At 45.4% G+C, this 109,595-nt stretch overlaps 3 protein-coding genes and 2 long non-coding RNA genes across 24 annotated transcripts; 2 read left to right on the top strand and 3 right to left on the bottom strand.

Moving 5' to 3' along the window:
* The first annotated feature begins 9,670 nt into the window (after positions 1 to 9,670).
* On the top strand, positions 9,671 to 55,584 carry STEAP3 (STEAP3 metalloreductase). 11 transcript variants are annotated; one of them, XM_065561574.1, is made up of 6 exons: positions 12,313 to 13,578; positions 31,170 to 31,654; positions 32,445 to 32,972; positions 34,650 to 34,814; positions 43,943 to 44,163; positions 55,064 to 55,584. In XM_065561574.1, exons 2-6 carry the CDS (start codon positions 31,172 to 31,174, stop codon positions 55,113 to 55,115), a joined length of 1,449 nt encoding a protein of 482 aa, XP_065417646.1. In that variant the 5' UTR covers positions 12,313 to 13,578; positions 31,170 to 31,171; the 3' UTR covers positions 55,116 to 55,584. The 11 variants fall into 11 exon arrangements, 8 of the variants coding, with proteins under 8 accessions (XP_065417643.1, XP_065417648.1, XP_065417646.1 ...); XM_065561575.1 differs by lacking the exon at positions 55,064 to 55,584 and adding an exon at positions 41,155 to 41,291 and having other exon boundaries at positions 43,943 to 48,378; XR_010591534.1 differs by lacking the exon at positions 55,064 to 55,584 and adding an exon at positions 40,121 to 40,331 and having other exon boundaries at positions 12,314 to 13,578; positions 43,943 to 44,081.
* LOC135974311 (uncharacterized) lies at positions 17,751 to 31,171 on the bottom strand. The gene is made up of 2 exons (XR_010591538.1): positions 30,774 to 31,171; positions 17,751 to 22,184 (listed from the first exon to the last, which is right to left on the bottom strand). It is a non-coding gene; the product is annotated as an uncharacterized LOC135974311 (long non-coding RNA).
* LOC135974310 (uncharacterized) lies at positions 33,620 to 46,806 on the bottom strand. Its single transcript, XR_010591537.1, has 2 exons — positions 46,716 to 46,806; positions 33,620 to 36,919 (listed from the first exon to the last, which is right to left on the bottom strand). It is a non-coding gene; the product is annotated as an uncharacterized LOC135974310 (long non-coding RNA).
* A 6,368-nt stretch (positions 55,585 to 61,952) lies between the features above and the next one.
* On the bottom strand, positions 61,953 to 79,571 carry C11H2orf76 (chromosome 11 C2orf76 homolog). Of its 10 annotated transcripts, none has more exons than XR_010591535.1 (8): positions 79,339 to 79,571; positions 72,658 to 72,844; positions 72,346 to 72,498; positions 71,215 to 71,265; positions 66,734 to 66,771; positions 66,518 to 66,599; positions 62,757 to 62,854; positions 61,953 to 62,141 (listed from the first exon to the last, which is right to left on the bottom strand). XR_010591535.1 is itself a non-coding variant. In XM_005279856.5 (7 exons), exons 3-7 carry the CDS (start codon positions 72,476 to 72,478, stop codon positions 62,065 to 62,067), a joined length of 381 nt encoding a protein of 126 aa, XP_005279913.2. In that variant the 5' UTR covers positions 72,479 to 72,498; positions 72,617 to 72,844; positions 79,339 to 79,571; the 3' UTR covers positions 61,953 to 62,064. The 10 variants fall into 10 exon arrangements, 8 of the variants coding, with proteins under 8 accessions (XP_005279913.2, XP_023960598.2, XP_005279915.1 ...); XR_010591536.1 differs by having other exon boundaries at positions 61,953 to 62,138; XM_005279856.5 differs by lacking the exon at positions 62,757 to 62,854 and having other exon boundaries at positions 72,617 to 72,844.
* A 115-nt stretch (positions 79,572 to 79,686) lies between these two features.
* DBI (diazepam binding inhibitor, acyl-CoA binding protein) lies at positions 79,687 to 87,704 on the top strand. Its single transcript, XM_005279851.4, has 4 exons — positions 79,687 to 79,903; positions 81,586 to 81,703; positions 84,377 to 84,439; positions 87,429 to 87,704. The coding sequence occupies exons 1-4, from the start codon at positions 79,895 to 79,897 to the stop codon at positions 87,500 to 87,502; spliced, it is 264 nt and encodes an 87-aa protein (XP_005279908.2). The 5' UTR covers positions 79,687 to 79,894; the 3' UTR covers positions 87,503 to 87,704.
* Positions 87,705 to 109,595: the final 21,891 nt, after the last annotated feature.

Raw genomic sequence — 109,595 nt, 5'->3', positions numbered from 1 at the left:
ATATATATATATATATACACACACACTTGATGCTTTAATAGGGTCAGTTTCACAAAGATGAAAACAGTTATGAGCCAAATCAGCTGGGAAGAAAAATTTAATCAGAAAAATATGAATGAGAATTGAGAATCATTTCAGATCACCTTACTAGATGTCCCAAAAGCCAAAATATCCCAATTGACAAAAAGACTGCATTCATTAAAAATAAACAAACAAACAAACAAACAACCTGGCTTAGAGGGGAAGTGAAGGCAGCTGTAAAATTAAATATGTATCTAACAAATGAAAACAAAGGGGAAGTTGATAGTAGTGAATATAAATCACAAGTTAGTACTGTAGACAATTGATAAGGGAAGTCAAGGTTCACAAGGATAAATCCCCTAATCCTAACAAATCAAAGCAGATCCCTACTCCCTGCAGTTTGTAACACTCTTCCAAACATTACAATTTCAAATGTAAAAAGAACACGGGGGGGGGGGAGAGGTTATTTCACCACCATAGTGATCTACACAATACTAATACCCAGATGCAAAATAAAATCATTTTCATCCTCTAATTTCTTTCTTCAGGCAAGTGGCTTGTTTCTTTAATTCAAATTAGCTCTTCACATTCAATTCTCATTTTATTTAATCTTCTTTTTCAATTAAATTCAATTGTCTGTGATCTTCTTAACTTCCTTTGCTTCTCTGCATTGCATATTCAGAGCGGAGACCAATTTTGTATTTCTCCCTTTACTTTAAAAAAAAATTGGAAGATGTATTGCTTAAAAAAGACCATCTTCTGGAAGAGACAAAAGTGTCGTTCTAGCATCCCGATGTTACCAAAGGTTCTGTGGCACTTTTCAGACGTGCAATGGTGATGACTCAACTTTATCTGGATATAATTTGCATCATGTACATGTAAATAATAAGACTAAGGATGTTCAGAGGTGGAATCTATTTTCTATTGGATGAATGCATATAATTAGCATATGGCAGTTATGGCTACCCAAGTGCAATGAGAGTTGCTTAAATAAACCCCGAAACTCAAATATAGCTATAAATCTAGAAGCCTTCTGCCTTGATCTGTCATCATGGAATTAAAGAAAAGCAAACTTCCCTCTGTTTTGCAAAGTGTCCCAAATGAGTCCCTCTGTCTCTGATTTATTGTGCTGTGACACAATTGTCAAGGGCTTGTAAGCTACTATATGATCTTAAACTGTTTATAAAAAGATGGAGTGTTTGTTATTCATCCTCTCTATATTCATAAACTAGAGCTCTGTGTATGATAGACACTTGCTACCTGATCACCCTAGCTCAGTGTTTCAAGTACCATGTCCTGGGTAACAACATGGAAGGACCTCACATTTCTAAAACTAAACTGGATCTTTATGAAGAAAACTATTTGCAGAGATGCTACAGCTGCAGCTAGCATTCCAGTCACGTGCACACAGAGTGACTTTCTAATGCCCCCTCCAAACTCTTCCTTCCTGCAACCTGTGTTCCTCTCTCCAAATTCCCTTAATCATTTTTGCTGCCTTCCTCTGTACCTTTTCCAATTCTAATATATCTTTTTTGAGATGGGGTAACCAGACCTGCACACAGTATTCGAGGTGTACGCGTACTATGAATTTATATCATGGCATTATGATATTTTCTGTCTTATTGTTTATCCCTTTCCTAATGGTTCCCAACAGTCTGTTAGCTTTTTTTGACTGCAGCTACACATCTGATTCAGGGGCCATTGTTCCTCTGCATTTACACAGGTGGAGGGGAACTGCAAAGAGGAGTGAGACAGGAGAGCCACCAGTTCCAGGATGTGCATATCTCACCCCCATCTATGCAGTTAGCTAGGCAGCCCCATCCACACACAAGATTCTGTAGATCAGGGCGGTCAGCGTATAATTGGAGAACAGACACTGTCTGCAGTCTGCTGCCCTTAGGACCCTGTAGAGTTCTAACAAGAAATCCATGTGAGAGGTGGTGATGAAGCTGCTTCAGTGGCATTGCCCCTAATTTACAAAGCGAGTTCAGAATCTGGACCCTTGTCTACCACACAGTTTATTGCTCATTTATAAATTCCAACAAAAACCAGGTTTACAATAGAAATGCTGATAGCTGCTTAGTTACAGTGGAACTTGTGGGAGCTGTTATAATTAGGAGTTTTGGCTGTGCAGGAAATCAAAGTGATTCCCATTCCCTCCTTTAATTAATACAGGCTTTTTTATCTGTGAAAGTGGAGCTGAATTAACATTGTGCTCTGGGCAAAGTGCCACCGCTCCGAAGCAGTCCCTGGCACAGCGAGATTTTCTGTTTCCAAGGCACTCCAGAACATCCCTGTAACTACAAACACACATTTGCAGTTTTTGCCTTCTGACATAAAACAAACAAAGAAAAATATTTATCAAACACCAGAGTATTCTGTACTGAGCATCATAACCGAGCATGGGCCTGTGCAAACATAGAAGATGTCATAAGGAGCATAAGACTGATAAGTATTTAGGAGAGATGAATGTCTGTTAGGTATCTGAGTAAAGTAAGGTGGCAATGCAAGGCCTACAGGCTGAGGCCTGTAAGGTTTAAGCTTAGCCATGCCAGGTCTCAGGTTTATGAAGGCTTGACATAACTAGGTGACCCAGGAAATAGCCTGTGGTAGCAAAGTTATAAGATTACTGTGTCAACAGGTGATGTTCAGGAAAATATGCCTCAGTGTACCTGTCTAGACCACAGTACATCTGATTGTAACATCATGGAAAGTTTTGCTCTCACCGCAGGTTACCCTGGGAACATGTTTACATAAATACGAATGAGATGCTAATGAGAATAAGGGGAACTAAGAGGACAACCTATGAAAAGCAGGGCACCCCAAAATGTCTGGGGTGTGGAAGTATAGATAAAGAACAGGGGGTTGGAACCCTCATCCACATGCATAAGGTGGTCGTAACACAGGATAAAAGGGTTCCCTAGTATGGAATGGGTGAGACGGCCCCAAGGGAAGACTCCAGCAGGAATCAGCCCTCTATCGACAACCACTTGTTGAGAGATCCACCAGACTCTGTGATAACTTGGGGTATGTGAGTATGAATATGGCATTGGCTGCTGCATGGACTCGCTCCGGTTCTGTATATGTTCATGTGAGTATAACTTAGAATACAAACAAGATTTCTTACTTTTAACTTTGTTTGTGGTCACTGTCCTCGTTTTTCGTGTGTTCCTAGAGCCTCCCAATCTAAGAGAATCACTGAAGGTAACTTTCACCCTGTTGATCTTAAAACTGTAGCAACACAGGAGCCAGACTCACTCATTAGGGACACTGGTTTAACACAGAACTATCAATTCAATTTTAAATAGAGGCTACAATGGGATTCTAGCAACAGCAGCAACAACTACAGCTCCAGAGTCCAGCTCATCTCAGCTAACTTCCTCTCTTTCCCCTGAAAGGCCAGTCATATCATCTTTAATAACATCTAAGAGACTGTCAGACAAGGGGTATTTCCTTCTAAAACTCTCTCCAGCTAAAGGGAAAGGGAACGAGGGATGTTGTTAACATGAAAGCCTTACGTAATACTTCACATTTCAAATGCTGTAACTGTTTTTCTTTCTTTTAAGTATCTTTAATACAAGGTTAAGAGGATTGTTAATGGTGTGTTTGCCATGGTACTAAGCGCACTGAGGTCTCCGTTTACCAAACCCCAAACCGTGGCCGACACTGTTTCATGTTGGAAAGTGATGGGGTTGTAGTAACACCTTTGGCCCATTTATTCCAGTGGATTAATACAACAGTTATCAACTGTGTTAAAATCACACATTCCCCAGCCTGGGAAGCAAGGACTGGAACCCTGGACATTCAGCTTGAAAAGCACAAGCCTGGAGCTAAAGGCCAGCTCTTTTAGATGCTAGCAGAGGCCAGGCCCATCATCCCTTCGTGCTCACCCACATTTTCACTCAGCCAAAGCCAGGGTGATACAATTATCCCCACAGGGCTTTCCAATCTAATCCAACACTGATAACAGTTATAGGCCCGGCTGGACAGTATTGCGATTTTCACAGTTTGTTTATCCTGATCAGCTCTGATTACATATATAGTGCCCAAAATAGGCTAGGCCAATGTCCCTGCCCCATTTATGTATGTAATGCAACATCCATCAGTTTCGAATAGGGCCACAGGAAGATTTCACTTTCCATAAGCTAAAAGGTGCTACCTGGTCGCTGTGTAGTGTCTTTGACGTAATGTTTCTGTGGCGTTCTAGTTTTTAATGTTTGGGCTGGAAGCTGTTGTACTTGATCAACTCTAACTCTTACATATTAGAGTGGCTTTACGTTTGGATAAGCCGTCTTTGGGTCACCAGCAGAACGAAACATACAATTGCTTAAGTGCTCCTAAAAGAAACCCATTGTTTCCACTTTACCCACTAGGTGGTGCTCAACATAACAGCACTACACAAAGCAGTCACTATCAAACTTCATAGTCTCATAGAAAGGTAGAGCAGGAAGGGCCCTTGAGAAGTCATCTGATCCAGCCTCCTGCACTGAGGAAGGAGCTGGTAAACCTAGAGCCTCTCTGACAGGTGTTTGTCTGACCAGCTCTTAAAAACCTCCAGTGATGAAGATTCCACAGTCTCCTTTGGAAGTCTATTCCAGCGCTTAACTAGATGTATAGTATGAAAGTTTTTCCTAATATTTAACCTAAATCTCCATTGCTGCAGGTGAAGCCCATCACTTCTTGTCCTACCTGCATTGGAGATGAAGAATAATTGATCACCGGTTCCTTTTTATAACAGCCCTTAACATATTTGAAGACTGTTATCAGGTGCTCCTACACTCTCCTAACCATGCCTAGTTTTTTAACTTTTCCTCATAAGTCTTATTTTCTAAACCTTTTATCATTTCTGTTGCTCTCCTCTGGGCTCTCTCCAATTTGTTCACATCTTTCCTAAAGTGTAGTGCCCAGAATGGATGCTGTACTCCAGCTGAGGCCTCACCAGTGCTGAGCGGAGCAGAACAATTACCTCCCATATCTTATATACAACACTCCTGTTAAAACACCTGAAAATGGTATTAGCCTTTTTTGCAATTGCATCACATTATTGACTCATGTTTAGTTTCCTTGCAGAGGAGCTCAGAGTAATCATGGCTAGCAAGGAATTAGCTGAAGAAGGCAGCCAATTAGTCTAAGAGGCCCAATTTCTGATAGGTTGACATTATACCCCTTTTAAAGTCTGTTTCCTGGAAGACATTGTCAGAGATGGTGTCAGACACCCACAACCCTTGCCTGAAACTATATGGAGTGTGATCCATTGGTGGATCTCAGAGCACTTTGCCCACCTAACAGCCCTGTGTGGTAGGGAAGTAATATAATCCCCACCATACAGAAAAGAAGTTGAGGCGCAGACAGTAACTCTGTGGCAAAGCTAGGAAAAGAACCCAGATCGCTTAACCCTGATTTGTTCTTCAGCCAATAGGTCATGCTACCTCCCTTAAAGCAGGGGACTGTAGTCAAGAATCCCATTTTTTCATATGCTTTATATATATACTGCTTACTGTATTTTTCACTCCATGCATCTGATGAAGTGGGTTTTAGCCCACGAAAGCTTATGCCCAAATAAATTTGTTAGTCTCCAAGGTGCCACAAGGACTCCTCATTGTTCTTACAAAATTCTCTGTTGCTCACACACTCTAGGGCACCCACCCTTACCCAGTTCCTAGGGCTCAAGGCAAAAGGCACCTAACTTTACCTTTCTGTGGGCTCCGGGCACTACTCCTCCCTGGGCTCCGGGCAAACACCCTTTCCCTGTGGACTCAGAGCAAACACCCTTTCCCTGTGGACTCAGAGCTTAATATTTTGTGGGTGTACAGGGTCTTTTACCAGTGAAAGAGCCTTATACAATAATATCCTACGTAACCTCTATTTATTAACAATCAGCAAAAACCAGAATGCTCACGCTACACATACAATGCTCACCACTCCCAATAAGACAGATGAACTTTTCTTGATGGCCAGTCAGGATCGGGTCCATCTGGGGGACTCCAGTTTCTGCACGGTGTCATTGGCAGAGTGTTGAGGTCTGGCAGCTCTGAGCTTGGGACTCTGTCCTGGAGTTGGTTTCCCAAAGAACTTCCTTTGGGATCCCAGTTTATGTAGTGAAACTTGAGCCCTGCTTAGCTATAACTTAACCAATCATTATACTAAAATTTTACTAACCAATCGGACATAGTGTAACAAAATTCCCTAACCAATCCTACCCCACCACCTTAATTAATTTTGCTAGGTGTAAATTAATTGTGTAACGGACAGAAACAATCAAAGTGGGGACCATAATGACAAAACAATAAAGAAATGAGGATTTCACAACCACAACTATTGATAAGTGATTTCTTGCCAGACAGAATGCTATTAAACTAAGTTTTCTTTAACCATCTTAAGATCTGTTTCGTTATCTGGTGCTAGTGGGTGCTATTAGGACGGGGTCTCCTTCTTACCAGCCTGATATGACATTGTTTTAATGTAATTTAGATGGAATGTGAGGATGTGACTTCCTGCTTCTCAACTAGTGGCTGCTGCCTTCTAATCTGGCTGCAGACAAAGGCCTTAGGCTTTAGGCCTTACAATATGGATGGCTACAGGAAAAGGCCTTATCCTTACACTACTACATTCAACGCTATGGGCCGAAGTGAAAGTCCATTGATTTCAGTGGGGTTGGAGAAGACCCTAAATGAGGCACGCGTCTCAAAATGAAAAGCACCTGAGACGTCTCCCCTCCTCTCGTCCCCACCCACTGACAATAAATCATCCACCACTATCCAGCACTGGGCCCGTTAGCTCAGAAGCCAGCCTGAAAAGAGGAGTCTTGTACTGAATCCTAAAGGATGCCAAGCATGAGTTCTGGCAGACCCTGAAGGGAACACGCTCCAGAGCCAAGACCCACATACTGAGAACACACCAGGTTCAGCCTAGTGGACTGACACCGGGAGACTTGCAGCTGAGTAGAGTAACTGCCTCTTCAGCTTGTAGGGGGGGGAGCTGTGATTTGTGTGAGTGGAGACATTTAATCTGTACTAAGTACTGTGCAAACATAATTAATCCTCCTAGCTCCCGTCTGAGGTAGGTGTGGAAGTATTATCCCCATTTTACAGATGGGGAAATGGAAGCAGGCAGGTCATACCATAGCAGATGTGGCGTGCAGAGTTCAGCTGAACTTCAGGGCTTCTCTCCTCTAGCTTGTTCCTGGTTTAGTTTTCTTTCAGATTTGGTCAGGCTCACCATGTCGATCTGGGTTGCCTTCCCTCTGCAGTCAGGTCCCTGATGTCACCAGGGTCAGAGTATATTCTCCAGGGTTTCCAAATATTCCTGCAATCTTCTTTAGAGTTAGTTTGGAAGGAGCTTCCTCTGCCATTCGTGCTCTATTTCTTGCCAGCGTACTGAGCTGCCACTTCCCAGGCTCTGAGCCAGGCTGAGGCATTGCACTTCTTCCCACGTTAGATTTCTAACCTCATGTTCACGCGTTCTGCACATGCTCTTTCTTTCCTGGCTGGAGTTAGATTTATGTCCCGTCTCTCCTCTCTGGCAATAATTAACTCACACTTTAGATCCTACTCTTTGTCTGAATCACAGTCACCCACTTTTAGCTTTTCCGCCTCTTTCTAAACTATTATTACTGAATCCATGCACAAATGCACAGTTCTGGGAGTTAATGCTGCTGTCACCGGCAAACAGCAAATTCTCTTTCAACTTGACTATGTCTCTGGTTCCTGTGAGACAGCAAAAGGAATGAGGCTTTGGCTTTGTCTACACTACGCAGCTCTTAGCCACACGGCTGTGCCGCTACAGCCGTGCCACTAAAAGGCACACAGTGTCGCTGCTGTTTGTTGGCAGGAGAGAGCTCTCCCACCGACAAAAAACTTCCATCCCCAAAGAGCAGTGGTAGCTATTCACACCGGCGCAATTTTTGTCTTTCGTGTGTGTGTGTATGTTTTTCACACCTCTGAACGACAAAAAAGTTTTGTCGTTCAGTTGCCCGTGTAGACAAAGCCTGATGATAAAGCTGCCTGCAGGAGATGAGAAGCCTGGAGCAGGCTTGCTAAACCAGACACCTGGTGTGGGAAGGGAACTTCAAGCAGCTGGTTCCTTAGAAGAGAGCTGAAGCAGTTGTGTGAGATGGCTGACTCTGGGAAGAACTCTCTGGCAGAACCCTTTAAGTCCCCCAGGCTCTGAGGTAAGAGTCTTGCCTCAGGGCAGATTTAGGGGACTCTGAGTTTTACTTTTGTCTGGATGAACCCAGAACCCCCAATAATGGTGGGGATTGGAAGAACAATGCATGGAGTCTCTGAAAAAGGGCCTGGATGAGGGAGAATAAAGGGCAGGGCATTCCCTGGCCACAACAGGGAACCAGGGGGGCAGTCAACTCATTTACATACCAGATACAAGTTAGTCCGAAATGCAGCCTGGCTCTGAAAAGTGATGATTCCGCATGTATTGTGTCTCAATGATTTTCTATATCCGGTTACAAATAGAGAGACATTTGCCAACTACGAGCCTGTAAACGCATCTTGAGACCTGAAAGTCAAGCTGGGTTCTTTCCTTCTAGCATAGGCTCCCCAGTAATGAAGATCTCACCAGTCAAACTAAGCCCTCAGAGACACCTGTGCGACTCCATTGCTATCAAAACATTTGCACAGGTCTGACTGATTGACCCTTTCTTGGGAACTTAGCCAACCATTCTGTTGCTGCTGCACAAGAAGGAAAGAATCCAGCCTACTCTCTTGGTACCGCAGTGGCCCTGCTAGGCAAACGGTTTAATCACAAAAATGGGCATATATACAAATACACCCAGAGCGGAGCTGTTCAGAAAGACGGGGACATCTTTTTCACAGTGACTCTCCAGAGCACAACTGCATTTTGATGTTCCTTTTGAAGTTGCAGTGGAAGGAGGAATAACAAAGAGCCATAGTTGGGGGGAGGCACAGCGGCCTTGCTTCTCCTGCTAGTGAGCATTGTTAGGTCACTTCTAAAAAGCTGAAATCAGCATGAACGTTCTTCCACTGGCTCCAGGAAGATACTTTAAAATGCTCAGATAATTTAATAATGCAAACCCTTTTAAGCCATCTTGCGAGTCAGTTCTCTGAGAATAGAGTGACTTTCCTGTTTCTTGGAGTTCTTTGGCCAAATGCACATGTGTTTTAGGGTACAGCAAAAAAAGGACCCATGGCAGCAAGTCTCAGAGCCCGGGGCTAAAAACAGCAATGTAGACATTTGGGGTCGGGCTGGTGCCTAGGCTCTGAAACCCAGTGTGGGGGGGAGGGTCTCGGAGCCCACACACCAGCCCAAGCCCAAACATCTCCACTGCTGTCTTTAGTCCACAAGCTTGAGTCAGTTGACCCAGGCTCTGAGCCTTGCTGCTGCAGGGTTTTTTGCCGTGTAGATATACCCATAACATCTTTTGTGGCCTGTTCCATGGGCAAGCTTTATTTAGCCCAGTGCTACCAAGAACAGCACTCTTATACGGCGACCTTTGACTCCTGCATGAAAATAATGATGCAAAGCAGGCCGACTGCATAGAGCTAGACAACGTCACTCAGCTGTAGGTGCCTTGGGTAATGTGCTTCCGAGCAGCCCCACTACGCTGCTCTTTCTCTGCACCTACTGCTTCGATCCTACTGGAGGAGAGAGACTCCTCCCCAGCTCCGCTGGGGGAGCAGCGGAGTGAGCCATAGAGACAGAAAGGAACAAAAATTGGGGGAAAATCCTCTCCTCCCTTCCTTATTCTATGGGTCATACCCTGTCACTGGTTTTAAATAGATCTCTTCTCTGCTGGTGCTATTTGGCCTCCTAATCTGCTAGTAGCCTGACTACGCTATATCAGACTCATTTCTCATTAGACTATTTTGCAATCGCTGAGGGTAAGACACTGAGTTTCTGTCTGAACCATGAAGGTTCCCTTCAGTGCCAACTTTTGGGATAATGGAACTGAGCTGTGAGTTGTTAGCGACATGTGGTTGTTTTAATACACCAATTCTCTCCCCATCTAGAGGGAGAACCTATTATCTCCACCCACAGCTGCTTGCAGGGCTTTTAAGAGCCAGTAAGTGCATGGCCATAGATAGCATGTACAGAGGCTCACTAAACCACACCCTCCCATCAAAACAAAACACTTGGCACTGTAAAATGCACTTGCTAACAGAAAACGAAGGCCTGCTTCAGCCTCTCGCTTGTATCGGGTACAGGATCTGTCCGACCCCAGTACGCTGACAGGACAACAATCCGGCCTTCAATATTTAACATCCAGGGGGCACTTTAGACTAGACTCCGTATCATGTAATCTGGTCCTTGGAAACAACCTATTTCCCTTTCCCCGAAGTGACTGGGTAGCTAGGAGCATAACACAGTAGAATCAGAACAAATGCCATATTATGGGCCATGTTGTGCCTTCCAGGCCCAGTCTGTGGTCAGATGCAGTGAAGAGGGGCACACCACCCTGGCACTTGCACGATGCCTCCAGACCCAGAGGGAGGGCATGGCCTTGGTGCCACCCTTTGAAAGGGTGCAGAGTGCTCTGCTTCTCTGTGGGGGAGCGGAGGGGAGGGGCCGTTAGACTGCTGGGAGTGGCTCGAGACTGGTGTATTCCTGGTGCTCCCTGAATGCCTGCCAGGTCTCTGACTGTGCCCTTTGCCTGTGCAGGAGAACAGCACGGCAAGGCCCTCTGTGCTCTCTTCCCATCCTCCCGCTTGCAGACGTGTAAAGGGCCAGACACCGGCAAGAAGCATGGCTTTCCTCTCTCTGCCTCACTGAGCTCCATACTCCCCTCTGCTCTGCCCCATGCTGCAGAGGGGAGCAAAGTGGGATTGGCAGCAAATTGGCGAAATGAGAACAGTGACTCCTACTCACACGCTGTGCATGCCCTTCCACTCCAGCTCAGTGCTGTCAGCCTCTGAGTTTCCCACAGAGATTGGAACCCCCGGGCCCCCCAGGCTGGTCCAATCTCCTCCCCCAGAAATCACTTTAACTTTGCAAGTGCTGTGCCAGAGCGCTGGGGGCATTCTCCTTCTCACCCTCCAGGTTTTCAGTCAGAGGGTAGCGCCTGGCTCAATATTTGGTGGTTTTCTGCATCAGTCATATTACAAGTAGAGAGGGGACTAGTCCCTCCACTATTGCACTCGAGCATCATTCTCAGTAAATAATCAAACTGAAAGAGAACCAGCGAGAACAAAGCACTTGCCAAACTGGACCAAACCTGAGTCCATCTCTTCTCAATTTTCGATCCATAGCAATACTTTCTCACCTCATGACTACTTAGCTTCTTCAGTAGCCTCTTCTGCAGGACCTTGTCCAATACCTTTTGGAAATCTACATAAACTATAGCAACCAGTTCTCCTTTATCCACTACATTATTGACACATTCAAAGTATTCAATAGATTAGTTAGACACCGTTTTCCTTTGCAGAATCCATACCGGTTAGATCCTATCATATCATAATCTTCCAGATGTTTTGTTGTTCCGTTTTTAATTATCTTTCCAACCAATTTGCCAGGTACAGCTGTAAGGCTTGTGGGTCTATTATTCCCCAGATGACCCCTAGAACCAATTTTAAATATAGAGACATCATTGGCTGCTCTCCAATCCACTAGAAGAGTGGCTGCTTTTAATGACAGACTGAATATTTTCATTTGCAGCTCAGCCACTTCATACTTAAGATCCTAAGGACTGCTGGATAGACCACGTGAGGCTGGTGACTTACTGCTTTAAATTATCAGTTTGCTCCAGCACCTCTTTTCCTGACACCTCAGTCTCTGACAGCACTGCATCTTTGTTACCAGACGAGAGCAGGTCCACGGTAGGAATCTCCCCCATCATCCTCAGCGGTGAAAGCTAATGCAAAGAAATCATTGAGCTTCTCAGCAATGTCCTTAATTACTCATCCTTAATTGCCTTAATTACTCCCTTTAAGCCCAAGGGATCAAGAATACCCACCAATTCTTTCACAGGCTTCCTGCTTCTCATACACTTAAAGAATCTCTTGTTACTTGTTTTTATACCTGTGGGTATTTGTTCGAAATCTATCATGGCCCCTTTGAATTCTTACTTATTGCCTCCTGTCAAATAAAAAAAAGTGACGGGCATGCACAGACAGACAGGCAGTCTGGGCTTTTTGCTTATGTGCTCATATAGCCATCCCGGACTTGAGAACATCCCCACATTCCTTGTGTAGAAATCAAGGAAACACGAAGGGACATGGTAAAGTCTAACCTAGGTCAGGGACAAATCATCTATTATCATTTAGTCTGAATTGTTAATAGAGAAACTCTAGTAAAGAATGCAGGGCTTCAATCCTCTTTTTTCAAAAATAAAATTCATTACCCCCATTCCACATGTAATTAACATGTGTGCCACTATCCCCTACTGAATGGAACTGCTCATGTCACATAGATCTCACACTGCTAACAGCAATTCTCCTTTAGTAAGTAGCAAAGGCTTATGCTTGTGGAGCAGGAAGTTCCAGCTCCCATCCTTGCTGCTCACATTAAGTTCTAATCGGTCACTATGTGAAATTCTGCATGGCCATGGATCGGCTACTAGCGTTAGGCATTACACCGTAATACACAGCAGAGTACAGCCCTACTTATCTGAAGGGAGGCTCCGGGAGACATTGGAAGCCCACATTTGGAGAAGGTTTGAGATCAACAGGGCTGTGACCAGCTTTGAACAGTTTGTGCCCAAAATCCAGAGTTCAGGGAAAACATGCTAGCCAGTCATTGCTGTGAAACCTGCAGGCTGGGGACTGAAGGGGAGGCCCACTCAGGCCCCAAACTTTCCCAAGTCACATTCCTTGCAACTGTGCGGGAGAAGAGGAGTTTGGACAGTCCTGAAAAGTTTGAGCTCCAAATGCCCCGTCTTGGATCTCAGGAAAGAAACACCAGGTTTAAAAACCACCTGGGGTCATACACACACTCTGGGTAGCGTCCATGGCTGTGAACAATAGCTTTGTTATCAAGCGAAGACTGGAATGCAGGGGGGAAATACAGGGGCTGTTAAAAGCCTTCCCTGGCCTTTGTGCCTCTAAAATCGCAATCCTACCAGTGTGATGTGTTTGAGAGGTGTTTTGTGTTTCATACTGCAGCAAGTTCAAGGCAGCCTGCACACCTGATCTGGGCCACCTGAAGGAAAGAAGCCTGGGCCATCTCTTGGTGCGGCTTGTACAGTGCCTGGCACACTGAGGTCCTGGCTCCTGCCACAGACAGAGTGGACCACGAGAAGACAGGGAGAAGCTCCATTCACAGCGGGCTGTCTCCGGTCTGCAGCAGAGCAGCCGGGCTTCACAGCCACGAGCTGGCCCCTGCGATGAAACAGGCGGAGACGGTCCCAGGGAAGCCAGCCTCCTTCCCCAGCCCAAGCTCCCAGCTGAGCCGGCCTGGACCCCGGCGAGTCCCCTGGCCCAGTGCCCGCAGCGAGGGGCAGGAGCCCGGGGCGGGCTCGGGAAGCGGGAGCGGCGGCTGGCACATGGGGCCCGGGAGGAGGAGCTCCGCGCCGCGCATCACGGGGCGTTAGTCGCAACTACCCAAAGTAGGCGCCCCGCGCTGCCCGCTCACTGCCCGGCCCCGGCGGAGGTGAGTGCACGGCCCCGGGGCCCGCTCCGGCCCCAGCCGGGTCCCTGTCCCCGCCCTCGCGTGGCGACGCGCCACTTGCCGGCTGGCGGCGGTAAATGGGGAAGGGGCGGGAGCAGCCGGAGTTTTGCTACTGCCCGGGCTGGGAGAGGGGGGCTGGAGCGCGCGGCTCCGTGCAGGGCTCCAGGGAGAGCGGGGCTGGTGATCCCAGCCCCCATCCGATCACCTGACCGCGCGGGGAGGGGGAAGCTATGGCCTGGCTGCGCTCTCCCCCCACAGGCAGGGGGGCTTTGGGGAGTTTCTCAGCCCGGGGTCCGCCGGAGCCCCCGCTGCAGCCTCGCCTGGCTGCTCAGAAGCCCCCGCACACGTATGGAGGGGCCAGACCCTGCGTCCACAATGCGACTGGATCGCACATGGCCACCCCCTGTTCGCGCTCCGGCCCGGGGACGTTGTTCCCTAGGCGCTCGGATGGCCAGCATGATGGCCTGTTGTTACTCCCTCGGGGCCTGGCTTTCTTAAAACAGGTGGGACCGGGCGTCTGGGTCATGCACCGCCCCCGGCAAGACGAGCCACAAGCAACACGCTAGGGAACATCTTGAGTCTGATTTTTCTCTCTCCGGGAGTCTAGTGGGTGTAGTCAAGTAACTTGTTTCAAATCAGGGAGATGGCATTGAACTTTAATTGCTTTGTTATGTGTGCGTTAATCCAGGGGTGTTTGGGACGTCAGCTGGTGTCCGTGGTTTTCGCAATGGAAGTATTTGGTTTTTATTTCAGCTCACAGCAGCCTCTCAAACGACGTTGATTTAGAAAAGAGTTAGAAGTGCTTTCAGGAAGTATCTGCCCTGAATCCTCCTGCTAGCTTCTGTGGTTTTACAGTTACATTTTCCATTTTTTTTTAAGTCTTCACTGTTGGTGTGTAAAACGCCCACACAAATGGGGGCGGGGGAGATTGACAGTCTATACCGGGAAAAAGAGAAACTGACTCTACATTAAGTGCTGTCAAATAGACTCAGAAAACAGACTGAAACCAGCTAAAATACCTTTTCTCCTGCCCACCTATAGCCATCTTAGATGTGTCAACAGTTGGTTTAAAAAATCCACTAGACAGACATGTACATTTTAAATTGACTGTGTCCCTTTAACAATAATTTACCCTTATACTATATATACTTTCATGCAGGGCCCCCAAAGTGCTTTGCAAATTTTACAGTCTTCATGTAATAGATGAGGAAACAAGCCACAGAAGTGAAATGACTTGTCCAAGGTCACGTCGGTGTCAGAGGGAGGAACAGAAATTCCATTTGAACAGAGAGATAATGGCAATAATTATATTATCACCATAGCTGGTCTGTAAAAGGAAGAATGCTTGAAGGCCACAGGGGAGTTTAGTTTATGTTCAGTCTCAGATTAGTTAGAAACAAAGAACAATATATCAGGGTATAAATTAAAGAATCGGCATGGGAGTTGTGGTCTGATTCTGGAATGACTTTTGTTCCTTGCCCAGGCCAGTAGAAACTCAGGAGGTTTCTGAGTGCCATGCTTGTGATCCAGGGAAAGGAGGAAGTTTGCCTACCACTTAGCTATAGAAACATTTCCTTCCAGTATCAGAGGGGTAGCCGTGTTAGTCTGAATCTGTAAAAAGCAACAGAGGGTCCTGTGGCACCTTTAAGACTAACGGAAGTATTGGGAGCATAAGCTTTCATGGGTAAGAACCTCACTTCTTCAGATGCATCTGAAGTGAGGTTCTTACCCACGAAAGCTTATGCTCCCAATACTTCCATTAGTCTTAAAGGTGCCACAGGACCCTCTGTTGCTTTTTCCTTCCAGAACACCCACTGAGTGGATTGGTACTGGCCTTTGAGTAGGCTGCTTGTCCTACCTGTCAGATGATTAACACCTTGTTCGCAGCACACTGAAAGAGAAGGAAGGGAGAAATGGGGGACCAGGTAGGGTTCCTCAGGATCAGTCATTCTCAGCCAATCAGCATAGCACAGAGCTGTGGCCTATGTGACATCCTCAGGGCCATACAGCATGGCATTGGGTGAGCCATGGGCTTCTGGAGGCTAGCCCCCGGCCCAGCCCACCCTTTCCACCTGAGGCCCAGCCCACCCTTCCCCTCCAAGGCCAGAGGCCCTCCCACCGCAGCCGCCAGCCCCCCTACAGCCCCAGGTCACCCGAGCACGTCCAACCGCAGAGCACCCGGCGGGTGGCACACGCATCCCCCCCACCCAGCCCCAGAGTGACAGGTGGGCGGCACGCGGCCCTCCTTCCCCCCCCAAGCACTGGGCGATGTGGCCCCAATGTCAGGAGCCCCCCCAGCGCTGGGCAGCTCCAGCCACCCCAAGTCCCAGCTGCCCGAGCCCCAGCAGGCTTCCCTTCCCAGAATAGGAGCAGCCTGCCTGGGCTGGGGCCAACTAGCGGCAGGAGGGGGCCTCAGGGCAGGGTGTGGCCGGGGCCATGCTGGGCTATTTGGGGAGGCACACCCTTCCCCAGCCTATTATACGCACCACCCATGCATGGGCGGCAGGTATAATAGGCCAGGGAAGACAAAGCCTTCCTGGCGCAGCCACTCCTATGGGACACCTGGGCTGTGGTGGCCCCGCCCCGTCCCCCACCCACTGCCTGCCTACCTGCACTCCACCTCCCCACCCCAGCTCCCTGCTGCATCGCTTCTCCTCAGGGGTAGGGGAGTGAGGAGGGATGCTGCGAGCAAGCGGCAGGAGCAGGGGTCTGGCAGGGGAGTGAGGCAGCTCCGCCGGCAATGGGGCCACCGGCTCGGATGGGGGAGCAGCTCGGCTCGGTGCTCAGGCGGGGGGGGAGTGGCATGGCCTGGCACTGGGAGCGGCACAGTGTGGCGCTCGGCCTGCTGCTGAGGCTGGAGGGGCTGGCTCGGGGTGGGTGAGCTGGGGCTCCTCTGGTCACGTGGGGCCTCAGTGCTCCTTCTGTTATGGGGCGGCGGGTTTCAGGGCTCCGACATGCGGGAGGGTGGAGCCTCAGGCAGAAGGGGTGGGGCCAGCAAGCTAGCCTCCCCAAAGTGGGGGTTCACCCACCACCCATGCCATACAGGTAGTATTGGATGCGACCCACCATGGTAAATAGGTTGAGAACCATTACTCAGGATCCTCAAGGAGAGCAACCTTTGTCTGGAGGTTAGATGTGCTGAAGGAAAAATATTCCAAGAAAAGGGAGGGAAAGGGCACCATATATAATATAAGCCTTGATCCTGCAGTTGGCTCCATGCAGGCAGGCCCCCATGGACTTAAGTGGGACTCTGCACAGGTCAAACTATTTGTAGGATCAGGTACATAGGCTTTAAGATTTTTTCCTATTTACATCTGTGTATACATAAATGTATTGTTAACACAGGGCTGTCCTTGTATAGTAACAACAGAACACTAACTTGTACTCCTCAGTCCTCCAGCAGTACACCCTCTCAGCTCCATGCACCTCTTGCTCCCAGCCCCTCACACTCACACCACAAACTGAAGTGAGCTCCTTTTAAAACCCAGGTGCCCTGATTAGCCTGACTTAATTGATTCTAGCAGCTTCTTAATTGGCTCCAGGTGTCCTAATTAGCCTGCCTGCCTTAACTGGTTCTAGCAGGTTCCTGATTACTCTAGTGCATCCCCAGCTCTGGTCACTTAGGGAACAGAAAACTACTCATCCAGTGACCAGTATATTTGCCCTCTACCAGACTCCTGTACCCCACTGGTCTGGGTCTGTCACAATATATTATTTATATTGCAGTAGTAGCACCTAGAGGCCTGCTCCTGCCAGCTGGGTGTGGCACAAGCATATCACAATGCACCAATGAGCATTTACATGGGTATCTTCCAAATGAGATTTGTGCATTGCAAAGTGCCGTCCTATGGAGAAAAATAAAACCTAAACATGCTGGGGGGGGGGGGGAAGAAAGTAGCTTATAGTATCAAAATTCCTGTGGGTTTAGGATTTTTAAAATAAGATTTAAATACCACCCCAGGCCTTAGTTTCCTCATCTCTTTTAACAAACCACAGTTGGCATAAAAACCAGGTACAGTAAAGCCAGATCTGATATTAAATATACATGTTTGATTTGCTGTGTAATTGTAAAGGAAAGAATTGCAAGTGACGACTTAAAGATACTTATGCAGGAAATCACAGGAAAATGTGCCATTTGAAAAGCTTTTTTAAAAAAAACCACACACGCATCATAAGGAACTGGGCTTTGCAACATTACATAAAAAACCCCATAGAAACACCCTCAGATTCTAGTAAAAGGAGTGAAAATTTTCTTCTCTCAAACCCATTTGGCCAAGGTTACTAATGAAACCAACTTGCTGGAGAAATGGAAAAGATGCTGGTTGCTATGGTGATGAAATCTGACCTTCCAAGAATAAATAAGCACCATCTTTTTTAGGAATCAGTTTATCATCCTTGATTATGACACTCCCCAAACCAAACTTATAATGGAGGCAGATGCTAATTGATTTTCAAACTGAAACACTACTGTTCTTCATGGTGTGGTTTCTCCTCCCTCCTTACACTGACTAGGGCTCTTCTCTTGCTGAACGGGCATTAGCATTGTGGCCTAGTGTAGACAAAGGCAACATATTCAAAAGCACCAAGTCACCTGGGAGCTTCTGAACATTTTAACCAAGGTCTTAGAAAATAATACAGAAAGCACAATTCACCTTTAGTCCCCAGCTTCTCCTAACAGATTTTCAAAATCTCTACCTTAAGCCTTGATCGTGCAAACCTTTTATACATGTTCACCTTTATCCACATGAGCATTTCCACTGAAGTCACTGGAAGTACTCGCATATGTAAAGTTATTCACATGTACTGAGGCACAAGGCATTTCTAATGTGTCCATCACCGAAGTATCTGGGCACCAATTATTTATAATGTAAAGCACCATCACATATCAGTAAGCATCACTTATTATTTAGAATGAATTAACTTTTATTTCAGGAGATTTATCTCCCAGAGGGAGCACTCCAATAGACTTAACTATAAATATGTATTAAAGACTCAAGAAAATAATACCAGATGGATAGAATCTAAAAGCAATAAAGCACCAATTAATGTATTTTGCCAAGGACCCTCTGAAATACAAAATAGAGTTTAAAAGAGGTCTATGACCCGCCTTTTGCCTCACAAAAAAAGGGATCACAGAGCTTACAAAAGTATGGTCCATGTTCTGTCAGTCTCTACAAACCGTAGGCTCCAGCAGCGCCCTGCCCTCTGACCTAAGGACAAGGTGGTATAGAGGGAGCCAAATGATCAGTAAAATGTTTGGACTCACTCCAGCAAGGGCTTTAAAGTTAAAACTCCAAAGATCTCTCTGTCTTGGTAATTGGTTTGCCCGCTCCCTGCTGTAGCAGAGGTGGTGATGGAAGCAGGAGTCTTGTAGGTCAGTCGGCTGATTAAAGAGATGAGAGTAGAGTGGTAGGCAAGTGCTATGTTGTAAAGGACAAGAAGCTGGATTATACACTGAAAAATCCATTGCCCATTTAATGACGGGGCAGTGATCTAGCCAGTAGTTCCACACATCGGTAGTCAGGTAGCACAGTGCCTCTAGAGCTCTTTTATCACAGGTTCATCCCTGCCCCAAAGAACATACAACCTCAGTATTATTTGCTGCTTTTAAACTAAGTTTTCCTCCTTCCCAGCCACGCCTCCTGCCCCCCAACTCAGCAAAGTTAGACTGAGTTTTAACTTTGTCTTCCAACAGATCTGCCTTTGAACTGTTCATTCCTTCGGCGTGCCCCTGCACTGTCCAATCCGCTCTTTGAGAGACAGAAAGGAGACTCTGGCTGCTTCTGATATCCCTTATCTCTCTTCCCTAAGTTCATGCTGTTCAACCCGCCTACCCCACATACCCTTTTTCCTTGTGGGATGTCTTTCTCGCTACACTTTCCCCTCGCTCACCCTTGACTGTAACTTCGGAAAAGTTGGCTGTTTGGACAATACAAAGACAGCCACTAAAAAGCAGGCTAGAGGAGCTCTAATAAGCTTGTACGTATGGATGTGCTGCTGTCACAGAGGATGCTTTGCTTAATAGTCAGAGCTTTAAATTTGAAACACCTGGACTCCCTTGAACCACAGTCCCCATCCCAGCCAGGCTGACTCAGTCTTCCCCCTTCTGGGATCGGTAAATAGAGGGTTGTGCTGAAGTGTTTGGGATGAGACCTTAACATCAAGGCCCTCTGTCTTTTGTGTAGGCATTAAACAGCCTCCGTCCATAGCACTTTTCATAACAACAGGGGGTTGCCATATAAGATCCTTGGCCAAAATGTCCCCTCCCTGTGCCATTGTATTGCTTGGCTCTAGCTGGTAACTGCTCTCCGCCTCAGAGTTGGCTGCATATCAGTAATGGGCTTTGGCATCTCCTGGCTCAAAAGACGATATATATACTCAAGATCTATCATTAGTCAGCGAGATGGATGCCACCAGTAGAAAGCTAGGGAGTACCAGTTTTTCTGGGTTGTTTTTTCCCCTGATTTAAGTCCCATCTGAATGGCAAGTGAAGCTCTTCACCAGGTGAACTTTGAGGAAACTGCTCAGACTAAAGCGCTGTCTGTTCGGCGCTGAGGGTATTTTACTGGGCATGGTGCTGCTTCTGTCTGGTGGGGTTTGGCATGTGTACAGCCTTCGAAGAGTGTACAAAGAGTAGCAAGGCTTCCTTTTTGCATACGTCTGGTGGCTTGGGTTCTGCTATTTGTACCTGTGTCTCACGGCTGAAAAGTCTCAAAGTCCAGAGCCTAAAATGGAAAGCTGTTGTAATGAAATTGCTGGGTCGTAACCACCACCTTGAATGTGCTGTGTTGAAATGTAGCCAGCAGAGGGCGCTATATTGCACAGTCCAACTGCTAGCAGTAGACAGCTCCATCAACACTAGAGAGCAGGTAAAAGTAGTGGACTTTCTGAGGGGGAGTGGACTCTGCAGAGAATCAGGGGCTCTGTGAGAGCAGGAGCCGCAGGCCAGAACCGGAAGGAGATGGCTGCAGAAGGAAGGCTGGGTAGCAGGCAGCCGGAGAGCTGGGACTAAAAAGTTAAGAGCCAGTCAAAGCATCAGCCTGCTGCTGGCAGAAGCCCAGCAGGAGGAGGAGCATATAGGACAGCATTGTGCAAGCAGGAGTGGGGTAAATGCACACGTGGATGCCAGGAGATCACTGGCAAAGCCAGAGGTCAATTCTAGTGGGCTCTGTAGGCCAGGGCTTGACCACTGTCTAGGCAATGGACGGACTGGAGGGAGTATCCTTAACACTAGGCCCGGGGAATCCCATGGGGCAGTTATTTCACAATGGACATCCCCTAGAGTCTGGGTTGATCTTTCGTTATGACTGTTGACGTTGTTGTGCCTAGAGTATTTGCACCTTTTAGTTACCGGCTGTCCCGGTGCTGTTACTTACTCAAAATGCATTGAGTGGGTTAATGGGGAGCACCAAAGACTAGAGTCTGGTGCTTGGACGCAGGTGCTATAGGAACTCCAATCTTGCAGTACACAGAGCATGCTACCAGACACGCAGAAAGGACTGCTGTACCACGGCCGTTGCGGCAACGCCCCACCGTGGCAACCGCTACAGTCATCATTTATTTATGGGTAGCACAGCCTTGCCAAACTCACCGATGGCAGGATATTTTTGGCAGGTGAGTAAAATATTAGAGCTTGGGGTTTTTTAATCATTGTTGGAATGGGTGAACAAGGAGGTTATGTGTCTGGGCTGGTAAATGCCCATAGCAGTATGGCAAAGCAGATTTGGCACTAAAAGCGTGCAGGGCATTTCTTGGACACATACGAAGATAAGATCCTTGCACAGATATGCATACAATCTATATAGAGAAAGACACGGGGAATGGATGGAGTACACAAGCAGACAGAGTGAGTGGTAATATAAGGGTTTTGTTTAGAAGGTAATGTAATCCGAGTAACCTCTCTCCTTCCTTCTGTTTTTTTTTCCAATCCCATCCTCCACTTTCCGTTGCTTCAGTCCAGTTAGATTCCCCTGAATGGTTCCCCATGTCAATAATCTTTCCTCTCCCCATGTCCTTATAGATGTAGTGTTTAGGTGTCACACAGTTGTATCATGCACTTAAGTAGGGGTGGGAGAGGGATAGAGATAAAGAAACAGGTAATCCTGTAGTCATAAGTGTACATAGGATCCCAGCTCCTGAGTGAGGGCCAGACAGTTGGCAGTTTGGTATAAGTGTCCCAATGAAGGTTCTGATGTAATTGAGCAAAGAGGCAGTATTCCTGAACACATTTTGTATAACGGAAGAGCTCCAGATTCTCTCAGCTACCGTTCTTCTGCTAGTCTGACCATGGAGACCTCTCTGGGTGGGTGGCTTACTCAGCAGATATTTTCACTGTAGACTGGCCAAGAAGAAATCCTGCCTTCTTTCCTATTGATGTCTCATATCCTCCACAAGCTCGAGAAAGGGAACAATAAAGTGATTCTCCGAGCCCCAAGATGGCTCAGGAAACACTGGTTTGCCATCCCAAATCAGCCAGCATCAGATTGATTCTTGTGTCTGAGCAGAAGCGACAGCTGCTCCTCCCAAATGAAGGGATCTGGCTGTGTCCTTTTGGAGCATCATAAAGGAACCTGAAAACAGGGCCAAACCTGTATAAGAGACAGTGTCAGGTCAAACATAAGCAAAAGAGGAGGACATTACCCTTCCCCTGCCAGGGTCCTTGTATCAGTTAGACACGCAGGGTAATTCAACATAACTACAGTCTCTTAGAACTTGGTTCTGACCCTCCTTCATGGGTCTGCCCCGTAGCTGTTCCAAATCAAAGAAAAGGTGGGAGTCACATACCCATAGGTTTCAAAGGAGAACCAGCACTTCAACCCGTCTCCTCCACTGGGGGAGAAGACCAGGCTTATTCCTCCCCTCCCCCTGGCTTATTTCCCAGGATGCCATCCCCCAGCCCGGAACTACTTTCCCCAGCAAGCCTGCTCCCTGGGATCCCGGAGAGGGCCAGCGGGAACTGCCCTGGGCCAGCCTTGTCCCTCACCAGGGAGAGCAGATGGGGAGGGAGATCCTACTCATGGAACAACGGTCTCTCTCCTAAAAGCAGAGGCAGCAGCACAGTTTTCTTCCTGCGCAATGCCCCCAAACTGCCCCCCCCCCAAACCACTGCCTTTCTTTCCATGGCATCTACCCCCCGGGGAAGTTTAAGAAACAAAACCTGGCGTGTGGGGTAGTGCTGGTCTAGGAGCATTTCCTCACAAGTCTAAGGGCTGGCATACCCGGTTATGGAAACTTCCGGTCTTAAGAGACCACCAAGAAATAACCACACCAAGAACGCACTGAGTGCAGATTTTCTGCATCTTTACTAGAAACACCTTGAGTGATTGCTGAAGACAAGTTTCACTGTCTCTGAAATCTCTACAGCTAATAATGACAGGACTCCAGGCTTGCATGTAACTTGACTCCAAACACAATCTGCATGCATGAAAGTGGAAAAGATTTGCTCTCTATTGTCTCAGGAAGGAGTGCATCCTTGCATCACACCCATTATCTACAGACTGCGGGGTATTTTTAGATCCCTCTGAGAGGATTCTTCCATTCAGGTAGTCAGCCTGGTACACCATGCTGCCATTTAGCTGCTATTCCTGCTTTTTGCAGAGGAAAAGCTCAGAAAGGGGTGAGTCACCATTAGACAGTAATTAACTTGATAGGAGCAGCAAAGAAACCAAGACCACAGAAGAAAATGATATCAGCCACATGGGACTTAAGTACAGTACTCAAGGCTCTTGCAAAATATCCATCTGAGCCTCTTAAGAACTGTGAGATGAGAATAGTCATGGAAATAACCTTCTTATTAGCCATTACATCAGCCAGATGAGTTAGAGTATTACAGGCATTAACATTAGATCCACCATTCTTCAGTTTGTAGACTCTACTGCACCACAGTCATCATTTACCTCCTTACCAAAACTCATTCTGCTGCATTAACCAGAAAATTAAACTCCAGACACGTGCATCCCAAATCCTCAGATTCCAACTTTATGAAACGTTTATTACAAAAGAGATCCTGGGGAGGCATTTCGTTATTATATCAGTACGCCGGCTGCCCGCAGCAAATCCAGCAGACTGTCGCTTTCATTACAGTGAAGCGGCACAGGAAACTGTGTAAACATCTCCTTTGTCATAAAGGAATAAAAGTGAGACCTTTGCCTTTCCCCTGTCTGTGCAGGCTATCAAGGGAATCAGTTTTCTGAGCAGAATTTGGCAGAGCAGATTCAGGATGTGTGGTATAGCCTGGTGGTAACCCTGCTTAAAAAGAAAAAAAAGCCCTCTAAAATCATAAACTGCCTATTTGTTTTCCATTATTCCAGTTTTGCTTAGTCACCCGCCTTTATTACAGGCAGGGCTAGTAGGCCTGTTTAGTCAGGTTGCCTGTTAATTCCCATTATGAGACCCTGTTTTCTCAACTTGAACTCTTTGGGCTGAAATTTGCTATGCCAGGTGTCTACTTAGGGGTGAATAACTCTGGAAAAATTTAGCCGAAACAGTTCAGCCATTTCCAAGAACAAAGCTAGGGAAAAAAATGTGTTTTGCCCTTGTTAAAAAATTCTGGCAACCTTTCTTTGAGACACTGGACTGAATGAGGCAGGGGTCCTGTGAAAAAAAATGGTATGTGATCTTATCAAAGACTGTATCATAATGCACACGCACAAGGGGTACAATGAAAGTCGCACAGGCAATTCTGACATTTCCTAACTTCACTTCCCTGACTTGCACTGTTTGGCAACTGACGTTTTGTGGTGGGGGGCGGGGGGGAAAGGGCTAAGTTACTTCTTCCCATTATAAGTATTGCTTTCCCCCTATTTGGTGCCTTTTCATGTTTTGAGCTTCTTGCATACCAATCATGTTATTGCCCTGCTACATGAATGGAAGTGAAAGGACTCCTGGAATGTATAGCAGAGTTCAGGATCAAGCAGCTTTGTATAAAAAGCCCTTTTCTTAGCTAAATCTATTCCAGTTTCAACAGGTACATGGCACCTGCTGTGTTCGTCTGAGGGAGCCTCTTTAGGTATGGGAAAGAAACCACCTGGGTTCTTTTCACTTGTAACAAAACAGCTGTAGGTGAGGAGTGAATATTTTCGTTTGGTAATGAAAACAGTGAAAGCTAATTTCATGAGTGTAAACGTTAGGATCCAAATGCCTCTTTCCAGATCTGACTTCTTTATGTATTAACTCGCTAGTAAATACCAGGGAAGCTAATACTGAAAGTTGATGTTTTGCAATCTGAATTAGTAGGGGCATAAAAAGTCCCAATTCTGCAATCAAGTCCATGAAGGTCCAGGGGTCTGTCCACACATATCTGATCACAGGATCGGGGCATTAGATTGGAAGAGATCATGTCTTCCTTTGTGTTTGTTCAGCACCTAGCACTCGGGCTGGCCCTGGATGGGCAGGGAGAGGGGGTCCTTTGGGGGGGGGCCTCAAGCCGGCCATGTGTGGTGTCCCGTTTTCCCTCTGGGAAAATATGGTCACCCTAATAATGGGCCTATGATCCTGACCAGGGCTTCTAGGAATTGATGTAGTGCAAATGATCTGATAGCTGAGAGGGACCATCTTGGTGCACTTTTAGAGTGATTTTGATCTAGATTACAGTGGTTGCTTTTTACTTTTGTTGTTCTGCTTCAAGCAATGTGCTTATTAGCAGATCTGCGTAATGAAGCATTTTATCTAAAATGATCCCTAGAAATAGAGTCTGACTCAGCACGGATGAGGCTCTGTAGCTATGCATATTTGATTCGGTCCAAGGGTAACGGACACCTGTGGTTGGGGCTCTGTGTACTTTTAAATGTCCAGTTGAAAATGCCCTCCCCTTATTTCCTTCAGTAGACTGGGTGGGAGAGACGAATACAGGCATTTTAGCCAAGACATTACACATCACCCTTGAAACAAGAGGCTGAATTGAAGATAATTATGTAAGAGGAATAGTAAGAGACAGGACTTCAAAAAGTAAAGTTGATTTTCTTGGGCCTTCTTGTATCATTGTGTTGAAACAGAACTTACTGAGATCACTGCAAAGTTCTTTGGTGGCACAATTTGGCTCATTGTCATGTAGAATGACACTGAACTTACTATTAAAGTGACATGTTTTAAAACTAAGATCTTTCACTTTATTTTTACAAGCCACTGCACCAAGAGAAGTGTGTGGTGATTCTCTCCCCCCCCCCCCCCCCCAAGTAGATCCTCTTTATAGCCAACATCCAAACACTGCAGGGGATTGTAATCTGAACATTGCATCACACTGCCAGTGCATAGGAACTTCAGTTATACTAATTAAAATCTACAGACAAAAATGAAACTGACTAGCCTATTTTCATTATCCAAGATGAGTGGAAAAAGGCCTGGTCTTTTGGTTAATGAACTCGATTTGGACTCGAGAGACCTGGATCCCTTTCCTGATTCTACCACAGATACCCTGCATGACCTTGGTCAAGTCATTTTATCTCTGTGCTTTTGCCTGTCAGATGGGGATAACAATACTTAGTTTCTCTCACTCTTTGCTGTCTGATCTATTTGGACTGTAAACTCTTTGCATCAGGGAGCGTCACCTACTATGTGTTTGTGAAGTGCCTAGCCCAATGGGGCCCCCAGGCTCTGTGGCTACTGGTACAAATAAAAACTGAAATGCAATAAGTTCACAGCAGAAAGGGACAGACAAATCAGCTTTTCAAGTTATTCATATCTAACGATCTAAAGAGTCATTAATAGCATAGCTAGAGGAGGAGTTGAGTTGGCTTTTGGTAACAAAAGAGTGGGAGCTGCTTCACAGTTTAGCTTGCCACAACAAGCCTGATTTTTAATCCCTCCCCACCTTGTAACTTCCTCAATAAGAAACTGGTCTTCCTGAAATTTCACGTCATATCTCACCCCAAGGTAGCATTGTTTTCTGGCAAGTGTGGTGACAATTGACAAAGGAGTTTTCAAGTTAGTGTTCTGAACATGTATCTATTTCCCTTTTTCAAGCTCATCTTGGCTTTCTCTGGCTCTGGATATCTGCCGGGTGAGGCTAGCCTAGAAACCGCCTGTTGGTTTTGTTTGTGCTGACCTTGGCTACCTATTTGGAGGGCAGAGTTAGTGGAGTGGTTTAAAAAAGGTGCAAGCCGTCCATGCCTCAAAAGCAGCATTGATGCTGTCAGTATAATAAAGGTTTGTGAAACAGAAACAGACTTGCTGCTGACTTGCAGGGCAAGGTGAGGGGCAAGGATTGCTGGGGGTGGTGGTGGTGGAGAAGAGTAAGTGATACCGGGTACTCCCCGTGGGAGTCTGGGAGTGGTGTATGGAGAGGGGGACAGGAGAGGTTGGCCTGGAGCCATGCTCTAGGGGCATAGAACAGGGGGGCTGTGGGCAGGCAGGATGCTAGAGGAAGTGGGGGCAGGATGCTGATAGGACACAGAGGAGTATGCAGGGAATCCCAAGGGCCAACAGGATCATGGAGAGAAGGGAGAGAGCATGGAGTAGATTGGACACAGGTGCAGTGGACCAGAAGAGGAATGAAGGGGGATGGAGGAGAATAGAGAAGACACGGCTAGTGGTGTATAGGGGACAAAGGGGAGTCATTGTGCAGAGGTGGACTGTACCGGGGTTGATGGGGCAATAGAAGAGAGGGCATGGAAGGAGGTGCAGGATACTGGGAAGCACAGGAGTCATGGAAAGCCCAGGAGAACACGCAGAAGGGATGATGGAAGGAGAGCATGGGTGGAGGTATACAGGGGAACGATGGGTGTGTGTTCAGGGGAGATATGGAAGTTACAAAAATCCCAATTGCTATTCAAAGAATCCGTTCCTAGTCATGTCGTTTGTCTGAGATTTAGAACTTCTCAGAGAAATGTGCTTACCAGGAGATCTAAGAGAGATTGCCTCCCGTCCCGCCAGTATTTAAACACAAACTGTTGTTAGATGTGCTATTGAGGTAGGGTGGGATCCACGAAGGGACTTAGATGTGCAATGCTGAGTGTCACGGCACCTAAACTTGTAGGCATGTACAAAATAGAAGGAACAACACTGCAATCCACAAAGCCGAGCTAGGCACCTAGGCTCCTAGACAATGGATTGGGGGCGGGGAGAGAAGTGCCTTAGAATGTGATCCACAAAAGCCAGCGCATTAGGTGCCAAGCTGCCTAAACTAACCAATGGAAGATGCTGACCATTCCAGGTGAGTGCTCTAGCTAGTGGGCTAAGAGTTTATGGTGGGCTCCTCTTCCCTACTCCCTATGTTGAATGGGACTTGATAGGGCCCTGCGCATGACTTAGGTGGCCGAGCATCTGTCTTATCACAGTTCGTGAATTGCTCTAGGGCAGTGGTCTCCAACCTTTTAAAGCACAAAATCACTTTTTGAATTTAAGTGCAACCCAGGATCTACCCCACCCCTTCCCCAAGGCTCTGCCCCTTCCCTGAGGCCCCATCCAGCTCACTCCATCCCTCCACCCTCACCCCCGTCGCTCGCTCTCCCCCACCCTCACTCACTTTCACCGGGCTGGAGCAGGGGGTTGGGGTGCAGGAGGGTGTTCGGGGTGCTGGCTCTGAGAGGGGGCTCAGGGCTGGAGCAGGGGATGAGAGGTGTGGGCTCCCGCTGGGCAGAGCTTACCTCTGTCAGCGGGGCTAAGGCAAGCTCCCTGCCTGCCCCAGCCCCGCGCTGCTCCCAGAAGCGACCAGCAGCACATCCCTGCAGTCCCTGAGGGGGAGGGGGCACGTGGCTCCGCACACTGCCCCTCCTTGAAGGCACTGCCCCCACAGCTTCCATTGGCTGCAGTTCCCCGTTCCCGGCCAGTAGGAGCTGCGGGGGTGGGACTTGCAGGCAGAAGCAGCACACGGAGACCCCCCTCTGTAGGGGCCGCAGGACGTGCTGCTGGCTGCTTCCGGGAGCAGCACGAGGCCAGGGCAGACAGGGAGCCTGCCTTAGCCCTGCTGCACCACCGGAGTTTTGGCGGACGGAGACTGCGATCGACTGGCAGAGGCTCCATGATTGACCAGTCGATCGCGATCTACCCATTGGTGACCACTGCTCTAGGGCTTAGGCAGGAGATAGGTGTCTGGATGCCTAACTGGAGGCAGCAGTGTGCATGCCCATAGGCAGAAATCTAGACTCCTAGGGAATGTTTACTCTGGAAAAACTTAGGCACCAAGTGAGTTCAGGCACCTACAGGGATCAGTGAAAGTTTTGTGGATCACAGTGGAGCCAAAACTGGGAGCTGGGCACCTAAATCTGAGGCTAAGGTGCCTAAGCATCAGATTTAGGTGCCTAAATACCTTCATGGATCCCAACCATAGTGCCTAGCAGCCCCAATCGTGGACATGGGCCAGGACCCCAATGTGTAAGGTGCTGTACAAACACAGAACAAAAAGATGATCCTGGCCCCAAACAGCTTACAATCTAAGACTGAAATAGCGGGGCCCAACTCCACACTTAATTTTAGAAAATATCTTTGTTTTTAAAATATTCTGCTCTGTCTTATTTTCAAACGCTGTTTAATTCTGTGATGCTTTTATTTTTCTCTTCCTTTTGAACCCAAGTAGCGGGAGACAGAGATGCTGTTTATCCCAGAACATTGCAAATGTCCCTGTTTGTTTTGAATGGCAGTTACAGGACAGAAATGTCACTCTACAAAAAGATTATCTTCCAGCACAGTTCACCGTCCCTTTGGGAGCTCTCGGAATGCTTTTGAGGTGCTTTAGACCTATGATGAAATGAGTCCCTAGGTAACAACCATTCTGTCACCCTGAATGTTAATTTCTATTCATTTGCCTAAGAGCCAGAGAAATGTGTCTTTGTTGTAGAGTAACATTTTGTACATATATTTTATTAGGAAAAGGGGATGGTTTGGGGACTAAGGCAGCAGACTTGGCACTGACTTGGGTTCTACTCCTGGCACTGCTGTCCTACTGGGTAGCCTTGGGCAGGTCATTTAGCCTCTTAGGGCTCAGTCTCCCCATTGGTGATAAAACCCAGTGAATGCTGGGAGGCGACAATCATTAGTGTTTGTAAAGCTTAGCGAGTTGCTTGGATGGAAAGGTGCTGTAGATGTGCCAAATAATGAGACCTGGGTGGTGTAAAGCCCTTCCTATGTGTGGATTTTTTTAAATGTGTGTGTTGTGGGCGGGGTACGTTTGTATTGCTTATTCAAGGTCTGGAGCTAAAAGCACTTGACTGAAATTGGAACAGGCCAGGGCTGTGTAAGCTGCATCCCATGCCTCAACCCAGACACTTTCATCGTGACCCAAGATGCCCCGTCTAGAGTCCAGCTCTCAATCTGAATAACCAGGCTGAGTTGTTTGATGCTCTTCCAAAGTACCCAACTGTGGATTCGGAGGACGCCATCGGCCTGGTGTCCACCTCCATGCAACAAGCCTGCTGTCTTTCTTATGTAGATCATAACATCGCATTCCCTGCTGCCAGTAAGGGAAATGCTGAGTCCCCTGCCCTCTGTGGGGTAGGGTGCGCTCCCAGAGCACAGCCCCTCAAGGCACAGCCTTACAGGCACCCACCCTCCGTCCCCTCCTGCACCGCAGTTACATGATCACAGCCCACTATGTAAAGTCAAGCTCCCCTTGGTGGGGTTCAGCTTATTCCGCCTTTAGGAACTGCAGCCTGCTTTTCCAGCTTCACCCTCAATCCTGGCTCCCCCTCCAGATAGCTCTGCCAGTCCTTCTGACTCTCCCTGGGGAGGCTTTGTTTTCTCCCCCTGTCCAGATTCCCAGGCTCAGACCTCCAGCTTCCCTCTGGCTAAAGAATGTCACAGCCCTCCAGCCCAGGCTGCATAGCCAGGCACACTCCAAACCCCCTGCCCTTTTTCTCCCCCCAGTCAGCAAACAGCTGCGTTTTTATCCTGTGCAGTAAGTAGCTCACTGATTACACCTGGCCCCCCCCAAGTCACCAGCTTGTCTACTCCTCCCTTAAACACCAGGTTCTTAAAGGGGCCACGCCATGGACCAGGTCTGGCTGGCCCCAAGCCCCCTTGCTCCAGAGAGGGTCCAGACCACCCTGTTATGGTGTGGAAGGCCCACACGCACCACAGGGGTCAAGGCTGCTGTGGTTTTATAGCCCGGAGAGTAAGTTTGGGGCAAGGGTAGAGGCAGGCAGAGGACAGCGTTGGGGAGTGGTCAGTGGATCTTTGACTGCACGTGTCTAGAGGCCGCCACAATGGAGTCATATAGCTCCTTTGCGCCTTTAACTCATACCTACTTGGTCTGGCGCTCTATCCTCCACTAGCAGTGGCTGGTCCGCGTATAGATAGATGGATGAGCCTGCTACAGCTTTGCCGAGTAGAGGTGGGTCTCTGAGCTCACGCAATAGCAGTTCTGCTTTTACATCCAGAGGTTCTGGGTTCGATCCCTGCTGCCAATGAGCCCTGCAGGGGTGCAGCATTATACAGCCGGTTTGCAGGTTCAGGGGATTCCTTCCTCCTTGAGTCTATGGTGGGTTCTTACACAGACCCCGTTTGCAATGGCTGTGCGTGTGGCATGTAGCATTCGCCACATTACTGCGGGTTTGTTTCTATTGCACGTAGATTGAGACAGGGAGATACGGTTTTGAAAATGCTGTTTCCAATGAACTTGTCCTTTGTGCTTTTGCCTAAAGGGATGCCAGGAGGAGACATGGCAAAACCACTCCTAGGTCGCCGGAATATGGAGAGCAATCCAGATCTCACCCCGGCTGCTGGCCGAACCGTAGGGATCCTGGGAAGTGGAGACTTTGCACGCTCGTTGGCCACACGTCTGGTGTACTCGGGTTTCCAGGTGGTGGTCGGAAGCCGCAATCCAAAGCGCTGCGCGGGCCTCTTTCCTTCAGCAGCTGAAGTAACTGCCCAGGCAGATGCTGCAAAGAAGACGGATGTTATTTTTGTGGCAGTTTTCAGGGAACATTACTCCACGCTCTGTGACCTGACGGATGTGCTGGCTGGCAAAATACTGGTGGATGTCAGCAACAACACTGAAATTAACCATCACAAAGAATCAAATGCCGAGTACTTGGCTTCTCTTTTCCCAGCCTGCACTGTCGTCAAAGGATTTAACGTGATATCCGCATGGACCTTACAGTCAGGTCCCAGAGACGGGAATAAGCAGGTATTGTTTTCTTTTATTAAGGGCCAAATCCTACAGACCTTACTCAGGCAAAACTCACCTGGACTTCAGGATTTGGGATCTGACTGTGTTAGTTAAGTGCGTTACTTACTGAGAGAAGTGAGATCTAGTGGATGGAACACAGGATGGGGCAAGGACAACAACCAGAAATTGCTAAGATCTAATCCTAGCACTAGTGTGGAAACTGTCTGTGGCCTGGGACAAATTCATTTTATTTCTCCTCACAGAAGTAAGCTGTGTGCATCTGTTAATTTTGTAAGGTAGTGAGCAGCTGCTAAAAGCACCATGTGGCTGAGTAGCATTGCTATTTTAACGTGAGATGTACATTTTTTTTTTTTTCAATCTAGGCCAAAATGGTTCTGTCAGCCAATTTTAGTAAGTAGGAAGATGACCAAAAGTACTCGAAGATTCTTAACTTCCTTATCTTCTTGGTGCCTCCTCTATCAGAGGATAATAAAGGGCTTACTTGGCTCACAGCGACGGGGTGAGGTTTAATTAGCTTTGTAAAGCGCTTTGTGATCTTAGGATAGAACGGTCCATATAAGTGCAACAAATTATTTATGTATGTATTTACTTGGACTTAAACACACATCTAAATGACTACCTCTCCTGGGCTTCCTGCACCCTTGGCATCCATTAAAAATACAATATGACATGACTACATTGCTGTTAGGAATCTAGGCCCTTGTTAATCCAGATTCCTTCCCAAGTGTGTGTTTCCTTCGCTTCACGGCTCTGTTTGCCTGTTAATGTATCTTTTGGTTCATTGCAGGTCTTGATTTGCTGTGATAATCAAGAAGCCAAGCGTATAGTCGCTGAAATTGCTCAAGTCATGGGGTTCACCCCTGTGGACATGGGCTCCTTGTCTTCAGCCTGCGAGATCGAGAACATTCCCCTGCGCCTCCTCCCAGCTTGGAAAATCCCTGTCTTTTTGGCCCTGGGTCTCTTTCTCTGTTTCTACACCTACAACTTCATCAGACAAGTCTTACACCCTTACATCCGGGAGCAGAAAAACAGGTTCTACAAGATCCCAGTGGAGGTGGTCAATAGCACGCTGCCCTGCGTAGCCTACGTCATGCTCTCTCTCGTTTATCTACCCGGGGTCCTGGCCGCCTCTTTCCAGCTGCACTATGGCACAAAGTACAGACGCTTTCCAGACTGGCTAGACCAGTGGCTGCAGCACAGAAAGCAGATTGGTCTTCTGAGTTTCTTTTGCGCAGCCTTGCACGCCGTGTACAGCCTCTGCTTGCCCATGCGCCGATCTCATCGGTATCAGTTAATCAACGCAGCCATCAAGCAGGTAGTACCTTCATGGCCCAGTCAGTGCATGGCATAATCTTATACATCTGCCCAAACCCTGTGGAGCAGATCTAGTATTTGAGCCATATGTTTAGCTTTCGATGTTTCCCACAGAATGAGCCCAGTCTCATGTGAGTTATTAGCTGTGCATACGCCCCATTCCCAGTGGTGACACTGGGTCACTGTGGAAGAACAGGTCAGGTTGGCTGGTGCTCTCCTGCCCAGCTGATAGCTGTACGTGGAACTCTGATCAGCCATGGTAAGTGCCATTCCCAGCAAGAGGATCCTAGTCTCTTGTGTCAAGTTAGAGAGTCGAGCTTCCCATTGCTCCTGAAAGGAATAAAGTCAGCCGAATCCGCCTCCTGTCTTCAGGGATTGCTGAGCCCTGTGTAAGGTTGGGGAAGTATTGGAGGCGGAGTAGGGGCAGAAATCCTAACCCAATGGAGGAGAGTGGGGGTTCCCCCAGGTTTTGAAAATTGCTCTCTCTCCCACTGCGTGTTACTTGCAGGATTGCAGGCTTTTAATTCTGGACACACTATTTGTGCCGTTCTATGTAATTTTGAGTTCACAAAACGTTTGTGGGGTTTTCCACTGCTTCTTTTTTAATATGTTTTCAGGTAAAGTGTAGGGGGGTAGGAGATGGGGGTGGGTGGGGAAAATCCTTCAAGTGTTACTCTGATTCTCCTTGGAGAAGCTATTGCACTAATTCCAGTGGGCAAACTCATGCTAGAGTAAACTAACTCTACTCATTGGAAATTGCTTTATTTGGGAGGTGTCTCTGGCTGTGCCGTGATCTTTGCTTTTTGGGAGGTGAGGTGCTCTCACTCTCACCTGTGCTTTACATCTGTGCCAGTCACAAATAAATGCCAGACAGGATTTCTGTGTTCACTTCCCTTACACCTCCTATTTTCTAGCAATGTCCTTGCTAAGTGAATTAAGACCATTTAATGAGATAAATGGATTGTTCTAAATGTTGACCTCTGCCATACAGTATAAATCTCATCTTGGCTTCAATTAGCTTGAACAGTTTTCCTCGTAAGTGCACTTAAAATGAATACCATTAGGAGACCACTTTGTATTCAAGTATTCAAAGATCTGTACTTTTGCTCTTGGCTTTAAACTGACTTTTCATGTTAATTGCAGTTCTAAATGCAACTTCAGGGCTTGATCCTGAAGGTGCTGAGTACCTGAAAGTCCTCTGGAGGGTAATGGGAGTTGTAGAGACTTGACACCTCTTAACATCAGGCCGTAAATTGAGTTTAGTGGATCATGAAGGCTAACCTATCCCGTTCCTCCCAAATAAAGTTCCTCCAGACGAGGCATGTTGGTAGGGCAGAGTGGGGGAGCTTCCCCTGCTTGTCCTGTACCTGTTATGTGGCTAAATGACCACGAGGTTAGATCTCTACTCCTACTGCTTCAAAAACTCAAAGCTAAAGGAGATTCTCTGCTCGCAGTAGAGAGGTCTATGACACATGCTGTTAAGCAGTTCTGATTCCATCCATGAGAAGGCAGTGCTGCAGTTATGCTAGTCAGCTCATTAAATGTACTAGTCTAATTTAATGAGAATCAAACATTTAGCCAAGATGACTGCTTTCAATGAATCAGTCAGTCAAATAATGATCTCTGGCACTAACCACTTCCTGTAGAAAAAGCTGCTTAATCTTCATTGTTGTACTAGGTCATGGAGAAGAAGACTGATGCCTGGATAGAGGAGGAGGTCTGGAGAATGGAGATTTACGTCTCTTTTGGAATAATGGCCCTAGGCCTACTGTCATTACTTGCCATAACTTCACTTCCCTCCATCGCAAACTCTCTCAACTGGAGGGAATTCAGTTTCATTCAGGTAAAGTCAATATTTGCCTTTTCCAGAGGTTAAAGGCAGGATTAGAGCCAAATCCGCCAACGGAGCACGCAGCCTGCTCCCTTGTCTGCAGGAACTGAGCGTGGGGGGCTGGGAAATGGACTCTTCACTGCAGCCAGCAGTGCCAGCGGGCAGCTGCTACAGCGGGCTGTGGAGAGAAGAACTGGGGCAGAGTCTGCTGCTCCGCCCACCACATGACGTTTTGGGCCAGTGGAGTCATGCACAGTCCCACCGCACTCCTGCCCAGTGAGTGCTTTCTGTGGCCCATAGGGAATGATGTGGAGTCTTGCCTGCATGGCCATCCTGCACGCCAGCCTGGGGAAACATTTCCACTCTGTTTGGGGCTTTGGTCTCTCGCAGAGAGGGCTGGAGGATCTAGCCTTTATTTTGAAAGGCGTCGGGTTTCTTCTTGTCCCTGTGCAATCCTGTAACGTCTGTTAGTGAGCTGCATGCTGATTAACGGCAGGCTTTGTGCGCATGAGCGACTCTACTACTCATTTAATGCCTTGTCTGAAACTTTCTCCCTTTGGTTTTTCCTTTGCCACTTTAGAGGGGTTAACTCTGATTTCCTGGCAACATTCCAGGAAAGGCTTTGCCTGCCTAAAATCCCTCCTGCCTGTTCAGTTGGATTCCCCTTCCCTTCCCAGCCTGCACCCTTGCATAATGCTGCCCTGTTAAAAAGCTCTCATAGTAGTCAGAAATGCAAAATGCCTTTTAGGTCATTTTAGTCCCTCTCCCTGCCAGGGTAGAAACGTTCCCTCCGGTTGGCTTGTTCTCCCACAGAGATGGCTGCGTTTCAGTCATGCATAATGTGATGATCGTGCGGTGTAGAGCTTGCAAAGAGCATTGGGACACCTCAGGATGAAAGGCACTATAGAAATGCAAGCGATTATGATTGCTGCAAGCAGAGATCCGTGATTGTGCTTCTAAAAGACAGATCGTTAAAGGCATTCAGCAGAGGTAGTGTGCTGGGGGCATAGGCTGGCAAGCCTGCAATGTTAACTAAAGTCTTAACTAAGGGACTTATGCCTAATATTATCCATCCTAATAACTATAGTGACAAATACATAGAGGGCTTTATGAAAGTAAAGGGGCTTAGATATAAGTCAGGATTCCCTAATGTTAAGTGCTCCTGCAAAATGCCTAATAAACAGCTAACTTGAGTCCTGCCGGCACGGAGGAGTTAACTGCAATGTCAGCATCTTAAAAATAGAAGGAGGAGTTGAGATTTGAGTCCTTTGCTTGGAGAATTGCTGATGGTACATTAAAACAAACAAAAGGAAATATTTTTTCACACAACGCACAGTCAACCTGTGGAACTCCTTGCCAGAGGATGTTGTCAAGGCCAAGACTATAACAGGGTTAAAAAAAGAACGAGATAAATTCATGGAGGATAGGTCCATCAATGGAGGCAGGGATGGTGTCCCTAGCCTCTGTTTGCCAGAAGCTGGGAATGGGCGAAGGGGGATGGATCACTTGATGATTACCTGTTCATTCCCTCTAGGGCACCTGGCATTGGCCACAGTCGGAAGACAGGATACTGGGCTAGATGGACCTTTGGTCTGACCCAGTATGGCCGTTCTTATGTTCTTATGTAATCTGTGTAATGGCACCTTGAGCCCATGGAGATGAACACACTGGAAGCACATAAGGGAATAACATAGCATTTCTATTACTAATGTTTGGCCCTCACATAGCGCTTTAACGAACACTAATTGAGCCTCACAGCCGCAATGTCGTGAAGCAAGCAAGCATAATCCTGATTGTACAAGTGGGTTAAGGCAGGCAGCAAGGCTGTGACTTACCCAGAGCTATCCCATGAGTCAGTGATACAGCCAGGCTTTGAAGGGGAATTCCTCTTGCATAGCTGTGTTCATTAGACCACACTGCCTCTCATCAGAACGGGAGCAGAACAGGTCAGTTCACTCCTTTGATCTGCATTTCATTGTGGGTTGTCACATAGGTGGATCATCAACATACAGGAGTCTCTCCATTGCAAACCCCCAGTAGCTATGGGATTCCTTTTTAAATAGCCAGAAGGGTCTGGCTTTGATGGCCTCAGGAAAGTGATGGGCTCAGTGGAAGAACTTAAATAAAACAGAATAAGCATAAAATAAATATCCTGACTACTGAGTAGACAGATTTCAAAAGGTCTGGGCTGCTCCGCTCTAATATAAATGAGCCAGTGGCACTTTGCGTAGGTGCAGAGCTCCAGGGTAGAATTTTCAGAAGCCCTCAAGCCCCATTTTCAGACGGGACTGAGGAGTCTAAGGATACAATTTTCAAAGGTGCTGAGGAACCACTGTCATTAAAGACTCAGGAGCCTCAGTCCCATTGACTTGCAATGAGAGTGAGCCTCCTAAGTGCCTAAATTACTTCTGAAAATGGGACTTGGGCTCCCACTTTCACTTTTGAAAACATTGCCCTTGGTCAGACCTTCCTCCTTCCAGAGTCGTGAACCACGCTGCATGCCTGCTCCCCTCCACCGCAGTGGTATGTCTTTGAGTATGTCTACACTGCAACAAAAGACCGACAGCACATCTACGGCTGGCCTGGCTCAGCTCCCTGGGACTCAGACTGCAGAGCTATAAAATTACAGGGTCGCCAACTTTCTACTCGCACAAAACCAAACACCCTTGCCCTGCCCCCTGCCCCGCCTCTCCTCTGAGGTCCCGCCCATGCCCCACCCCTTCTCAGAGACCCTACCCACTCCATCCCCGCTCCCTCTGTCGCTCGCTCTCCCCACCCTCACTCGCTTGCTCATTTTCACCTGGCTGGCTCAGGGGGGCTGGGGTGCGGGAGGGGGTGAGGGCTCTGGGGTGGGGCTGGGGATGAGGGGTTTGGGGTGTGGGAGGGTGCTCCAGGCTGGGACCAAGGGCTTTGGAGGGTGGGAGGGGGATCAGGGCTGGGGCAGGGGATTGGGGCCTGGGATGCGGGCGGGAGTGCAGGCTCCAAGCGGCGCTTTCCTCAAGCAGCTCCTGGAAACAGCAGCATGTCCCCCCTCCGGCTCCTACACGAAGGTGCGGCCAGGCGGCTCTGCACGCTGCCCGGTCTGCAGACACTGCCCCTGCAGCTCCCATTGGCCACGGTTCCCGGCCAATGGGAGCTGTGGAGGCGGCGCTTGGGGCAGGGGCAGCAGGAGGAGCCCTCTGGGTGCCCCTAGACGTAAGAGCCAGGGGGGAACATGCCAGCTGCTTCCCAGGAGCTGCGCGGCGCAGAGGCTAGCAGGAGCCTGCCAGCCCTCCTGCGCGGTGCTGCCAACCGGACAGTTAAAGGCCCAGTCAGCACTGTCAGGATCCCTTTTCGACCAGGTGTTCTGGTCGAAAACTGGACACTTGGTCACCCTACTCAAAGGCCAGGCTCCAGCCTGAGCCATAATGTCTACACTGCTATTTTTAGCCCTGCAGCCCCTGTCAGCTGACCCAGGCTCTGAGACTTGGTGCCTCATGTTTGTTATCGCAGTGTAGACATACCATGCACACACGGTCCGGGAAGCCAGCACAGCTGTCTCTTACTAGTGCATTTAATAAGAGCATAGTACAGGCCCTTTGGCAACCATTCTCAATTCATTCTAACAATGTGTTAGCGTTGGTATCAAACAAATAAATGACTCCCTGTTCCAAAATAGCTCCTGGCTCCCCTGCATTATGATTGGCTGGCTTAGTGTATGGAAATCCTGGCTCACTTACTCAGGAGGGGGCAGTCAGGGACAAGGAGAAGGGAGGCTTAGATAGGGGGTGGGGTCCCGGGGAGCGCTTCGGGGCAGGGGTCCCAGAGGGGGTGATCAGGGGACAAGGAGCAGAGGGTGTTGGATGGGTTGGGGGTTCTGTGGGGGGCAGTCAGGGGGCGGGAAGTGGGAGGGAGTAGATAGGGGATGGGGCTACCCCCCCATGGAGTGTCCTCTTTTTTGAAAGTTCAAATATGGTAACTCTACACTTACACCTATTTCTGTAAGTGCAGGATAACAATACGACTTTGCAATACAAGCTACCCAGCTGATTGGAATGCAGAAAAGGCAATGAAGGTATTGAGACTTCCTGTGGACATATCTTGTTGGAGAAGCAAGTTTAAACTTTTTTTAAATGCTAAATTTCTAGATTTTCCAACGAGGAATTTTTGGATTATTAGTGTTTAAGCAAATTGGCAATGCATTTCCTGATAGCTGGAGAAACTAACACAACAGTAATAGATGCATTTATTATCCTTGCACATTAGCAGTGAAAGTGCACGTGCAGATGTTTATTTTTTCCTGCTAAATGAATGCATGGTGGAATAGAATATATTCTTGTTCACTGTCCCTTTGAAGCAATCACTGTAACACTTTATCAAGTACAGTGCAGAACACTTTATCCAAAGTGTTTAGGAGTTATAATAAAATTGAGATTTACATAGTTCTTCATATTCAAAATGTTTGAAAAGACTGAAAGATTTGAAAAGGTGCAAATTGAGCATCTATCAGTATCAAAGCTTTGCTCCCATCTTGGCCTCATCAGCGATGTGTTTAAAATGAAATTCCAAGTTCAATGCTCTTTATTTGCCTGCCCTGAGGCAAATAAAATTGGCCGAGGGTCTTTTTAGAGTTCTATCCATCAGCAATTTTTAAAAATATAAATCCAGGCATTATTTTTATCCAATTCTCATCTGGATCGTTTCAGGCCTCATTCAATAGTGTGAGCATCATATATTTGTAGTGTTTGATCTCTCTACTCTATTAAAATATGCTTTTGGTGCTTAACTGGCCAAAAACTTGCTTGCATGTGCAACCTTAAAGTAGCAACACCACACCTGTGCTGCTGCACAAACCCAGAGGATTTACTATTTTAAATGTTCAATTTTTCAGTAGTCCCTGCATATCTCAATATTTAAGATTAACAGGAACTATACATGATATAGACATTGCATTTTATTTTCACAATGGTACATGTGTGTAACTTGACTTAGATGGAGAAATATTTCATCTTCCCTTATGTTTTGTTTTCCCCAGGGTGTTTCAGTTTTAAAACTGTGACTCAAATGGCACACAGGGCTTCCATTTTTGTCATCATGGAATGACTTCCAGATTGAAAAAGGGGTGTGTGTGGAGGAGGGGGGGATGTCTTTGCCTATTAACTTCTAGCCCTGCAGACCCCTCCTGGAATCTGAACGTCAGTCTGACCTGGCTTCTTTCTGGCTCATGCATCACCAGAAATCAAGACTCTGCTCTCAGAAGTTCTTTAACCGTTTTGTTGCTGATGAGAGAGCCAGAGAGGAATCCAGCTCACTCCCCCATTCCTCTATTGACTCTGCAGTGCTAATGGGAGTAAAAGTAGTAGACTTGCCAGGAAGCAAAAGATCACTCTGAACACTGCAGCGTACAGACAAGTCTAAACAAGCCACATGGGACAGATGTTAGCCATGGTCATTGATGCCTCATTACTGGAAGGCTCCAGGTACTATGGATATGAGGGTGGTATAAGAACCTATCTACAATAGAAGACATGTGGGAAGCTGATTGATTGAGTAAGGAGGTACTATTTTTACATAGCACTTTTTAGAGTACTTCAACATATGCTGTTTTAATGGAATCCTACATGGGCAGTAAACCCATATGGAAACAGCATAAAAAACTGTATTGCTAATCAGATAGTTTCTTAGCTAGAAACTGAACTGAGAAAGAGAGCAAGAATTACATGACTTCAAGATCCAATATTGTATCAGGGCTAGAAACGCTGGCAAACTAGTACAAGTGTTTTCAGGATGCTTGACAGCTTCTTCATCCTATTAGGCCAGTAACCTGTGAGACTTTCAACCTTGTGCATTCATTTAGCAGCCTCTAGGGATACGTCTGTACAGCAAAACAAACGAACATGGCAGCAAGTCTCAGAGCTGGGGTCAAATGACTTGGTCTTGCACTGTGGGGCTAAAAATAGCCGTGGAGACATTAGGGCTCAGGCTGGAGCCCAGGCTCCAAGACACTCTCGCTTGCCGGGTTTCAGAGCCCAGGCTCCAGCCCGAGCCTAAATGTCTACACTGCTCTATTTAGCCCTGCAGCAAGAGCCCTGCAAGCCCAGGTCAGTTGACTCGGGCTCTAAGACTCACTGCCGCAGGTCTTTTGTTGCTGTGTAGATGTACCCTAGAACAGTGGTTCCCAAACTTTAACAACCTGTGAACCCCTTTCACTAAACTGTCAAGTTTCGCAACCCCCCTTCTAAAAATGAATATTTCCAGGGATTTTCTCCTTTATCTGAGTATAAATTGTAAAAGCAGTGATCTTGGAAATATAACATTTATTTTTATCACATGCTTATTCCACACTATTATTAATTATTCTTTATCATTACAGTATTTTTATTACATTATGAAAACGGCAACACTCTTCCAAGATCTCACTTTCGTAGCTTGTATCACTTTGAATAAGCCTGTTATAAGACAAGGCTCCTATGTTTCATCAAGGAGTATCAGATGTGAAACAGCATGAAGGTATTTAAGAAGCCAACTCAAAGAGTTCCTCCTTCCACAAGCATTCAGGTCTTGAGCAGTCCAGGCAAACAATGCACGTTACAACAAAGCTTAAACTTGTTCTTCATAATAATTTAAAAAACAATACTAGCTGCCTATTTAATTATAAAATCAGCAAAAAATATCCACCTCCCTTTCTATTTCTTAAAAGGAGTCTTGAAGTTTAAATCTCCTCAGTGCGATAGACAGGCTTGCTTTGATCTGCTTAGCTCTTGGAAGCTCAGGGGCTCCAGGCTGCTGGCCCCGTGCTGCCCGGGGTTCCTAGGGACAGCTCTGTCCGCCATTAGGGATTTTTTTCCCAAGAACACCCTGTAAATTTCGTGAACCCCCAGGGGTTCCCGAACCCCAGTTCGGGAACCACTGCCCTAGAATGACTTGGTGTCTCAGCTGATGTGCATGTTTTAGCCACGAGGCAGTGCTGATCCCACATACTGACACTTTAGCCAGTGGAGGGCAGTAGCACACAACACACACACATTGTAGGAGGACAGCAGGCCCAATACAACTCCCATTATAGTCAAAGACGCCCATTGATTGCTGTGGATGTCGGATCAGGCTCAAACATCATGTTATTATCTAGATGCTCATTTGTATAACTAATGAATTAGCCACTGTTGCATTCTAAGGAACTTCTGCTCTGATTCTGGACTGAGTTATAGCCTTATCTAGGAATTCCTTGCCTATTAGTGTTTTGTTTCAGGTCACAAAATTAACGTCATTTAAAGGTAGGCTTTTTTTCATTTAATACTAACTGATCCACGGTGATGCTTTGTCCTAACTTTTGCTTCTGCTTCACTTCTACCAGCAGTTGTTTAAAAAGAAACTGAAGGGAAAAAAATAATTAACTTCAGCCTCAAGTGCCATAAGTTCTGTGAAAACCCTTTTGGATTAACTCTCCAAAAGAACACCTTGCCTAATGCAGAATGTTATTGCTTCACTTTGTACATTTTTTTCCCCTCCCCATTTTAAATCTTTTCTCTGAAAGATTAGTCATAAGCTGGTACTTCCTGCCACTTTTCACCCAGGGATTTTTGGCTGCCGGTGAGAGCTAACAGCCAATAAATGATGTATGAGCCATGATGACTCGATTGCTGCTGTTAGGAGCACTGTATCTTTCAACTGCAATCAGGGCACATTCCGGCTAGTTATCATTCTTAATTTTCCAAATAAGATGAACCTCTCCTCATCTAATTGGGGGGGGGGGGGCTTGTTATCGCTTTGGCTTAGGAATTTGATGAGACTTTGAGTAGGAAGGAAGGATGGGTTTGGTATGAAGGATGCTCTAGTCTAGGGGATAAGGTGCTGCACTGGCATTCAGCAAACACATGTTTGAGTCCTAATTCTACCCCAGACTTTCTGTAGAACCATGAATAAGTTCCCCATCTGTAATGTGGGGATAATATTTCTCTAAATCATAAGGGTATTGTAAGAATGAAATCCAGTGATGATTCTAAGGTGCTCAGAATGATGTGGGTCATTTAAGTAGCTAACTATATACCACTTATAGGGAAGTAGACTCCATAGAGCTTCTTTCTTCTCCACTTCCCAATCCTTTTAAATGCCCACTTAATTACACTGCGGGACAGGTACAGTTGGTCTGTTTGTCATTATTAACCAGGTTACTTTTGAGAAATCTGGTATAAATGTCGACTAACAATCACAACCAGGAGGCAACATTTTAGAAGCTGCAATTTCCAGCTGATTTTTAGTATCAGAGGGGTAGCCGTGTTAGTCTGGATCTGTAAAAAGCAACAGAGAGTCCTGTGGCACCTTTAAGACTAACAGATGTATTGGAACATAAGCTTTCGTGGGTGAATGCCCACTTCGTCGGATGCATCTGATGAAGTGGGCATTCACTCACGAAAGCTTATGCTCCAATACATCTGTTAGTCTTAAAGGTGCCACAGGCCCCTCTGTTGCTTTTTACAGCTGATTTTTATTTTCCAAATAAGATGATTTGATCTTTACTCCACCCCATCATTCCTGCTGCCCTCCTCCCCCCTCAATCACCCAACTTGGCTTCTGGAAGGCAGTGTTTCTTGGCTATGACTAACAAGAAGCATTGATCAGGATTTTGGGGGGCTAAAGTTAAGCGCCTAAGTCCATGTTTAGGCTCCTAAATAAGTGGCCCTGCAGCAGCTGCTGGCTGTGCAGGCCTCTTAAAAACGAGCCATTGAATACGTGCTTCCACCATAGCATACACTTGGGATTTGCCCCAGTTGCAGCTGTCAGTGGGACCTGCACAAACCCAGAGTGGAGACAGGGAAACCACTGTAGGTTATCATTTACACCAGCTTGTTTCTGTTTCAATTATTCACTCAACCTCTGTACGCCAGTTTCCCCACCACTAACTTGAGGCTAGCACGTATTCAGAAGTGGTGAGAGTTCGTTAATGGTTATACTGCGCGTCGAAGATGCTTGTCTTGGCTAGAGCCCAGTCCTGCTCACAGCGATGCCAATGGCAAATCCCCCATTGACTTTAGTGGGAACGGATTTCGAATCCTTAGCTATTATGCCCTGCCATGTAAGTGTTCAGGGCTTTATTTACGCGAAGTATTACTACTGTGAGAAGTGTGGCACCTCAGTAAATAGCGTGTTTCTTTTCCTTGTAGTCCACCCTTGGATTTATTGCCCTGGTAGTCAGCACCCTACACACCCTCACCTTTGGATGGACAAGGGCCTTTGATGAAAACCAATACAAATTCTATCTGCCGCCAAGTTACACACTCACACTACTGGTGCCATGTACTGTGATCTTAGCGAAAATATTCTTCCATTTGCCCTGTATCCACCAGAGACTGCGGCGCATTCGGAACGGCTGGGAAAAGGGAAGGTACGTGAAATTCACACTGCCCAGTGCAACTGGTGAATATTCAAGCGGAGAAAGTTCCAGTAATGTGTAGCAGAGCCTCTCTTATTGATGGAGAATTTCAAAGCACTATGAAGATTTCTTGAGGTTTTTCCTAATTGTGTATGTTTGATATAATTGCCTTGTGGGTTGATATTCATAGTTGGTGACTTTAGAAAAATCAGTTACTGTTAAATTAGTTTGCGCAGTAATATTTAAAATATATTGCTGATTTGCTAGCATGATTGTTGCCTTAAAAAATCATCATGACATTTGAGAGAGCAACTGTAAATACATGTAGAAAACAAATGGAATTCTATGGGTCGTATTGGTCGATTGAGACAGTAGCTGGTGGTACTCTGTACTGACGCTTCTCTGTTGGGGCCCCAGCTGCTCTCTTTTTTAAATAGCGGGGGGGGCAATCTGTATCCCATATGATTATGAAGAAATCCTTCTGCATGTGACCTGATGGACCATCTGAATCTGCTGCTAAACCAAAACAATGGTTCTGAGCAGTGTGAGCAGTCCCTGGGGTTCTTCCACATGGGAAGTTGACTCTGAAGCTGAATGAGGGCAGTATAAATCTCAGCGCAAACTACTTAACTCCTGCCACCACAGCAGAAACATCCAGTGACTTGGAGAACTGTGGGATGTGTTTCCAAACCTGACCCCTGGACACAACAAATTGGATGGCATATCTCAGTATTCACGACTTTCTCAAATGTGGACAGTGCATTTTTTGGTCTTGTAGATGTGGGCGATGCATGTGCATATTTGTACCGTTGGAAGAGTTGATTTATTTCCAAAGGTTATAATAGATTTTGAAGACAGCGCTGTGCCTGAAGTGCATTTACACCTTAGCGTAATCCGCAGTGGTCATTGCGACCACAAGTTCTCAGCGATGTGAAACCAAAGTTTAGTGCATCCCCTAATGGAAGGAGTGTAACGATAACCTCCAAAAGGACTCGCAGCTTCATGATATTGACTCTGGGCATTGGGGAAACGACAGCTGCCAGCTGAATTAGCAGTGAATAATGGGGCGACACTGTTTGAAACTACTCTTATTAAACTCAAATCAATGTGCCCAACTACATCTACAACAACAACTATCAGGTGTATTTGTTTCACCACCAGCAATGACACATCTCCCTCTCTGTGACAGATCCAGTACCTCCAAAAAATGGGACTTTACATCTGTGAACATTCTTACAAAGGCTAAAACTCATCTGTCTCTGACCAAGTATCAGTCATGGAATGGACACCAACGCAGCTACACATTATGGGCCTGATTCTCCAGCGCCTTGCACCTTCAAGAGTCATTTACTCAGCTACAAAGTGAGTATCATACACTGGCATCATACGCAGTTACATGCCGCCATGTGTATCATCTCTGTGACCAACTCCACTCCCATGGCTTCCAGTTCTGAGCAATATTGCTCCTCCTCCTATCAGACGAGAGGTTACCACTGGCAGGTTACTGGAGAAAGTACACGCCAACTCAAGCCTGCCGCTGCACAATGACCTTTTCAAACCACCAGCTGCACGTTTGCCGTCACATCACCCATTATGGTCTCATCTGCCACGTCAGGATGTTAGGGCAGAGACGTTCTGGTGAGAGGAATGGATATCTGTTATAATCCCCAACCAGTCCCTTGTCGCCAACCCCACAATTTGCCCGCTTGGTTTTGACCTGCCCCGTCGCCAGTGGTCCCTGTTGAACAGGTTCCAGACCGGGCAAGGTCTCTGTGCAGCCAACCAGTATCGCTGGGGCCTTCGGGACAGCCCTTTGTGCAGCTGCAGCACAACACAAACAATGCCGCACATTGTCGAGGAATGCCTGCTGACTAGGGTCAAAGGTGGCTTAGAAGAACTGCATCACGCCACTGAAGATGCCAATCGCTTGGCTAGATGACTATGCACACGCTCAATAAAAATACTAGCATCGCTTGGCAAAACTTCTCACTTACTTGGCACAGGGGTGAATGATGCCCACACTCTGTGCAAGGCAGTGGAGAATCAGACTCTATATTTGTTTTTCTTTATCACAACGATTGTTCAGACTGTCCACAGTCTAAATTAATACACCACTCTTGATTGAAAACAAACCAATGTCGTAGATGCTTTACAACACATACAAATCCACAGTCTTTGCCCCATAGAGATTACAACTTGTCTGTCTACGACGACTGCCATACTTTACAACAGATCCTTTAAAAAGGAGAATCAAGAGGAAGTAGAAGAATTACATCAAAGTATGATTCATAGATTCATAGATTCTAGGACTGGAAGGGACCTCGAGAGGTCATCGAGTCCAGTCCCCTGCCCGCATGGCAGGACCAAATACCATCTAGGTGATGTTAGGATCTGGTTGTAATAGCCTTGTTTCCTACAACGGAGTAAAGTACACAAGTTGCTGTTGGACAGTGCCTTGAAGATATGACAGGTGTCAATACCTGAATCACCCGAGAATTTTTAAAAGTTGCTGCTGATCAGAACTTGCTGTTCAGCCTTAAACTGTTGGGGAGAGTAGGACTTACAAGCTGTTACTAATAGTCCCCCGATGATATTCAGGTATTTCTGCTGTTGTGTAAGAATCACCCTGGAATCTCAAAACACCATGTCTTCCTGCTAAATAAAAGGAAATCAAGACAAGAGTCAGTGTGCTGGATTTCACAATCACATGATAATTCCTTCAATAAGAAGGGAGTTATTGTGTGTCCCTGTTGTGCCTTTCAGGGCAGGGAGAATTATCGAGAACCCCTCCATGCCCAGATCATTATCTGCTAACATTACTCACAAAGCAGATAGATTTGACAGTAATATGTGCAACTGAATGGCAAATTACAGCTTCTGCGAGAGGTCTGAGCCAAAATCACCTCTGGTGTAATTCCATCCACTTCAATTTAACTCCTGGAAGTGAATTTGAATTCAGTCCACTTACTCATTCCAGCCTCCTGCTGTATTTCATCATCAGGCAAAGCCAACATAAAATCACTAGTTTTCACATTTTCTGGCTACGGTAAAGAATCCTGATTCTGATGCTTATTCTCACATCTGTGCTTCCTCTCACTCCTCTGCAGCAGGCAACCTGGTAGACTGCTACACTGTTAGCAAAAAAAGAGGAGAGGGAGAGAAAGTTGCATGAGTCTTAGGTATCAGAGGGGTAGCCGTGTTAGTCTGAATCTGTAAAAAGCAACAGAGGGTCCTGTGGCACCTTTAAGACTAACAGAAGTATTGGGAGCATAAGCTTTCGTGGGTAAGAACCTCACTTCTTCAGATGCAAAGCCTTAGGCTTTGTCTTCAGTGTGTGTTTAAAAAAAACAAAAAAAACTTTTTTTTTATATCAAGATAACTTTTGCACTGAGACATAGAGTTGACATCAACAGGACCACTCACAGAGCAAGAAGTGGTAGGGCTGAACCTGTAGAGTCAGGGGTAGTCAATAGGTGGGCCGTGGGCCAAATCCGGACCACCAGTCACTTTTGATTGAACCCCAAAATATTTGTATTTACTTATTATCATTATTGTTGGGTTTCTTATTATTTTCTTTGGAGTCTGGATCTTGCCTATACCTTGACCAAGAAATTTGGACCTTGACAAAAAATAAAATTGACTACCCCGGGACCAATTTCTCTACCTACAGAACGCAAGTCCTAACTCGTGCAACTTTCAGAATGGCTCTACCCTTTGGGGTCTATATCCTAAATCCTTGATACTAAAATTTTGAATAATTTATTCTGACTTTGTAGAAATAATTTTTAAAAAGTGTTAAGAAAACTTTGGAAATGCTCTTTGCCTTTTTAACGTCTTTCCCCACTGCATTATTTGATGTAGCTAGGGGGTTGAGGAATGTTAGCTTAAACATTTCCTGGTTACTGTTATTACTTTTGTACTTGGTGTTTGTATATTTGTTGCAAGATTTATAGCTGAAATGGCAAGCTGTTTGTATTTTTATTTTCTGTTTTGCTTACTTTGTGGCTTTGGGGTATAAGAACCTATTGTAAAGCTGTGAGAACAGGGCCAGTTTTAATCCTCTTTCATCGTTGGCCTCTTACAATTATAGCTCTATAAAGCTAGAATGAATGTGCCTGTATAATGGCATCATTACTCACTCATTCTTGTGTGCTGTCTCTTTTTCTATAGACAATACAATGTTAATCTAAAGTATCTTTCTATTAAATAAAGCTATCAATAAAGCCACGTGATTGTCCAGGATTTAAATGTGAGAAACAAAACCCACTAACGTAAGCAGCTGGTATTTGCTGTTGTGATGGGAGAAGATACTACCTAGAAGGACCAATGCTCTGATAGACTTGTCAGTTCTATGTCATATGAGTGGAAGAGGGAATATTCCACATATTTGCATTAGTTACAGCTGCAAGAGATATTTAATTATGCAGGCCTTTGTGGGTGCTGACCATGGATATTGTACAAGCTGTTGCAGTTCGGGAATAGCAGAGCTTACTTCAGTAAGCAAAAGGTTGCCTTAATATAGAGCTAAAGAAGAAGGGGACAATGGATGAGTTTAGTGAGAGTGGAAAGATGCAATCTTTAACACTGTCTCTTTGGCCTCAGTTCCTTTAGTCACTACCTCAAGGAAGTGGGATAACAGATCCACCACTTCTAGATCCGCAGTGTAGCATTTTAATGAGCTAGTTTGTAAATTGATTTTAATGAGTTAATTTAAATTCCTGTGCTAATGTTTAGCCTCTGCAGGTACGGCTCTCTGACGCCTTCCTTATTATACAGGGCTTTTAGCAATGTGTTTGGTCTCCTGCTCTTCAGGGATTTACTTACAAAGTGATTTATCAAACTATGGTTAAATCTTAAGGGGGATGCAATTGCTTGAAAACTGCTATAAGGTGTATTTCATAAAATCTCTCCAAGTCACCAAGAAGACTAGCACAGGTATACTAGCTGTTACAGCTGAAAGTTTTGTCACTGTTTGTGTATTCTGTATTGCAAAATTTCATGCATCAAGTTAGTGGAATCTGTAGATTGTGCCTTAGCTTTGAAACAATGGATTTGTTACACTAAAGAGGTTTGGTTCATTTTATTGTTTAGTGAGTGACAGTTTTGCAGAACTCCTATACAGACTAGTTTCCCACTGCCAAGAACTTATGTGAAACTCAGAGCCAGATAATTTAAATTAAACATGTGATGTACAATATGTGGGTACAATATAACCTTATTTGCAGTTCTTGTTCATGGAGCAAATTAATCACTTTTCATAGATGTAGGGCTAGCAAGGATCATTATGACCATCTAAGTTGACCTTTATAGTATTGGCCATGTCATTTGATGATTCCTGCAACAAACCCAATGATTTGTAATTGACCTAGAGCATGTCTCTTAGACAGATGTCCACTCTTGATTTAAGGACAGCAAGTGACGGAGGATCTACCATGTCCAGCTGTTCCACTGGTTAGTTACCCTCACTGTTAAAAATATTTGCCTTTGCCCCTGATTTGAGTTTATCTAGCTTCAACTTCTAGTCAAAATCAGCTGTTATGCTTCTGTCTCCTGGATTAAAGAGTCATCTACTACCAAATATTTGCTCTTAAATAGATGTCTCATTCAGTACCCTAGAGGCAGTAGTAGGAAAGCAGATGCTAGAAGAGAGCCAGATGTGCTTTCTGCTAAGCCAGATTCCCCCTGATAAAATAGAAAAAGAAAATGAGAGGCTCAGCTAACACTAATGACTTATAGGGGGGGGGTCTTCCTCTCTACACCACTTGTTTAACTCTGGATGAAGTCATTGACTAAAGACCATTGATCTGATTTAGTTCATGCCGGCTAGACGGTCGTTGAGCCTGAGGCTTGACTGCACACCAATGTGGGAATAGCCCAATACTTGACATGTTAAAGTTAAGGCCATTCAAGCAAAGGGGCTTCCTGATCTGGCCTCTTAAGCAGCACATGTGGAGTACAGAACAGGAGAAATATATCTGCCTTGGGCATGTTTTCCCAGCTCACTTGCACCCTCATCCCTATAGACCCTATAGGTGCAGATAACAACGTTGGCCAAATTAGACCCAAGTGTGATGTAAAATGAGAGCCTACAAGCAGCTCTCAGAGGATAGGGAAACTTTCAGCTGTGCAGCACTACATGCCGCATCTGGCAGAATGTGAGGCCTAGGGACAAATGCAGAGATGAGTCTAAGTTGATATACTTTGCACCTTCTTCTGGTCTCTTTGGTGTAGCCACAACCAACTTAGATTTGCATCCAATTTACACTCCAACCCCCACCCCTCTGAATTTGGCCCCTACATTATAAAGGAATTGATTTCTGTAAATCAGGACTTGCCCTAAGATTCAACCCACCAATGGCTCATGAGGGGAAGTCTGCTGGGCTGCACCCCATGGATTGCTGGTGGGGTGAAGCAAAATCATGTGGGTTCTAGGGTGCAACAGAGGGTGTAGGAAGATATGAAAAGTTCCACTTTTCCTGCTGTCCCTCTCTGCTCTATCCCTAACCCAATCTCACATCTGCTCCTCAGTCTTCTCCTTCCTTCCCAGCTCTTGGGAGAGCTGTGTTTCACGTGACAACAGGGCCAGGCCACCACACTCTTGAAGCAAGTCTGCTGCTGGGGGAATAGAGAACACACACCCATCCTCCTCACCTCCCCATTGGCACCACCAGCAACCCACCCATCACATTCCCCTATTACCTCATTTTTACATTGGGGTGATTGATATAAAATGAAATTTGACAAGTTATTATGCATCCATAATGAGAACTAAATGGCCTAGGACAATTTTTTGCTTATGCACAAAAAAGGTTGAAAATCCTTGGAGTAATTTCCACAGTATGAGACTCCAGAAGAGAGGAGTAAAGCAAGAGAAACAAAACTGGAAGATTTAAGGAAAAAACATCACACAGACCAGCCCGCACCCACACTTCAACTTTACTTTCTTTCATCTCCTCTGTAGCCAGCCTTCCACTGGTAAGTTAATACATATAGATAGATGGGAGACTAAGGGCTGGTCCACACTAACCCCCCAGTTTGAACTAAGATACGCAACTTCAGCTACGTGAATAACGTAGCTGAAGTCGAAGTATCTTAGTTTGAAATACAAGGTACTTACCGCGGGTCCACACGTGGCAGGCAGGCTCCCCAGTCGACTGCGCGTACTCCTCTCGTGGAGCAGGAGTACCGGTGTCGACGGCGAGCACTTCCGGGATCGATTTATTGCGTCTAGACAAGACGCGATAAATCGATCCCAGAAGATCGATTGCTTACCGCCGAACCCGGAGGTAAGTATAGACGTACCCTAACTGTAAGGAAGTCCATTACACCCCCTTATGCACCACTTGTTGCCCATTATCTGGGCATAATCTATGTGAACCTCAGCCATGATAGATGAGTGAATCAATTCACAACGCTGCAGCCTGTCACCTCTGTGCACTGGAATTCACATCCCACCTGAGTTGATCAAAGCTCAGATGTGATGACCTGGAAGACACAATGCAAGATTCCCCTTTTTTCGCTGCACAGGGGGGACTAACGGGAGGGCAGGGTGGAGGGCATTAAGATAATGTGTGTGTTCTGGCTTATGTTGTATTGCTGAAGTTTTAGTGAAGGATTTTGCATGTATGTTTGTGTTTGCTCTGGGTGCTTCACCTTGAAGTTAAGACCGACTTATTTTAAAGCTAGATAAATATGCCTCAGCAAACTAAAACTGGTATTTTCCAGACAACACACCAAATGACTGATATGGGGAGATTAACATCCAGGCTGTGCAAAGGTTTAGACACGCTGGAACTGGCTATGCGAAGAATGCTCTTCATCTAACAGGATGAATTTAAGATTTGACACCAGCGTTTTGACTTCAATTTAAAATGCAACACTGTCTGCAAGGAAAGCATCTGCGCTCGGCCCCAGAGAGCTAGCACAGGCTCTGCAAGTTAAACTAGTTCACAGAGAACTGTTCTTCACAAATGCTAAATATTTCCTTGCTCATGCAGGCTTTGGAATACTGAAGAACAGGCTGTGCTGACACCTGCTGGCTTTCTCTTCAGACAAAGATACTTCACGCGAGTAGCTCTTGGGCTTTGTTATAGTTCTCCCCACTCACTGCACACAACTCTATGGTGAAACTACATTTCTGTTTAAACCAAGAAGTGGACAGGGTTATGTTATGCGTGATTTTCTGAGAACCTGTTTCAGAAGGAGCCTTTGACACTCTCCTCATTCAGGTCACGGCTGGGACATAGCTTCTGTTTCGGGAAGGGCACGCATCCCTTAATGGGTGCAAAAAAGAGTTGTGCACCACTAGAGTGAGCCTTTGCTGTCCCAGCTGTGCAGCAAATGCTGCATCCATGAAAACCTGCTGCAGTGAAGACGTGGGGGTGGGGGTTGGCAAGAAGGGAAGAGAAGAAAAGCACAAGGAAGGGATGAATGGATTGAGCTAGAAAAGGGGAAGGCTTGACAAGTTACCTTATCTAAGGTAGGAAACAACCAGTCCAGTGCCACAAAGAACAGCAAAAAGAAGTCTCACCTCTCCTGCCCCTCTTTACTAGACTCATTCATAATTGGAAAGTCTATGTGCAGAAGTCCAGCAAAAAGAAATAATGGGGAAAAGATCTGGTCTCAAAGAAAAGCAGAGCCCTTCCTGAAACACTGCCAGACAATATATAAAGAGGGGCAAGGTGGAGGAGGTAATAGCTTTTTGGACCAACTTCTGTTGGTGAGACATCGCTTTTAAGCCATACCGAGCTCTTCTTCAGGTCTGGGAAACTTAGGCTATGTCTACACTACCATTTATGTCGTATAACTTATATCACGCAGGGGTATGACTAAAACACACCCCACCGCCACTCGTAGGGGGTGGAGTAATTACGCCGACAAGAGCTTTCTCCCATCGTCGGCGCAGAGCAGCTACACTAGAGATCTTACAGCGGCGCAACTGCATTGGATAGCTGTGCCACTGTAAGCTCTAGGGTAGATACCCAGTGTCACAGCTAAATACGAGGTGGAACAGACTCGTTTAGCATGAGTAGTTAACACATATTGTAAGGTGAATTGGCCTATTAACACCTTCAGTCCTAGGGAGGATAGGGGGAGGCAATAGCTGTGCGGTAGCTGTTAGTGGGTTATAGATTGTTGTTATAAGCCATAAAGCCAGTGTAGACAGACACACAACTTTTGCATTTCTATGTCATTTAAGGGCTGGTCTACGCTGCCAAGTTTTTTCACCAAAAGGCAGCAGAGGTGTACGCACTGCAAAGGCACTTTTTGCGCCGACACTCCTCAGTTGCAGCGCTGTAAAAAAACCCACGTTGACAAGAATCATAAGGCTTTTTTGCACCAAAGTTTTATCGCCGTAGTGCCAGTGTAGACACCATGCTTGATTTTAGTGCTGTATTTGGCCGCCGGAAATTGTCCCACAATGCCCATGCTGACCACTCTGGTCAGCAGTTTCAACTTTGCTGCCCTGCTGCCAGGTGAACAATCTTCCGCCTTTCTCCCTTTAAAGCCCCAGGAATTTTGAAATTCCCCTTCCTGTTTGCTCAGCGTGGGGAGCTCACATCACATCCTCCCTGGTGAGCATGGTGGCTCCACACTCCTGACCCTGTTTTTCATTAATTGTTCCCAAGTACTCAATGGAACCTGGATCCAGTGGTCCCTCCCACTAGGCTGAGGGAGGGGTCTTTAGACGTGGGCAGGCTTGCGCTCACCTCCCAGGTTTTTCCAATAAGGCTCCACGCAGCAAACAATCTCCCATTTCGACTACTGCGGAGCTACTGGATCTGATGAGTGGAGAGAGGAGGCTGTCCAGTCCCAGCGGTGCGCCAGCTGTAGGAATTTCGATATCTACGGCCAGATTGCATGCAGCTTGCGTAAAAAGGGCTATGATCGGAACACGCTGCAGTGCAGCGCAAAGGTGAAGGAGCTGAGGAACGCGTACCACAAGGCAAGGGAGGCAAACCGTCGCTCCAGTGCTGTGCCCCAGACCTGCCATTTTTATAAAGAGTTGGACACTACCCTAGGTGGCGACCCAACCTCCACCGCCAAGAGCACTGTGGATACTTCGTTGGGTCTGGGGCCAGTGGAAAGTGGACGTAACCCGAGGAGGAAGTCATTGATGAAGAGGTGGAGGCTGAAGATGTGGAGCCCACGGCAGGGCCGGCGGATGGTGCATCCAGTCAGGAGCTGTTCTCCACTCCGGCGGTGGATCGCCAGTCTTGGCAGTCACTCTCTGGCAAGCCTGGAGAGAAGACCCCTGATAAGTGGTTTTGCTTTGTGAAGTTCTGAAATGGGTTGAGGGCAGAGAAATGTACAAGGTTGGCTGTGTTTGTGTGCTAGGCATTTCCACAGCTAGGCAGAATGATGGAACAGAGAGTTGATGCACTCCAAGATTTCACGAGACTCCTCCAGAGAGAAACTTTTCTGGAGGTACTCAGTGATCCTCTGCCAGAGGTTCTTTGGCAGAGCTGCTTTGTTCCTTCCCCCATTGAGAGACACTTTCCCGTGCCACTCTGCAATTACTTGGGCAGGGACCAAAGCTGCACACAGGCAAGCAGCGAAGGGACTGGGGCAGAGGATGCAAGCGTGTAGCAGATGCACCCTTGCTTCCTTCCTCAGGAGTGAGATATTTTCCAAAAAGTGACCTCCACCTGTGGAAAACGGTGGGAGAGTTTAGAGTGTTGACCCCCATAAGTGCCCCGCGACCCTTTCACATTGCTTTTCTGCAGTGAACAATGCCCCTGCCCCTGGGTTCACTCACCATTCTTGGGGTGTTCTCCTGCATGGGTGCTTGCCTAGGGTCACCGAGAAAGTGATAGGTATGTTACCAGCTGTTTATTTTAATGCAGTGTTTCAATGCTCTGTGTGTAATTGACAATAGTTCTTCTGTTTATTGTTAATTATGCCTCTCTAGACATGACCTTGAGAACCCCTTCCAACAGCAGGAGAGCATCTGCGCCAGATAAGAAAATGCCCGAGATGGAGCAAGGAAGATATGTTCTGGGAGGTGCTGCTGCAGTCAGAGGCACAAAAGACTGAATGCAAGAAGTGGAGGGAAAGCAACAAGCAGGAAAGAAAAGAAAATGATGCGTACAATAGATACGCCACGGAGAGGCTGATAAAAGTTTTGGAGCATCAAACTGACATGCTCCAGTCTCTTGTAATGGTCCAGACTGAGCAGATGCGTGCTCGCCCTCCCCTTCAGCACATTCAGAATTCTCCTGGCGCATTCCTTTCTGCTTTCTGACACTTTGTGCTCTCCTCTAAACTCCACCCCCTGTGGACAGCGTTTCAAATGAAAGCTGGACTTATGCTCAGCTCTGAAAGTCACCCCCCCCCCAGTACCTTCTCCCCCACCAAGAATCTGTGTGTCTATGTGTGTGCGTGTGGTGTTGGGTTGTGGTTTATTTGGCAATAAAAGAAAAGTTCTTTGAATTATAAGCACTCTTTGTTTCCATGATAGCAGATGGCACCTGCAAATCAACAGGCACTTTTATCAGTTCCTTACATTGAATCCTAGACAATCACAACTGCTTCCTAGCATATCAAATTTAATTAACCATTGCAGTCCCAATCATAGCAACAAATATTACTGGTTTTCATCTTTGAAGTGTTGTCTCAAGGCATCCCTTATTCTTATTACCCCACATTGCACCCCTCTAATAGCCCTTGGCAGTCCATCCCGAGTAAATTTTTCACCCTTCCCTTCACAAACATTATGCAGTGTGCAGCTATAACCATGGGAACATTTTCCTCATTAAGGTCTAACCTGCCATACAGGCATCGCCAGCGCACCTTTAATTGGCCAAACACACATTCAACTGTCATTCTGCACTTAACTCAGCCTGTTGTTGAACTGCACCTTACTGCTGTCTAGGTTTCCCATGTATGGCTTCATGAGCTATAGCATTAAGAGGTACGCCAGCTCTCCGAGGATCACTGGGCATTTCGACTTCCCCTATGGTGATCTTCTGGTCTGGAAAGAAAGTCCCTGCTTGCAGCTTTCTGTACAGGCCAATGTTCCTAAAGATATGAGTGTCATGCACCTTTCTGGACCATGTTGATGTCAGTGAAATGCCCAGGATGATCCACAAGTGCCTGCAAAACCATGGAGAAATACTCCTTCCAATTGATGTACTCCGTTGCAAGGTGGTCCGGTGCCAGAATTGGAATATGCACGCCATCTATTGCAATGTTTCTGAAATGCGGCCACCATGGCAGCATGCAGCCACCAGGGGATTTTCATGCAGCCACGACAGCCTCCTGGGCGGTGAGGCGGCGGGGGCAAAGCATGGGCCCCTCTCCCTCCCTCCTTGTTGCTCCTGGATGCACCGCCTGCACTGCCTCTGGAGAGAGGTGGGGACGCAAGGCTGCAGGAGCAAGGTGAGTTTTTGACCCACATTGGGGGGAGGGGGTTTGAGCGGCAGGCTCCAGCGGCGGGACTTCAGGAACCTGGCCATGTGGCCCCGGGCTCCGACCGCAGGGCAGTGAATACTGACCACACACTTGGCTCTGACCAAACAGCCCTAGCCTCCAGCTGCAGGACTCCAGCCTCCAGCCCCTGGCTGCAGCTGCGTGGCAGCAGGCGCTGGCTCCCGGCTCCAGTCCCGGGCTCCAGCTGTGCAGTGGCAAGCACTGGCCACAGGCGCTGACCCCCCAGCCCCGGCTCCGAACACAGGGCTTTGGGCACCAATCCCTGGCTCTGGTTGTGGAGCTTCTGTCGGCCTCTGGCCCCCAGTTCTGGCCAGGCGGTGACGGGCACTGGCCCCGGGCTCCAGCCACACGGCTCTAGCCCCTGGTGCTGATCCCCTGCCCCAGCTGCATGGCAGCCGACCCACAGCTCTGTTCCCGGGCTCCGGCCACACGGACGTGGTGGCAGGAACTGGCCCCAGGTGCCGACCCCTGGCTCTGGCTGTGCAGCAATGAGCACTGGCTCCAGCCATGTAGCAGCAGGTGCTGACTCCTGGCTCCAGCCATGCACTCTTGGGCTCTGGCACCCAGCTCTGGCCATGCAGTGGTAGGCACTAGTTCTGGGTGCTGACCACAGCTCCAGTTGTTTGGCAGCGGGCTCCAATCCCTGGCTCCAGCCATGCAGTTCCCAACCCCAGCTCTAGGTTCTGGCCACAGATACTGAGCCCCGGCCCTGGCCGCATGGCAGCAGACACCAGGCCCTGGCTCTGGCCACGCAACAGTGGGGCTCATCGCCCACCCGCATTGCCCCGAGCCCCTGCTGCCTCCCCTGGCAATGCATTGATCCCACCATCGCCTCTGGCCCCTGCTGCCTCCCTCTTCGGTCCCCCCATCCAGGGCTTAATGGGTTCTGGAGCTTGCTGAGAAAAGTGATATTAACAAACATGCAAGTATCACTTTTCACAGCAGATTTACTAGCTATCTGTGAAAAGTGATAGTGTATGTTTGTTAATATCACTTATCACAGCCTGGCAGGTAGCTACTAAGTGTGCTGTGATATTAACAAATATACAAATATCACTTTTCACAGCAAGCCCCAGGACCCACTAAGCGCTGGATGGGGGTGGTAGCATTATTTTTGTTATTGAGTCTCCCCAAAAAAAACCTACAAATATACATTACAAAGATTTGGATGTGAATCTGTGCATATTTAATTGTTTTTCCTAAAGTTAATTAAGTATTTTAGGAAAAAAAGTGTCAGTGCAGCCACCAGTGAGAGTGGGTGGCCTCACGGTGAGGCCACCAAAGAATTTGTTGCGAGAATCCCTTGTCGCCCCTCCGCAGTTAGGGAAACCCATTTCTGCAAACCCATCCACAATTTCACGCACACTGCCAAGAGTCTTTTGCAGCAGGATATGACTAATGGCCTTGCACACTTCCGTTCACACAGCCCCAATAGTCGACTTCCGCACTCCAACCTGGTTCACGGTCGACCAGTAGCAGTCTGGAGTCGCCAGCTTCCACACCGCGATCGCCATGTGCTTCTCCACTGAGAGGGCAGCTCTCATTCAGGAGTCCTTGCGTCGCATGCTGGGGCGAGCTCAGTACACAATTCCAAGAAGGTGGCTTTCCGCATCCGAAAGTTCTGCAGCCACTGCTCATCATCCAAGACCTGCATAATGATGCAATCCCTCCACTCTGTGTTAGTTTCCAGAGCCCAAAAGCGACGTTCCATTGTGATCAGCTGTTCCATGAATGCCAAAAGCAATCTAATGTTGCTGCTTTCTATATCGGACATTGCGTCAGGCAACTTTGATTGTCATTGCCTTCATAACTTCAAGAATAACTCCACTACTATTCGCGATGTGCTAGTAAGAGCTAGCAGAGCAGTGGAGATCAGCGCGGGATCCATTCCTGCAGATAGATGTGGCAGGGCAAGCAGAAAACAAGGTGTGATGGGTTGAATCACAGAAACCCCTTTGGGACTGCCAACTTATGTGCTGAGACTACCTCTAAGCCCATTTTCCCTGGCAGCTTGGGACTTCAGTGCCCTGCCTGGTTGTGCCAGACACACTTGCCTGCTACAAACACAGACCCAGGTCTGAACCACGTTCAGAATCCAACTACAAAATGGAGTTTTGGAGTCACATGGACTAGTCACATGTCCATTTTCTGCAGGACTTCCCAAGAAAGCTCAGATGTGGATTGGTGTCTATCAAGGTCCATTGTTAACTAAATACTCCCAATTACTTGAATAACCCCTTCACACTATGTTGACCACATCTGCCTTACGTGCTTTCTACAGCAAACACTTTAAATACAAGCATAGACCCAAGGCTCATAACTTCAGATATAAAAATGATACATGCATACGAATAGGATGAATACATGCAGAAGAACATAAGCTTTGTAATGATACCTTACAAGAGACCTTTTGTAGAAAGCATATTCCAGTTACATCATATTTACACTCATAAGCATATTTCTAGAAAGCATTATGGGGTGCAACGTCACACAAGGGACATTGAAAAATGCCATGAACTGATGACAGAAGCACATGGAATGCTGGGATGGAAAGCAGTGCATCACGGGGCATTGAGCCCGGACCCATGATGCGCCATGATCCCCTGCGCCTTCCCACAAGACCTAGCAGCAGAAGCGGGAGAGCTCCACTGCGGAGTAGCTACCCACAGTGCACTGCTCTCATTGCCGATGCAAGTGCCACAAGTGTGAATGCGCTATGCCACCAGTGGAAGACAATGTGAACACAACAGCAATTTTCTTGAAGCGCTTTTTTATCAGCGACCAAACTCTCTGCGAAAAAACTCTGCTTGTGTAGACATAGCCTAAGTGTTTATAGTGATCCTTCTGCCACTAACTTCAAAGAGAGAGCCCTGCATTTTCTTATTGATGTGACCAAGCATGGACAAGTACAGCATATCCTATAATCACATTCTCACCCTTGAGGAAGAGGGATCCTTAAAGGCCTGAAGTCAGTTTCCCTACTCCTTGCCCAGTAAGACAGGAACCACAGCTGTTCTAGACCAGTGACAAGTGCTACATGCTAAAGGTTACCTGCAAATATTTTTTCAAATGAACTAAATGTAAGGTAGTGTGCTGAATGCCCACAAAACCAAATGAGGAACATTCGTCCTTCTACGTTCAATACTTGCAAATCTCTTCTAGAACAAAATAACTTTCAGAGGGTAAAGAGTTCCCCTAAGTAACACTGACACTGCACAACATAGACTTAGACTCCTCCTTGAAGACCTAGGAAGGGGTCTAAGCCAATAACAATTGGGAGCATTTAACATACCCATTATAAATATTCATGCCAGCAATTTTTTCTTAACAAATAGAAAAGCAGCATCAATGTCAAGAGATAACAGAATTGTCTCTGGAAAATTCAGATGCCTGCACAAGCAAGATTTGCAAAATGTATTTTAAGTGAACAAAGTGACAGTTTTAATTGTAAAAATTAGGACAGTTGAAGACTGTTTTTGTATCCAGCTGTCTAGCTATAACGGAGAATTTATTCAGCCAGGCACCATTGCTCATGCTGCCGATTCCTTCTCATTCAAACTTCCTCTTTGCTCCCACTGCAGCCATCTTCCCATATCAACATCTAACTAAGCCTCCGCTCCCTGATGCCATTTTTCCCTCCGTGAGAAATTCCCCAGCTCTGCCCTCTCCCATTGCAGCTATGCCTTCCCAACTATTGTGATCCATACAAAGTCCTGGATCTGTTTCTTCTGCAGGAGAGTCAGTTCATTCCACCACCTTCAGACAGTAAACCTCAGGCTGATTTAAAATCAAAGCAACTCAAGATAAAGACTACAGTTCTGTTTGTTTTATAGTTTAATTTAGAGCTGGTGAGAGATGACAGGTTGATAGCCCTGGAAAGTAAAGTCCTCATTATCCCCACAATGGCTAAGAGCACAAGCGAAATCAGTACAAACTAGCCCACACTGCCATGGGGAAATCACCTTTGATCAGATGTTAGTTCAATCTCCATACCCATTTAGTCAGGGCCTCTGCTAAGACCACAAACCAGGGTACCAACTGTGGTGGCCTTTTCTTGTGATGGTCTGACCATTCCATAAGGAATTGAACAGAGACCTCTAACCCATTTCACAGTGGCTACTGGAAGTAATGGATGCTAACAATTTTTGTTCACCACTCAACTACTCCAGAATCAAACCAGCTTCCAGCGACAAAAGGCCCCATATTCCATTACCAATCCTCCTGGTATTCTGTTCCAACATTCTCTGTTTGAATAATAAGTCTTGGTGATTTTCTATGCCTTTTTTTGAAGACTGAAGTTCTTTAAAGAGCTGGTGAAAGTAACACAAGTCTAACAGTATTTCAGAAAGAGTCACAGTATACAAGCAGTGTTCGAGAGTATAACAAAAGGCCCTGTCGTGCTATTGTACAACACAACCCATGAAGGGCCACTGGCTTAGCACCGCAATTTCATGGAACAGCAGTATTAACGCTTCCTGGGGAGCAAGTGTATCTAATCATTCTAGGATGACTATTCTACTTGTTCTTAATTTGGTGAATGTAGCAGAAGAGTATGGAAGTTCCAGGAACTAATAGATAGTGACACTATGGGAGTATTCATCTCCAAGAAAGTGGGAAAGAATCACTCCCTGTCCTGGAAACAGCTGCCCACAGACTGTGCCTCCCATCACAAGAAATGCAATCATTCTGGTTTTATTTTAATACTGAACTGAACCCACTGGCTTTCACACCATTTGGAGAAATGCCTGATGTCTGCTTATGCATATTGATGTCACACAAGAAGTCAAGTTGCTATGCCTTACACCAAGGCATCTCCGTGAAACGATGCTAAAAACAGGCAGGCTGGTCCTTGAACACAAAAGCTTCCAAACAGTCATTTGTCTGTTTCATCACACTAACCGAGGCTGGAATATAGAGTATAAAGGAAAGCATTCACAAGTGAAGAATATGAAACCTGAATCAGCCTGCACCATTCAAACAAGACAGACTGAACATAAGATGAGTGAAATAAATCTATTATTTGTAACCTAGGGATTCCATCACTAAACTCTTTAAAATATCCAGTCAGTTGGTCATAAAAAGTTTCCTTTTTCCATAAAGAAAGGATACCATCATGATGGGATTTTACATCTGTACAATTTCCATACATAGCGAACATCTTTTATACTTAATCTCTTATACTTAATCCACCACTGTAGAATCACACCACCAGAATGTTACAGGTCCGAGTTCATTTATACTGCTTACATTGTAAGGGGGGTGGGGAGGGAAAATGTATGAAAGGAAAGCAAATTTGGGTCATTGATTTTTTCCCCCTGAATCTCAGCATCCTGAGAGAAATGAGTTTCTATAATAAAGAAATTTCAGCATTTGTGAGGCAATCCTCTAGGATTTATTGATTTAAAAAAAATCTCATTAAACAGAAAAAGAGAGTTTTAAACGGGTATGAGAAAACAAAAAAATCCAAGTCTCTTTGGATCGTCACCAGGCCGAAACCGGATTAGCTTTGTAGTTTCTGTAATCTTCTTCACAGAAGAACGCTAATTCAGTTTCATCTGCTGAAAGGGATAAAAAAATAAATATTCAGCATACCCAATAAAAGCATATGCTTATTGTATTAACCACATAGCAGCCTATTAACATTAATTAGAACCTCAGAATGCATTCAGTGCCTTTTTGGTTAAAGGCAATCACTAGTCACCACCTTGTTTGTTTTTACGTTAGACCCAAATACCATGTGTTTTAGTCTGGTTAAAAAGAACTAGAACATTGTCATGTAAATGTAAACAAACATCTACAAAAACCTTCAAGACTAATTTCACCAACGGCTACAAAACAATTTGGATGGCATTCAGCAACCTACGAGATTGGACATTTATTCTTTCTAAGAATCCTAGAAAACAACGACGCTTGTTTTTTCCCCAGTCCATTATTCAGCTAAGGAGGGAGAAAAAACCTCTTTTTTTCTGAAATTAGCCTGCAGGTATAATAATTTAATACTTAGAGGATTAGGAGAATATTTTACAGATCACTTTACATTCTCCCTCATGGCCCATCAAAATATGTGTCTGAAGAAGTTAATTTTTTGCCCTGCTAATGATTAATTCATAAGGCTTCAACAATATGCAAAGTGAACGACACAAATTGGCTTCTCCAGCAATACTTTCAAATACCTCTAATTATTCACAGGGGATATGGCACAGCTAAAGGACCCACAAAGGTTCAGAGCAGTCACAATTCTTTCAACCCAGCAGGTCAAGGACTTCCTCTTCTAAAACAATAAGTCAGCAACATTACTAATTCAGAGTGGAGACAAATCTGATGGAAAACCTTCACAATTATTAAACATGGAATTCTTTAAGGTCCTGAGCCAATAAGTTCTGCATTTGCTTTTTAAATTAAACCTGAATTTAATGAAGTCTGCCTGTCTTATACAAAGGAGCAGGAGAGGTTTTAGAATCTTGACTAGGAAACTGACAAGATTGTTTGCAATGAATGCTGAACACTTTATTAACATACATCCTTGCTCTAGAAATACGCACACATTAACTTTGCTGACTAGATAATAGCTGTAATAATCATCACCACCACAGAGGATTTCCTAAAGATGCTTCTCTAATACCCTCCTAATTTACATCTTTCCAGCCCAATCTGCCCAATGCTAAAATCAATCCTTTGGAGCTGAGGAGGGTGCTCAGTACCTTGCAGGATTGGGCTCCTGGCTTTTTTAAAAGGGAAATTCTAGTGTTTGCTTCTAGCAAATGTTGTGCAGCCTACGTATTTAACATCTGAATCTATTCATGGGAGATTTGCAATTGATTTCAATGAAGGCAGAACTAATATCACATGATACTGTGCATCACTTATTTTGTTAATTCTTTATATATTCAGGTTAACTATATGCTTACAACAAATGCTAACTGCGTCAATGCCTAACTGATGCCGTTTTTGTGTTCTCATATACCAAAATTTACCTCCGTGGGAAAAGCTCTCTTCCACTGACTTACAGAAGCTATTAATGGGAGATTTGCAATTGATTTCAATGAAGGCAGAACTAATATCACATGATACTGTGCATCACTTATTTTGTTTATTCTTTATATTACCATAGCGCCTAGGAGCTCTAGTCCTGGACCCCATCGTGCTAAACACTGTACAAACACAGAACAGAAACAGTCCCTATCCCGAAGAGCTTTCGCTACATTTTTATTACTTACCAGAAATGCAAAAAAATCTACTCTGAATGGATAAAAATTAGGAGTCGCCAAAGGTCTTACTACACTATTCTGCTTCTGTAAGTCAGTGGAAGAGAGCTTTTCACACTGAGGTAAACTTTAGTATATGAGAACACAAAATCTGCTCTTTTAAAACCTCAAAACTTGGCAAGTGTAAGAGGATATTCCTCATTACACAGCAAGAACTTCATTCTACCTCATACAGCAGTTAGGCATTGACACAGTTAGCATTTGTTGTAAGTATATAGCTAACCTGAATAATTATGGGGTAGTGTTTTAATTACTTTTCTTCCATCCTTAAACCATTCCCTCCTCCCCTACATACAGAGAAATAAAAACAGTCTAGTTTATCGCAGTTTGTTTTCAGAACAAGATTACTCTGGTGTGCTGATAGTTTACTGAGATTGCATCAAGTTATACCACCACTAGGACTATGGTACCTGTTTCAAAGGTAGGAATGTACAATCATTCATCAATACTGTCTTGAAGAAGGACATCACTGGAGGAGGGCAGCTCTAAACAAATATCTGCCACTGTTTCCCAGCCCCTTGCATAGACCTCTAGGCCAGTGGTTCCCAAACTTGTTCCGCTGCTTGTGTAGGAAAGCCCCTGGCGGGCCAGGCCGGTTTGTGTACCTGCCATGTCCGCAGGTTCAGCCGATTGCGCCTCCCACAGGCCGCGGTTCGCCGCTCCAGGCCAATGAGAGCTGCTGGAAGCAGCGCGGGCTGAGGGACATACTGGCCGCCACTTCCAGCAGCTCCCATTGGCCTGGAGCAGCGAACCGAGGCCACTGGGAGCCGCGATCGGCCGAACCTGCGGACGCGGCAGGTACACAAACCGGCCTGGCCTGCCAGAGGCTTTCCCTGCACAAGCGGCGGAACAAGTTTGGGAACCACTGATCTAGGCCATGCTACCTCAAGTCTTAGGTAGGTAAGACTCATGCTAACGAGGCATATACTAACTAAATTACAAGACTTTGAAGTCTTCAGACTGCCAATAACCCTCCTTCCCAAAGAGCTGGTTTTCATCTGGATTAAAAGGATTTGGATAGCAGGGAAGGCTAAAGAATGACTTTTATTATTAATAATACAGTAATGCCCAGTCCTCTATAAGGCCTTATATCAGAGGCCCATTGAGCTAGGCACAATAGATACATATAGTACGAGACTGTCTTCTCCTCAGAGAGATTACAGTATAGAATAAGGGGTGTTGTGCGAAGAGGAAAGGGGGAGAAACTAGAAGTATCAGGTGTAAATACCAAGGAAACAGGGGAATTGATTAGTGTGGCCCAATGAGATTAACCAGGAGTAAAGGAATGAAATCAAAAGAGTATTTTCTGATGTTCCATTTATCTTTTCCAATGGTAAGATTTATAATAGTCTCCTAAGGGGAGTGGAGGAAGCACCACTGATTGAAGGATTTTAAACTAGATCAGACAAAGTGCTAAATAGTACTGTGTAGGGGGAAATCCTGCATTGGCTGGGGAGAGGCTAGGTGGCCTAATGCTGAATGGGTTCTTCTATTTCTAACTTCCTCTGTGATGTTTCACCCAGAGCGTAAGATTGTTGTGCACCAGATTTAAATAAGCGACATTCTAAACTAATCAGTGCTGTTTCAAAACCTGTGAATTGGGCCTCAAAGTCTCAGCTGCTCTGCTGCCACATAATCATTTTTGCATGGAGCCAAAATTGACATCCAGTGACTATCAGATTTGTCATACATAGGCATTTCTTTACACTATTAGCACAGGATATGCGCCGTATACAGGGCCGGTGCTACCATTTAGGCAAACTAGGCGATTGCCTAGGGCGCCAAGATTTGGGGGTGCCAAAAAGCGGTGCCCCCAATTTTTTTTTTTTTACAGCGTTCCTACGCCCCCTCTCCAAGTGCACGGTCCCCCCGCCTCCCAGGCTTGCAGCGCCAATCAGCTGTTTGGCACCGCAAGCCTGGGAGGGGAGGAGAATTAGAGCGGGGGCGGCATGCTCGAGGAGGAGGCGGAGCAGAGGTGAGCTGGGGTGGGGAGCTGCCGCACGGCTCCCCGGGGGGAGAAGCTGCCACGGGGGCGGGGGAGCCTCAGGGCGGGGAGGGGAGCTGCCGCAGGGGGGGACGAGGGGGCGGGGAGCGCAAGGTGGAAGTTTCGCCTAGGGCGCGAAACTTCCTTGTACCGGCCCTGGCCATATGCATTCTTCTGTCAGAAAGCAAGGACTCAGGTTGATTTTAACCACGTGTCATGTTCAGCTCACTTCTAAACGATATTATTTGTGCTGCCCTGAGCAATTTGAATATTGTGTTGCACATTAAACAAACCTAATCTCATTTCATTATTCCACACTAGCTCCACTACTTAAACTTCTAACCAAAACATCAGTTTAAATGTTACTGATAGGTTATTTAGTACTATGTCTGCTTAATCTTATCTGTCAATCATTTAAAATTACCCACAGCAGAATTCTAAGCATACCTTCTAAAAATCACAATTTGCATTCTGAGCATTTGGAGTGCACATACCTGCCGCCCTCAGCCCAATGATGTGAATGTACATTATCCCCCCTTCTTCCCTGGATAATTATCAGGTAGTGTAAAGAGCATCAGGAATAGCATTTACTTTTCAGCAGACTATCCAAACATAATCAGCCAGTTATCAGTATAATGACAAGCATAATGATCAGTTCTGTCAGTCAATATAAAGGTACTCCTACCTACTCCAGCTGCTTTCAAAGTGCTGTCTTCTTTTAAAATGAGTTTGTCATCATCCTCCAAACTCACTACAAGTTCATTGGTCTAGAAATAAGTAAACAGGAATATAAAGATAAATGCAGGTTTTATTAGCTCTGCCATTATGTTCTCTAAAAGTACATAGATCTTGCTGTATCCACACATAAAAGGGGGGGGAAAGGAACAGATAGCAAATGTACCTTAGATCCATGTGCTTGGTGAATAATCTTCATCGTATCTGGAAGAAAATACAAAATTTCCCTTAAGATGTGGTTCATTACACTGGACAATGGCACTGTGAGGGTTCCAGGTTTGTCATCTCTTTGAGAATTTTCAAGTGTTCTCTGTTCAAAAAGGGAAAAACAAAACTCTCTCCACTAGCAGCTAGCCCTGCAATCCAAACCTGAAATCTGAGAATCAAGCTAGGTTCTTTTCTTCGTGAGTATTACCACCTGTGTTAGAAGTTCTGTCACGCAAATTAGGGTCTCAAGGACATTTACTCCATCCCACTGTCTTCATCCTATGCCCTCTGTGATACCCTTGCAATCGGTCTTCAATGAGATTGCACAGGTGCACGGAAGGTAACTGGAATTTAATAAACAAATCTGTTGATGCTGCACAAGAAGAAAGCGAACCCAACTTGCTCTCCCACGGCGGTGTTGGCTCTGCTCTGCTAGCAGGAGAAAAAAGTAGTAACAACTTAATTTTGTCACTAAAATAATCAGAGATGGCAGAACGCACACACAGGGAACAGAGTCAGTAAAAGGATGCCACTGTTACATATATAGGCACTTTAATATTAAAACAGAATTCCAACACATCTATGTTTGAACAAACTCAAAATAGGACACGTGTGTGCTTTTTCAGCAAAGGAGCTAGAAACTTGATGCTATTTACCCACTTGTAAGTCGGGGGGTGGGGCGGGAGAGAATGTGGACTAGAGTAACTTTCAAATTGGTGTGACTGAGTATTCAGAGCTCTGGTACAATAAAGATCACATTCTCAATTAGAGGTTTAATCCAAGGCTTTAATCCATGAACATACACACAGCTTCGGCCCATTTTGTACATTTTATTCATAGCATTTAAGGAGCTTTGGATTGCCTTGCTCTCCCAGTGCAAAGGTCACTAAAGATTCAGCATACAGTGCCAGTTGCAGTACTATCCATATATCTTAGAAGCAAGACATGCATTAAACAACACTTACTGGAATCTTACCATTACTTAGAATTACTGCAAGAAGACCACATAATCACACTGAAAACATACTAAGCTTTCATCTCTAGGAAGTGAACATGCGAGCTATCAATGACCTTTACTAACCTCAGCCAGCTCTATACTCCCAATGAATGGAGTCCAAGAGCGGCCTACTGGTTTTCAAATCCTAGTACAACTTCACATCCCCATTCTCTGAGCTGACTTCTTACTTACCCATTCAGTCTCTGAGTCACTTTTGATTTTATCTGTTCACAGCTCCACCACTGACCACGGAAATTTTTGCATTTAACCATTTGCCCTATGAAGGAGAGGCTGTTCCAACCCCACCATGTAGATAAAATATCAGCCTCTTCAAATCCGGGCTAAAGCCTCACCTCCTCCCATTTGCTTTTGCTAACCCCAAACTAATCTCACTTGAGCACATAAATAAATGTTACCTGGTGTTCCTCGTAACAGGCCTTTTGTGACAGTTGATATAAAACACTGTCATGAGATACTAAACTGTACTGAACTCCAATGACAATTCTTTGTATTATTTGTATTGGGTGTAGGGCCTAGAGGACTCCACCAGATTGGGTTTCCATTGTGCTAGGAACTGTACCAACATGTGGTAAATGACAGTCCCTGCCCCAAAGTGTTTACAATCTAAAAGACAAAATGTGACACGTGTCAGACAAAGAAAAGGATGGAGGGAATGAAGTAAAAATAATGGGATGCTTTAGTACAGACTAGCTGTCTGCACAATTTGTAGATGTAGTAAGCCAATCAGAAGCAGAAATCACAGCTTGCTACCTGCCCAGCCATTATCAGATGACAGTTCTCTGTGGGAAACATGGTAGAGGTGCGTTTTAAGGAGGGATTCGAAGGAGGATAATAAGGTGGCTTTGTGGAACTTTCCTCATATTGCCTCATATGCACAGGAAAAGGTGCAAAAGGGAAAGAAGCAGACAAGTGGGCGACCAAGGCTGACATTGTAGGTGCCATGCAGGCACAGTCAACTTAACAGTAAGATGACAGGATGGACAGACAGGAAGAAACTAAACTGTGAAGGGTTCTGACAGTGAGAACAAGAATTTTAGGTATGATGCAATGGAGAAGGTTGAGCCAATGGAGAGACAAAGAGGAGGGGGCCTTAGTCCAAGTGAAGCACCAAGAAGATGAGTTTGACGGCAGCATTTTTAATGAATCTGAGGAAATGAGGCAGCAACAGACGAGCCAGACTGGTGGAAGTTGCACAACTTAGACTGGAAGCTCTTTGGGGCAGGCACCGCCTAGCAAAATGTGGTCAGGGTCCATGACTGGGGCTCCTAGATGCTACAGTAATACAAAGAAACGTGTAAGTCAAGGTGAGGGGCAATCAGGGTCTAGATGGGATGAGTCAGAGCGGGGATAAGGTTGGCCCTTTATGATGCTGGCCAAGAAGAAGCAGCAAGATTTGTACAGTGATGGGCTGAGAGAACCAAAAGAAGGCAGAGTTACAGGAGAAGCCCAGATTAAAGGCCTGTGTGATGAGGAGGATGGTGGTGCTACCCACCACCATGGTAGAGAAATGAAAGAGAGAGGGTAGGGCTCAGAGGAAAGATCAGGAGCTCGGTTTGGATTCCTTACATGCAAACTCAGCATAACTGGCACCTACGGCTGAGAGGCTAAGACTGAGCTCGTGTATCAGGAATCAAACTGCTGCCCTAGCGTAGTTCTGTTCCCTTGATTGTACAGTATTTTGTTCAGTCCTCTGAATAGCAATTAGCCACATGTCCACAAGCACATGCGCACAGCAAATCTCCCCTGATGCCATGTGTTGTGACTAGACCAAAAATTGTGCATGGACATGCAGGTATATCACAGCATAAAGAATAAAATGATAGCACAGGTCTCCTTCATTTGCCACAAAAGGGAAGAATGGCACTCCAGAGACAGATGTTTCAAATCTCTGGAATTGTAAATAATTCAATATTCACATCTGTCCTCTAAATTCAGAGAAACAAGTTGAAGATAGAGACATTAACAAATTAAACTCTAATCCCCGATACATTTCCCACTTGCTCCCATTTTGCACCTCCTGATTCCCCATCAGTGTGAATGAAGAATCAGGCCCTATGCCAGTTTAAAGCAACAGAGGGTCCTGTGGCACCTTTGAGACTAACAGAAGTATTGGGAGCATAAGCTTTTCGTAGGTAAGAACCTCACTTATGCACTTGCATCTGAAGAAGTGAGGTTCTTACCCACGAAAGCTTATGCTCCCAGTACTTCTGTTAGTCTTAAAGGTGCCACAGGACCCTCTGTTGCTTTTTACAGATTCAGACTAACATGGCTACCCCTCTGATACTATGCCAGTTTAGTCTCTTGATATAGGCGTGTAATTCCCAGCACCATTCACAGGAATTATATGTGCGCCCCACTCAGGGAGATGCTTCATCAGTGTGGTAGATGTGGTTTGCTAACTCCACCTTGGACAGAGGGAGGTGGGAATGGCATTGATGGCAGAGAGGCATCTGTAAGGAAACCCCTGGAACAGTTCATCTTGGGAGAGGTTTATGTCTCAGGGAAAGTGTTCTATTGTCATTTGAGTTATTCTTTATGCTGTATAACTGCATGACCCTGCTGTCCTCCATTGCACCACTTTTGCTCTAGTCACCAAACAGCATAATTAAAGCCAAATCCCAGAAAAGGGATAAATCTGGAGCATGTTCTATTCAAAGTATGATACTCTCCACCTCCTTACACCAAGGAAACTTGCATGTGAGCAGCATTACTTGCAACAATCATTAGAGCACAGAATCAGATTTAAATCTTACCCCAGGCTATTTCATTCCATTTCATTTCATCCCAAGCTTACATTTAGGAGGTTTCCTATTTACTTTAGACGTGTTTTCCTCCTCCTCGTCTTGTTTAATATTATGTAAATTCTTTAAGTACATAAATCTAAATATTTTCCACTCGGTGCCTTTAGCTCCTTCTTGGCCATCCCTTGTGACCTCACAATTAGTAGCCGGGTATTGAAATGCATAACCACGAAGAGGACTGTGATTTCAAAGTACTGTGGGTCACAAGCTGCTCTGCAGAATGGGAACAGAGTTTAAAAGGCACTTACAAAAATGATAAAAAATTAATATCCCAAAATGCCTTTGCCAATTAGCAGCAGAATGTGTAATGTGCTGCCTAATTCTGAAGTGAATACAGAAGTTCATAATAATCGTTGGGTTTTGTAGACACATGATGTAAAGTTAATGGTGTGTGTACGACATTCGCAATAGGGCCGTGCCAAATTAACCATTAGCTTGACTAGTTGTTTCCTGAAAGCAGCTGCCAAAGTATGAGTGTGTGTGTGTCACAGCTCCTTTCAGGAGACTAGTCCTGACTTACTATATTTAGATGGAAATAACTGTAATGCAGTTAAATCACGTGAGAATTGGTATAACATACTGTACACACATTTCTTAAAGAATAAGAAAAAAATCACATACCATATTTGTATTTTTTAAAGGGAGGTGGAAGTCCTGTTCTTAAAGACACATCTATTAAAAATAAAGAGACTACATGAAAAGGATTGCAACAATTTTCTTTTTATATTTTTAAATGATTACGTCATGAAGCTTTCACTCTGAATTTGAAGTTTAAAATAAATCTCAAATCAGGAAACTTGTCTTAACATCAAAAGTTGAAGAGCAACCGGTACAAATCTGAGCCCAGGTCCTACAAATTCTCTGGTACACTTTACTTGTGTGACTGGCCCCATTGACTTCAGTGGGACTACCCACATGTATAATGTTCAGGAAAGGTGTGCAGGATCAGACCCTTGGAGTCTGATCCTCCATAGCTCTACTGTCATGTGTATCCTATTAACATTTTCATAGGGGCAGAAGTCGTGCATCCCCATTTGCAAATTGCACCCAAACAATTGACACACAAATGAATTGGATGTGGAAGACTAGTCTGCTAACCAGCTCCCCAAAGAAAACCACACTGCTGAAAATTAGCCCCTCTATGGGCTTGGTGTTGAGCAACTCCAAGAGGTGCTGAGTGCCTGTGTGCATTTCTGGCTGACAATACTCAGCCTAGAAGAAAACATCCCAGAGAACACACTCATATAGTGGTACCTTCCATCATTGAAAATAACTACGCAGAACACTTCCTCCCCATTCAACTGAGACCCACTTTGCTTTCCCTCTCTGCACACAAATATTGGTGTAGCCCCTAGTCATGTAGAAACAGTGACCAAAGATTCACTAGATGGCATACGTCCCTAATGCTTTTTGAGTAGCTGCCCAACAATGCAGCCCATGCAGCTTGGGGCAGTGAGCGAACGGCAGCACAGCACTGCCATGACTGATCATGGGGATTTCCAGTGCAGGGCAGAGGGAGGTAATGCCTACATGTAGTTGGACATCCTCTGTGGGATCAAGAGCCAAATCCCCCATGAATCCTTGGCTCCCCAGCCCCCTCCATCCCCAGTAGCCCAAAGGGGGAACATGTGGAGCTGGCAGCTTTAATGGAGCCACAAGAGTTTTCCCATTAATTTGCTCCTCTACACCTGCTTACGCACAGACAGCAAAGTACAGGGACCAAATAAGTGTGTAAGAATAACAGTGCCTTACCATTCTTTACAAATGTAATGAATTGCTTTACAGTCTGGTCCAAATTAACTCCATGATACACCACAGGTCTGAAATTACGGTGCTCAAAGGAGCGAACCAGGCGAACAGTAATGGTTGAGTTTTCTGATGACATGTGAATTAACTGCAAGCACCCTAGAAGATATTAAAGAGAGTAATTACTGAGTTCTCTCTTTGTACAAATATAACAGCTAAAAGAACTAGGTGCAGGTGCATTAGTCTGACAGTCCCAAAGAGTTAAAAATTTACAAACTTTTAAATATACTGTGCCTCACTTCAGGCCCAATTCTGTACCCCTTTCGCCATGACTACGATGGGCGCAAGAGCAGAGCCATAGCCTCCTCACTGACATAGGATTGTCCAGAATTTAAGGGTAGAATTTGACTCTGTATGTCAGATGGCCCAGTTCTGCAGTTGTTCCATGTACAGAACTCCCACTGAGAACAGCAGCAGCTCCAGGAACGAGCCACAGGGTCAGGCCCTATATTAAGAAGAAAAAAAAAGATTGCAGAAAAATGGTTTAAAGCTGTGTGAGACATGTTTTGCTTTTAATTTATTTGTAAGTCCAAGTCACTGAAAAGTCTGCCCGTCCTCTATGAGCCAAAGGATAGAATTGGACACCATAAACAAAAATAAAAGCTTATTTATAATACATCAATATCGCACAGACACACCATATAGAAAAATGCCTGTGCTACCACCTAAGGCTCGTCTTTACATTGTATAACAAATTAAAATTAAATCCAACAAAATAATGGTGATGGAGATAACGTCATTTTTGTAGGAATTAGGGGGCAAAATTCTCCTCTCATTTACACTAGTATAAATCCAGAGTAACTCCCTCTGGGGTTACACCTCTGTAACTGAAAGCAGAATATAGACTGGTAGGTGGTTGTTTTTTTTTTTTTTTTTTTTTGGCTTAAGTCTGCTTTTCTCCCCCTCTCCCCCTTTAAGCAAAGTCAGACAGAGATTTTAGTTCAGCACCTTCATAGTCAATTTCCTGTGTCTCTAGCCAGCAGAGCTGTTTCCTACCACTGATAATATCCCCAGTTTTCAGTGGTAGATGCTCTTCCACTTCCTCCATTTCCGTTAGTTCATTAGCTTTCTGCAACAATGACACTGGGCCACAGCTTCAGTGCCAGGAAGTTTGTCTTTAGCACAGAGCTACATTTCAGCTGCCTTTGCAGTTATCTCCAACTATCTGCACAATATTTTCGCTCTCTCTTGCTCATTCTATTTGTCTCTTACGTACTGATTCCTTATGTATTTGTTGCTCTGCAATAACTAAGAGACTTGTGTATCTGAAAGGTTTTAAATTGTTTATTTAGTCTTTATCAATCAATCGTACTTATATGATCCCGATTACCGTAGTATCTGAGCACCTCACAATCTTTAATGCATTTATGCTCACAACACTCCTATGAGCTAGGAAAGTGCTATTTATCCAATGGGGAACTGAGGCACAAATCTCCCAAGTCCCAAGCTAGTGTACTAAACTCCTGAGCTATCCTTCTTTTAAGTCATTCACAGGGCTTCACTTCCATTTTTGTTTGGAGGGAGATCCTTCTGTCCCCTGACTTTACCTAACTTTTGCAGGTGGGGGGAGGGGTCACATTTAAAGTTTTTGACCCAAGTTCTATGCCTGAAGCACAATAATCAAGTTAAAACACATTACATCAGTATCTCTTTTATATAACATGTACATACAAAACCACATTCTTTTGTATCTGAAAAGAGGGTTTTTTTAATTATGCTAAAAAGAGGTGAACATTATCCTAGTCCTTCTCCACACAGGACCGAAAGTTGAAAGACCCTTAGCACAGAGAAGGACCCTGCTGGGTTCTGAACGCACTCTACCCCCAGAACTACGTAAGATCATCTTGGGGGAAGCAGATTCTAAGGTGGAGAGGAAGAGAAGCCACAGAGTTTAGCATTCAGCACCTAGATGAGGAAATGCTGATATCTTAGACTGATCTAATAGTGAGATGGGCCAGATTCTGTGCTGCACTTCTCAGGAGGCATGACACAGAAAGTGCAGCCCAGAAAACCAGCGAACTGTCCAATGCAGACATACTGATGGTTAATTGTTCTCTGTAAGAACCAAATCATTCCTGGACTTGAGCTTAGATATTTCTTCCATATCCAAGACAGACATAAGATCACCAAGGCTAACTAAAGAGCTTTGCACTAAAGCCCTGCCCCACAGTGTAAAGGAAACCAAAGGTCAGGGAATCCCTTTTCTGTTTCTCATCAAAGAGCCCAAGAATGGATGAGGACTCCAAGTGACAGTTCACCGAAAATTCCCTCATAGTGCATCCCCCTGCCTCACACCCAGGTGTCCGCTACAGATAGCCCCCTGTCCTTCATCCTCCCCACTACGGACAGTCCCCTGCCCCTCACCCCCCCATACCTGCCACAGGCAGCCCCCTACCCCTCACACACACCCCAACTGCCGTTCATCCCTCCCGCACGCCCACTTCAGGCAGCCTCCAATTTGCTACAGGCAGCCTCCCACCCCTCACCCCCCGACCTGCTTTGTCACTGTTATGTATAGGGTGACCAGACAGCAACTGTGAAAAAACGGGACAGGGGGTGGGGGGTAATAGGCGCCTATATAAGAAGAAGTCCCCCAAAATGGGACTGTCCCTATAAAAACGGGACATCTGGTCACCCTAGTTATGTACTCCTTGTACACAGTAGCTTGTAGGGCTGCTACTAGTAGGTCAGGCTTCTATACCAGATTAAGGCTATGTGTACACTGCCACTTTCAGCGCTAAAAATTTAATCATTCAGAGGCGTGAAAAAACACCCCCCCCAAGCGACAAAAGTTTTAGTGCTGAAAAGCGCCAGTATAGACAGCGCTTTATCGCCGGGAGCAAAGCTACCACCACTCGTTCGGGTGGGATATTTTTTATCGCCAGGAAAGCTCTCCCCCTGGCTACAGAACTTCCATCATGGAGATACAAGCAAAGTAATATGTTCTCTTAAAGATATTTTAATGCAGTGTTTCTCAAACTCTTTGATATCAGGGACTGGCTTGCTGCCTTCCTAAACTGTGTCAGGGAGAGCTCAAGGACTGGCACCAGTTCACAGACCAGTCCTTGAGAAACACTGCTTTAAAGCACTTCTGAGTATTACTGTTAGCATCTCAGGAAAGGCATTTTACACACAGTGCCACGTAGTGGCTGAATAGTAGAATACAGTTTAACATTCCATTAACATCTCCCATTTTAAGTTTTACATTCCTACCATTTATAAAAGTTACACTATCATACTATCTCTAAAGTTCAGTTTCTCCGAGTCATACTGGTTTTCTAATTACACAACACTAACAAGTAACAACTTGGTCATCTGGTTGTCTATTAGTTGCAGTGATTGTATCTGATCAGTTTAGAATTTTTGAGTGGTCATCTTCTTGTTCTGCATGAACCATCTGTAGAGTTTGTTCTGTTGATTGTTCCTTCTGAGAAACAAACTGAAATGTCGACAGTTTCTGTTGAACTCTCCACTGTCCGTCTCAATCACATATGGTCTGGACAACAAATTCTTTTTCTTTACAACAGCTGGGTTGCCAATCCTTTTTCTCCATCCAGTTTGACACAAACACAGTCACCAGGTTCCAGATCTGGCAGTTCTCTGAATGACGTCTGCTATAAAAGTGTTCATAAACTCTTTTTGTCTTTTTATCCAGTTTGGCTACTATCTTCACATCTGGTCACTTTGGAGATACAGTAGAACCTCAGACTTACGAACACCTCGGGAATGGAGGTTGTTTGTAACTCTGAAACATTCATAACTCTGAACAAAATATTATGGTTGTTCTTTCAAAAGTTTACAACTGAGCATTGACTCAATAAAGCTTTGAAACTTTACTATGCAGAAGAAAAATGCTGCTTTCCCTTTAATTTTTTAGTAGTTTACATTTAATACTGTACTGTATTTACTTTTTTGTTTGTTTGTCTCTGTTACGCCTGATTGTGTACTTTCGGTTCCAAATGAGGTGTGTGGTTGACGGGTCAGTACGTAACTCTGGCGTTCATAACTCTGAGGTTCTACTGTAGATTCTTTTCCAAAGTTGGAACAGTAGTTCTGGGTTGTCTTTCCATCAGGAGTTGTGCTGTACCAGTGGCTGCTATCAATATTGATCTGTAGCTCAGAAGATCAACAAATGAACCTTCCTGTTGTAGGATTTTCCTGGATGTCTGTTAGCCCTCTCAGCCTCTCCATTCACTTGTGGGTAATGTGGACTGCTAGTAATATGGTCAAAATCATATTTCATTTGGAATTACTTGAATTCCACTGCAGTGAACTGTGGTCCATTGTCCATCACTAGTTGTTCTGGAAAACTGAAATGAGCAAAAGCGCACTTCAGGGCTGGTCCACACTAACCCCCCACTTCGAACTAAGATACGCAACTTCAGCTACGTTATTCACGTAGCTGAAGTCAAATTATCTTAGTTCGAACTTACTGCGGGTCCACACGCGGCAGGCAGGCTCCCCCGTCGACTCCGCGTACTCCTCTCGCAGAGCAGGAGTACCGGCGTCGACGGCAAGCACTTCCGGGATCGATTTATCGCATCTAGACAAGACGCGATAAATCGATCCCAGAAGATCGATTGCTTACCGCCAGACCCGGAGGTAAGTATAGACGTACCCTCGGTTTCTTGATAACACTGCAAGACGTTAGGTTTTTCAAGTACCTTATTTATATGTAGCTAAGAAAATAGTCCACTATGACCAGGTAATTTGTGTCTTCTGAATTTGCATAAATCTGCAACTAGTCTCTTCCAACATCTGCCTGGTAGAGGTGTTGTTATTAAAGATACTTTGTGTTGTTAATTCTGCAACATTCACATGGAGATACTTATTCTTTATGTCCTTGCTGCTCAGCCGGCAGCCAGCCACCCTTCTGTTTCCTTCCTCCCCACAATGCAGGGACATAGGGAGAGTTCTACTGCCTCCTCACTGCTGGGCTTCCTGAGAACCTTTCATTTGTGTCCCCTCACTAGCCACAGCTACATGTTGCCTCTGTAAAGGAGCATGAAGAGGTTCTTTCAAATGAACCTATGTTCACTTGCGCAGTGGATACTTTTATTGACAGAGCGTCTTGAGGGAATTTCGGCTTCTCCCTAATGTGATGCCAATGTCCCAGAGGAACTGACACAGCAAGGAACTGAGTTCTCAGAAGCTGCCCTTAAATCCCACATGCTGACCCTTCTCCCCTAACCCCTGCAATCCCTTGTGGCCCTAGCCACCTGCACCTCCTCCCCACACCACTGCTCTCTTACCTCCAGTGGCTGCACGTAGCTCAGCCATGCAGCCCGCCCTGCCTGCCTGCCACTGTGGTCCTAATGCCAGTAAGAGCCCAGATTTCATGTTATGTTTTAATTTCATGATTCCATCCGTGTTCTCATTAATGCAGATTTCATAAGGCCCTACACAAAGTTTTGTATTTTTCCATTTCTCTTTATAATTGGTACCACTGGGCACATCATGATGTTGACTCAAAGATTTTCTCGATTAAGCCAATCTATTCTATTCTCTTTAACTCAATTTCCCCTTTATTAAACAACACGATAGGAATCCTCAGAGGCGTACGTACAATATATGTTTCAACACTGCCTCTTAAGGTTATTTATACTCAGACTCCTACCAAAACTCCAATACCAAATACTCCAAGAAGTTCTGCCACTTTTCTAATTAGGCCCATCATGGCTTCTATGCTGCAGCTGAGAAGGTTGTTGGTGTTTGGTCTTTGATCATATACATTCTGAATGCAAAGCTTTTGTCTTTGTAAGTTGTTTCTATGGTGAACTGGTCCATGCACTTCACAATACCTCCAGGGCTAGTCAGGATTGTGTCAAGCGATTTCAGCTCTGGGAGGACTTCAAGGTGATTATACATCCCTTCTGGTATGACTTTCACATTTGCTCCTAAGTCAATTTTTAACTCAATGGTCTTTCCATGAATAGGCAGGCTCTATCATCGCACTTGATAGATCCCAGAAACAATGCCTCTTGACTGCCCCAGTGCAGCAAACGCCGGCAAAATGTCCATATTTTGTGTATTTGTTATACCTTGCACCTCTGGCTGAACACACATCTCATGGGCTATGACTTTTTCCATATGTTGTGCATTTAGTCTGAAAGGTTTTGTAGTTAGCCTGTGTACAAGGTCAAATTGGTCTTTAATTATGGCGGCTGTGAGATGCTTTTATCTATAAGACCAATAACCAGTCTACCGCTGATATTTTCATGTTTTATAGCCTTCAAATCAGAGCTTTCTGCCAAGGCATGCAAAACTGTTATAAAAGATTCAACAGATTTCCCTCGTTCTTGACTTCTTTGGCAAAAACGCACCCTTTCATACCCCGCAATTCTCCGAGGTATAAAGTAGGCGTCAAGCACTGCCAGAACTCTTTCATCATTATCTTTGTGACTGTGGTCATTAAAGGCAATGGATTTAAAGTTATGCTCTGCCGGCCTTCCCCGGAGCAGACATGAAAGACGACATCGGGACGTCTCCAGGCTCCAGGTGGTGTTCACAGCAGTGTCTTGCCGTCTGCCGGCCCTGGCACAGCTGAGCTTCCGGGGGCACTGAAATGCCTCATGCCATCGAGCCTGCAACCTTTGCTGCCCACCTGTGGCACCAGTGGGGCTGGCCCCACGGCCTGTACTCCTCCCACCGGCAGGCTGCGGTGTCACTGCAAGCACCTCAGGCGTCTACTCCAGACTCAGACTGGCCACCGCGCTTCCCTGGAGAGACGTGTTTGCCCCGCCCCCACGGCGGACCATGTGACACACAGCACCCCCTAGGGGCTGGAGGTTATACTACAGCCACCCCCACTGCCCCCTCTTCCCCACCCCCACCACAGGCCCGCCAACCGCCACACTCCCCTGAGCTCGCGCTCCCTCGCCCCCTGGCCCGGCCCGGCCCCGCCCATCAAGCAGACACTACCCCCCCCTCAACTCTTACTGCGACGCTCTGCCCGGGCACTTCCGGCTTCACCACCCTCACGCCATCCGACAGTGTCACGTGACTCCCTTGCCTCCGCACTTTCCGACGTAAGGGCGGGGCCTCTCTCAACGCGCAAGGCTCCGCGATTGGCCGCACGAGACTCTATCCCACCCCCTCCTCGCGCCTGCCTTCACTGCTCCGTGTGATTGGGCGCAAGTCTCGCTCTGCCTCGCTCTTCGCTGTTCCTGGATTGGCGTCAGGCGTTCTGACCACGAGCCTCCTTTAGTGATTGGCCGTGAGGCGCCCCTGAGCCCGCCTCCCGCGGGGGGGGATTGGTGTGGGCCGAGCTCGGTTTCGTCCTGCCTTCCCGCCCCGATGGAACCGTGATTGGTCGCTGGACGCCGCGTCCCCGCCCCTATCCCGCCGGGCTCTGTGATTGGGCGGCGGGCGCTCTGGTGCTGGCTGAAGTAGGGGTTCTGTGGGCGAAGGCGGAAACGCTGCTGCACGTTGGCAGGAGGGTCCGAGCCAGTCAATCAGCCACACAACGAACGACTCGCTGCTGCCGGCCGCTGCTATGTCTCAGGTACGGGGAGCCCGCGCTGGGGGGGGAGCTGTCCGCGCCCCCCACGCCCCACCCGTTCCCTTCCCCTCAGCAAGGGTGGGGGGGGCACTTCACTGGCGTGGTCTCGCCCCTGGTAGATGGGAGCCCCTCCATTTTCCTTCCCCTCCCCCCGGCTCAGGGGGCGGCTCTGCCTCGGCGCTAGCGACGCCCCCTCCCCTTTCCGCCCTTCTCCCGGGGCTCCTTGCTCCCGCTCCCCGTTCCCAGTACGAGAGGCCTGGGGCGCGATAGCGAGCCGAGCCCGAACCCAGGCGGCTTGGGGCTCCCGCCGCCCCCTGCTCCTCGGAGGCCCTGCTGGGGCTGGAGCGCGCCAAGTAGGAGCTGCCGCTTCCCCCCAGCCGCTGCAGCGCTAAGCCCTGGGTCTGCAGGCGGCCGTGCGGTTGGGCAGGACCCTACTCCGACGAGCGTCCACTCTGCAACTGGGTGGAGCGCCCCCCTGGGGGGCTCGTGGGGAGGGGACGCATGCCCAGCACGGAGGTTATAGACGGTGTAGGGCACGTCTGCTGCATCCTTCTTGTTCTCCACCTCCCACTAACCCGAGGCCTGTGTAGTGCTGCTATTGCAAGTAGTTATGGGGGGTGGTATTAGCCTTACAGAGGGAGAGGCGTTTGTATGGGTGCAGAGGGTCGCATAAGGGCGTCCTGGGTGGTAGTGGAGCCTGAGCGAGCCCAATGTCCGTAGGGCTAGTAAGGTCATGGTGTGAAGATGCCATGGTGAAGAAAAAGTGGCCTGATTATCAAGATTCACACCGGTGTAACTGGAAGAAACACTGCTGAAGCCAATGGCGTTATGCTGGTGTCAAGGGAAAGAAGACTCTGTTCCAGAGGCTGCAGTCTTTCTCTTAACACATCCAAGAGTTCTGATGGCTTGGTAACAACTAGGACACAAGTTGTGGAGTTAGTAGCTTGCTAAAGAGTATGAGGACATGCTAACTACTTTAAGTTTGTGTGCAGGTGCAGCTTTATAAAATAAGGGATAGCATTTCCCTTACACAAGTGGCCCATAAAACACTTGTATAAACATCTGCTGTGTAACATGTCGAGACAATAAACTGATGGGGGTGGAGAGACTATGCAGAGAAGGGGCCATTCACTTGATGGATAGGGTGGGAAATGGCCAGTAATTACCAGCAAAAACGGTAGGTGCCAGCTGTCTGACTACATAATCTCAGAATCACTAAGTGAACTTTCTTAATTGGAGGAGTTAAGGGGTGGGGAAGCTTAACATTTTAGGGCTGTGTTCAAGGCCTCCTTTCTGCCAAATCCTCACTGCAGATTTCTCAACTTCTTTTCCCATGCAATATTTGTAGCAAACATCTCTGATCCTGCTGCTGCTTTCACAATAGTAGACTTTCACTCCTAATCCTACAGGGCACAAACTGGTTAGTAACATAGTTCAATTGACTTTTAATGTAAGTGTTACAATTATTAGCATTTCTAGCTACACAGAATGCAATGTTTATAATCTCTTGTCTCACCTTCATGTAAACTCCAGTCATGAGACTTGGTTTCAACTTTAATTTTTGTGTTCTTCGTGCTATTTTGTCATCTTCAAGCAGACCTTAGATTTGTCAGTTCAAGATTTAAACTAATATCTACTGGCAAGAGTGAAAACCAACATAGAAAACTTTTGATCTTTTCATTTAGGCTGAGTTTGATAAAGCTGCTGAAGAAGTTAAGCAACTGAAGTCTCAACCGACAGATGAAGAAATGCTGTACATCTACAGTCACTTCAAACAAGCTACAGTTGGAGATATAAACACAGGTATGTATTGGAAAGGAGTTCTAGGCTTGAGGAATAAAAAATGCTCAAACACTTTTCTCAATAAAGAGAGGTGCTCAATTAACACTAGCTCCTAATGGCTTTAGATGTACATCAGGCTTTCTGTAAATTACTTTTAAGTAGTGAAACTGAGTGGCGTGTAATGCAACATGACCCTGACCTCTAGCTCCCAAGTCACTGACCATAAACAACTATGCTCCTGCTTTTTTGAGCCAAAATCTCTATGGTGTGGGCAAAGAGTGGGTTTCTGAAAGTTTGGGAGTGCTACTGCTTTGGCATAACCTTTACATAGAAATGTACAAAATTACATGACCCAACCCTCTACTATTCAGCTGAGAGCTGCTTGAACAACATAAAAATGACCGGTTTCAGAGTGGTAGCCATGTTAGTCTGTATCAGCAAAAACGAGGAGTCCTTGTGGCACCTTAGAGACTAACAAACTTATTTGGGCATAAGCTTTTGTGGGCTTTTGTTAGTCTCTAAGGTGCCACAAGGACTCTTCGTTGTTTTTGCTGATAAAAATAATGGTGTTTTCTTACCCTGCATTTCATTCTCTTTATCATGTACTTTTTCCACTTGGCATTCTTAACTACTCCTGACCACAGGTCCTCCCATTTTTATATGCTGGAGCAGTACTGTTTCAACCCTCTATGTAGATGTATTTGGCCAGTAAATTGTATTGCACTCGATTAAGCAATGCCTCATTCAAATAAATAGGGTATTGATAGCTATGTAAATGCTTTCCTAAGCAAATAACTGATTGTCCTTATTCTCAAAACTTAAAGTAGCTGCCCCTAGTAGACTGATGTAGGGAAAAGCAACATAGTCTGGCACTAGCAGTAGGGTAGCTAATAGGTGAAAAGCAAGTGAACTTATTTCTGATCCTTTAAGGCCAAGTACAAGTTGTAATTAAAGGTTTTTCACTGGTTTGGTTTAGACTAGTGCAATTTAATGACACTTTTGACTTAAATCTGGCCTATACTTGCCTGTAGATGTAGAGGAGTATGCTAAGCATTAACTCAACTGATAACCAGTTTTGAACAAATACTAGTTAAACCACAGAAGTTGCACTGGCTGAGGTTAAATCAGTGCAACTTGTGACTATAGAAAACCCTAAGAATCCTGCATCCTTTATACAGCTGCTGTGTGAAACTGCATTAATTTTCAGTTTTGGGGCAGTTGTGACTAAGAGGCTATCTAGACTAGGAGAATAGCACTGATGTAGATGCTGCATCTATGGAAATGGGGCTTGAACTGGTGTGGTTTACCAGGGTAAATTGCAACATACAGTGGACATCTGCATTTACATAACTGTACTAGTATGAAAATAGTGTAGATAAGGCCTAACTAAAGAAAACCAAAGACAGCAGAAGCCATAAAAATTAAAGCAGGTGTGTACTGAAACGAGAAACTTCAGTCAGAGCTGGCTGTGGGATTGGATGAGAAACAAATCCTCCCACAGATGAGAGGTAAAGTGCTAAGCCTGTTCCACAGCTTTACTTACCTTGCGATGCAGACTTTCATCGTTTCCCAGTCTAATGATGCAAATGGTCTTAGTGGTCTTGCGTAACATCTGAAGTAAATTAAATCTAGAAATGGAAAAATACCAGCTGAAGCACTGGCCTACTGAACCAGTTAGTGGTGAGGGCTATCAGACATGGGTCTGGTTCCAAGCTGCCTGGAGTTGGCACACTGTAGCTTTAAGTGTGCACACAGAATGTTTTTATAGACAAACTTGCACTGCACTGTAGGCCTGACTCTGTAAAGGAGCAGAGGGGAAAAGAGCCAAGCAGTTTTCTAAGCTTAGGCTTCTGGCACAGCTTGGAATGCAAAATTACTTTTGTTCCAAGTCAAATTAGTGGTCTTGAAGTGTCCTGGCATGCCATTACAACGTGCATGGTTTTTAGTGGTGGTATTATGAAGCATCAGTTCATGTGGAGCAATAACCTAGTTTCCCATTTTGTTACAGGGGTGGAACTACCAACTAATGCTATAAGTCACTCCCCTGCTGTAAGGCTGGCATGAGTTTAATGCTCCACCTCTACATCTAGCCACTGGTCTCATAGCACTTACCCATGACTGCATATTAAATTTACCCATATTACATTTAATTGAGAACTCTGCCTCTTTTGAGAAGACCAAAAGCTGGAAGTTATTCTTGAGACTGGGAAGAGGTTCATATCACCTTTCTCTTGTCTATTATGCCATCTCTTTGCTACAATATCTTTCACCTCTCTTAAGAAAGATACAGTTCAGCACCTCTGCTGATGTAGCAGAAAACTCTAGGGAATAGGGAAACTGACATCATAAGATGACTAAACTGACAGTGCTGTCAAGTTCACAAAATAAACTGAAGGCTGTAAATTTATAGTAAACGAGTTCTCACCAACAATAGATAATAAACCTAGCAGAGATGACCATGTGGAGTGCTGCTAACAATAGAAAGTTATAATGTGCTTTCTCCAGCATCTGAACAAAATAGCTCTTTCTTGAGTACACTCTAATTCAGGAAGTATGATCTCTGAAATGAGAGACCATGTTACACAGAACCATCACATCAAGTGCAATCTCCTGAAAGGACATGAGAGATTCCCAACAGTGTGGTTTGTATCCACTGACTGTCTCTTCTGTGGCTAATAATATTGTCTGTCGTAGAGCGCCCTGGTTTTCTTGACTTCAAAGGCAAAGCGAAGTGGGATGCCTGGGATGCATTAAAAGGTAAGTTTTTAATAAAGATGACATGAAAACAGCAGGGTTGGTCACAAATCCTAATACTTGCTACTTAATGAATGAGTAGAAGTCTTCTATGGGCATGGCTACACTTGTAGTTGTAGAGTGCTGGGAGTTAAACCAGCCTTCGGAGACGGCAGCAGGGAAAATGCTGCCGAGTGTTTACACTCTTAGCTGGAAGCGCACTGGTGTGGCCACATTAGCAGCTCTTGCAATGCCACAAAGAGCCATGCATTGTGATAGCTATCCTGGCATGCAAGTGGCTGCAACGTGCTTTTCAAATGCAGGGGGTGTATGGACTGTGTGTATGTGGAGGGAGAGAGAGTGGGTTTTTAGGGGGGCTGAGAGCATGTCAGCATGCTGTCTTGTAAGTTCAGGCAGCAGCAGACCTCCCTATCCCCCCCGCCTCTCTCACTCAAAGCAAGCAGCCTTGCTTTGTCCCAGAGCAGATAAGCAGTCAGCTGTCACAAACGGAGCTTTGAAAGGGCATATCCACATTCCTACAGCGAGTTCAAAACAATGACAAGAGTGGCCACTTGACTTCAGGAGATTATGGAACATTTCCAGAGGTAAATCAGAGCGCAGTAATGTACCTTGTTCACACTGGTGCCGTGGCGCTCCAGTAGGGACGCAGCAAACATTATTCCACTTGCTGAGGTGGCATACCAGCAGTGCTGTAGCTGTGGAGTCAGAGCGCTCTACATGCCTTGCCAATGTGGACGGGTAGTGAGCTAGTGTGCCTGGAGCTCCTTTATTGCACTGTAACTCGCAAGTGTAGCCAAGCCCTATGACTACATGTCCAAGAGCATTAGGAGTTGCTGCTGGCAGGTTCAGGCTCACTTAAATACTCTGATGTAATTAATGGATAGTTAACACTGTAGGACAACAGACTTAACACTTCTAATGTGGTACTTCTGTGTTGGCATTGAACTGTTCCAATCAATACCTAACTACAAAAGTGCCCCAGGTTATTTATACATGTCTATTTTAGATCTTTATATAGCCATCACCATAGTATCTGATCACTTCAGTCTTTAACCTTTCCTCACCCATCCTTCTGAGGTGGGGAAGTACTGTTAGCCCTCTCTGCATATGGAGAACTGAGGCACAGACTGACTTGCTCTGCAACAGACTTCTTGTGTAAGCTTGGGCAAGAAATTGATCTTAGCCTGGCACTTGGTAGACCAGCACACAAACAACTGGATCATTCTTCCCCTCATATACTGTTGATGCAGTTACTATGTTCCATTGCATTAACTAAATTCCTCTTCCAATCAAGAGGGATTATCCTTGAGCCCTGAGTTCACCTCATCACTTCACAGATGTGAAGTCCCCCAGACTAAGGTTGCAGTATACCTAAAATGCAAACTGCTCTGCTGAGCCACCCTCTCCTAACACAGCGAGCGGTACATGTATTGCTGCTATTTGCACTATATCCAACTGTTGCTTTGGAGAGTAAGCTTGTGTCTCAAGTCATTGCTCAACAGTCATTGCAGAAAGAATGACAGATGCCCCTAAAAACAAATCAGAGCAGGTCTAATATTAGATCCAAACAGCCTGGAGTGTCCCTCATAACTTCCTTACAAGACTGCATGCCACCTAGTCACACAACAAGGAATTGTAACTTGGCATTAAGATGTCTTGTAGACACAGTAAACGGGCTTGTAACTGAACAAAGCTGCATGCTTTATCAAAGTACCTTCCAGGGGAAACCTGAAAGGAATGTAGGCTCCTTCTCTAGAAGGCAACACCAGATCACATGTGATACCAAATGATAACCTACAAAAGTGTTGTAAACTGTCCAACCAAGGATATAAATCCCACTTCTACATATACTGAAATTTAGGGTTTTTTTTTAAATATTTCCTGTCCTGCAGCTGCTTTGTTCTCCGGTTACAATTTAACCCCACCCCTGCTGGGGAAAGCCCTGTCACCTGGAAGTAGTCCGGGGCCCTGTCAGGAATGAGGCCAACCTACACTTCCTGTGATGCAAGGAATTACAGCTGATGTTGCTTGGGGCCAACTTGGTGGGGAAGAGTAACAACTCCACTTCTAACCCCAGGGCCCTTTTGTAGGTGGAGGTGAGAGAGGCAGGTAATGACTGCTGCTGGGAAAGGGCAGGGTACAGGATGGGTGACACTCAGTTAGCAACTTGTGTTCTGCAGGGGTTACCCCCATCATGGTTGTGCCCATAGCGCTAACCTTATGAATAAGATGGTCTCACCAGATCAGTGGTTTTCAACCTTTGTTTTTATTTGCAGACCCTTACATTTCAAATTGAGGTGTGGACCCCTTTGGAAATCTTAAACCGAATATGTGGACCCACACAGGTCTGCAGACCATAGGTTAAAAACCACTGCCCTAGATCAGGCAGGAGTGTAATATATTTTAATTTTGTGACCATTTAGGTTGCTGCTACTAAATAGCCAAGTAGTTGAGCGTAGGTTTAAAGATTCCAGCACACAGGTTGGGCAAACAAATGAATCCCTAGGAGGAATTGCAGCTACAAGGTGAGTGGCCCACTTTCATTCACTGAAAGTGCTATAGCATGCAAATTAGAATGTCTCCCTTGAATTGCTTGCTATGAATGGGTTACGGCCTCCACTAATCTCATGATTCTGTGGCCTACTCAAAGTATTCTGACTACTTGGTAATATTTTACTGTTCCAGTTGAGTTCTTACTACTCTACTGCAGTATGAGGCTTACAGGGCTGGCTTACTCACCAGCCCTGTAACTTCACAATTCACTTCAGTTAATACAAAGTAATTGGCATGAAGGAACTTCCAAGGAAGCAGCCGTGTATCCTCTAGCTGCTTTAAACTGGTTTGCCCATGGTTTCTAGTGCAACATAGATCTTACTAGACAACTGAAGTGGGGAGAACTTGGTGGTTTAAGTGTAACAAGTGGCTATTACAAGTACTCTGAGGAATATGACTGAATGTTTGTCTTCATCTGATGCATGTCTTCTGATTTCAGGAATGGCCAAAGAAGAGGCAATGAAAGCTTACATAGCAAAAGTGGAAGAATTAAAGGGCAAATATGGCATATAAGAATTGCATCCACTCCCCACTTGTGGACCTGAAATGTGCCTTATTTCTTAATACACGGGATAACTGATTACGGGGGGTGACTGGAATGTGGAGTGTACTGTAGTTTGAGTTCTGCAATTCAGATTAAACTTCTAATTGTAAATTACACCTAATGAATTGGGTAGCTTTACCCTGTGAATCATTAAAGTACATTTGTTACTTATTTGTGGTGGCCACTTTAATACAGGGATTTGGCTACCATTTGCTCATCTCCACCTGATAACTGACAGTGATAATTCTTTGTCCAAAGAATAGCTATGATGCAACACTTTAAGTTTCTTGTACTTCTTGTTTGTCATTACAAAACTGAAGCTGCTAACTATCTGTTTCCAGAGCTGTCCTGCCCACTAGAGGGCTCTAATAACCTTTCATAATGCAATAGTAACACTGGCTTCATCAAAATTAAACAGTAATTGTGGCCACAATTACTATCTCTGGTGTAGAGGAGACACTTGATGGGTAATTTGCAATTACTATAGGCTAGAATACTTGGAAGTGTGCTACAATAGTCCATGATAAACTGGCTAACCTTAAGACTACAGATTTAAAAAAATTTTTAAAGCTAATGTTAAAAAACATTCTCCATATTCCTACTAATATGGATTTCTACACTGACTCTGCTAGGGCTAGTGCCCTTTACCCAAGCATGCTTGATTTAAGCCATTAGAAAGCCTTCCATCCCTCACAGTATAATCATCTACATAGCATGCTTTGAGGATCTCAAAGAAATGACCCAAGTGGGGAAATTCTCATGTGTTGGAAGAGGGAGGGCAGGGGAGATTTCTGGTAATTTGCCTACCATTCTGCAGTCAATAACTGATCTCTGTACCCAGTGCCAATCACTAAAGCATATTGTTGGTTATATGCCATTCCCTCCCATCTCCCTTTCTTTTAATGTTAAATAAAGACTAACAGCCTTTCCCTCAGTCTAGATACTTTAGTTTGTTGCTGTCATTACCAGCATTGTAGTACCAGTTGACACCATCTCAAACACCTCCGCAGCAATAAAAATCTTACCTGGGAAAATCCTAGGCCTAGCTTTCAAAGGAACACTTTCAGGAGCATTTCAGTATCTTGTTTCAGTGGTTGTTTTGTAGCAACTTTCTTTTCAAAAGATGAAGCCACAGCATGGATTAAAGACTGTCAGCTCAGCATGACCATGAATGAGGATTGCTGAGAAGTCAGATAACTAAGTAGGTTTTTTGTTTTGTTTTGTCTTCTCTCCCCCCCCTTTCCCCCCTTAAAAAGGTGAAAAGTAACCCACACCCTCTTGCAGGATAGATAAAAGTAACACTATAGAGTCTATCATACTAGCTGCTTGGACATAGAGGAATAGTACATGCTGCAGGTACAATATCATGGGTAAATAGGATGGGGGCCCTTTGCCAGTTGTCCTCAGGTAAGCCTAGGGGTAGTGCACTCATGATTTTCTAAATTCATGGAAGTGCAAGGATTAGTGGATTCCAAGTAGCTGACTGTCTATATTTTGTTCATGTTAGTTGTATCTTTCTTAAACTTCAGAAAATCATTTTACTCTCAAATCACAGCTACCTCTGTTCCAGCTCCAATGCCAGCAGAAGGCTAAAATGGCTCGACCTCAGTTCCTTCCATGGATTTGAATGACCCTGGCCCACTGCTGTTTTAACTTAAAAGGTTCTGTTGTAAACTTAGTGCTGTAGTTCAGCTTTTCAATTGGAGCAGGGGTGGGAGTGGGGAAACGACCTTCTTTAAGATAGAACATTTATGGGGGTTTTTCCCTCTCCTTTGTTTCCTCCTGTTTCATGTCTCTCACTCCCTGCCTCTTCTGATTTTTCTCCCCTTTGTTGGAAGCTTAGTGTGTTTTATCATTTCCCTAGTAAAACACACAGGGTAGGAGTGGCAGCTCAGGTTAACCCATGAGATAACTTTGATTCCCTGCCAGCCCTAAATGCTTTAGGTGGCTCCAAAACTCAACAGCTGTAGTTGTGAAACCAGTGATCCTTAGCTATTTCCATTAGCTATTGGAGCAGAATCGAACTACTACTAGCAAATACTTCCACACCTGCTTTTATCTGCTGGAAGGGTTCATATTATTCCCTAACAGTTTGCTAATATGTCTTTTGTCGGACATAATTGCCACTTGCATGGCATTTTCAGCTGCCAGAATCTCTACTAGTAGAACAACCAGATCATCTTATGGATAAGGTACATGACTGGGCCTTGGGAGACTGAGCAAATCACTTAATTTTCCTCTTCCTCAGTTCCTTGTTTAAAATGGGATTGTAAGTCTTCTGTTCTCCCCCTTTTGTCTACTTAGATTGTAACTTTTTGGCAGGAACTCTCATGTCATATGAGGCATTGCAGGGTGGGGCCTTTAAGCACTATTGGCTATTTATAATAAAGTAGTTTGCCAGTATCTGGGACTGACACAACTTTCTGGTAGTAAGCAGCATTGGCAAGGCTCCTGCAGTGATGATAGTGTTTCCTGAATCTCGTTCACTGTCTTTGTTCTCCATCTATGTTGTTTAGCTTGGTCTTCTATATCCTGAGAGTTTGTGGGCCATATTTCCATCATGAGAAGATGCCTGTGCATCAATATCTTTGATCAAAAACATCTGAAGGTATCAGCAGTTACGTCCATCTGCATCTTGATTTCCTGAAATATTTTCATGCATGACTGACCATTCTTTTCTCAATGCAATGAGTAATGTTGCTTTTCTGGCAACTGCTTTGGCTTGTGCGATCTCTGCTGCATCCAGAGTCGGCACAAGTTTTCTAGCAGTTGTTACAAGTATCTGTCTTAAATTCATCTAAAAAGCTCTCTGCCCATTAGCTGGTGTGTAGTGCTAGTTGAAACATAGTTTCCAAGCCATGAGAAATTCTGGTATTTTGACATTTGTTTTTGTTCTGAACTGGAATGAAAACAAATTCATTTTTCTACAAAACAAAATGTTTGGGGAAAAAAAATTTAATGCAGAATATAAAATTTCAGAATGAAAAATTCTATTCCTTATCAAAATGCTTCATTTCAATGTTTTAAACAAAATTTCATCAAAATTAAAATGTCCCTATGAAAAGTTTCAATTTTGACAAAATGGCATTTTCCAGTGGTATAATGTTCCACTGGAGACTTTTTACCAGCCCTGCTGGTGTGTGCCATTTTAGCAGCTGCGGAACAGCAAGACTCCTTGGAGGATGAGTACCAGGAGGCCAGTGAAGAGAGCTGAATCCCAGAGATCCCGGCTTTCTGAGGAGGACTGTGACACCAGCCAACTAGAAGGGGGGCCCAATTCCCATCCTCCAGTAACTGAGCCTGATTCCTAGGTAGCAGCCCAGGCTAGGACTGATGAGGCAGATCCTATTGAGGAAACTTCAGCCTGTATCTATCTTTACAATTTATTATTATTGTGCCATATGGCTGTGCTACCTCTGTGCCATTATAAAATACATAGGAGATCTCCATTAATTTATCTCCTAGAACTGGAAGGGACCTCAAAAGGTTATCAAGTCAGCCCCCTGCCTTCGCTAGCAGGACCCAGTACTGATTTTTGTCCCAGATCCCTAGGTGGCCCCTTCAAGGATTGAACTCACAACCCTGGGATTAGGATTTCTGCCCCTCCTACCCAGTACATTTTTCCAGAACATTGGCTGCTCGAGCTGGGGAATTGGCCTCTGTCTCCTACTAAAGCCCTAACTAGTGACCACAGAGGGCACATGCCCATTTACCTATTTTCCTTTCTCCTTCCCTCATCTGTCCTGCCTGCAAATGCACCCCACTCCCAACCCCATTTGCCTGCTCAAACTGGTGACTGGCAGCATGGTGCAGCCGCAGTCTCTACCCCTCCTACAGCAAATACGAATAATGAAAACAACCATTTGGGTGAAATTCAAGCTTGGCTGGAGGCAGCAGTTACAGGAAAAGAAGTTTGGTGTTCTGTTTCCAAGAGGTAGACAGCGATATTGTATACCTGGAAAGCTACACTGACTACAGCTCCCTGCTGAGGTATAACTGCCCTGGAACGCATACACTTACAGGAAAAAACATAACCTTAGGGATAGCAAAACTCTTAATGGCTTTTCACAAGCTTACACAGGGAGAGACTAGGACAGGGTGGGCAAACTACAGGCCAGCCCATCAGGGCTTTGGAGGCGGCCTGCAGGATTGCCACCCTTGTGGTGCCATGGGCCCCACACTGCTCATGGAAGCAACCGGCACCACTTCCCTGAGGGAGGGAGGGGATCAGAGGGCTCTACGCTGCCCTTGCCTTCAGGCACCGCCCCTCGCAGCTCCCATTGGCTGGGAACAACGGCCAATGGGAGTTTCAGGGGAGGTACCTGCAGGTGAGGACAGCGTGCAGAGCCCTCTGCCCTCCTCTCTCCCAGGGGCCTCAGGGATGTGGTGCCATCCCCTTCTGGGAGCGGCGCAGGGCCAGGGCAACCTGCCCTGGTGCATGCTGCCACCACCCCAGAGCCATTCCAGGTAAGCGGTGCTGGGCCAGAGCCTGCACCCCTGCCACACCCCAAACCCCTCCTGCACCCCACCCCTGCTGCACCCTGAACCCCTCCTGTGCCCCAACCCCCTGCCCTGAGCCTCTTCCTGCACCCTGCACTCCCTCCCACACCTGTGCCCCAGCCCTATATTTATGCCCTGCATGGAATTTCCCCACCCCAATGTGCCCCTTGGGCCAAAAAGTTTGCCCACCCCTGGATTAGGGACTGTGAATGCTTCAGATAGTCATTGCAGAACCCTATCTATTTTTCCTCTGCACTTTCACCATGTCTGCAGGGGAGATAAAGCAAAATCTAAGAGAGAGAACTTCCTCCATTTTTGTTCTATGATTATGAGGAATAATTCATTCCCTCCCTCCCTCCATCCCCCATTGTATAGCTTACAACTCTCTTCCACTCCTGTTGCACGGCTGTGGGGGGACTATCTTGGTGAATAACTTCACAGCCTATCTTGCTGGTCTGCCCTTAGCCTATTTCAATAAGGCCATTCTCTGCCTCCCAGTCACCCACCTCCATGTAATATCATTCAGAGTCAGGACAGCTTAAAGGGGATTACCATCTAGCTTGCTCCCAGATGCCTCCCGCACCCCCTGCTAATGTTTCTGACACCATGTAGGTGCCTCCAATGTATACTAAAACTACAAAGCCAGACCAGGAACATAATTCCCAGCCCCCTACCACCATGCTCTGCACAGCCTCTAAGGCACAATGGAAAACTCATGACGAAATAATATATGGAGATATACTTCTCTCATAGAGCTGGAAGAGACTCTGAAAGGTCATCAAGTCCAGCCCCCTGCCTTCACTAGCAGGACCAAGTACTGATTTTTGCCCCAGATCCCTAAGTGACCCCCTCAAAGATTGAGCTCACAACCCTGGGTTTAGCAGGCCAATGCTCAAACCACTGAGCTATCCCTCCCCCCAATGTTGGCTGATGTTACTGCAGAGTCCCAAAAAGAACCCCAAATAGCAGGGCGGTGGCAGCAGTACATGTGGACAAGGACTGAGAGAGAAATGGGTAGCTCTCCAGAAAGATTTTGGGAATGGCCAGGGACAGCGTTGGCATGGCAAAAAGTAGTATAAAAAAAGACAGGGAGATGCGGAGGCGATACAAAGCCAAAATACTCTGCTGCTGCACATGTTGCTGTTACTGAAACAGGCAATGCAGTGCTATAAACCATCACTCGCCATGTTATGCAGACCCTGGACAATACAGGCTACTGGAGACAACAGCACCTCCTCCCTGCTGTGCCGTCACAGCAGTGCTCCCAGAGGCCAGCTTTTTACAGACCCAAGCTCAGGGCAATGAGAACAGTTGCATCTAGGAGCTGAGCTCTTGTGAACCTTCTTGCACCCTGGTAACTTCAAGACTTGCAACACAACACCAGAAGGCACATGAACAAGAAGAGGCAGAGGCATGTGACTTTAAGCCCTCCCCACCCTTCCACCCAGGTTGTGTCTCGCACTGCTCCACTTTCATGTCTTGTGTGACATTCTATTCCTTGGGTGAGCACCCTGTAACCCCCATATTTCTCATTTACATATCATTGTGATATTGCATATAAAGCATGCCATGTGAGGTCTCATGGGAAAGGTTATGATCTGCTGAAAGCCATTGTTCCATCTAAATGTGTATATCATTAGTGTAGATGAAGTTATGAGATTGTGTTCTATGGTTGTCATTAAAATATGCTGTGAGTTGGGGAGTTGCCCAGATATTAGACCCTCCTGGTCAAGGGAGCTAACCAACATGCAAGCGGGTGTCAAACAACCATCAACAGCCATTCTCCAGCAAGGGAGTTACAATTCAAGCACTCACTGAGTCCCCACGCCAGGGGAATTGCTCCACCTTGCCAGGGGACTCAGCAATGCCCACCAGACCTGCCTGGACTTGTGTTCTCCAAGCATATGGACTAAGGGTATAAACAGAACACAGTGGCCTCATGCTTGGCCTTTCTCCTGACCCCACCTATGCTGCAGGCAACAAGGACACTCCCAAGACCCCAACAGAGGAGACTAAAAAGCAGTGCAAGATGGTATATTCCTGAGGTACAAGACTGGGAGCTGGGGGGATTTGGCTGGTGCCTTACTCTGTGTGATTCATGAGTACTATGGGAGTATTCATGCAGTCCAGCTGGGTGTGGCGCTCCACATGTGGTTGTACTGAGTGATGATCGAGCCCAGAGGGGTTTGCTGCTTGTCACTAGCAAAGCATTGTGAGAGACAGTCCAAGCTGGAGAGAATAAAGGGGCACAGAGGTCCAACAGTCCCAGACTGCACCCCAGGGATCCTGTCACATCTTGATTCACTGTTTTAAACATTTCTTCGTAGTTGTTAGATGTTAGATTGTTTTGTTTCATAATAAAAAAAAACTGTTTTGTTTATGGTTTCAGTTAAAGATTATTTGTGTTACATCATAGACTTTAATAATAAAAACCTTGAAAACGTTATTCATAAGGTGTCAACAATGCATTTTACACAGAAAATCATTGTTTTAAATAAAAACATAAGAATGGCCATACTGGGTCAGACCAATGGTCCATCTAGCCCTGGATCCTGTCTTCCAACAGTGGCCAGTGCCAGATGCTTCAGAGAGAATGAACAGAACAGGGCAGTTATCAAGTGGTCCATCCCCTGTCCAGTCTTAGCTTCTGGCAGTTTAGGGAAATCCAAACCATGGGGTTGCATCTCTGACCATCTTGGCTAATAGCCGTTGATGGACCTATCCTCCATGAACTCATCTAGTTCTTTTTTGAACCCTGTTATACTTCAGGCCTTCACAACATCCCAGCAAGGAGTTCCACAGGTTGACTGTGTGTGGTATGAAGAAGTGTTTCCTTCTGTTTTTTTTAAACCTGCAGCCTATACCCTATTCACTTTCTCCACACCACTCATGATTTTATAGACCATATCATAGTCATCGAAACTAAACAGCTCCAGTCATTTTAAGCTCTCCTCACATGGAAGCTATTCCATACCCATAATGCAGCTCTTCCATACCCTCCATGCATAAGGTTTTACAAAAGTATCTAGTCAAAGACAGAAGGTGAAATAAGGATTGCCACAACGTTACACCTCCACTACCCATAAACAACATTGAATTGCTCACAATACATCCCACCCCCCGCTCCACAGGATAACAGTTGGATGTACAGCTGCACAGTTTCAGGCCTGAGACTCAAAATAAGAGCAATAGGCATTGCAGACACCATTGCCCTGCCTGTTACCATTTTCTATGGAATGCCCTGCACGCTGCTCAAATCACTGAGGAAGTCTTGACCTCGGCCTCCCGCTCATCATTAAGGCTTTACCCCTCGCTCTCACAAATATTGTGCAAAATAAAGCATGCTGCTATAATCTTTGGCAGGCTTTTTTCTGCGGCTTCCAACCTATTCCACAAACAGTGCCACTTTCCTTTCAAATGGCCAAATGCACATTCCACTACTATTCGGCAGCTACTGCGGTGGTAGTTCAAACAGTTCCTTCCTTCTGTCCAAGGAGCTTGTGAATGGCTTCATTAACCAGGGAAACCAAGGATAAGCCAGGTCTCCCAGGATAGCTGGAGCAGTGTGCATGCCATTGATGTCCATAGTGAGCCTGGGGACAAACAGTCCTCTCTCTCTTCAGGTAAAGTGGGTGGAGTTTCAATAGATCCAAGCATCCTGAACCCTTCCAGACTTCCCTGCACTTATGTCCATAAACCGGCCACGGTGGTCAACAAGCCTTTGGGGCACCCTAGAAAAATACCCTTTCTGTTTATAAATTCTGATCCCTGTTGGGAGTGGGCAAATAATAGGCACATTGGTCCCATCAGTTGCCCCAATATAGTTTGGGAAGCCCTTGCATGTGAAGCCACCAATAAACTCCTGAGCATTACCAAGCTTCCTGGTGCAACAGTACCTTTTCCATGATAATGGCCCCAGCAATCAATCTCCCCATGCTGAATGGGTTGGCTATGGACCATTGGCATTCAGGGATATGTGTATGGTTTTTAAAGCTTCCAGATGGTGACCTGCTTGTCCATGGGCATGGGGCACTGCATGCCAGCACACCATCACTGTAGCTCCAGGGTTAGATCAGCACATATCTCCAAAAAAGTCACTTTCCTCACCCAGAAAATCTCTTGCCCCTGCAGGTTATCTCAGGACTGCAGAATGATTCTTTCCAACCAGTCCACACTGGTTTCCCAAGCCCAGAAACAGCATTGAATGGTATGAAGTTGCACCACAAATCTGTTCTGTACTATCAGTTGATGGGAGTCCTCCTCTTCTTCCATGTCCTTCTCTCACTTCTTCCTGCTGCTGCTGCCACATCATCTGTTCAATGCTGTGACAGGCAAAGTCTAAAGCCAAATTCATCTGGCTTTGAGTGCTGAAATACAGCCCAAGCTACCTCTATGTATTCACAGTTGCAAGCATACCAGCACAGAGCATTGTTGGGTCCATGCTGGCCACAGCAATTAAAAAATGGACTAGTCCACCAGAAAGGAAGTACGAGGTGGAGGCAGAGGACACATGGGATTTTTTAAAAAATTGATATCTCTTGGCTTCCATTATGCATCCCACAATGAACAGCGAGAAAAATCCTAGAATGCAAACTGCTGAGCAATTAGTAAAGGACCAAGGGATACACTCCGAGAATGTCGTACCCTGAGTATGCAGCAAGCGTGTGTGTACACAGTGATGTGCATTGAAAACCATGCCATGTGCACACTATGAGTGCAGCTTATGTTGTGTGTAACTGACACACATCAAAAAGCTAGGGATTAAGCCCTCTGTGTAGGAAAGCCCTGAATGGATGTAATTTACACTTTCTTCCTGCCCCCAGCACTTCATCAGATAAATTACGTCAGAATAGAATCTAATTTGAATCAGCCCTTCCAGGTTCAGCTGTGCATCTAAGAAGCAGAGCACATGGAGATGAAATTTAGGAGTTCCTACATAGGTAAGGACCATGCAGTAAGAGAGTGTAGAAAAGGTGTTAAGGAAGAAATGTCTTTACGCAGAAATGAATACATAAATATTTGTGCCTGGAGTGGACAAACAAAGGCAGCAAAAGAAGTGTCAGCTATGAATCTATTAAAATTACTTAGGCACTGAGAAATCATTACCAGGTACAAACACTAGATAGATAGATGCTGTTGGTGCATGGACCTTCCTGGTTTACAAACCTCTTGCTTTTCAAAATTATGATTATACTTATTAATATTTCTTCAGAGAACAGAGTTGAAAAAGAAGGCAACCGAGGTTCAGAAGTTAGACTTTGTTAATCAGCATTCAGTAACTTCACGAGCTGTTTTTGTGTGTCTCTCTCTCTCTCTTCTTGTTGCTAGTAGGATGTTCCTACACAAACCCTCCAGGGCCAGAATGTTCCTTCTTGCTTCATATTTGGTGTTTTGCTCTTCTCAAAAAGCTAAAGGAGCTGTTGACTCATTCACTGCAGTAATGCAAGCCATGTAAGATCCTAGCTATAGATAATACCCTTGACTAATGGAGGAACAGATATTTCTGATTACAGGGGGATACTAGAACGAGGGGGATTCCTTCAATAGTTTCTCAGGGAGTTGCTATTGTCTCTCCAGCTATACCAATTTCCAATCCAGCCTGTGATATTACATCTATGAAGGGCAGCGGCATCCTGATTACCGCAGAGTATGCAGGAGGGGAACCTATGCTCTCAAGCAGATCCAATGTGAAGGTGAGTCAGAGGGCAATTGGCAGTCATATGTCCTCAAGCCTAGGTTACTGAGTTTGCAGGGAGTGTAGGATGGAGTTTGGACTTTGGATACAGCAATAATAAATGTTAACTTGAGCCTGTGATAAGACAGCCCTTTACTTATCATTCTCATATTATTACTCCTTACCCAAAAACATTATTTGCATGCTATCAAATGCAATAAGAGATTGTGCAAAAGTTGACCATTTTATTATTCAGTGAGTGTATTATTCTTGATTTGAAGTATTTGGAGATTTTATCACTGCCAGGGCCAGAGTATGTAAAACAGATTACATGTACTACATTTCACATTACCCTTTTCCTAAAGCTCTTTCTCACCGACTTTGCAGATGCGCCTTATTTTGAATGGCTTGACTGGTCGTTCTCCTTACTGCAATGAGGGCATATTGGTGATGAAAACCTCCCTGCTCTAGTTATTTTGGTGGTGATCTTTTGGTGCTAAAAATGTTACTGTGAATAGCACCCATATATGAAAGAAAAAAAGAAGTTTACTGTGATGGAATACACTCCGTATTCACACCCTACATACTACTGTAATAATCTTTGTACAAAGTATGCCTACTGGGGTATCATTTGAAAACTCATAATTGGCTGGACAGTATTGTCCTGATAAAATATGTTTGGCAACCTTGTATGTGAAGTTATAAGATTCCCTTGTATAATGTTATTAACCCGTGTTCCAAAGCCCATAGCCCTGCCCAAGCAGATGTCGCAAACAGGTCTGTTCTAAATAAAGGAATGTATGCTTGCCTTAATTTGAATTTAAGCAGTAAACAGAATCATCAAGCAGGAAGGGAAAACAAAGGAAGCTCAAACAGGTGGAAAAAACCAGCAGGGAATATCCTTCCACATAAACTCTTTGTCTCCTGGTTCTCACCTGGAAATGTTTTCCAAGAGGGGGACTGAAACTATAAAAAAAGAGGCACGAACACCCCAAAGCACCCCACCTTCCTCCCTGTCTGTCTCTGGCATCACACCTTAGAAGACAAAGGAAAACAGCCATTGGACTCTGGGTGTAGGGCGCGGGGGGGCGGCATTCCTGACCTAAAGACTTTAGTCAGTAATCTGCTGGAACATGAAAGCCTGCTGGAACAAGAGAGTTTCTTAAGTAGATACTAGAAAGTGTTTTATCTTTATTTTTCTTGTAACCATTTTTGATTTTTATGCCTCATTACTTGTACTCACTTAAAATCTATTTCTTTCTTTAAAATCTATATATAAAGGCTTGGAAAGATTAGATTTTTATCGGTGAAATGTTGATTAATGTAAATGTCACCATTCACACACAAATCAACAAAAAATATTTCCACCAATAATAATTGAAATTTACAGATAGGCAACATAAGAAAAATGCTGCTTCAGAACTTAATAGAGTTTGATTTAAGGCTAAAATTTTGACATATGATGTTGACAGTTTGTGTTGTAACAATTATAAAGCCTTAATTTTTTGAATCTCAGTGTGTACTGTCATTAAACAATTATTGTCTGACCCCTGATAATTTCTCGCAGCTGTGAAAATGTAAATTGATTAAAATTGAAAAAATGCTTAAAAGTAAACATCAGTATTATCTGTCAAAATTATTTTTAAAAAATCAAATTCTGCCAAGCCTAGAGAGAGAGAGAGAGAGAGAGAGAGAGGGATACAGGCAGGGCCGGCTCTAGGCACCAGCAAAACAAGCTGGTGCTTGGGGTGGCACATTTTTAGGGGCGGCATTCTGGCGCGGGCCATGCCGCCCCTAAAAATGTGCCCCAGCCGCCCTAACTCACCTCCGCTGCTGCCGCTCCAGCGCCGCTGCTCGCCCTCACTCCCAGGCTCTCAAACCCGGGAGGGAGGGGGAGATCCCGAGCGGCTGCGGCGCGCGAAACAGCTGATTCACGCACCGCGGCCGCTTGGGATCTCCCGCTCCCTCCCGGGTTTGAGAGCCTGGGAGGGAGGGAGGGGGAGACCCTGAGTGGCTGCGGCGCACGCGCTGCTTCTCCCTCTCCCTCCCCCTCCCTCCTAGGCTTGAGAGCCTGGGGGAAGGAGGCAGGGCTGGGGATTTGGGGATGGGGCGGAGTTGAGGCCGGGGGTGGGGTAAGAAAAAAACGGGGGGGGCGGCCATAATTGTTTTCGCTTGGGGCGGCAAAAATCCTAGAGCCGGCACTGGATACAGGTATGTATCTACACTGCTTAACCTAGAATTGCAAGGCTCTATCGTCCATTAACTAGTCTCTGAGCCACAAGAATGCAGGTTGGCCTGTCCAAGGCAGCACCTAGCAGAACAGGGTCCCGGTCCATAACTGGAGCTCCTAGGTGCTACGATAATACAAACAAATAATAATTTTAAGATATCAGTGTCCCTTTAAAGGTACTAAGCAATCCCCATTATAACACACACAGTTTTCACACGCATAGCTTTCCAAAATAATAACCTCATGGCTGAGATCTTCCATGGCTAATCTTTGCCTAAAAGTGTTTTTGTTGTTTTACTTTGAAAAGGTTGAGTAAAATTATTGGCTGACTTTAGTTAGGATAGAATGAAAAGAAATACATTTTTCCATTGATTATAAAGTCCACAGTTATCCTAGATAGGATTTTAAAAAATGATTACAGAAGGAAATACACATATACACACACACACACACGCAGAAAGAGAGAGAGGTGTTTCAAGACAAATAATAGCAGCAGCAAAGGGAGTAATTATTATTAATTATTATAGTATCATCCAAATAGTCACCTCTTCCTCCTCTCAACCACTTTAGTGAAGCGTGAATTTCAACACATAATTGGAACTAACTCAATTCTAACTAAGTATAGGCAATTTCTACTTTCCCATATTTTTCTCTTTCAGAGTAACAAAGAAATTAAAGGTAAACAACTACGTTAAAGCAACTATAAGATTGCAGTTAAATAGCAAAAGATCAAGAAATACAAAAGTTAATGTTTCAATAACAATGTAAACTTGGCTAGGGTGCATAGGTGTTGTATTATATTGGGCCTATTTTTCTGACGGAATTTACTATACTACCATAAAATATACATGATTTATGTATGTCATGTTTACAATTAATTCTGGGGGTATGAATCTACTTGTATTTAGTTTGATGTTCGTTAATTAATTTTTACATAAGCAGGTAATTAACAATGTAAAAAAAAAACAGATTTCATAATAAAATGTTTACCCAGCTGGTTGTCCATCAAAAATCTTGTTTCTTCCTGAACCAACTTGGCCAATACCATACACCAGCTAAAGACCCCTCATCTCAATCAAAGTAGTGTTGGTTTCTCAAATCAGCCAACTAGAGACTAAGACCCAGATCCCTGAAGATATTTAGGTGCCCATCTGTTTCTTTAGGCACCTAAGTACACCATTTAGGAGCTACTGACGTTTCCAAAGCCATCATTCAGCTGTCGCCTAATGCCATAGCCACCTAAATCCCCTGGGTGCCGAAATTTTCATTCATCAGCATTTTCAAAGCAGCCAAAGCACTACTGCCACATCTGGCTAAGAAGCAACTCAAAGCCCTAGCTCAAGGCAAAGCCCTGGAGGCCCTGAAGCAGGATTTTTAAACTCAGCAGGGCCTGTCTCACCAACGAGGCCTGAGCCTGTAGACGTGCTCTGAGCAGACTTGAGACATGTCACACTCAACAGCAGGAGGACCCCATGCAGGCTGTCGGGGGAGCAGCAAAGCTTCCATACACGCAGCTGGGCAGAGGGAAACATGGGCCGAGTGTAAGAGGTATCAAGTGAGAGCAGAAGACAGTGACAGTCAGTTTTGGCTGCTTAGGTATGGATGCCCTAAGCAACTGACCAGGCTTAGGGCCTAACTCCAGGAGAGTGTTCATGGCTGAGTATCCTGAGTGGAGGGAAGTGCCTATCTCTGGCTAATCTATGGTTTCACCTCACTTAAAACTTAAACAGAGCCGAAGAGTCAGGGGAGGAGCAGAGCCTCCGGCCGCAGCGGCTCTGCTCCTCCCCTGACTCTTCGGCTCTGTTTAAGAGCCGGGCTGCCCGAGCGCTACCGGCTTCGGGCAGCCCCCATGCCTCCAGACCCTGCGCCGCCGGAGCCCGGGAGGGGAAGTGCCCGGCTGGGGGCGCAGGGTCCAGAGGCAAGGGGGCTGCCCGAAGCCCAAGCGCTACCGGCTTCACGGTTTGCCGGGCAGCCTCCAGACCCTGCGCCCCCCGCTAGGCGCTTCCCCTCCCGGGCTCCAGCTGCGCTGGGGAAGCACCGGCGGGGGCACAGGGTCTGGGGGCTGCCTGGCAAACCGTGAAGCTGGTAGCGCTCGGGCAGCCCTTTCCGTGTGGCTGGGAGTGGGAGGGAGGAGTGGGCGGAGTTAGGGTGGGAAGGGGCGGAGTTGGGGCGGGGTGGGGAAATGGGCGGGGCCAGGGGCCGTGGAGGGTCCTCTTTTTTTATTTGTTAGATATGGTAACCCTAGCATTGCACAACTTTAAATGAGCATGTTCCCTAATTGATCAGCAACGTAACAACAAAACAACGTTAACCAGGACAACTTTAAGTGGAGTTACTATACTCGTGTTTAAAGAAAGGCACAAGCTCTTAAAAACCTTGCTAAACCAGAGCCTTAGGGCATAGTGTTTGTGCGCTTGGGGCTAAGTCACACAAGGACCGGGTCATATGGACTTCTTACCAGGAAAACAGTTTTGTGCAGTTTGCCTGAGCCTGAGTTTGCTTAGCAAAGCCACATGCAAGTGGAGTTTTCTCAGTCCATTCCCCTTCTTGTGACCACAAAATGAGGACTCGTCTGCACTGAAAAGTTACATCAGCATAGCTAAAAGAACGAGGAGTACTTGTGGCACCTTAGAGACTAACACATTTATTTGAGTATAAGCTTTCGTGGCCTAAAACCCACTTCATCAGATGCATCCAGTATATCACTCAGGGGGTGTGAAAAATCCACACCCTTGAGACATGTAGTTAGGCGGACCTAACCACCCGTGTAGACAACACTAGGTCAACAGAAGGATTCAGACTAACACGGCTACCCCTCTGATACTAAAAAGTTGGGTTGACCCAATTTCGTCACTCAGGAGTGTGAAAAATCCACACCCCTGAGAGGTGTAGTTAAGCTGACATAACCCCTGGGGTAGACAGCACTAGGTCAGTGGAAGAATTCTTCCATCAACCTAGCTACCACCTCTTGGGGAGGTGGATTACTTGTGCTGATAGGAGAACCGCTCCCATCATCATCGGTAGTCTCTACACTGAAGCATTACAACAGTGCAGCTGTGACATTACTGCATTTCAAGTGTAGACATGCCCTGAGACAATTCAATTTTCTTGCAATTATGAGCCAGGAGTAACTACTCTCCAGTGAGCTCAGGAGGTGGAAAGTGTGAAAGTGAAATGAATTATATTAAAGACATAGAATGAATTAAAGAATGCTGTATGTACCTTTAAGTAGAAATGAGAAATGCTGCAAGCCAGGGGGCAGGATGGGTGGTTAGGTCCGCCTAACTACATGTCTCAAGGGTGTGGATTTTTCACACCCTATGCAAATTTTACAATTTTGCTCTCTCTGTCCCTTTGTTTAGTTCGCACCCTTTTATCTGTATAAATAAGACTGTTTGAATCTTGCATGGGGGCTCACATTATCTGAATGTATTAGCAGAGCGCTGTGCTAATAAAACAGAGTGGTGTAACAAACTAGGAGTCCTGAGTCTAACTTTGACAATTTGGAGGTTCCACTGAGATGGCAACCGTCTTCACTGGGGCCGTGTGATTCCTGACCATTTTTGTAGGATGACCGTGGCAGCCGGCACCTGGGCATTTGGCCCAAGCAGTCCTCCTCCTGAACGGAAGGGCGCATGACCACAGTGAGGTCTACGCCATCAAACCTGTTGGTTCCCACTCTGTTCTGGTAGGGATCCCGGGATCTGACATCAGGAATCTGGTCAGGTAATTATTTCTGTGTTTTGTCCGGACTGAGGACTGTCCTGTCTCTGTGTCTATCTGTCCTCCTGTGGAGTGTTTGAGTCTGGGTGCCATCTCCGTCCGGGGATCGGCCGACCAAGGGGTTCCTGTCCCCACGGTCTGAGTGAGTGAAATCTGCACAATCGCAGCCGCACCGCACCTTGGGTAAAACCCTTGGTGTGAAAACAAGGGCGATTGAGGCAGTAGCCTGTGGGCTCCTTTTGTGTGTTGCACCGGGCATCACTCTGACGAACCTGAATTTCCTGTAATTGGTGTGTGTAAAGTCCTCCTGTATTCGTAACCAGACGTCTAAGTCGGGACAGTTCCCTAAAGGAACGCCGGCTCAGTTTTAGGAAGGGTCCGGACTCCTGTAAATTTCTGGAAAAATGGTCTAGGCTAACTCAGGGAGATCCCAAAACTCAGTGGCCACTGTTAAAATCTTGGAACAAAGACTGAGTGGACGTCTTAAAAGACAAACTCGGCTAACCTAAAACTAAATTGGCTAAAGGAGAGGTTAATTGTTTCTGCAGTGGTGGGAAGAGGCAAATCGTAGGTGGACAAAATCAAAACTCACCTCTCTCAAATATATTCAAATAATAAGTTAAAAGCTTTATTAAAAGCCTCCTCTCCCACCACCAGACTGAGCGCTCCCCTTTACCCCGTTCTCTGAAAAAAACAACAACAACAACAACAACCCTGGATCGATTCCAACCCCCTCCATACTCCCATCTCATTGTAAAAAGGATAAAAAGCCCCTTGTTTTGTTCCCCTTCATTGTCTGCCTCAGAAACTGATTCTTTAAAGAGGGTGGGCTCCTCAACTAGCCCCCACCCTTCCTGGTCCCTTTCCTTAAACATTTCTTTCAAAATTGTGAAATGACTACAATATCACTCACAAAAATGGTTCATTGGAAAAAGCAGGATCGGGCCCAGACAAGCAGGCAAGCAACAGATAAAGAAACTGAAAAAAAAGAAGAAAAAAAACAGGTTGGAAGCCCTAAGGGCATAGTGTCAGGAGTACGTACAAGTAAGAACCCCTGGAACAATACGTAGGTAAAATCTGAGTTGATAAAGATGTCATTTTGAGAGATAAACAAGTGATTTAAGGAAAGAGAGTGAAAAGTTAACTCTACAGAGGCTGGAGAGAATTAAGCAGTTAAACCTTGTAAAAATGTTAAGAACCTTGTTAAAATAATTCTTGGTTTCTTTGCAGCCATTCTAAAGGAAAAATGGGCCCTTTTCCAAAAGAATGTCTGTAAATAATCCAGGTAAAGAGACTATCTAATTAAAATCATTTGACTATAAACAATTTAGTCAGATTTGCTAAAAGAACATAGGGGGTTTTCTATTGGAACTTAACTGCCCCAAATGTATAAAGGTAATGTAATCTATGTACAGCTATGTAAAAACAAAGCAGTGTAAAAGGGATGTTAAGGAAAAGAAAATGTGTATGTATCTGTCTGTCTGTGGAAATATGTGAGGTTTGTAAAACTCCTGCTTTGTAGGTTTAAGATAAATTGGTTTTGTTTTGTTTATAATGCCACTAAAATCCATTTGACTCTTTAATTCAAAGCTGCAAAACTGACAGACCTTTTTGCCACCACAGGTAATCAGTGTTGGTTGGCTTTGGGATTTGGTAGTTAACCCTTAAGGGGTAACTTGATTCTTTACAAAATTTAAATGTTTTCAAATAAAGACCAAGTCATGACTGCAGCCGGGCAGTCAACATCAAAAGAATAGGGAGAAATTCTGGATTCTTTTTGTTTGTTTTTGTAACAAAATAGCAGATGAAAGCTGTAGTAAAAGGATGAAGACAGTGCCCCTCTGAAGCAACAGCAGGGGTGTGGTGCACAAAACAGAAAGAAGCAATGTTAGAAACACTGAGCCTTGGGATGGCTCTGTGTAATCAGACTGTCACTTTGATAAGGGTACATAAAACTCTGTAAGAACAAAAGAAACAGTTACACCTTATGTAAAAATTAATATGGCTAATGTTTTAAAAGTTAAAGTATAAAAGGAATGTGCAGACATGTGCAGTGTATATTATGGGGGGGGGGGGAGTAAAAGAAATGCAAACAAAACATGCTACTTAATTAAAATCCTATTAGGGCTCCAAAGGAGCCACAATAGATTGTGTTTTCTTTTTCAGATCTCTGTGTGTTTTGGAAACAAAAGTTAAAAGTAATCAAAACTCTGGTAAAAGTTAATTGTGTTCCTTTTAAGACAGAGTCTCTGAGCTCTGCTGATGGCTTTAAATCCAAAAGCCAAGCCTGTGTTGATGCGAATTACCTAACTGATAAAGGAAGTGAGAGAACTGCCAGCACAAAGACGTTGCAGATAAAGAACATACCTGGTCAGCAAACAAATTGTCTAAATAAAAGGCACGGTATAACAAGATACCTTTAATTAAAATAAATTTAATGTTAATAAGTACCCCTGTAACAATGTATAGTGTGTATGATTTTTGGAAAAATCCTTTATGGTAATGTTGCTTTTCAGCTGTTACCTGTACACAAACTTAAAGCTTAACACAGCAGGAAAGACATTGTAAACTTGGTCTGCTGTAAAGGGAAAACTGAGGTACACCAGCTCATGGATTTAATGACTGAACAGTGGGATAATTTCCCCATAACTCTTAAAAGATAGAAGCCATTGAAACCTGGCCTGCCTGTAGAACAAAAACACAGGAAAATATGGAGGTAATTCCTCTTGTTTTGCCTGCAATCAGCAAGGGTATTTGTAAAAGAAAGGAATATTTTAAGCAATAATAAATGCCATCCCAAAAGGGGTAGAAAAATGTTATTTTTGTCTTTCAGAAAAAGCTAATATCAGCTACAGGACAACCTAATAAAAAACAAATAAAAATGGGTATGATTATCCATGCCTGTTGCTCCAAAGCCCTGTAGTAAAGACATCTCACTAGGATCCTATTAGACCAAAGTACTGTATAATGGGCTATGCGTATGTGTTAATTCTTGGGGGAAAGTGTTTTAAAAGAATGGAAGTGTTAGCAACCTTCCAATAGACAAATGTAAATGTAATGTAAGTACTGTGTTTACAAAAGGTAAAAAGGTAACATAGTTCCTAAAACAAACAAAAGGGCAATGTGGGAAACCAACCCATTCATATTATACATGCAAATGGGAACATGTTAAGAATTGCCACTGCAGAAAGACATAACAGCTTACCATTGGTATAACATATTTTCTAAATGGTCTCCCACAACTACTGGCATACTAATGTTACTAACCCTAATTGGTTTTGGTTTTAAATTGTATGTGTTTAATTTAATCAAATTTAATGTTTGAAATGTGCTGTTGGATAAAACAAATGTATGCCAAGCTAGAGCTACAGGCCCAAATCACCTCCCAGTATTTTCTATTACGTGGACTAAATAAGAAGTGACGCTGGCGATTAATAATCTTAGTGTCAAAAGGGGGATATGTAGGAGCAGGATAAGAATTAATGTATGATTTGATTTTATCCTGCCAGCCACCATTTTTGAATAGCAGAAAGGAATGACAGACCAGAACAATCCTTATGACTGATTATGGTCACCCTTTTGTTTTAGAATAAGTTATAATGTCTAGTGTGGTTTCCTACATGTATTACAAAGTAGGCACTCTAGTTAAATATACATTTCTTTGTTTAAGGTTTAGTAAGTAAGAGACAGTATTCTCTATTGTGTCTATGTTAAGTAGATTAGAGGAACATTAAAGGCCTGGGTCTCAATGTAAATTGTCTTGGTTATTGATTGTAAAACTTAGCAAGGTTTTAATTGCAATGCCTTTTTGCTCGATATAAAATACTACTGTTTGTATTCTCAATCTGTTTGTGTGAATGAGGAATGTATGCATCAGAAAAAGATAAGGTGTGAAGGCCATTGTTATAGCCAGAGTCAAGGAAAAAGAAGTAAAGAGACTTAAAGGACGTTAAAGAATTATCAGGTACTGCTTACTATCCAGATGGCTTTTAAACTGTCTAGCATCACAGCGTGGATACATGTTTCGCAGTGTAAGAAGGCACCACCCCCAGCAAACCAATCACCACCTCAGGACCACGCACAGTCAATTTTGACTCCGGAAGAAGATGTAGAGGAACAGCCTGCAATACCTTACCATCTATGCGCTCGTAAGGGTTGCCAGAAGCAGACGAGGACCTAAAGCAAGGCTCAAAAAGAAGCAGTAGTGAGCCTAGCTCCTGCTGGATGTAAAACCGTGACTGCGGTTCCCTCAGTTGAGGTTGTCAGAACCAGAAGGGCCTTGCCTCCAACATGCGCCTCTGGTGGCACCTGTTCCTCAGCTGCTGGTGTTTTAAGGTCTGGGGAGTCCACAATGACAATTCTTTTATCCAGCAGTAAGTGTGGATAGCTCAGACCCTTAATATTTCTAATTGCTGGGTCTGTAGCCACATCCCAGCCCACTCTCAAGCTGGTGTTCCTGTCCTGGCAATCCCACTCAATTCCCCAGACCTCACTGGAGGACCTTGTTCGTTTAACAAAACATGGAACAATAATGACACTTGGGAAACAGTGGGAATAAATGTATCTAAATGGATAAGTGCGGTGGAGGGAAAAGGTCATTGGTGTTGGGTGTGTAATGAACAGGGCTGGATCTGGGAAAAAGCCGTTGCCTTCAGCATATTGTGGCCAATGGTGTATGGGATTATTCGAATAAAACTAAAAAGTGGCGGGCTGGGTATGGGGATATGAATTTTTTCTTGACCTGAGGATCAAACAGAAAAAAATCAATTTCATGTTCCCCCTACAGTAACCTTAGTGAAAACAATACAATCTTTCAACACCATGCAGAAAGGCTCCTGAGGTTACAAGCAGTAGTTGAAATAATGGCAAATGAAATCGGAGAGAGTTTAAAAAACCCTGGCCAAAGAAACGGGCGATCTGACAGATGGCCCTCCAAAACCATCAGGCATTGGACATTGTGCTGGCGGCCAGAGGGACCTGTGCTCTCACTGGAAAAGAATTGTTGTGTGTTCATACCTGATGACACCAATGAGGTAATAGATCGCGCTAGTCACTTAGAACAAATCGTATATCTTCACCATGAAGAGCTGAGTTCTTTATGGAAGTGTCTAAGTAACCTGTTCAATTTCTCTGGCATAGGAAATTGTTTGTTTCAGGGAGCCCTGACTATCCTGTTTGAAATCTTAATGATTTTTGTATGTTTTCAGCTAATCTCCTGTTGTATCCAGAATTGTGTAAGGTATGCCACCCAAGTGACTGCCCCAAAACAGAGTGCTAATATGATGATTTCGAAATATCACTGATGAACGAAGAGATAAAGAACGATTAATATGTGGAACCCAGTAATTGTTGGTCTTTGCGTAAGCTTGACCAAAAGGAGGGATTGTGAAAGTGAAATGAATTACAATTTTGCTCTCTCTGTCCCTTTGTTTAGTTCGCACCCTTTTATCTGTATAAATAAGACTGTTTGAATCGTGCATGGGGGCTCACATTATCTGAATGTATTAGCAGAGTGCTGTGCTAATAAAACAGAGTGGTCTAACAAACTATGAGTCCTGAGTCTAACTTTGACAAAAGATATAACAACAAATACACACAACCAGTCTAGACCCCCAAAACATAGAAATATGACCTGCAAAATAAACATAATTGGCACAGGATTTATTGACTACATCCCATTTTGTGATGAGCCTAAAACAGAAAGGGAACATAGGAAGTGTAAAATTTGATGACGCAGATAATGTATTCAGAGGACAAAATTGTAGCAGGCGAACACCCGAAGAAAAACCACAAGAATGATTTTTTTACTGACCCTGCAAAATTTGCTACATGGTACAAAAGTGAAGTGGAAAACATACAGTTCAGAGTCTGGGGGAAGCATAGTCTCAGAATTCACTACAGTCTTGAATCAAAATGCAGATAATATACATTACAG

This window comes from Chrysemys picta, chromosome 11, assembly GCF_011386835.1.
Source record: "Chrysemys picta bellii isolate R12L10 chromosome 11, ASM1138683v2, whole genome shotgun sequence".
NCBI classification, from domain to species: Eukaryota; Metazoa; Chordata; order Testudines; family Emydidae; genus Chrysemys; species Chrysemys picta.
The sequence above is the reverse complement of the archived record's forward strand: the minus strand, read 5'-3'. Positions and strand labels throughout refer to the sequence as shown.

What these genes read in the sequence shown, in the direction of transcription:
- STEAP3 (XM_065561571.1), top strand. Translation starts at nt 31,172, where the DNA reads ATGCCAGGAGGAGACATGGCAAAACCACTCCTAGGTCGCCGGAATATG. An exon ending in CCAGAGACGGGAATAAGCAG is followed by an intron (nt 31,655 to 32,444) that starts GTATTGTTTTCT and finishes GGTTCATTGCAG; the next exon opens with GTCTTGATTTGCTGTGATAA. An exon ending in GGGAATTCAGTTTCATTCAG is followed by an intron (nt 34,815 to 43,942) that starts GTAAAGTCAATA and finishes TTTTCCTTGTAG; the next exon opens with TCCACCCTTGGATTTATTGC.
- C11H2orf76 (XM_065561581.1), bottom strand. Translation starts at nt 78,267, where the DNA reads ATGTATAATCACCTTGAAGTCCTCCCAGAGCTGAAATCGCTTGACACA. An exon ending in CTTTAAAAAATACAAATATG is followed by an intron (nt 66,772 to 71,214) that starts GTATGTGATTTT and finishes ATTTTCTTCCAG; the next exon opens with ATACGATGAAGATTATTCAC. An exon ending in TTTGAAAGCAGCTGGAGTAG is followed by an intron (nt 62,142 to 66,517) that starts GTAGGAGTACCT and finishes TATCCCTTTCAG; the next exon opens with CAGATGAAACTGAATTAGCG.
- DBI (XM_005279851.4), top strand. An exon ending in AGTTGGAGATATAAACACAG is followed by an intron (nt 81,704 to 84,376) that starts GTATGTATTGGA and finishes TGTCTGTCGTAG; the next exon opens with AGCGCCCTGGTTTTCTTGAC. An exon ending in TGCCTGGGATGCATTAAAAG is followed by an intron (nt 84,440 to 87,428) that starts GTAAGTTTTTAA and finishes TTCTGATTTCAG; the next exon opens with GAATGGCCAAAGAAGAGGCA.